This window comes from Rhinichthys klamathensis, unplaced genomic scaffold (assembly GCF_029890125.1).
Source record: "Rhinichthys klamathensis goyatoka isolate OS25496 unplaced genomic scaffold, OSU_Roscu_1.1 h1tg000636l_1, whole genome shotgun sequence".
Taxonomy (NCBI): domain Eukaryota; kingdom Metazoa; phylum Chordata; class Actinopteri; order Cypriniformes; family Leuciscidae; genus Rhinichthys; species Rhinichthys klamathensis.
The window spans coordinates 1-109646 of record NW_026607082.1 but is presented as its reverse complement, the minus strand read 5'-3'; the positions used below and the strand labels follow the sequence as shown (position 1 = coordinate 109646).

General features: G+C 38.7%; 5 protein-coding genes and 1 long non-coding RNA gene across 6 annotated transcripts; 3 read left to right on the top strand and 3 right to left on the bottom strand.

Annotated features, from left to right (window-relative positions):
- Window positions 1–423: 423 nt before the first annotated feature.
- On the bottom strand, window positions 424–1652 carry LOC130076276 (galactose-specific lectin nattectin-like). Its single transcript, XM_056241301.1, has 5 exons — window positions 1576–1652; window positions 1317–1456; window positions 1039–1179; window positions 843–957; window positions 424–603 (listed from the first exon to the last, which is right to left on the bottom strand). Exons 1-5 carry the CDS (start codon window positions 1643–1645, stop codon window positions 521–523), a joined length of 549 nt encoding a protein of 182 aa, XP_056097276.1. The 5' UTR covers window positions 1646–1652; the 3' UTR covers window positions 424–520.
- A 3961-nt stretch (window positions 1653–5613) lies between these two features.
- p2rx3b (purinergic receptor P2X, ligand-gated ion channel, 3b) lies at window positions 5614–19501 on the bottom strand. The gene is made up of 12 exons (XM_056241324.1): window positions 19124–19501; window positions 18394–18529; window positions 14958–15029; window positions 14755–14824; window positions 11162–11255; window positions 11001–11078; window positions 10661–10802; window positions 9028–9164; window positions 8686–8779; window positions 8539–8604; window positions 5897–5974; window positions 5614–5804 (listed from the first exon to the last, which is right to left on the bottom strand). The coding sequence occupies exons 1-12, from the start codon at window positions 19264–19266 to the stop codon at window positions 5676–5678; spliced, it is 1239 nt and encodes a 412-aa protein (XP_056097299.1). The 5' UTR covers window positions 19267–19501; the 3' UTR covers window positions 5614–5675.
- Window positions 19502–36289: 16788 nt separating this feature from the next.
- Window positions 36290–48274, bottom strand: ssrp1b (structure specific recognition protein 1b). Its single transcript, XM_056241287.1, has 18 exons — window positions 48185–48274; window positions 47643–47742; window positions 47366–47551; window positions 47163–47268; window positions 45782–45975; window positions 44564–44664; window positions 44320–44449; window positions 44094–44197; window positions 43553–43681; window positions 42643–42864; window positions 40841–40913; window positions 40038–40170; window positions 39609–39654; window positions 39203–39326; window positions 38913–39080; window positions 37936–38033; window positions 37600–37774; window positions 36290–36426 (listed from the first exon to the last, which is right to left on the bottom strand). The coding sequence occupies exons 2-18, from the start codon at window positions 47694–47696 to the stop codon at window positions 36361–36363; spliced, it is 2109 nt and encodes a 702-aa protein (XP_056097262.1). The 5' UTR covers window positions 47697–47742; window positions 48185–48274; the 3' UTR covers window positions 36290–36360.
- pold4 (DNA polymerase delta 4, accessory subunit) lies at window positions 48269–51393 on the top strand. Its single transcript, XM_056241288.1, has 5 exons — window positions 48269–48427; window positions 49228–49329; window positions 49496–49585; window positions 51156–51267; window positions 51365–51393. Exons 2-5 carry the CDS (start codon window positions 49230–49232, stop codon window positions 51387–51389), a joined length of 327 nt encoding a protein of 108 aa, XP_056097263.1. The 5' UTR covers window positions 48269–48427; window positions 49228–49229; the 3' UTR covers window positions 51390–51393.
- A 1345-nt stretch (window positions 51394–52738) lies between these two features.
- Window positions 52739–98759, top strand: si:dkey-28b4.8 (sarcoplasmic/endoplasmic reticulum calcium ATPase 2). Its single transcript, XM_056241293.1, has 23 exons — window positions 52739–52778; window positions 54196–54315; window positions 54459–54476; window positions 55338–55420; window positions 56115–56219; window positions 56371–56509; window positions 64602–64768; window positions 65919–66074; window positions 68119–68260; window positions 72117–72283; window positions 72481–72569; window positions 72764–72866; window positions 72962–73093; window positions 77597–77722; window positions 78423–78644; window positions 79713–79824; window positions 81369–81610; window positions 81701–81921; window positions 84496–84698; window positions 86990–87075; window positions 92993–93126; window positions 97109–97226; window positions 98455–98759. The coding sequence occupies exons 1-23, from the start codon at window positions 52754–52756 to the stop codon at window positions 98737–98739; spliced, it is 3195 nt and encodes a 1064-aa protein (XP_056097268.1). The 5' UTR covers window positions 52739–52753; the 3' UTR covers window positions 98740–98759.
- A 1264-nt stretch (window positions 98760–100023) lies between these two features.
- LOC130076271 (uncharacterized) lies at window positions 100024–101029 on the top strand. The gene is made up of 2 exons (XR_008805624.1): window positions 100024–100633; window positions 100680–101029. It is a non-coding gene; the product is annotated as an uncharacterized LOC130076271 (long non-coding RNA).
- The last annotated feature ends 8617 nt before the right edge of the window (window positions 101030–109646 follow it).

The window sequence follows — 109646 nt, the reverse complement described above, 5'->3', positions numbered from 1 at the left end:
TTTGTAACAACAATCTGTATTCACACAAGTTGTTCCACTTCCACACGCAGTCTTCCATACTGTAGTTACCAGTTAAGAACACACTGAAACCATGATGATTCCTATGTGTATACCATGTATTTACTATATGACCGGCAGGACTTATGTTGAATTACAGCTAAAGTTTTCCCTTGTGGTACCAGTGTACTTACATGGTAACTCCTCAGGAACTCTGCACTTGATACAATGTGTTAAACTGTCATAACTTACATGTATTATGCAAAACCCAAACCTCTGCGCAACACTGTATTAACAGTGTACTTACATGGTAACTCCTCAGGAACTGTCCACTTAATATAAAGTGTAAAATGGTCATAACTTTCTGTGTATTATGCAAAACCCAAACCTCTGTGCAACTCATTTATATTATAAAACAATTTTTTATTCATTTTTAAAAATGTTGTTTTCACAATTTTGAATACAAAGTTATGTTTAAGGTTAATTGACAGATAAAACAGTTCAGTCTAAGCCTACTGCAAGTCTAAGTCAAAGCTGTCATCACTTTGAAGGCGCATACGTAGTTTTTCTGCACATAACAAGGCTCGTCATTCCACTTGCCAACATCTAAAAGAAAGCAGAATAAGGTCAAACCAACATAGAATGTGAGAATAAAATAATTATGATATATTCTAGGTTACATGTTATACCAATCATGCAACTTATGTGATTTTACCAATAAATAGTACAATTATTGGGACAGTGGTATCTTCCTGTTCCTGTCAACTAGCCTACTTGAGTTTCACAAGTGAATTGTAGGCTTTTTAAAATTGCATATTTAAAAAAAGAAAAACCCTTTTGCTTACGATTCCAGTTCATTTCCACGCAGTCATTAATGTTACTGAATCTGTGGTTGGGCTCACCAGGTGTCCAGATTTGATAGTTCCAAAAGGAACCGTCAGTCCAGACAAATCTACCAGACTGAGAAAGATCAAACATTTTAGGGTAAAGGTTATAGGTAAATTATATATTTACTTTTTAAATCACTTCTGTCTCATTTACCTGAAACAACTCAAAGCCTCCGATCCAGATGCGCAGGTTATGTGGACTATACTTGATCACAATGCAGAGCACGTCACCATTAGCCTTTGTGTTGTGCATTGACACCAGGTGTCCACCAGGGGCGTTGCTTCTGCAGCTGAACTGTGTGCGGGAAAGAGCAACAACATCAATAAGAAACATCTTTATGGAAAATGAGGAAAGAATAATTAGGAGAATTACATAATGCAGTTTCTTTTTAATATGTGTTGTCTATTTTGTCCCACACTGACACTACTCACCTCAGCTGCAGTGAAGTTGAGAGGATTGCCAAAGTATTTGACACAGCGTGACCCCACTCTGAACCAACTCTCATAGCCAGTCATTGGACAGGCTTTAGGCAAAATACAGCCTAATGAGGAAATACGGCCAGCAGCCTCATCTAAATGTGAACATCACACCAAAATTTACCCTTGGGGGTTAAAAACTTTCTTTTAAAATAATCTGTGTATATAACATAAAATATTTAAATAAATTAAATAGCCTAATTTTAATCAGCACCTCTCTTCATGGTTAAGAAGCTACCACTTCCAAAAAGGAAAGTCATCAACAAAAAGCTAAACATCTCCATTCCTGCTGCACACTGTGAAGGAGAGAACATGATTGATGGAAGCTTACACTATTGTTTTATAAAATAGTAATTTAAAAGAAAAAAATCCTTATTTTTCTTTTTTTAATAATTTAAACATAACGCATGGTTACCAAATGGTACTAAAATGGACTTACCACTCCTTCCACTCGTCTTCCGTGTCTCCTCATAACATTTAGTCTGTCTTAAATCCGCCACTTTTTTTTCACAACTCCTCCCTTTCTCTTACTCAGCATGTAGTGTGTCTATATGGAGTTCCACATAAAAGCTCATAGCATGAGTTTCGCTGAATATATAAAAAAAAATAATAATAAAAAAAATCAACATGAAATCAAAATTGACACTTTATCTGTGTACAACATTATTTACAATGGGCAGTATACAACCTGTCATTCACATGAGGTCACAGCAATAGAAAACCACAACCATCCAACCAATTCCCGATGGACAAAATCAAGTCCCACCCTACATTTGTTCTTGTTTGAGAAGCCGTTTCACTCAGATACACATCACAATAGGGAAGATAAGACTATCGCAACTTCCGTTTCATGCCAACATGAATACCTGATGAATATCTGTGGAGCAGATTGACCAAATTAAGATATGTGGATGCCTTATTTTGGTTTGGAAAACACCTTTAACATATAATATGCAACATAATTGTGAAAGATAAAACCTTTGTTGTTGTTGAAGTTGCAATCAAAATGCAGTTGGCTCAAACAGATCCCAACTTGAATGGGCCTAATGCTTCTGATCTACTAACAAGCTTGCTCCTTTACCACACTATAGACCGTTATACCACTGTGCCCTGTGGTTACAGACACTGTTGCTGATCTCTTTAAATTTGAACTTCTACATTTCACAGTGCAACTACAGATGATGGAGATCACATGTTGAATGGCTGTACTGTTAGTCTGACTCAAGACTTTAATGTTATGAAAGAGTTATTATTTTTAAGAAAATGACTGCAGAGCATATATATTCTTTTTTAGCTTAGTAAATGTATATTTCTCCTAATATGTCACTTATGTTCTGTGTGTTTAAGTTCTCTTTTCCTGTGTGAACTAGTTTCCAGTTTGTTCCCTTGATTAATCATTCTATTCACCTTTTATTCAATTAATTAGCTCATTAGTTCCCTCATTTTGTCTGGTATATATTCTCCCTGTTTTGTTCAGTTCTTTGACCTGTCTTGACGGTGTTTTACGTGGTTGTAGTATTCTGTTTCCTGAGTTTTCCTTGCCTGTTGGATTTAAAGACTGTTTTTGCTGATCTCCTTTGTTGTCGTGCGCTTTGTACAGCCACACATGACAATAGTATAACGGTTACACTTTATTTTACAGTACAAGCACTTACAGAGTTCTAAAGTACTGGGTAAAATAATACAATTACATTGGTTAAGGTTAGGTAAGAGTAGGTTCAGGGTTAGTGGCTATTTATTACACAGTTATTGTCATCACAATAATAAGTACACACTATGTACACAAGGAACAGGACTGTAAAATAAAGTGCTAGTGGTATAACACTTTCTTTTTTTTTTTACAACTCATACTTCTCACTTTTTCTTGCTGCTTTTAAACTGTAATACTTACTCAGCAGTCTTCACATGCAAAAACCAAACACACTCTTAAGAACATTTGCTTGGTAACTTATGCTGTTAAAAAAAAGAGTTAAGGTAGCTTCTAACCAGGGATTTGTAGTTGATAGTGATATCTTGTCAGTCTCGTTTCTCTGTCATAACCCATTAGTTCAAATAAGACAATTTATATCAGAAATGACATATACATGTTTTTTTTTGCCCTGAGCCTCCCCACGAGCATCAATATTTACAAGCAAATTGGAATTTTTTTTTACGACAATGTTGTCAAAACTATACCCATTCACATGGATTCGCGAAAAACGATAAGAAATGGTGTATTATTATGCATGACTGGCCAGTAGTTGGAGAGGTCACTTTGTAAAGAAAAACTACGCGCCTATAAACTGAACACGTAATACACGTCTTCACCTTTTTCACAATTTTGGATTTTTGTAGTTTACACAGAGATGATAACAGTATTGTTTTCAAAAACTTGCACTTTAAAATCTGTTTTCAAAAGTTTGTATTTTCAGGCCCCCTGAAATTGCTGTTGCCATGTAAATGATCAGCCAAAACGCTTAAAGTTTTCAGTTTTTTATTGAAACTGTGTCGTGCAAACGGCTGCTCAGGCAAACCGTAACAGGGAACAGAATGAACCAAAAATACTCCTGACAGTGTTAGAAAAGTTCAGAAAAATTTGATCAAGCAAAAACATTTTCATCTACACTTGGCCAAAAGTGAGGGTGATACTCTTTTACAATAACTTTAAATTCACAAAATAAAAAACACATACAGTTGCATATGATAGCTACATTTTGGGAGTCTACCAAACAATCACATGAATTATTAAGTAAGGATAATGTATAGCGAGGCGGTTGTTATAGCGAATACAACCCCGACAGGGTGATTATGACCCCGACACGAAGCGGAGGGTTTATTGAGGAGTTTAAATAAAAAGGAGTTTATTGATTTAAAAACAATTGTATTGCTTCCGCTAAAGAAAATAGTCCGTTCCGTCTCTGAACCACTGCGTCCATGGCAACGCTCTGTTTTTCATGGCAACGGTCACACTTAGCAGCGGTCTTTTATCAAGAAATAACAGACCGCATTCTACATTATAATTCAACCAAGCCATGTAATGAATATTTTTAACTTATTAAAGCTGCTGTAGGTAACTTTTGAAAAAATGTATTTGCTAAAACTGTCATTATGTCCTGACAGTAGAATATGAGACAGATAATCTGTGTAAAAATCAAGCTCCTCTGGCTCCTCCCAGTGGTCCTATTGCCATTTGCAGAAATACACGCTCCCGGTCAGAAACAACCAATCAGAGCCAGGAGGAATGTCTTAGCAGTGTCAATCACGCTCGTGTACGCGCTGATCACACCCCTCTCTTGCACAGCGCGAGCCGTCGTTCAAACTCAAGTTTGCCGGCGTGCTGCAGCTGTGCTTATGACGGAGAAACAACCTAAACTGCCAATTCTCGAGTGACACCTGCTCATAAAATAAAGAGGTAAAAGGAAAAAGACTGATGAAGATAAACAAGCGAAAAAGAAAGAATTACACAGAGCCCATTGACTCGGTGTCAAAACTCTAGCCGCATAACATGTAGATAAAATGTCACGCACTCTGCTAAGCAACAATTGAAACCTGCTAATTCACTGGCTTGTCATGTTGCTGAAATAATGAACTAGCACACCTTATCTAGCATTAAATATCGCTAGAATAATTACTTACATACTGTGACGTTAGTTACCGTTATATTAACGTTATCTTACTAGCTATTTATAACTTATAGAAAGAGTGCAAAGTTATAAAGTTACATGTAGGCTATTGCAAAATACATAATGATTTGAGGACCAAGTTTGTAGTCAAAGTATGGGCAGGCCATAGTCAATGTAAAGCATATTATTGACGTTTAGTCCCTATTAGTGAATGTGCCATATAACTTTTTATCCGCTGTTATCGGTGGCCCTGTTTACTAGCCTGCGCGTTCACGACAGGCTCCGCTGTGGAGGACGAGCTGTGGAGGGAGGGCTGTAGCGCAGCAGAGAGCAAGGGGGTGGGACCTGTAAGTTGTGCTTGTTCAAATTTTCAGGCTAAGTCAACGTTTTCTCAAAACTCCCTACTGCAGCTTTAATAGTTGTGTAAAGGCCATGCTAACACTGTGAGCATACATATCAGAATTTGAGTATTTACTTAATACTATTATTTACAAAATATAGTAATGTTTTTTTTATATTTGATTAGTCAGGCAAATTTTGAAGTTTAATTTGATTTGAAGATGATTCTAAAATATTCTTAATGGCTAATGGGAGAAAATTTAAATATGTGTATATATATATATATACATATATATATATATAAATTACTGAATTAATGAAAAAAATGAGAATGCTTTTTTGCAATCCTTCCCAAGCGCTGTGGTGGGCACTATTAACTATAGCGTTCAATGGAAAATGCTCCGGAGTCAGTCGAGAACTTCTCATCAGGTTTGATTGAATGCTGGCTGTGGTCTCTGGACCTGTAGAATGAACTAGTGCTCTGAATATGTGAATCTGATACCTAGAAGCAGAGCAAGAGAGAGGCAGTGAGGCATTCATTGTCATCATAACTGGATAGATGTAATGTTTTTGGCGACTTGCTAAAATGCAAACCTCTTCAAATTTCTTGGCCTTGTACTGGTCAGCTCCTTTCAAGAAGTTCAGCAGAATTATATCACAAAGCACTGTACCCTAAAATAAAGGAAAAAGTCTTAGTTTTGTCTACTTAAAGAGGTTCACAGGTATAAATTATTTTCTATTATCAATTAATTTCATTATTACAGGTTTTTTTTCAATTGCTTAAGCACAATTTTGAAAACTGGGCCCGGTTTGTCAAAACACTACACACAATTAGCACAACCCTACACCAAAGTTGCACAACAACATTCAGATCATTTGCAAAATGGAAAACTTTTGTCAAAACTATACACGACTTCATAAAAACAATATTTTGTTACCATACGAAACACAAACATTTCATTTGACTTCAATCTTTTTGAACCAGTTACTGCTGTTGCTAACCTAAAACACTTTTAGCAGGTCTAATTCTCAGTGATTAGAGTACTGTAAATGAAGTACACAGAGAAAGTGCAACTATACAATAGTTCACCAAACACTACACAAGATCAATGCATGCAGACTGAGGAAAATATCATTGATTTCTCTCCATATACCCAAATCAGTCAACATGGAGAATCACAACAAAACATGTCCCAGTTGTCATGCTACTACAGTAGTGTGCATAACACTGTTAGCTCAGCAAACAACAGACAAACATAAAATACTGTATCCAGTACAGGTTACAACAATTATAGGAAATAACAACAACAACAAACATAAAAAATAATCTGAATTAAAAAAATAACCTGCTGCATTTTTATAGTGCTTAAACCTGATTGGTGTGTCTACAATTTAGCAATCATGTGTGTGTGTGCACCTGATGGCTGTGTTTAACAGATTGGCTCATAGGTTTGGTAATTTGACAGTCAGTGCTTTAGAATTGCAAGGAAGTGACATCATGATATACTTCTGTGTCTGATGTATACAAGTGTGTTTAGTGTTTTGCAAATCACTCTGTGTAATGTTTAGCAAATATAGTGTGAAGCTGACAATGTGCTTACAGTTGTGCAAATCTAGCCTTGTGTTTTGCTCCTTGAGTGTAAGGTTTTGCTTATAATTGTGGGAAAAGTTAAATTTTAGTGTGTAAGCAATCGTAAAAAAATGTAAACATGAATAATAATAAACAATAAATTACCAATACATATGCATCCATGCTGTCAAGCTTTAATGGAAATAGATGCTAATGCTTTAAAATATTGTATTAAGAAGCAAGTTGATGTCTGGCACTGATTAATGATAAAACAGTCCAAGTTCAAGATGAGGATGGAGACAAAATTCATGTCATGAATATTATAGTTGTACAAAGGTAAATATATATTACACAAAAATGGGTATGCAGTTTTAAAATTATGTCTGATCAATAAGTTAACATATGTTTTTACCTTGCTTTAACTCATCAAAATAATTTGATACATTTTTTTTACAAGTTATACAAGATTCAACTAATTTTTAAAGTCAGTTTAATGTAATTTAAGTTGAAACGACTTAAAGATACAAATTGATTATACTTCAAAGTTTAAGTCAGCAACTTTTTTTTTTGGTATATTATGTCTATACTGATCGATCGTTCTTAAAGGTCTGGGGCCAGCCGGGCGGTTTGCTCACTTCTCACTTGGGTCATATTTCACATACTTAAAATAAATAAATCTTCATTATTTGACTTACACTGGTCAGAACTATGGTAAAAGTTTTGTGCTTAGTGGCAGGACAGGCCAGGACAGACAATGAGTGAAAGCGTTTTACTTGAATTTATTAATATTTTAATGATTTTTTAGAACGTTGTACACAATTTCTTTTAATAAATATATAGTATATATAGCAAAATTATAGTATATTACAGTATTATAGTAAATAAAGAAAAAAAGCACTTTCTACATTGAATAAGTTAGTTAAACTTCAGAGTAAGTTTAACTAAAATCTAAAAATCTCAGAGTAAAGCTGGGAGTTGATACACCTGTGTTTTGCCAGATGAGAAGTTTATCTATGTATCATCTTTTTACTCTTTTAATTCCTTTTATAACTGTTTTAATTTTCCTCGCTTTTATTTTGTGATTATTTTAATTCCTTTCTGTGTAAAGCACTTTGAATTGCCATAGTGTATGAAATGTGCTATATAAATAAACTTGCCTTGCCTTGCCTAAACGTGAACTTAAAAATATAAAACAAATATTACATTTGTACTTGATTCAAGCAAGTAGAAATCAAAGATCTAACTGATACTTATATATTACTTTCGATTGTTCATTCTATTTACAATGAGTCGTGTATTAATTCAAACATAAAGAAATGTTGTAAACATATGTACATTTATTTGCAGATTTTAATAAAGTTCACAGATATAACTATTGAGTATAATCTACTTAACTTTAAGACAATAATGGAATGAATGTTTTTGACTAACGCTATGCTGCAAGCCAGCAGTGCAATGTGAAGTGACCATCTCATTAATATGAAATAACAAATAACAAATTACATCTTAAATAGTTGAAGCAAATGCTGAATTTGAGTAAGTATGTTTTAGCTGACATTTGGAGTTGACTTTCTACTAAGAATTACCAAAAAAGTGACACATTTGTATTATCCATTTTGTGAAAATGAGCTGTTTTATGTTTATGCAGATTAATGAAGACACATACCACACCAACAGAGGTGAAGGCAGCAACCATGTTGATTAGAGTTGGTATCATGTCAAATTTCCCAGCCTTTAAAGAGAAAATGTAATGAGAAACTATGCCCAGATGCAGAAAATGCTCGAAAAAACACACAATTTAAAATTAACTCACATCTCCATTAACCAGCACATCGAATCTGATGGCGTAGGCTTTCAGCAGAGTGCGATACTCAGTTCCGTTCTCCATTTGAAAATACTTTGCGTACCTAAGGACAAAGATTTAGACATGTTAGCAGATAAAGTTTCAAAAAGGATTATCCAAGCTATCAACTTTGAATGATTTGATGCATTTTTGTAATATTTTATAGTATGTGGCCACTACAAAAAGTCTGATAAACATGTGGATGAAGTACGTGGACAGATTGGAGGCATTTGTTTGTGCAGTATCATTAGAGGCCTGCAGACTGCAACATTCTTGATTAAATTTTAAGGTGGAAAGAAAAGGTTCTAGAACCTGAAGTTGTATCCCGGAGACACAGTGGTCTTCTCTGACATGGCGTCCAGACGAGTGAAGGAGTAGGCGGGCTTACACTCATCATCTGCCTTGTCTAAATCACATACCCATGCTATTTTTATCCCTATCACTCCTCCCTGAGAGAAAGAGACAGAGATTACTTACACAAATCCAATTTGATTTTTTGACTTAAAGGATTAGTTCACTTTTAAAAAAACTTTTGCTGATAATTTACTCACCCCCATGTCATCCAAGATGTCCACGTCTTTCTTTCTTCAGTCGAATAGAAATTAAGGTTTTTGATGAAAACATTCTAGGATTTTTCTCCATATAATGCACTTTGCTGGGCACCAAACGGTTCAAGGTCCAAAAGACAGTTTCAGTGCAAACTGCAAACTGTTCAAATGGCTTTAAACGACACCAGACGATGAATAAGGGTCTTATCAAGCGAAACGATCGCTCATTTAAAAAAGAAATAACAAAGTTTAAGTTTTATAAGCTCAAATGCTCGCCTTGCTCTGTTCTGTGTGACTCTCCTGTTCGAACTCGTTCATCAAAATGAACGAATCTTTTTCCGAGTCAATTCGTTCATTTCGTTCGTTAAATGAACCAAATGACTCGAAAAAAGATTTGTTTATTTTGATGAACGAGTTCGAACAGGAGAGTCACACAGAACAGAGCAAGGCGAGCATTTGAGCTTATAAAACTTAAACTTTGTTATTTCTTTTTTAAATAACCGATCGTTTCGCTTGATAAGACCCTTATTCATCGTCTGGTGTCGTTTAAAGCCCTTTGAACAGTTTGCACTGAAACTGTCTTTTGGACCTTGAACCGTTTGGTGCCCAGTAAAGTGCATTATATGGAGAAAAATCCTGGAATGTTTTCATCAAAAACCTTAATTTCTTTTCGACTGAAGAAAGAAAGACATGGACATCTTGGATGACATGGGGGTGAGTAAATTATCAGCAAAAGTTTTTTTAAAAGTGAACTAATCCTTTAAAGAGAATTTTCACTGTAAAAAGTGATCAGTTGACTTAACTAAAGTGAGGAAACCTGTTGCCTTAAAATGAATAAGTAATAAACTTCATGCGTAATTGAAAAAAATTAAGTTATCTGAACTTGACAATTCCAAAACTTAATTTGTTCAATTATGCATGAAATTTATTCACTTAATAATTTTAAGGCAATGGGTTTCCTCACTTTTTAAAGTCACCTGATCACTTTTTACAGTGTTGAGAATTTAAAAAAATAGTCTGAAATGTAATGTTTACTAATGTAATGTTTGCTAGCAGTTATTAGATACTTTTATGAAACAGTTATTATTTTATACAACAGGTATTTCTTTGGCCTCTTTTGAAACTATTTCCATTGGTGGATGAAAACATTTGAACTAAGTGGCCAAACTACTTCTGTTTATTGATATTAACTTATTGGTAACACATTTACAATAAGGTTTAATTTGTTAATATGAGTTAATTGCATTCGTTTATATAATTATACTTATATATAAGTATATATACTTATACTGTTGTATAAAAGTCGTGCTTGTGAAATATTTCTTACATATGTAAAACTAGATGATGAAAGTAACAAAAAAAAAACAAATATAAAAAATAATTAAACAAACACTCACTTTTTTAGCAAGAGTGGTGAAGTCTTGTTGTGCAAATCGGATCACATCACCCACTTTGAATATTGGACAATACATGTTACTCTCAGAGTCAAAGTTACATTTCTTTATATAGCTACTATTGATATTGGGCAAAAAGTTTCCCCTGAAAGGAAAAGAGAAATATTTAATGAAAACCATAATTTACAGAAAAGGAGATCTAATTATGAAACAATGAGGGTCATTATTTTAAAAAAGATAATCCAAAAAGGTTTACTGGTAGATTATGTAAAAAAAAATAAAAAATAAAGAATGATAATGATAATGATGAGATTTTTCAGTCTTTGAGTTTGATTCCATTTACTTTGTGAAGTTAAAACGTGGGAAGCGAATGCTGTTCTTGATGAAAATGGTAAAGTTCTCCACCTCCATCATGGGGTTTCTTAATAAGAAAAAAACTCCATCAGTCCTTTTTTATTCAACATTCACACATCTATTAATTTGTTTATTTAAAATTGGACTCACGGTTGAATTTCATCAATCTCTGCGGGACACCATCCTTTGATCTCACAGGTTTTATGGGTAGTATTGAAGTTCACACATCGTCCTGTCAGCAACCCTTCGAGATACAACCAATAGATCAAAGCATAACATAGACTGTAAAATTTCTTATAATGTTAGTAGTTTATTGGTTTTTCCTTGATCATCTCAAGATAACAAAACAATCCACAATGAAACACTCAAACTGTTAAAGTTTCCCTGCAGTCAAAGATTTTTTCCCTTAAAACTCATCTTTGACAATCACAATGACATATTTAAACGTTTTTCCTGTAAAAAATAATTTCTTCATGCCTTGAAATGTAACTCTACACCCTTGCTTCATTTAGCATACTCGGACCCATGAATATGCAAATGAGTTCCCACCTCCACTCAAGAGCACCCTCAGTTGATACTGTAATATCATATTGACGAAACAGATTTCGTAAATGCTCACAGACATGTTTGTATTGAACGCAGTGGCCAATCAGGGGCATCTAATTTAGTCAGAATTCACTCACCGGTTAAAACACCAGAGTTTTGGTTCGGCACTGAGTTTTGCACGCTCGATGTAAATAAGAGATTCATTATGCAAGACAACTTTATTGATTATAACGGAACTTTGTGAAATCGCGAACTGAGATGAGTGACAGGATTTTAGTGATTTTAAAGGGATTATAAGGGGGTCTTTGCGTGCTTTCTAGACTATATAATCCATTCAGAATTTTAATAAAAGTTGACACATAACGGTAACTGATATGTTTAGCCTTTGGCTTAACTACATTTTTGTGGCAAGCAGGGCAGGGGCGAGAGCCATGAGAGAACGGCGCGAGGCCGGTGGCGTGATTTATAATGAGTGTCTGTGAGGCTTTTACTTTCGTTTCGTGTTTGGTTATTGATTAAACTGTTTAAATGTTTGCCGATTACTAATCTCGTTACAGTTATCAAACAGCTAATAATGTGTTGCTAACACAAACCATGTTCCCGTTCGCCATCTCAGAGTCAGACAGCTGACTTCTAACAATCAGCATCCCTAGAAATAATAGGTGTTCGACTTGAAGCGGCGCTGCGATATGGAAGCTCAGTTTCAGCAACTGAATAAAAAATAAAAAAGGTAATTCCGACTTTTTATCTCACAATTCTGACTTTTTCTCGCAATTATGAGATTAAACCAATTTTGACTTTTGTCTCTCACAATTGAGTGGTATAAAGCCGCAATTGCGAGTTATAAAGTCAGAATTGTGAGATATAAACTTGCAATTCTGAGAAAAAAAGTGGAATAAAAATTTTAAAAGGTAATTGCGACTTTTTATCTCACAATTCTGACTTTTTTCTCACAATTACGACAATAAATCTCGCAATTCTGACTTTTTTTCCTCAAAATTGTGTGATATAAAGCCGCAATTGCAAGTTAAAGTCAGTGTAACGCAGTTCAGATGTTATGGGAAGAAGGAGGCGGGAACTAGCGAACATTCAACACACCATTTAATAATAAAATAAACAAATACAAAACGTAAGTAAAAGACAGCAGCCCCTCACTGACGACTGCTGTCACATATAATAAAACAAACACAACATAAGTCCAGGCCTGTTCCTCTCTCGATCTTCACTGTCGTCGCTCCTCCTTTATGCTTCCGCTCCTCCGTGAGAGATACGAGACCGGTGCGTCGCGCAGGTGTCGCTCATTATCAATCATGGCACCGGCCTCGCTCCGTTCTCTCACGGCCCTCGCCCTTGTCCTGCTCGCCACAGTCAGAATTGTGAGAAATAAACATGCTTTTCTGAGAAAAAAAAGTCAGTCTTTTTCCCCTCAGAATTCACAATATGTGAGTTTATATCCCTCAATTCGGACTTTTTTTCTAGCAACTGCGAGTTTATATCTTGCAATTCTGACATTATAACTTAAAAAAAGTCAGAATTGTGAGATTAAAAAGTCACAATTATCTTTTAAAATGTTTTATTCTGTGGTGGAAACAAGCTTCCATACTGTGCAAACCGATGACATCAAAGTACCGCGAGAGCAATTCGAAAGCATACGTTTCCGTCTGCTCTCTAATTAGGGACTTTAAGCAACAGTTGCTGATGTAACGGCAACGGCAGCCGGAAGTAAATGGTTAACTGCCCTAGCTAAAGAATGCAAAAATCACTAAGCAACAGTTAAACAGTATGTGGTGTAGGGGATAATTTGATCATTTGATAAAATACAAATAAAGAAAGTGATTTTAAAAAGCAGGAGAGGGTTGCTTTGGGCATTTAATGATATACATAAAAAATTACAATGCCACATACCATAAAACATAACATTAACTTTCGTAATATTTCACGTAGTAACGACTACGGCAAATCAGCTGTTCTCCCGTATAGTAGACGGTTACAGTAGAACGTAGCAGTAGCAGTAAAAGTAGCAGTTTTGTCTTAAAGTCGCGCATGCGCAATAGAACGCCAGAATGCCAAGTTCCACCCAAGGGGGTAATCCATCAGCCGGAAACTGAAGCTTCCCTGGGGGCCGCCATTGATTAGCAAGCCATCACCTGCTGTTAGCATTCCATTGACTCCCATTCATTTTGGCGTCACTTTGACAGCGAAAAACTTTACATCTGAGGCGTTTAAAGACTCCATTTGTCCATTGTTTGTTTCTAAAGAAACACGACAATGTATAAAAGGCTCCATTACCTTGTATCTTACGTTATGGCCCCGTAGAAGCAGTTTTTTTGTAAAAATAGGCTAACGATTGCGTCATAACCACACGATTCTCTGTCGCACAATAGAGAAATTACCGTATAGACAGAAGGAGAAGCTCACAGGCAATCGGTGGGACGTGGAGGCATAAAGTCAAGGGAGAAGCCCATAGAGAGTCATAAAGTGGCTCCTGCTGTTAGCTCATGGGCAGCTCCTACTCACGCTCTCAGTCTCTGCAAGATTCGAAAGGGAATGATTCAGATTCCTCTTGGCACAGCTACTAGATGACTTACAACAGTGAGACAGGTTGCTCACGTCAGATCTACGTCGTCAAGCTCAGTTTGAGCCTGCGCAGTTCGCTCAGCCATTAGGAAGTGAGTGCTTCTAATTGACTTTTTTCCATTGAAGTCTATGGGGTCGCTGTGTCCATTTCTTTTACTGTCTATGGTTCCACCAGAGGCTGTTGCTTAAAGTCCCTTTAATAATAACTCTCGCGGTACTTTGATGTTATAGAGTAGACCGATTGGTCTGCAGTACCGAGTCAATTTAAACACACCTATTATAGAAAAATCCCCGCCCCACACATTGATGGGATTGGTTACAGAGGGGGAGTTTCATACCGCATATTTTAGACTGTCTTTGGTACACTGCCGTTTAAAAAAATACTCAGCATTGGTGTTGACTGATGAATTTGTGCATGTTTTGTCTTAAAGCATATTAAAAACACCACATTGACATATAAACATTAAAAACTTGATTTTCACCACAGGGGGTCTAACCAATTTAAAAATTGTTTCCTTTATTATTATTCATTGTAAAAAAATATATATATTCTTCTTGATATGATCCTTCAATACAAAATATTTATCTCACAAATGATATAAAGAACATTAGAATTTTACCATTGCTTGATGGTTTTGACATCTGCTTCTTACAAGTACTGTCATTGTCACATTTGAATTTCATCTCACTCTGAAGAGTTACATAGACAAACACATGAACACACACACAGACAAGAATCAATGAAATTAGTGTACATTAACCTTGACAGATTTCAGTACTTCAAAAACCCACTAACGTAATTCAAAGCAGTGTCCTCACTCACCTCTGGACAGTTTCCTTGAACTTGGTTCTCTGTCGTGATGAGCTTTGTTATGACGCAGAAAACTGACGCCCCCTGGTGGACACATGCACACACAGACATTGTGTAAAAAAGACTGTATAATAAACTGCTATTGTTTTTATTTACATTTACTAGCTTTTTTAGAATTTAAAATAGTATAAAGTATTTACTGTATTTATAATTAGATTTTCCATGTAAGAACATCCCCAACAACGTTCTCAGAACTTTGTCCAACGTTCTGACAAGGTTCTCTCAAAGTTATGAGCTAGTATTCTTTCAGTAATGTTAATAGAATGTCCATTCATAGTTATCCAGTCACCCTAAAACGAGTCACCTTACTCATCACCATGGTGTTGATCTAATGCCGTATGCCCTTTCTTTCTTTTTCGGACCACAAAAGGCAATTTTGTTTTTAAAATGACCCATCCGCGCTTGTCCATGACGTCTTGAAACTTGTGACAATGAATATTTGTATTATCTTGGGAATGTTTGTTTCGGTCTTCACTGGCACTGCACTGGCTGGTTCGGCTCTGCTCGCTCTCCCACGCATCCACATTTGAATTCTCACACCAACGGTTTTCGTCAGGCACATTTTGCGCATGGGTATACAGTTTTTTTGGTCGTAGGACTTGTTCAGCCAACACAATTTTTCACTTTGACTTGATAGATTGACTGAACACAATTAAATATGTGTGTGAATATAAATGTTTGATTTTAAGTGAAGACCTCAAGCTATGATTAGTAGCCTACAATGCATCTTTTTGCATGGGGATAATTATTTGGAAGTCATTCATTGTCAGCTTCCACAATTTTCAAAATATTTTTTTTTTACAGTGTATAATGGCAGTGAATTATGAAAGCTTGTTTTCCGCCACAGAATAAAACATAAAAAAGGTAATTGCGACTTTTTATCTCACAATTCAGGCCCTTTTTTCATAATTGCGTGATATAAAGTCGCAATTGCGAGTTATAAAGTCAGAATTGCGTGATATAAAGTCGCAATTGTGTTATGAAGTCAGAATTGCGTGATATAAAGTCGCAATTGCGAGTTATAAAGCTAGAATTGTGATATATTGTCACATTTTGAGTTCTGTTGTTTAAGTTTCATAGTCTTCTAATCTGTCAATTACTTCAGTTCTCCTTCATTCTCTCCCTGTTTGTTTCTATGGTTACTGATTGTGTCTTGTTAATCAGTCTAATTAGTTCCTCTTGTTTTTCTGTGTATTTAAGTCTGAGTTTCGTGCTGTCTAGTTGTCTGTCGTCATCGCTGTTAGCATGGTTGTTCTGTCCTAAGTCTATCTTGAGTATCTCTGTAAATTTGAGTTTATGATTAATAAAGGCTGCTGCATTAAGATCCTGTTTCCCCCCTTTGCTGCAACCAGACCTGTGACAGAAATAAACTCGCAATTTTGACTTTTTTTTTCTCAAAATTGCATGTTTAGGCTATATCTCGCAATTTCTCTGAATTGCAAGTTTATTTCTCGCAATTGTGAGTTTATATCTCGCAATTGTGAGTTTATATCTCGCAATTCTGACTTTATAACACGCAATTGCGATTTTATATCATGCAATTCAGACTTTACTATGTCTCGCAATTCTGAGAAATAAAGTCAGAATTGCGAGAATGTAAACTCGCAATGGTGAGATAAAAAGTCGCAATTATCTTTTAAAAGGTTTTATTCTGTGGCGGAAACAAGCTTCCATAGTGAACAGTGTCCAGGATCAAGCTTTTAAAAAAGATGCCAATGTATCATAGAATGTTCCAATACGTAACGAGTCATATATTCCAAGTGTTCTGGAGGTAATGTATTATTTAACCAAAATCATTGGCCATTCGTCTTCTGTGCACGGCCCGTTCGTGAGACTCTGTGCCGCAGTTCACTCCGACTCAGCCAGAAAAAGTGCAAAAGTTGTGAGAAATCAAGACTTCTGAAGTCATCCATGCACCACTCTATTCACTGCCAATATATGCGAGCGCAAGTGGGACAATTTTTTTATTTAATTTCTTAGTGGTCCGAAAAAGAAAGAAGGGCATACAGCATTAGAACAACACCAGGGTGAGTAAATGATGACTTTGTTTTATGTTTTCTCAAAACATTAGCACACAAATATTATTTATACATCATTTGAGGAACTTTTTTTTCTGAAACATTTTAGTTTTAAAACATTTTAGCATTTTAAAATCTTAGTACTTGTTTCAGAACATTCAGAGAACATTAAATAATGTTCTCTTAAAGGGAGAGTTCGCCCAAAAATGAAAATTCTGTCATTAATTACCCGCATGTCGTTCCAAACCCGTAAGACTTTCGTTCATCTTCTAACACAAATGAAGGTCTTTTTGATTAAATCTGAGAGATTTCTGTCCCTCCATTGACAGCTACATGACTACCACCTTAATGCTTCAAACAGATACTAATTGTGCGGTTTAGTCCACATTTTCTGAAGAGACTCGATCGCTTCATATGATGAACAGATTTAATTTAGGCTTTTATTCACATATAAACATTGATCAGCGAACAAACAGAAGCTCAACCAAACCTGCGTAACGCGCGAGAACAAACCGCTTGTGGAAGCTCAAAGGTGCTGCGTAACACGAGAATGAACCTTATTGGTTCTTGCAGAAGCTGAAACGTCGTACTGCGTAACACGAGAATAAATTTCATTGGTTCTTACTGAAGCTCAAACGTGCTGCGTAACACGAGAATTAACCTTATTGGTTCTCGCACATCAAGCGAACATGCTTGATCTTCCGTTTACCACAACCAATGTGTGAGTTGATGAATGTATATCTAAATAAAAGAATAAACTCAATATGTTCATCATATAAAGCAATCTTGTCTCTTCAGAAAATTTGGACTAAACCCACTCAATTAATAATATGGATTAGTTTTACGATCTCTTTATACACTTTTTGAAGCGTTAAAATGGTAGTTGTGTAGCAGTCTATAGAGGCCCAGAAAGGTCTCAGATTTCCTCAAAAAGATCTTAATTGGTGTTCTGAAGATAAACACAAGTCTTACGGGTTTGGAATGACATGAGGGTAAGTAATTAATGACAGAATTTTCATTTTTGAGTGAGCAATGCCCTTAAGGTTTGGAAAATGATCAAATGTTCACATAAAAAAAAGAAAAAAGTTTTTAAAATGCTTTAAAAAACTGGACATTTTGAACGCTCAGAGAACATTCAGAAATAACGTTTTCATAACTTAAGGAGAATATTAGCAAAACATGCTTAGAACTCCTCGCATGTCTCCAAAGGGAGATTTTGTTAGATTTAATTATGTTTACAATTTTGACAACAAACTGTAACACACATAACATGAAATATTATAGATCACACACACACACACAGACTTGTAATACAAATTGGTCACAAAAGTATACATATTCTTTTAAGTATTCTAAAACTTGAGATTTACTTGAGTTGGTGTGACATAATCGGCTACATCCATGATCCGGTTGTTATACTCTCCGAAACCTTTCACTTTAGTCATCACTGATGACTCGATAGATGTGTCTCGCACTTGATATGCTTTCTCATACAAAAACACCCAGCTGAGGGAGGAGGAGAGGGGGAGATAGAGAGTTAGGAAAACAGGAAATACAGAGCAATTTTTGCTTTCTTTAATGTAAAATGCTCACAAATATATATAAAAAACTGCATGTAAAATGTAAGATTTTCATGCACTTATATACTAAGAACACTTTTTTTTTTTTCATACAACTGCATTGTACTTTACATCAATTATGTCACCAAGTCAAAAGACTAAAAAACAAGTGATTTAATTGTCCAAAAATAATTGTTCAAACTAACTGGAATATATTTCTTTGGTAACACTTATAAGGTCCCATAGTTAATGCATTACCATTAACTATCAATCAGCATTTTATTTGTTACAGTCTTTATTAATATTTGTTAATGTTAGTTAATTATAATACACCTGTTCGTTGTTAGTTCATGTTAGCTCAGGTCCATTAAATAATAAGAACAGATGCAACTTTTGTAAATGTTGAAATTAACATTAAGATAAATAAATAATTAATACATTTTTAACAAAGTTTTTAAACATAAACATGTTTTTTTGGGGGGGTTTTTTGGGCACAAGTTTAAATCTCGCTACCATTGTAAAAATGAGTCCGCACACTCACCCAATGAAGTACGTTAAGATGAGGACTTGGACAACACGGTTGATGATGCCGATGGTCCAGCTCTTTACCACCACGGATTTGGTCGTCTCATAGGTAAAGAAATCTGTTATACAGGTCCACATTTTTCCAGAACACTGCTGCATTCACAAAAATTACACTTCAAGTGTATTAATGTATTTGCATGAATGTTTAGTTAATGCTGGTGATAATTCTGTCCAAATGCTTTATCCTGCGTTTTATCAATAAAAGTAAAAAAAACTCTTCAGTAATCTTCCTTATTTGTTTCCCTGATAAAAAGTCTCCACATCTTGAGATCAGATGCTTTCACAGAAGAAACATATTTCTCTTCCTCCTAGTTCCCTCCCTCCCTCTCTCCTCCCTCTTTTCTTTTTCTTCGTCCTTCAATTATTCTGTCCATTATCCAGATATAAAGTTTACATTTGACATTCTTAGTAGATGTTCTCTTACCAAGCAACTTACAAAAATGCATAAATCAAATTACTGGCAAAATTAAGGCTTAGTCCCAAAGTTCCTAACATCTCTTACTCAAGCATTTACAGTGTCCATAACAAAACAACAGAATCCGACACAGGGTCTTAGTGGTGCAGCTTTAGGCTAGATGTTTAGTGTCAGAGAGGTCTGGAATAGCTGAATCTTGATGACTGATGCACATTATATCACATTATATCACCATGAAAGCTCCATGCAGTAGTAAAAAGCGTCTCATTAGAGTAGCAACTTTGCGATCTTTTCCCAGATGATGGACCATATAGTCATTTGCAATATCAGTTAGTTATCTAAACTCTCATGTTCTAATGAGATTGACTGAATGGTTTTTACATTTATGCATTTGACAGACAATTTTATGCTTGGGGGCCTAGAATCCGTAATGTTGTTTGTGGATAAAAATAATACGAATAATATTATCAGAAATAATATTAGTTGTATTCATTTAAAAAAGTATTTATAATATTAGTAGTAATAAGTTTCTTTTTTTACTAATGTTAAATGTTTTTATTAACCTTTACTCTTTTACCATTCAATAGTTATTAGTAGTTTTTAATGTTGTAACATCTCTTATTGTCACAAAGGTTGCATTTATTTAATCAAAATAACAATAAAAACAGCAATGACAATTAATAATATTTATATAAGAAAATTAAATTAAATATAATTATTAATATCTCCCATCCCCCCCATGTAACATCATAAAAGTCACTATTGATTGCTGAATAAAAGTATAAATTTTTTCCCCAAAATTAAAGCAAAACAAAAAGAAACCTTTGGCAAGCTAAAATTTATATTACATTTTTTTGTATCATAATTTATATTTCAATTCAAATATCAATCATTAACACTGAAGCGTCCAGTTGGATGAGAGTGCTAGACTACCATTAACTCCAATCTCAATTATGCAAATGGAAAAATGTCAGCATTACCACATACACAGTTTAACCACAACTAAGAGGCAACATTTCTTGACAGGGCCAAAAGTGGAAACATTAACCTGTGGTTTTCTTCTCTATATGAGTTCAATACATCTGGGACTTGCTTCCCCACAAAAACACACACAATGAAGAAGTAACGCATGACAGAAGACCAAATCGAATGAGAGGCAGCAGAGTGGGGCTACGCTCAAGCACTGCTGGAGTTTATGAAGATGTCTATCAGTCAAGAATAATGTTAAGTGTTAGATGTCTCACGCTGATTTGATTGTCTTGAAACAGGATCTTGAGATGAAGGGAAGGTACAAAGTGAAAAGGGGGAGAGAGAATGAGACTGAGGAGAGAGTGAGGAAATGGATGGGACTCAATACAAATTGGTGAACAAAGTCATCAATGCGCCAAATGCAATAATGAGCAAAGTGGTTTGAGAGCCATGATTGAGAGAGAGACAAAATTCACAGAAATGTAACAGATATGAATAGGGGGAGTGATGAAAAAAAACCAGACTAAAGGGAAATGATAGCACCAGGAAAGAGGAGGGGAGAGATATTGGAATTAACGTTACATGCATTTACCAGTAACCAGCCCTTACGGAAATTAACCATGGTTTTATTATAGTAAAAGTGTAGTAACCATGTTTTTGGCGGATTGATTACCATTTGTATAACCATAGTTTTACTACAAAAACCATGGTTAACCCAAATTAACCCATAGTAACCCTATAGTAGCACACATTTTCAGGTTACAACTGTGACCCTAGTTCTCTGAGAAGGGAAACTCCGCGTGATTGCGTCTGAAGTACGTATGTCCACTAATCCAAGAGGGAGAGAGGGAACGTCACGGGCGGGTGACGTCACGACCAGGAAAGGATTAAAGCACATCAGGGATGACAGGTGTTAGCTTCCATTAGCCGAAGCAAGTCTATCACAGGGATGAAGTAAGTATGGCAGGGCGACGTAGCGTCTCGTTCCCTTATTAGGGAACTAGGGTTACAGTCGTAACCTGAAACGTTCCCTTTCGAGGGAACTCGTGCTGCGTTGATGACAGTTTGGGAACGAGAATACCCAAACGCTGTACTTACAAGTGCCTGTCTGTGTGAAACTGTGGCACAACTAAGACATAAGCACCTGAGAACCTGCCCATCACAAACCTCTTGAAGGGATACACCCGAAATTAAGGGCTTGGAGGCCGCCATAATCCTGGTAGAACAGCCAAAGGTGACCAGTGACCTCGTAAGCAAGAGAGATAGCCTCGACTATCCACTTGCTGACTGTCTGCTTAGAAAGCAGGAATACCTTTCTTAAGTGATCCAAAACAGACAAACAGCTGATCCGAATTCCTCCATAAGGGCAGCTCTGTGGATATATGTATCCAGCACTCTTACTGGACAGAGAAGGTTCAGCTTTTACTGGTCCTGATCTCTGAAAGTAGGACATGGTATACTGGTCGGCACCTTAGGGGCATAGTCCGGTTTAGGGTAAAGAAATGTCTTGACCATCCCGAAGTCAAGGCAAGTGGGGGATACCGATAAGGCCTGAAGATCTCCAACTCTTTTAAGAGAAGAAATAGCTAGAAGGAAAACTGTTTTTAATGTCAGAAACTTTTCTGAAACCGTATCAAGGGGCTCGAATGAAGCCACAGATAAGCCTTCTAAAACAACAGCCAGGTCCCAAGCAAGAACCCTGGTTCGAATTGCAGGCCTCAGCCTCAAAGTACCACACAGGAAACAAGTGTCGTAGATTTTTTCCCTAAACCTAACTACCTACCAATAATACTACTTATACTCTGGGGCGTCTACTCGTCGACGTCGGTCGAGTCTACTAACCCTTCCAAATCCATCCCCAGTGTTTTAACTGATTGGTGAGTCAATCTCCAACTTCTGCTATTGAACTTCCTGTAGTAGGGCTGCTGGACTGGTCCTATTGAAAGCAGATTCAAAGAGTTAGTTGAAGAAATATGAAGAATTGCTGAAACCAGTGGATAATCAAAAACAATAATCAAGTTAATATGATAATTAACTAAATTTGAAACGTTCTCTGTAGTGATCATTGAAAATGCAGCACCTGGCCCACAAGTGAGGGGATGGAAGTCTTTCTTTTCTGTGTGGATTGTCGTTCAGTTGACTTTGTTGGGCTGATACGTTTGATCATCAGGCTGTGATGGCACTCTCGGTCTGGCTTTTGATCCACCCTGGCACAAAATTCCATAATGTATGGCAAAATTGTCTTAAGGAAAAGTCTCAAGTGAATTGTCACATTTAGTGAACTGTCTTGAATTGACCCCTCAGAGGTGTCCACTTCCTCTTTCAGGAGGATAGCTGCAGGCCCCACTTCCTCTTTCTCTCTCTCTGCAGTCACCCAAAGGCAGGTGTCTGAAATTTTGAACACTCAGAGAACCGCAAAACTCAAATTAAACCTACAGAATAATAACTAAAAATCTCATCTGGTTGTCAACACAGCAGTTCCTCATTTTATTAAAAAGCGTACTTCACTGCGGGAAAAAAGCAAGCCTTTCTTTGTTGCAAAGACGCAGGAAAAAGCTCTAATTACAGTTTTTCTCGATTGCTTAAACACATTTCTTGAAACTATGCCTCGTATTCTCAAAACAGTAAACACAAACCCATAACGTCTCACCCAATTCCCCAAACATCCTATTTTCAGGTCAAAATGAAGCTCTACACTCAAAACCATTCACTCTTGCTGAAAAACCAAACGTTGCCCTCAGACAGGACACACAAGCCCTCAAAAATACACACACTACAACATAGTCTTACACACTGGTGCTATAAATTCAAAACAACATTTCCAAAACTGGTAAGTCATGTTGCTTGCTTTTTTACTCTCTCCTACTCTTACGTAAGATGTGTGTGAGCATCAAATGACAGTAAAAGAGCACACACAAACCTTATTCAAATATGGAATTGTATTGGAATGGTAAAGAGTGTTGGTACATGCCTCCACTCAAGGATACAATATGATGAACAAGTCTAAGAATGTTCCACATATGGTTGAAATACCATCATTGGCCTAGAAAGATAACATTCTGGGAGTCAAGACTATAAAGGAGAAAGGATGCCCTCCCTTCACTGTCACACTCTGCAGCCACTCTGTGTGACTGTACGACTGCTGGCCTTTTCTTGCAAGAACATAAACCTCATCAAAGACAATTGGAAATGTTTGTCTCTTATTCAGTGATAGAAATGTGTTTGCCACCACACCTCCCTGAAGGTTCTGATGATGGAGGCGACGGTGAAGCGACTCAAATTTGGCTGTACTCGTTGCCCAGCCTCCCTTATATAGTCATACCATGGACAAGGACATGGCCAACTAAAGTGGCTTGAATTTCATCCGAGACTGCTTGTCTTCTTGCCCTTGCCCTTCCTCCTCCTCCTCCTTCTTCTTCTCCTCCTCCTCCTCTTCCTCCTCCTCTTCCTATTCCTCCTCCTCTTCCTCTAACTCCTCCTGTTCCTCCTCCTCTTCCTCTCCCTCCTCCTCCTCCTCTTCCTCCTCCTCATCCTCCTCCTCATCCTCCTCGACCTATTGCTTAATTTCTCTGTGGATCCATTGTTCCAAAACTCAGTAAACTAATTTTTATCTTTAATAAAAGATTGTATAAGCTTTTATCTATTGAAGGATCTGACTGATGTGTGTTCAATTTTGACTCTTAGTGTTTTCACCTGGGTAATTGTGTGCTAACTGAGCTGAAGCTGTGCTGACTTGAGTGAACAATTTTGAATGCTAGTGCTTTCTAAATGACCATGTGGTGTAGGCAATGAGAAATGAAGGGATTTGTGTGTAGAGTTTTGCTGTGACAGTTCAACAAATCTGACTAATGTGTCAAAACAGGGGAATAGTGTTCATAGTTCAGTGAAATGGGTGTGCTTTTTGATAAATGGCATTATGGTTTTGAAATTTTAGTTCAAAAGCCTGGTTATAGTGTTTAAGCAATCGAGAAAAACTGTAATACAGTGTATAATCATGTAAACAACATTTTTTTTGGCTTTTCTTTTTTTTTCTTCAAGAAACCAAAATAAAATGACTCAAAGATGTCTGTTATGTGCTTGTTCAAATCACAATTTATATTTAAATTGGTCACCCAACCTCATCCTCATACTATGCATAATGCACAAAAATTATCTTAAATACATAAACCATTGACTCTTAGAATCTCTGCAATGGATCAAATTTTTTTTTTTCACACTGTCTCCCAGGGATAACGGGATACAAATTCTAGACACCTTCAGATAGAAAGTATAATATTTAAACACGTGTAGTTAATATCTTATTATTTATTTATTACTTTAAGATCACCTAATTGCTCAGTCTTATATATCTCATCTACATAAATAAATCAAAGATTAACTCATAAAAGTTTCTTTATGATTCAAAATGTCCTAAGTATATCAGAATCCATATTCTTATTATTATGATTTATTACTTTAACAATTTCTGTTTTTTTTTTTCAAAATGTAAAAATGCATAAATTTCATGTTAAAGCTGCAGTCCGTAGCTTTTTCCCTTTTTGTCGCCATCTCTGTTCGAAATCTGTAACTGCAGTGATTCGCGGAATTATCATCTTTACGTGGGTTGTAAATCGGCATGAAACAGCGCGGATGAACACAGTGTTTTGAGGCGAGTGCTGCTGTCAATCACCGCGCTGTGTGCATACTGTCATTCAGAATCACAGATTCACTTTTTGAAAGCTTGACCAACATAAGAATTTTCACCGGAAAATGTCTTCTGAACAAGTAAGTAACATCCATTTTTGTTCTGATCAACTAAAGGGGGAAAAGCATTCGACATGACAAGCGATCGTTAGATTTAATCAGCGTGATTTACAGCAACCGTGCAAATTATAGCCTACTTTGTTCTCAAATTCATGTTAACAACATCAGCATTGCGTGACTAACGTTATTTAATGTGTTTTATGATTACCTGTGTAGTTCAGAATTCATATTCTCCATAATAGCTAAACGAGAAAGCCACAACAAAGGAAACTCCATAACTGTGTGAATTAAGAAAACGTGCTGTTACACGATTGAACTATTGAAATGTCTTACTTGTTCAGCAGAAAAAGCTGTCTCTTCTTCCGTTTCGAACCCCTTCGGGTGTTCACGCACCTTTCAAAAGCCCCACCGATGTGTATCCTTGTGTTCGCATGAGACGGTTTCTTTCTCTTTCCACCTTAAATCCGAAGTACGAAGTCTTTTGGGTTTTATTATTATTAGAATTTATTAGGATTAACCCCTTGAGATGTATCATCTCGTTTTCGAGGGGGTCCTTACAGTGAAACACAATTACAGAAAAAACAAAATTACAATTAATACATCAAACAACAAGACACCACCAATATAAAATACACACATATATATATACATACATACACATACATGTATACATATACACATACACATATATATACAAATACACATACACACATACATACACAATAACTGGTTAATCTCCAGTTGACACTGATGATTGTTGTCTGGATCTTTCTGGATCCGCCATAAGTTTAATCATGTAAAGTGCTGCGAGAAAAGCCTATCTCTACATCTCCTCACGCGCAGTATAGCCGGCTAGCCGAAACTCCTTCTTTATGTGTACGGGTGTGACGTAATGACGCAAAGACATGCTCGAATTTCCCGCGAAAACCCACCAGTACCACTGGAATTAAAATCATTATTACAAGCTAACCGTTTTGAATCTAGCTATGGCAAGCAGATAGTTTTGAACACTGGCTGAAGATGTTTTTTTTTAAATAATTATTTTTAACTTAAAAAAGTTACGGACAGCAGCTTTAACAATATTGATCTATGTATCTTGTCTCAACTCTTTCAATTGTATCTTTATATTCTCTCAGAATTAAACTTTTATTCAAACAAAACTTCAAACAAAAAGCAAATTGCAGCACTACAGCATCTCGGGCGGGGTATACCCTAGCGTAGTCTCAGCCTCAGACGTCTCGCCCACGGAACGTTGGCTAAACGTCTGATGCATAACACTTCAGGAATGTCGAAGTCGTCATCTGATTGGTTGAATTTTATCAGATTTCCGGGGGGGGGCGCGAGTGTCGCGTTTATTTTCGGTCCGCCGGGAAACAAAGCGCAGACGTGTGATTGCGGAAGAAAAACTAACGTTGTGTTTACATGAGTGACAATGAGCATTTATATGCGAGGTTCACGGCATAGACTCTTGAAGTTTTCTTCTCCTTCTTTGATTTTCTATGCTGACTGACTTGTTGCACGCCGGTCTGTTGTTGTGGGGACATTTCCACGCCCCGAAACGTGACGCTGAACGAAACGAACTGTAATTGGTTGTTTTACATGTCGGTCAAATGGCCTTATGGGCGGGCCTTGGCCAAAGAAAGCTGCTATGAATTCGAGACCTTCAGCCGTCAGTCTGAAGGTCTGGCTACGCGAGACTAACCCTAGCGTGTCTAGGACGTCGGCTGGGTGCTACCTATACCCTAGTGCGTCTACTCGTTGACGTCGGATGGGTCTATACTCCAGCAAGTCTACAGTCTACTACAGCTGAGTTCCCTACCTATACTCAAACTTACTTGCTTACTAACTTACTTGCTAACTAACTTACTTGCTTCCCTAAACTGACCTGCTGCGCAGCAGTAATAACAGACAGACCTCAGAAAATGTCCTCTAAATGCTTTAATTATGGCCGGGAAATCTCCCAAAAAGAAGCAATAAGCATGGCCGGTGGATCTCAGACACATTCCATTGAGAATCCCACCAGTAAACACGAATACAACAGTTTTTATAGAATAGGGGTATGGCAAAATGACATGAAACATTACATAGTTTCCTTGATTGGTTCTTCATAGACAAGCCCTCTTGTTACCAGGTAACCAAAAGGTTTCAAGGTTAGACATCTGTCTAGTTTCCTTTCCCATATTTGTTATTTTTATACTCACACAACCAAAGTCATGAGTTTTCCCTAGTTTCGAACACTACATTTTGTTAAAATGTTAGGATGCCTAAAAGGGAAGTAAGGTAAGAGTTAGTCATGAGACCCAAAGGGGAAGTCAGGTAAAGGTTTATCATAAGGTTAGATTATCTAAAGGTCAGATTTTTAGAGTCAGAAACATGATTAGTTCTAAAAGATAGTTTACTATCTTATCTATTAAAAATCGACCACACAAGTTATTAGAGGGTTCCTCCCCTAAGATGCCTTATCCACAGGGGCAAGGTAAGCCGCTATGGCTGCCACATAAACCTTTAAGGTAGAAGGGGATAGCCCTGCCGAAAAGCGATCTTGTAGAAACCAACCGGGCAGTTAACTGGATCCTATTGTCGCATACTGCACCAAGAAGTGAAGACTTTCCACTTCAGGACGTAAAGTTTCCTTGTGGACGGAGCTCTGGAGTGAAGTATGGTCTCTACAACCTCGGTTGAGAGACCATGAGTTGAGTTGGGCCCCCTATGAGTTGGGCCCCCTCAGAGGCCAAATCCACAGGTTCCATATTTCCGGGCGGGGGTGAAAAATCACTCCTCCCGCCTGAGACAGCGGAATCTCCAAGGGAGACCCAGTGAGGAGGGACACTAGGCCCGAGAACCAAATCTGGCTTGGCCAATATGGTGTTACTAGCAGTAGACTTATTCTGTCCCGTGGGACTTTCTCTAGAACTCCTGGGAGCAGAGCAATTGGGGGAAAAGTATACAGGCGTAACCTCGGCCATGTCTGTACCATTGCGTCCAGCCCCAGGGGCTGCTCCACTGCCTCGGAGTGAATTCTCCATTCCCCTGGTCTCAGCCCCTGTCTCGACAGGATGTCTACTCCAATGTTTTGGTACCCCAGGATATATACTGCTCTCAGGGAGAGCATTTTCCCTAGGGACCACAGGAGGATCTGATGCGCCAGTTTGCATTAGGGGAACTTAGTTTTAGGAACTGGTCACCAGAGTGGTTCCTCGACAACTAATGGTTACCCTGGGAAAATTTTCCTGGTTGCATTCGCATGGCCAGTAGGAACTCTGAAGTGACGTAAGCCGGGCTTGTTGCTGTGACTTTTATTTTGACGACGTGGTGGACCTTTATTTTGACGGCGCTGAGAACGCCAAAGCCTGAGCACACAGTGCTTAAATTTTGTGTTCATTAGTTTATGATCTGTCTAACAGTCCTATCTAATTAACATTATTAATTAGAACTGTTAGAAACCCGATTCTCTGTAGGGTGAAGGGACCTATTGTGATGGATTTTTTAATTAATAAAATAGTAAACTGTATATTAAACGAACCATGTTTCTAACAACTAACCTTACTTCCCTTTTAGGCCTAACAGGCTAACAATTCTAACACAATGTACTAAGACGTTCTGTTCTTCGGCTAAATGTATTTGTCCCCTTTGGCAAAAACTCATGACTTTGTTTGTTGACTTTCAGTGTATAAATAACAAATATGGGAAATGAAACTAGACAGATGTCTAATTTTGAAACCAAAAACAGAGTTTGGTTCTACCTGGTAACAGAAGGGTTTGCATATGAAAACCAATCAAATTGTAGGGAAATATGTAATGTGTCATGGCATTGTTGCCATAACCCTATTCTATAAAAACTGTTGTATCCGTGTTTACTGGTGGGATCCTCAATGGAACTTGTCTGAGAACCCCCAGCCATGCTTAATGCTTCTCCTTGGGGGAAATTCTCCGAGGAAATGTCGAGAACTCCCTCCCGGCCGTGATTAAAGCATTTAGAGAACATTTGCTGAAGTCTGTCTGTTTCTTACTGCTGTGCAGCAGGAAGCAAGCAAGTCAGTTAGGAGACCCAGATATACTAAACGTCGTGGACGTTAGGGGACGTCGATTGGAGACGAGACCCAGCTAGACTTAGGAAAAGGCAGAACTAAGGGGACGTCGATTTGTAGACGAGACCCAGGGGACGTCGATTGGAGACGAGACCCAGGTACATACCGGTAGTTAGGTTTAGGGAAAAATCTACCACACTGTTCTATAGCTTCTTTTGCAAAAATTTGGTTTAATTTCTTGTTTCATTTGTTCCTGCTCGGGATGCACTAACGTGAGAAGCATACCGTTGTATTGCGGTGGACAAGATCAAAACTGGATTCTGTAACCTTCCTCTACAATCTGCTGGACCCATTGAAATATGTTTGGCAGAAGCCTGGCAGAACAGGCTGCCCTCAGAAGTCTGACGCTGGTGGTGTCAGGATTTCTTTTGAGCTGAAGCCTTCTTTGCTAAAAGAACGGTCCTTAGATCTGGCTTCTGCTTAGAAGGCTTCGGCTGAGAGTGTCGTCCCTGCCCCCATGATTTTTGTGGAGGACCACAGGATGCGACACTCCCAGCTGTGCCCTGTATGAGGAGCTTAACGGCAGAGGGTTGGAAACGTCGAGGGAGGTAGCGCTTGAATACCTCCGCCTGCTTTTTGGCCTCCTGGAACCTCTCGACGACCGTGTTGATAGCGCCGCCGAAGAGCCCAGGGGAGCGACATCTGGGCATCAAGGAAGAAGGCTCGGTCTTTATCTTTAATCTCGGAGAGATTGAGCCATAAATGCCTCTGTGGCCACCAGGGCTGCCATAGACCGCCCAATTGCTCTAGCGATCTCTTTGGCAGCCCTGAGAGACAGATCTGTGGTCCAGATCCCTCAGCAGATCAACCTGGTAAGCCTGCAGTATTGACATAGTGTGCAGACACGCCCCAGCCTAGTGTTGATGTAGATTTTAATGGCTTAGTGGTGTTAGGGGTAAACAGTTAAAGACCCAGAACCAGATATGATGAATTAAGACCCAGAGTCATAATTATAATAAATTAAAGAAAAGATTTACTGAAGATAGTTTGCAGTTTCATCAGCAGAAGTTAGCTTCAAGACTCACACAGGAGTTCGTAGGCCGCCCCCCTTACAGTTACAAAGATCACAGCAGTTATACCATTTCCAAGGTCTAAGCTACGTCATTGGTTACAGGTTGAATGATTCTCATTGGCTAAGAAATAGATAAACTAGTAATTTTCCACATATATAGATAGACGGAAGCATATCTCCATCGATTATGCAGCTGACACTCGGACCCTGAAGTTAGGCACGTCGTGACCTTCCAGGTCACAGATTTGGGTTGCTGTGCGCCAGCATGTCCAGAACAACAACTCAGTCAATCTCCAATAATGCCAGTGGTTCCTTAACCTGCAACCAAGAAAACTAACACACACACCGACACACAGCTTTTCCAAGGTTGGATTTGGCCAGGCTCTAACTATAAACAGAAGAGTCCTCGCAAAACATCAAGATAATGCGTTCTTTCTCTCAAGGAGAGCTACACTTTAGTCTAACTGGAAAGTAAGGCATTAAGAAAGAAATGGTACATTAAACTGTTGGCTTCAATGAACCCTATATGTTTTAACATGTTGAAGACCTTTCTCAAACACAAAACAAGTCCATATTTCATTTCTGGAAGCCAGGCTAAATGTGCAAGCACTGTTACTGCATTCAGATATCAAATACAGACATTAAAGAATACAATGAAAGAACATTTCAGTAATCACACTGGTAACAGTGATATTTAGAAGGAAAAATATTGATTAATACCTTGATTACAATCACTCATTCATTACATATACATTGAAGCAGCAGTGGATTCCAATCCACCCCCTGCTTCAGTGGGTAATGCCGGGGCCTTTAGGGACGATGGTGAACCAGGGGACAGATAACTGGCAACCGTCTGTTCAGCCCTAGGCATCGCCCCATAACAAATACTCATTCAACCCCCTTATATCTGAATAAAAGTGAACTTGGGGGCTGAAAAAACAGGACGAGTATGGTTTTTTCCATGATCTAGTAAGCTCACTATGTAAATCAGGAAAGAATGGAAGGCCCAGTGGTGGAGGTGTAACGTTTGGAAGACAGACCACGCTCGGCCCTTTTGCTTTAGGACGAGCGCCCTGTTTCTCAGCTGGCCAAATGATGTTTAACTTAGACACAGCACGAGTTAAACCTCCACCAGCTCCTCATACACTGGGGAAAGAGGTGTCAGTTCTACCTGCTAGATAGCTGCCTGTCTCTAACCCCTCCGAGAGATCCATTTGCGAACCCCATGATTTCAGCTTCCGTGCTGCCTCGGCAGCAGCGGGACCAGAACCATGAGGAACGCGAACCTGCACATTTTCCGCAAAAAGTGACTGGCGGGAGTGGAGTGTGCGAAGCGGCAGCCTCTCACAATGCTCGCAGTCCGCCCCCTCAAAGGCTGACAGAGCATGATCAGCTCCAAAACACATAACACACAAGTTGTGTGTACCCCCTGCCGTTAGGAAGTGCAGGCAGGGAGAAGCACACTGCTTGAATGTTTGGTTCGCCGTATGTGATATAGTGACTGCACAATCTCAGGACAGACAACAATAAATAAGGCACACAGTTTGACATAGAGCGCTTGCTGAGGCACAGAAGCTAACGCCGGTCATTCCGGATGTTCATTTATCCTTTCCTGGTCGTGACGTCACCTGCCCGTGACATTCCCTCTCGCCATTGGATTAGTTGACATACGTGCTTCAGATGCAATCACGCGGAGGCGTTCCCAAAGAGTCATCGTCGCAGCGCGAGTTCCCTCGAAAGGGAAAGAAGTAGAAGCAGCAGGCGTAATGATATGACGCAGCGCCTGAAAATAGTTCCGTTGTGTTGACGGAAGGTGGCCTATTTTCAGTCGCTGCGTCATATCATTATGCCTGCTGCTCTCATGGTACGGCAGTGAAGTTTCTTGATTATTACGCAGGAATGAGAGTATAGTTCCTAGCCATATCAGCCTAGAAAATCGCAACTTTACATTTTCCGTCGGTCTTAGTGCACGATGTAACTACAGAAGAGTCAAGTTTTAAATAGGAAAAATATTGAAACTCTTTGGTCATTTTTTTTTTAGAAATGCTAATGGTCTTGTCCACTCCAATGATGTATGCTAAGCTATGCTAAAAGTGGTACCGCCAGAACCGGAGATCGGCTGAATGGATTCAAAAACGGTAAAACTCAACAGTTTAACTCTGGGGGAGTTGTAAAATGAGCCTATTTCCAAAAAAAGTGGAGTATCCCTTTAATGACTTGTAAATGTAAGTACACATTGATGGCCTAAGACACGAAACGAGCGCTTTGTGTGAGAAAACGAACAGTATTTATATCGTTTTTCCCTCTTGTAAACACAGCCACGTCCAAGTGATCTGAGGGCGCGGGCGCTTCGGTCTGTGCGTTACAAGAGGTGAAAACTATATAAATACTGTTCATTTTCTCACACAAACTGCTCGTTTCGTGTCTTAGGCCATCAATGTGTACTAACATTTACGAGTCATTAAATCATGTTTAAATTGGACTTCTCTGTGCATGCTCTTTGAGGTGGTGACCATAGACCTGCATTATATGACTGACAGACAAGAACGGTTTGACCTAAAAATATCAAAATTGAAACTACTGCGGAAACAAAGACACCTACATCTTGGATGCCCATAAGGTAAGCTAAAACATATCAAAAATTAATTTCAAAGTGAACTATCCCTTTAAGCTTTACAACTGAAAGTGAAAGGACAATACACTTTCCAGAACGTTTTACATCGCAAGCCGCCAGTTTGGCTTGGCTTTTACTAGTCTTAAATCCTTTTACTGGCTATACAAACACAGTATCTTAAAAACCACAATATTTCCGCTTACATTTCAGAGGATGATGAGCATGAGCACGTGAATGAGATAATGGTTGTTGGTTTCATAAATGTCATAAATGAATATTATTACTTAGATAATTATTAGAAAAATTTCTTAACAATAAAATATTTTTAAAATGTAGATTATTTAATGCTTCAACAAACGTGCACAATTAGTAATGTGTGCGCTAAACATTTCAAAATACTGTATAAAATAAATGTTGAGCTCGGATCAAAATCAAATATGTTTCAAGGTGAATACAAATGTAAAAAAAATATTTTACATTTAAGGTATTTTTTGTGTTTCATAACTGGCATTCAATGCAAATACATATAGAGCAAGCTCAATAGATGTGTCAAATATGCAGTTTCTATTCTGTTTGGAAAGCAGCACTGTAAAATATATCTGTACAAACAGATAAACATAGTGATCAGAACAAGTACAGGACAAGATAAAATGAATACACTCTAATTTAAAGGAATAGTTTACCCTTGTGTTGTTCCAAACATGTATGAAATGCCAATTCCGATTCATAAAAACCTATTTATGACCTGGATCAACCGATTTATTGAAAATAGCTCAAAAGAATGATTTGTTAATAAATAAGACATTACTACTTCTCTCCTGAATGAGCCAAAGCTAGGGTGAATTCAGTGAACAACATTTTTGCTGTTCCTCACACAAAACTATTGTATAGCTCTGCAAGTTCTGGTGGTATGGGCTACTTTTATAATACTTTTATGGCGTCTTTGCATCTTTCAAAGCTCCAGACTTCATTCAGGAAAAAAAAAGATCATACAGGTTTAAAATGACATAAGGGTCAGTTAATGACAGAATTTTCATTTTTAGGTGAGCTATTCCACTGAAGTCAACAATACCAAAGTTAAATATAGCTGCAAGCAGCAATTATCGGGGGCCAAGCGCAAAGAAGATGAAAAGACATGCCAACATGGCCGGGAGTGTCAGACCAACTGCAGCAAGGAGCAATTAAATACAATTTAAGACGATTTTAGACAAAATTGCTGAATAATCATATAAACAGTCACTAATAATATGATTTAGCAGTTTTGACCAATCGGACTTTCGACCAATCGGTGGCTCAATTACGAAATTGATGTGGTGTGGTCAGAGTGAGGTGACAATGACACATACAAAGTTTGGTGTCAATATGTCAAGGCATTGCAGAGATAAAGCCTGAATAGTCATTTTGGCATCATGCCTCAACTTTGCTGCTGCGGTATACGAAAACGGTTTCGTCTATTGAGATGAAATCCATAACATTTTGTCGGCACAGTCTGGAGATTTTGGTGAAAATCAGACAAACGGTCTAGGAGAAGTTCGAAAAAGAAGGTTTTAAAAGAAAATAAAGATGGCGGCCAGGAAGTTTGGCTGACTATGGCAAAATTGGTATCTATGTTTTCGGCATAAATATATTTTGCTACTAGCCCTTACGGTTCAAAAGTTATTAGTATAAACATGAGTGAAACTTTGGACAGTTGGTGGCGCTCGCATAGGTCGGCAACCCGCAGCTCTAGAGCCGCATGCGGCTCTTAAGCGCCGCCCTAGTGGCTCCCTTGAGCTTTTTCATAAATTTGAAAATGGAAAAAATATTTTTTGTTTTAATATAATTTCTGTAGGAGGAAAAACATGACAAATATTCTTAAAGTTTTTCAACGTTGTAAAAATGTGTATAATAAATATTTAATTTCAACATTTCTGTCAACGAAGAATTTACGTCACAGACTGTGACACACGTGTCTGTCAGATCGGCGTGATGCCAGACCGGTGGCTGACAAACAAACAAACAAACAAACCGGCGGGTGTGTCATGACTCATGAGCAATGGATCCCAAGGGGAAAAAGAGAAAGATAGCTGAGCACTCCCAACGCAATAGAGTGCGGCGCGGGACTAGATTTGATGGCCGAGTGCGAGCGCGGGCGCGTGCGCTAATGCACTCACTCTACTAAAACAAAATAGAAACGATTTACAGGCCAGAATTTCTATTCATAACGTGTTTGCAGCGTTGAGCGATATAGCCAATCACAGACATATGTGTTGATTTCTTGAACGCAATGGCCAATCAGAAGCATTTAAGATAGACTCCCCTCACCGCTCAAAACTGACGTTTTTGTTCAGTGCTGAATTCTGTATGCTGGCAAATCATCTAATTATAACGAACAAAGTGTGGATATTATGAAAGATTGATTGTGCAGTCAGCTTCATTGATAATAACAGAGATGTGTGAGATCGCGATGAACTGTCAGCTTTTTAGGAATTATTAAGAGAGCGCACTTAGCGCGCATTCAGTTATGGCAAACCATGCACGCAGTAAACTGCTTGCTTTTATGTTAAATTAACAGTGGTTTGTGTTTTAATGCTTTAATAACAAATAATTTATCAGGAGGATGTATGGTGGCGACACGTAGGCTAACTTGAAAGTATTTGGAGGTACAGAAAAAAGTCTATTTGCGGGCGGGAGCTGGACAAAACATAAATGTTGCGGGCGGGAGAAAGAAAGTTGAGAACGTCAGTTATAACGACCCACGCATTAAAAAATGGTCGGGTTAAAATCGGGCTCGGGCTCATAATTACGGTTTATGTGTCGGGCCGGGCTTGATTTTTTGGGCCCGATCTAAGCTCTAATTTGTAGCCTACTTATCATTTTGATAAAGCTAATATAACACTTACAGCATGTGTTGCCTTCATTATAAGGCTTATATAAAGCTTTTAATTTTTTGTGGCTCCAGACAGATTTTTTATTTTTTTGGGGGGTCCAGTATGGCTCTTTCAACATTTTGGGTTGCCGACCCCTGCGCTAGAGGGATTGAGTTAGAGACTCCAAATTTGCTACGGTAACTGTTCAGACTGTCCTCTATCAGTGTGCCAAATTTCATAACTTTCCCGCAAGCGGTTTTATGGGCTGCCATAGACTTCCATACGGAAGAAGAAGAAGAAACGGAAGAAGAAGAAGAAGAAGAAGAACGCCAACGATTTCAAGAGGTGCCTACGCACTTTCAGTGCTTGGCCCCTAAATACACAAGTGTTTTTGAATGCATGTACTATCAGGATTTCATCAGGTCATGTACACTGAAATGATGAAAGAAGTATAAGAAAGGGTTTTTTCCTCTTCCCCTGTTTATGTCTTTCATTAGTGTCTTTCAGTCTGAGCCGGACTCCTCAGAGCTTGGCGGTGTGCTGACCGCTTCCTCTTCATCATCAGACCCCTGTATAAAAAGAAGTAGGAACAGAGAATGACAGGGAGACAATGAATACAGTGAATACATTTTCCCCCTAATACCCACTGGTATAAGATCAAATCTAAAAAAAAAAGGTAAAAAATGGTAAATGGACTGCATTTATATAGCGCTTTCACAGACCCAATGGCCACCAAAGCGCTTTACAATTTTGCCTCACGTTCACCCATTCACTCACTCATTCATACACCAACGGGCGTATGATTTATTGTCCTTTTTATTGTCCTTCAAGAAAGGACAATAAAATCTATAAAATTATAAATTCAAAAAAGTGTCAGGAATTCTGGACGCATAAATCAGAATATGGATGGGACCAAATTTAGAATTGATCATATCAGAGAAGAGAGCATCAAAGCGGTCATCAAAAACAAATGACAACAACAAAAAATCAGTGTCACAGATAAATCAAAACAAATTGTACAATTGGACACAGAGAGACACATGTGTTTCATATTAAGACTAATTATTAAAATCCAAAGTATTATCTGTTTATATTATTTAAGGTACCTGAGCTTACATGAACTAACAATAAACAGTTGCATTTTTATTAACTAAAGTTAACAAAGATGAATAAATACTATAACAGCTCATTGTTAGTTAATGTTAGGTACCTTCTACTGTACATTAACTAATGCTAACTAATGGAACCTCATTGTAAAGTTTTACTATTAAAAGTCATACTGCTCTATTTTTTTATTCTTCTAGAGGTAAATCTTGAAATAAATCATTCGTTTTGTTCCAAAAAATTGGACAGAATTTGCTTTATGCTTTATTTTTTATTCAACAGCTCATAGTAACATATGAAACGTGACTGAACATTTTTTTTATGGCTTGATACTTTGTTATTTGCTGTTTGTAGGACTTTTTTTAGTTTTTAGTTTTTGAGGTCTGTTGAAACAAAACAAAAATTATATATATATATCTATATAGACATTTGGGCAATACTTAGATGTTGTTTGACAACCCTACTTCTCAGGATGTGATGTACATAATATGATGTAGTTTTAAAAACGTACATTTCTGAACTATAAAGTTACCTACCTTCTAAACTATGTACTATGTTACGCTGTTGCTGTAACTATGTTGTTGAGTGAAACTGTTTCCATTGCATAGACAATTTTGTTAAGTGTGTGTTAGTGTTACCTTGCGCTTCCGTCCCTTCCCTCTTTCTGACTCTGATGAGCTCTCTTCACTGGATATGAACTCTCGACTCTTAAAGCTGTCGTTGCCTGTTGCTCGCTCCTTCTCTTTCTCCTTCCCACCACCTGACTTCTTTTTCTTCTTTTCTTCATTCTTCCCTCCTTTCTTTTTCCTCTCCCTTCAGGAATAAAATGTGGTAAAAGAGTGGGACATAGCCAATTATTAATGCTGACATCATAGTTTGGAACAATGGTGATTGCGAGTTAGTAAATTACAGAATTTAAATTTTTGGCTCAATTAGTAAGCCGTAGGACAAGGCTATTTGAATATTTTGAGTACTTTTTTGAGCTGCTTGAGGATCCTCCACCACTCTCCTTGTACTCTCTCATCGCTCGCTCATAGTCTTTCTTTGCTTCCTCTGCTTTTCCTTCCCACTCCTGTTGGAATGAACAAGACACAGGTATCAGTTCAAGTTTAAAGTATACCAAGACAGTTAGACGGAGAAAACAAAGGCATTAAAGGGATAGCTCACCCAAAAATGAAAATTAGCCCATGATTTACTCACCCTCAAGTCATCCTAGGTGTATATGACATTCTTCTTTCAGACGAATACAATCAGAGTTATATTAAAAAATGTCCTGGCTCTTCCAAGCTTTATAATGGCAGTGAATGGCCGTTTCTGTTTTGAAGTCCATAAAAGTGCATCTATCCATCATAACAGTGCTCCACACGGATCCGGGGGGTTAATAAAGGCCTTCTGAAGCGTTTGTGTAAGAAAAATATTAATATTTAACACGTTACAAAGTAAAATTCTAACTTCCGGCCATAACCAGTCTACTTGCGCCTAATGTGCAACTTGTTACGTCGGGAGTAGTGTAGTGCGTCATGGCGTAGCGTAAATATCAGCAGTACATTGCATTACCCGCATAAGTTGTGCTTAGACTTAAGTCGAATCCGTATGTTTGTTTGGCCGGATGCTAGTTATTTTACTTTATAAAGTTTTAAATATGAATATTTTTCTTAAACAAACACATCACATAACCCCCCGGAGCCGTGTGGAGCACTTTTATGATGGATAGATGCACTTTTATGGACTTCAAAACAGAAACAGCCATTCACTGCCATTAAAAATCTTGGAAGAGCCAGGACATTTTTTAATATACGGTAACTCCGATTGTATTTGCTAAAAGAAGAATGTCATATACACCTAGGATGACTTGAGGGTGAGTAAATCATGGGCTAATTTTAATTTTGGGGAGAACTATCCTTTTAACATTGTGAAAGGTCCAAGTGAATGTGGTAGAGACTAGAGTCACCTCTTTCTTGTCTTTGCTGATTTGTTTCCACATTTCCCCAGCTTTTTTCGAGATCTCTGTGACAGAGATGCCTGGGTTCTCTGATTTAATGCGGTCTCTGCTAGAGTTCAACCAGAGCATGTAGGCACTCATTGGCCTCTTGGGGGCGTTAATATCCTTTGCTTTTTTCTACACACAAGAACACACAAAGTAGAACTGAATGTGTAAGTACTTGTACTGCTTGTACTTACTTGTAGAAACCCTAACGATCACCAACAAATTTTATCATTCACTCTTCTCTCTTTTGTCACCTCTTTCTTGCGTGGTTTTCTTTCTTTTACAAATTTAGCTTTCTTGGCTGGTTTCTTCTTTCGGTCTTCATCACTGTCCCCGCCATCAGCGCTGCTTTCACTGGCAGAGGCCTTACTGTCGTACCTAACACACACAAATATGACTTTTTATTAGGTATCAGATTTTTTCATTTTATGAAGAAAGTGTAAGTGTGTTTGCCCCCTTAACACTAGGGTGTTATGTGTGGTTTTGAGTATCAAATGTCATTGATAGTAAGGTACTTTTATAGGTGCTTTTTTACTAATTTGTTGTTAATACTTATAGTTACGAGTTTGTTCAAGTATGAGCAATAGTAATAGTGATGTTTTCCTTAGCAAGCACCACTAATTGAAGCGGTCGCAAACAGATCAATGCAAAGCCTCTTACTCCTCTGCAATATCATCATCTTCTTCTCCAGGATTAAAAGATTCATCTGGGGGGAGAAAAAGTCAATTCAAATGTTAATTTATCTCACACAACACATATTCTGTTCAGCCAAGCCAGTTGTAATTTATGACACCCAAATACAGTTGCAGGTAGGTGTGGCTAATATAAACAAATTCTTATCTCAATGCAAGTAATTTTATTTCATGAGAACAATATATATCGCAATATAGTTATTTTTCCTGGAAATAAGGTTGTTTTGATACCAACATTTTAGATACTACTGACATTTCACAATTTTCTACACCAATTTCGATATCACAGCAAAAAAAACAATTTTAGCCTAACTAGCATAAGTCATCAAGCTTATAGAAAACAAGTAAACAGTCATTAATAAAATAAGAATGATTGGCTCAGAGAGCTGCCACTCACCACTCTCGCCCTCTGAGTCGTCACTGTCATTGGCCTCCTCACGGATCTTGCCCTCTTCTTTCATGCGCTCCAGGTACGCATCATGCTGGTCGTCGTCCGAGTCGCTGTACATGTTGTCATTACCTTTCATACCCTGATAGAATACAAATCAAAATGATATCAATGCAATATCAACATCATGTCATTGCAAGGTTAGTATTTGTAACAAAGCGGACACAGGAAACCCTTTCCAAGCATAGATTTCAAACCCATTCATGTTCCCATCCTCACCGGCCTCTCTCTCACACACACAGTACGGTACTTTCATATAAGCAATCAGTGTTAACTCATTCAAAAGCACGCCCTTGAGCAACGCTGTGTTCATAGCACACAGAATTGTTTAGAACACATGTTTTTTTTGTAAAGCGACCACAACATTAAATACAGATTTCAGATGAAATACTGTTGCAGTCTTATAATGACGTCTGAGTGATCTTAACACAGCGTTCACCTGGTCAAATCATAAACCAGTGAGCCTGGCCATCTGACATCTGCTTTAAGCCTTCAAAGATAAGAGAGAATGCTTTCGACACTCGGGTTGTGATTGTGACACGCAAACAAACACCATGCAAGCAAGTTATTGGAGCACCGACACCAAACCGCAGGACAATACCAACCTTTTTCTACATGAACACAATACAGACATACAGCACAAACACAAAGAGTAGAATAAGTGTCCGTCCACTGTGTGAGGGGTCTATATGGACATGTCTATGCAGATGAAAATGGTGCTTGATAGGACAGAAAAAGGACTGTAGGTGTACCTCTTTAAAGCCTCTGTTCTTGATGCTTAACTTCTTAGCATTGACGAAGTCAAAGAGTTTCCCATATTCTTCCCTGAAGAAGAAGGTAGAGATAGATTGAACATATAAAAACAAAGAGAGGATGAAGGCTCTTTTAGTGAGTTAAGGCCCGTTCACACCAAGAACGATAACTACAACAATAACTATATTAGCGTCCACAACAATACGACGATAACATTGTTTTTTCTAAGAGCACTGCAGTTATGTCGTCTGCTGCTTTATAGGTGGAGTAAGCAATTTCTGAGAAACTAAAAATTGTGTTTGTACATAGTCCTGGCTGTGTAAATAGGAGAAAGAAGTGGATCAGACCGATCAGACTGAGCACCACAATACTCTTGTAGCCAATCAGAAGTAGGGGGTGTATACGCTCATGACGGGGGAGGAGAGAGAGTGAGCAAGCAGGACATTTGTAGAAAGACTGTAGAGAAAGAGATGGCTGATATATTGCAAAATGGAAAAAGGCAGAGGAATATAATTGAAGAAAGGTTACGATTAGGCACCCAAGTTAATAATGGAAAAGCTTTCCAGCGCTGGAGTTACGTTAGAGAACGTGAAGGCCTGAAAACGGACACAGAGGTCGCATTTTTCCTGCTCGATATGCGAGTAACATTGGTTTTGATATGTTTCAAAGATATGCTGTTTTTGTAATATCAGCTATAGTAACGGGACAATCTGATGCGTCAGCTGTTAGTCAGTGTATGTATTGCATAGCGTGTTTGTTATTTTGGGGGTGGAGCGATGAGGGTAGGGGGTGTGTTTGTTTGGGTGTCAATTTCAAATATCAGCAGTGTTTCTCAGAAATTGCTTACTGCACCTTTAAATGCTCAAGCTCTTTAAAGTTGGGTGGATTCTGATTGGCTGTCGATGTTTTTAACATTCATCAGCTGGAAATAATCATTCCTCTGTGTCATTATCATTATATCCGTGGTGTGGACTTCCCTATTCATATAAAATTAGAGTGAAAATTACAACTTTATAGTTACACTTAGTTATTGTCATTGGTGTAAACAGGCTGGTGCAGTATTTGTCAATTGAAAAAGTATCTTTAGTATGTTAAATAGGGAAAGCTTGTTTAGTGAGATTTGTTTTTCTATATTAGCTCATTGTGATGTGTTTTAGATTTGAAGCGCAGTACGTTTTTTGTGTGTATCGTTTTTACAAAAAGAACGTACCAGAATGGTTGAAGAATGTGTTAAAGGGATAGTTCACTCAAAGAATGACATTTCTGTCATCATTTACTCACTCTCATGTCAGTCCAAACCTGTATGACTCTCTTCTGTGGAACATGGAAGAAGATCATTTGAAAATTTGAAAGTGTTTTGGACTTTCATTGCATGGACAAAAACAGAAAGCCAAACAGGTTTTGAACGACACGAGGATGAACTGTTTTCAAGAAACTGTTGCTTCTGCCACATTAATCTGATGTGTTGGTGTATTGATTCAGTCATAATATGGACCCAACTGGAAATACTGTAATGTGCCTAAAGTAGCTTTGTTCCCCTTAACATCTAATGTAGAAGGGGTCAGGTCACTAAAAGAGAGAGGCTCTTTTACTCCAGTATAAGACAAAGCAGAAAGAATCACCACAAAGAGGCAGCATAGACTTTCTATGGCAGATGGGGGTTAAGTGCTCAAGGACATAATGGCAGGAAGTGCCTTAAAGAGGATATTGGACACTGGTCTTTTCATTACTGGTATGGTCTAGTTCCCACAAAGCTATGTTCCCGACAAGTGGACAAGAATAACATTAGGCTTATGGGTACCTCTCGATGCTGCTGAAGGTGTACTGATTGCCCTGCTTGGTCTCAATCTCAAAATCGAAGGAGCGAGTGGTGGTGGTTCCACGGGCGAAGTTCACGCAGGCGATCTCTTCAAAGCGCAGGTGCACCGGGGGCTTGTGCACATAGATAAAACCTCTTTCCAAAGGATACAACAGCCCTGAAGTGGCCTTATATGAACATGTTATACACTGAGCTCCTGAGTGACTACAGAGAAGAGAGGGAGACATAATGATACTGGAAGTGATCAGACTTCATAAAATTTACTGGTATTATTTTGTACTACATACAGTAATGTTCAAAACGTTGGGGTCAGTAAGATTTAAAAAAAAAAGAAATTCATACTTTTTGCAGCAAATATGCATTAAATTGACCAAAAGTGACAGTAAAGACATTTATAAAGTTACTATTTCTATTTAAATAGTTAAAAAAATATATTTATTCATCAGCATGTTAGAATGATTTCTGAAGGATCATGTGACACTGAACATTGGCGTAATGGCTGCTAAAAATTCTTCTTTGCATCACGGGAATACATTCAAATATATTAAAATAGAAATCAGAAAATTGAAATTAAAAATTATTTTGATCAAATTACTGTTAAAAATAAGAAATAAATCAGAAAGATTTGATTCAATGGCAATGTTTCAGGCATTAAGGAAGGAGGACCTTAAAGATATAATATTAACAATGTGTAAAAGAAGCTATATATTGTTTTGTTAGATAAAACTGTCAACGTAAATTTAATTCATACATTTATTTATAAAATAATGTTCATTTTATTAATATGTTTTTAAAATATATGTTATGTTTTTAAAATATAATATTCTTTTATTTTACAGTCATTTACTGTAGTCAATTTTGGTATATTATTTATGTTTTGTATGTGTTTTACCCTTGGAAATTTCCCGGCACTGTGATCTTCCTGTTGACCAGGGCCTTCATGACTCTGCTTACCATCTCATAGAGAGAGCCAGACATGTTTTTATTAAGTTTCCCTTCAAAACGTCTCTCCACCTCTTCCCTGCAGAACAGGGAAACAGAGAGAAATAATACTGCTGGATGGCAACACATAGTGAATGAATCAGGAAATGACAGCAGAATTCAATTCAGTTGTTCAAGTGAACAATTCCTTTAACTCCATGTTGCTCCAAGGTTTAAGTCCCTGTACTAAGTGTATTGTAATTTGCCAAGGATAAAGCATCTGCTAAATTAAATAGTATCATTGACCTTGTTGAAGTGAAACAGCTGCTCAGGAAGTTATTTTTTGACATAACACTTCACAGAATATAGCTAAACATAACTGCACACACAAAATTAATTTCTCTTTCGTATCTCCTTTTAGTCTCGGCAGAAAATGTAAACAGTTTATTTCTGACACCCATCACATCCTTCACCAGTCTTACTCATTCTCTGTCTCTCTCGCTCTCACTCACTCGTTCATGTTGAGAGTGAGGCTGATGTCCTCTTCCTTGGAGAACAGAAGAATGAGAAAATGGTAGCGGGTTTGACCCTGTTTAATGGGCGGGTCCAGACTGATCTAAAAGAGAAGAGAGGTTGCAGGTCTTATATCAGACAATCAGACACACAGATTAAAGCCCTCTAATACTAGCCCTAAAGATGGATCAGAGACACTTTTACAGACTATGATGCCCCACTTACCACAAAAAACATCTGCCGCTGGTCTTTATGAGGCAACAGGAAAAGGCGGAGCACTGTGGTGTACGGGATCTTGTAGTCAAACGTCTTACCATGCAGATGGAGGAATGTCGGATAAATACGGATATCGTACCTAGAGAGAGAGAAAAAAACATCATGTTCTGCTACTTCACACTTTTTTATTTTTATTTTAAAGGGAAACCTGAAAAATTGTGAGGTAAATATCTTGGTGTGTAGGTGTATGTACCTGCCCCTAGGTGTGAGGCACTGCAACTCTCTGAAGATACACACAGCATCTCCTGTGGCCTGGATGACATCTGCTTTGGACAAAACGTTCTGAGCAAATGCCTAAAACAGCAGAGAAGAGTACTGTGACCTCAATTTGCATTTCAGTTTAAGTTGGCTTTAAGGATGTAAATGTTGTACTTTAGGGTAAGAGTTTTTAAACTGGGATCTGGGGGACCCCAGGGGAATGAAGAGAGAGAAAAACCCATGTAAAATATAAAAATAAATGCATAATAATAAAAAAAAAAGATGAAACTAAACAAATAATACAATTTTTCAAATAAATATTTAAATAATAAATACATTCTAAATTATAAATAACACATCTAACAATACATTATTTATAAAGTATAATTATTCATCTAACAATAGTATGAATTTTCTCTATATTGTAATCATTATAATCACAACTTGTAATATTTGCTTAAATGAGATCATTATTTCTGCCTAAATTATTACATAATATTAGCTAACTGGTTGATTTATATTATCTTAGAACTGTATATTTTTGACATATGGACAATACTTTGACACAGTCAAGTCTGAAAACAGATCACTCTAAATTGTAATGTTACAAATATGCATTTTTCTGTAAAGCTGCTTTGAAACGATACGCATTGTGAAAAGCGCTAAACAAATAAATGTGAATTAAATTGAATAGTACTATAGTGAGTAGATTTTTTAAAACCATTTTAAACATAAAAGAAAACTACATTTTTCCCAAATAATATTTTACACATATTTATAGTATTGATTTGTTACAGTATAATTTGGGTTTTTATACACAAAAATGTATAGCTGTCTTTTAAATTTTAGGATTGGGGTACCTTGCATGAGGATGATCATATTTGGGGGTCCGTCATGGCATCTAAAAGATTGAAACCCTTTGTTTAGGGGCATGTTATGATTGTTGCTTGGTAAACTACGCCATCTGCTGGTCAGTGTTAGGTAGGGGTGGACACACACACATACACACACACACACACACACACACACACACACACACACACACACACATACACACACACACACACACACACACACATACACACACACACACACACACACACACACACACACACACACACACACACACACACACACACACACCACACCACACACACACACACACACACACACACACACACACACACACACACACACACACACACACACTTACCTCCACAGGGTCTGAACCTTCGTCTCCTGTGCTGGGGGGGACGTAGAAGCGCACCTCCATGAGGGATACCTCTGTGTCATCATTCTGATGAAACTCCACAGTGACCTCATTCTTTCCCGTTGCACACTGGGATACACTGGAGAGTGGAATCTCAAATGCAGGACTGTCATTCACCTCAAAAGAAAGCAACGGCCCTGAAAAGCCACAGAGGGGCAAAGAGTTTAATACCTTGAAATGGCAGTGAAAAGACATTTTCAAGCTAAGCGTATTAAAAATGCAATGCTGGAACATGCAATTGGTTTAGATATTAACAGTTTTTTCATTATTTATAGCAGTCGACTGATATCGTTTTTTTTTTTATATATGATATCACAGATATTTATTTAAAGATTGCAAATAATAACACATGTAAAAAAAACTGCTGTAATGAGATTTATATTTATTTTAAATAATATTTATTAATAAATTAATTAATCAATATGAAAAAATAATAACCTGTAAAATAAAAAGATTTATACTTAGCTAGTGCATGATTCTATAATCCTATTATATATATATATATATATATATATATATTATAAAGAAATTATTAAAAAATAAAAAGGAAGTAAACACTGTAACCAACAGTGCACTCAGTCATCTGGTAAGTCTGTATGCACTGGGAATCATATTTTCTCAAATAAAGACCAGGTAGCACTAATGACAAATGTACACAGTGAATATGACAGCGGCTAAATGAATATTGCACAGCATATTTTGAAATCAAGGATTTAAAGTTGGTGTATGAGAAAGTATCATAGTATTTGCCTTTCTATTTAGCTAATAATACATTAATAACACTGTAATACTTTTTGTTTACCATTTACTTTCCTTGTTTAACAGTTCTAATAATCTATTAGACATAACTGTTAAACAAACAAAGTAAACTAATGAAAGTCCTGCTTCCGGCAATTAGTCACAAAGAAAAACTTATCTTTGTGATTAAACAATGACAAATATCTGCCTTTATGATATATACCACTAATCTATCTTTCTATTATAGACCATAGAAACTTCATTCTTAAAAATAAAGGTTCTTTATTGGCATCTATGGTTATGAAGAACATTTTACATCCATGGAACGTTTTCATTGCACAAAAGGTTCTTTATAGTTCTTTAGATTATAAAAATGTTTTTCCCACTTTTTTAAGAAAAACATGGTTCTTTTAAAAACTGTTCACTGAAAGGTTCTTTTGGGAACCTAAATTTTTTTTCAAAGGCATTGCTGCAAAATCCCCTATTTGGAACTTTTATTTTTAAGAGTGTTGAATTAAGTAAGGTCACTATACAAGATGCAACTGTACATATCTCAGAAATAGCGTTGCATCAGGAGTGCACTGACCATTAAATTTAGCAGTTCCCCAATTCCAGCCCTTCACACACATATCTTTCTCCATCAGCTCCACTTTGTAGTTGGCTTTGAAGTACTCAGAGATCTTGTCAAGGTCCTGTACATAAAGAGATGGATGAAAATTTAAGGCATTGAATGAAGGGGTGGAGCGTGGGAGGTATTTTGATTGATTGAATTTTGTATCCCTGACTCACAGTGTCTTTGAAGCCATCATATTTGTAGATGTGACCAGTGGTGGTGCACAGTTTGATGCCGTGACCCAGACAGACTCTCCTCCACTGGGCCTGAGTGAGCTCAGAGACCCCGATGCTGTCCACCTTCCCAGTTTTACTGTTTTTAAACACCACTGTCTGCTTACTGAAGCGCAGACGGCCATCATTCTACAGAGAGAGGTAAGTCAGTCGTTTTTGTTCAGTGTTTTCTAGAATAACATCTCAGATTAGACACCAAACTGCTGGAGCCTCTACTCACCCAGGTGCCCTTGACCTCCTGATAAATTTCATTGAATTCCAGAGTGTCACTCATGTCAGCCACTCCAGCTTAGACAGAGTGGACCTGTGACGTTCAAAAGCTGCGACAGCAGGGGTAAAATCATAAATACACACATCATACCGTATTCATATAGCTTCTTTGTTTTTCACTGCCTGTGGCATTATGAATTCGCCAATGAAGGAAAGCTCTTTGAATCTCTTTGAAGGAAAGCTCTTTTAACTTTTTCTTGCAGGTTGATTTGGATGTAAACAGTTAGCTTTGATCTGTAAAATAAAACTTTGCGAAATTAAATATTTTGCAGGTGCACACTATACATTGTTTTCTAACTGTAAACAAATAAATAGAGCTAGCAACGCAACCATACTCGGCCATACAATAGCGGCTAGTGTTTTTTTCTGTTTTGTTACGAACGACTTATTTTAAATTTACAGTAAATTTCAAGCAGTAATAGTTTATTTCAAACCATTTTATTGCATTTATTGCACAGAAAATGAAACGTGATATATTTGAATCAGAATTACTGTAATTCGGCGAGAGGATCAAGGCCGACTCGAGTCCTGTGTGCGTAGATGTGCGGAGCGCAGAGCTACGCGTTCATCATCATGACGCCATCACGCTCTGTGCGTGGCCCCGCCCTCCCTATTGAATGTCAGTCTGTTTTGTAAACGATCGAACCACAAAGCGAAAGTTAAAAGGATTTGACGGAGACAACTGTCAACATTCGCAAATATTTTATCATCTGACAACGTTCTAGCAGCATTCAGGTATGCCGTAAATTTAAAATATAAGGGGATGCACATGCACTTTTGCAGAAGCTTTATACTCGAGATTGCATTGTTGTTGTTGTTCCATCGATCGATTAATAAACATCACCTTTAATGGATTTTTTTAATCGAAAATTGGAATGCTACACAAAAATAGATTGTTATACTTTGTTTAAACATACATGCGTTTCTTGGTCGAATGGGCTAGAGCATCTGTCCAAAGATCTGCGTGGTGCTGCGATATTGTGTTATTAACAAAATGTATAAACCCCGTGTTGTTCACAAAACAACATTATGCCTTTAACACATAGACTACTTATCGAATTAGCTTGTTGAAATAAATAATTTAATCCTGCCAATCAATCATCTTGCTCAATAAGCACTGTGTTCCCAAAAATGAAGAATCATTGACTCACCACCTCCTGTTGGAAACACTTCATTACATTATTAAATCAAAGATGATCTAACATGAACGTGAAATGAAAAGTTGGGTTACACTTTATTATAATGTGTCACTGTTACAGTGTAATTATACATTTAAGTACTGAGTAATTTGAAGTAACTATGTATTCACTATAGGGTAGTAGGATTAGGGTTTGGTTTAGGGTGAGTTGCATGTAATTTATAATTATTACTTATAAACATGTAACATGTAACAAGGACACTTTAAAATAAAGTGTTACCAACAGTTGATTTTTCATTAACTAACGTTAATACAAATTAATACATAACAAACGTTTCTCAACGTTTAATAATGGGACCTTACTGTGTAAAATGTTACCAACTATCTTTCATTTTAGATATGACACCTAAGCGTGGCCTCATCACCGACACCTTTAAGGTTGTAAAGAAGGCAAAGAGAGGGGGCAAGAGGAACAAGTCTCCTTCCCCGCCAAAAGCAGGTAGGACAGTTTGTTTCATTGTGTGTATGTGCATATTATTATTTACATAAAAGAAGAGATCTGCAATGTCATTGTATTCCTAAATTATGCAAATTATTTAAAGGAGCATGTAAATGCACCAGTAGTCTAACAGCATTTATAACAGATTACTGATATTACTGATCAGAGCCTGAGCCCCCACAACCGAGTGAAAGAGAAAAAGATCTACAAGAACTGAAGAAGTTTGATCTGGACTGGAGTTTCGGACCATGCACAGGTATCATCAGTTTAATTAACCAATATCTGTTACATTATTATGCTGTTTATTTCTGTATTTTTCATGTAGCTTCTGAAGCCCACTAATATAGAACCCTGAAAACTGTCGGCTTTATCACTTTAAGGTCTTGAATTCTTTTGTTGCAAGCTTTGTCTGTATCTTGTTCACATTTTAAAGTGTGTTTACTTAAAAAATAAAACTAGGTAGTACTAGTCCTGAACCTATAGGCAGAGACGGCCTTTGCAATTCGGAGGCCTGTTTCAAAGAAACAGTTGGAGGCCCCCCATCATTCAAACGATTTGTTAATAACGTGTAACGAAATTCATTTAGTATTCAACATAACGAAAACATCACTGTGTTGCTCGGAGACACGCAATGGCTCTGTGGATTTTTGTTTGGAACTATTCTTGTTGGAAAAATACTGCAAAGACAGACAATGTTCTAAGGCTAAAATGAAAGTCACCTAACATTAACTTTGTATGAAATCAAGAGACTATTTTGGTGGCATTTTTGCCCTGTTCCTTTCCGTGATTGCCAGGACGGGGCTCTTTTTTGAGTGCAAGCGGACGGAGGCCACTTCTTTTGTGGGCCCGTTTCAAGTGAACATAGCAAAAACTACTGCTTGTGTAGGGCAAGATGACCCCCTGCCTTAATTTTTTCTCCTGGGCATAGATAGCACAAAATCTCATCTCAGCTCTTTTGCTAAATGGGTATACTATTTTTAATATAATGTAATATACACTTAATATAAACATTTGTGAGATAAAGTGAGGTTAATTATTATTATTATTATTTTTTCTAGAAAATAGTGATCTATGACATTATATTGTGTTGAATAATGTGTGTATTTGTTAATGAAGGATTTTTTGAACACATCAATGTTTTTGGATTTGTGGAGTAAAATATATAATTTTTATTTTAAAGTAAAAAGATAAAATGAGACCCTTGGGGTAAGATGAACCCCCCAGAATTGGCACAGAAGGCCCAGGGTGGCATGCTGTAACTAGTGTTATTATTTTTAAATGTAATACTTATTGTTATTAATGGGGTCATTTAATATTTCCACGAATTAGACATTTCAGACATCTTTGCCTTCATTTAAACCTAGGTTAATTGAGTGAAATCATTCAATCTGATTTCACAGTGTTTCTATTATGACATATCTTCAATTAAAATATGGGCAATTAAATATGTAAATATTCATATGCCTGTATATAAGTCATAGGATAATTTTGCCTTTCAGATGAATCTCTTTTACTGGGATTCTGCTTTGTCTGTCATCCGTTATTCAATAATTTGAATTTAAAACTAATTGTCAAAATAAAATGTTAAATAGAATAGTTGATTTAGTATTTTACATTAATGACACTTTAAAAATATATATATAAATATCAAATGTGTATATTTATTTTAACACATTAGCTGATGCATCATCTTACGGGGGGCATCTTACTTAGTACTTTCTTGGGTAAATAGACTGTAAGTACATTGAAAATGCATGTACTGTAAAATAAAGTGTGTGTGACCCTATGTGTATGTGCGTGTGTGTGTGTGTGTGTGTGTGTGTTAGGGATCAGTCGACTGCAGAGATGGGAGAGGGCAGCACTGCATGGGCTGAATCCCCCGCACGAGATTAAAGACATTGTTCTAAAAGAGTACACTGACCCAGAGTACACACAGAGGTATTACTCACACATTCTCTCTTCCTTTTACACATGCAGAAACCACACAAACCAAAGGCTTTATCGCTAACACTCACTTTCCCCTCCTCTGTTTCAGTCTCTGGCGTGACTATCCCCTCTGAAAAACTGATAGAGAAAAGACAGAAAGGGGTGAAAAGAAGAAAAAACTTTTATAGTGTTTGATATGTTCTACTATGTTTGCTTTGCTGTTTATCACACTACATTTTATTAAACATTTTTTCTATGCAAAAGCTATCATTGTTGAGTCTCAGGCATTTATAAAACAATCATGATTTACAGTGCACCTGCTACATATGCATACACTTATCAGGTCCTCATATCCTCAATTTTTTCAATTTAATCCATCTTATTAGCATATTATTAGTAGAGACTCAAATGATTTATCATCTGACAACATTGCAAATGTCTGGAGTAGTTTAGCATTCAGGTATGCAGTGGTGTTCAAAGATATGTAAGGGGATGCATATACTGTATAATTTTAAAGGAGCTTATACTAGAGTTGGAAGCATAATTTATCAATCGTTTATATGACCTTTACTGGGGACTTTAATGCAATTTATTTTCAATTGAAAACATGTAAGCTACACAAATGCATTGTTTATACTTTATTCTAATACATACAATCACTTGTTTGTGTAATGGCATCTTTTGTGGCTAAATACCTCCCTGTGGTGTGAGCTGCAATATTTCCTAATTAACAACTTTTTTTTTTTTTTTAAGTCCACATTGATTTAACTTCAATGGTACACATTTTAGTGAGCACTCAATAGTTTGCATAGAAATAATTGAGATTAATAACTTTAAGCATTTCTAGCAGTTAAAAGGGGTTTTACAGTAAGGCATATGTATATATAAAATATATCCTTACAGGAATTACAGCAGCTCCTCTAGAGAATGGTATTAATTAGGGGCAGATAATTATGGCAACAATTGAAATAGGTCAGATCCCTTTCTTCCCCATCAGCCTTCTGTTTGACTGGAATACCCTTATAATAGCTTCAAGTCGGCATGTATTATGAGTTTAAACAAATTTGCAGGTTCGTCATATCGACCTCGTACACTTGTGGACCGACTAGTGCGTCATGACATTACAATAAACCTCCCTTGAGTGACAGATGGTTGCGGGGGAGGGGCTGGATTATTGACCCGAACGACGTTGTTCCGTCTCTTCAGCTAGAGTTGTTTCTCATTGGTTCCCAACATAGACAGTGTTCCCAATTGCGTCACTTAACATTTACGTAGTCTGATTGGCTAATGTAATATTAAATTATGTGGCGTATCTACTTGTATACTGTCGCACGCAACGGTCACTGGTTAAACAGAAGGCACAATGCGGGTGGAAACCCCGCCCTCCTGCAGCAAGAACGAGAAGGCGGGGTTATCAGAAGAGGAACAAAGATGATTTGTCCAGTCCAGCCGTCAGGATGATGTTTTGGTCGCTCATTGGCTGCAGCGCTGCCCATCGATGTCTAGGACTGGAAGCTCCTACGGTAATAATGTCGCTCAGTGACCTAGTATTAAATAAAGCGACGGTTATAGCTAGGCGGTAGCGCGGATTATAGCATCGGCTTTGCCATTTTAAATACTACCGGCACATTAAGCAAGGACCGACAGCGTCGTAAAATCCACCTAAGAAGTCAATTATTCATCTTGGAGTGGATTTTTTTTGTATAATTTTCCGGATCATGCTGAAATCAGAAGGAAAACGCATAGCAGAAAATCATCATTTGCCTTGAGCAGCGCTGCAGTGCCATCACTCTGCCTCTGTCGTACTGGATTTCAACAGCAGATCGATCTACAATACCTCACCGCATTGGGTTATTATAACGGGGATATTCTCTCTTGTCGCGGTTAAGTATACGTTAACGGTTTAGTATAACGGAAGTTGTTGGTTTTGCAGAGGACTGAATTAAAGTTAACCTGGTGAGTAAGGTGTTGTGTCTGATAATACAATAGATTGAGGGAATATCGATCACTGTACTGCATGATCAGTCATTTAGAGGGAATCTGATGTGTGCGCGGATTTTGTTCAGTCAGCTAAGAGCCAAACTTGACAGCAAGATAAACGATTCACAGCTTTTAATGAGTCGCTGTTATTTACGTTACATTTGCATCGTCATTTGCTAGGGCATCAAGTGAACTACGCAGCTGAAACATTTAGTCTCTGGTGTTTCATAAATAATAATGTGTGAATTGTTTTCTGAAACATTTTCTCATAGTGTTCTTGAATGTATTTATTTTGAATTGTTTTCTTCAAAAGTCACCATAATAGCCGAACTTGCAGGTAAGGTAACAGGTGCGCACTAGTTTCAATACAGCTAACGTACATGAAAATTGTTATTTTAAGGTGTGCCTGTTACAGTGTAATAATACAATTAAGTACTGAGTAATATTAATTAACAACATGCACTTACCATAGGGTTTGATTTAGGGTAAGTTACTTAATTATACATAATTTACTGTTATTACTATAGTAAGTACATGTAACGCATGTTACCCCTGGTTCTTTTTTTTTCAGACAACGATAAACAACACGTTCAAACAGATTTTAGCTTACATTACGTTTACGTTAGGATACTGTTTTTTTTTTGTGAATATTAAAAGCTCCCTCTAGTTCTTGAAAATGAAAGGGATTGTCATTATTTAACCATCATGTTGGTCCAGACTTGTAGAAGATGTTAGATAGTAAGACTCAGTCACCATTCACTTCCATTGCGTATTTTGTCCATACAGTGAATGTGAAAGGTGACTGAGACATCTATCTCACACTTGTGTTTTTCACACAAGAAAGTAAGTCATACTTGATATGGTAACAACATACATGAGGTTGAGTAAATTATGACAAAAATTTAATTTGATGGTGCTGGCCCTTTAAAAGCATCTTAAAGATAAATTCTTCTCTTGCAGGGATGGACAATGCCCATACAAAGACGGTTGAGGAGGTACTGGGATACTTCGGTGTCAATGAGACAACAGGACTGAGCTCTGAGCAATTAAGGAAAAGCAGGGAAAGATGGGGCACCAATGGTATACAAATACAAGTGTTTGTGCAATATGAACAAGACGTAATTTCATGATGACATTTAACCTCATACTTCTACCCATTTAACCTTATATCTGTTTTTTCTTCTGCCCATTTTTGTTTTATTTTCCTGTAACCTGTGCCACAGAGTTACCTGCAGAAGAAGGTGAGCTCTTCCCTTGGGTTTGCGTAATTATTAGCAGATCTTTCATCATATTCTTTGTTGCATGGGGGATGCTGGTTGTGTAGTTAATTAGAGTTATTATTGGATTCCCTTGAGGAGGTTGGATGAGGTTTGCACTCTCTTTGTAGCTGAATAGATCTTGATTGAATGTTTCTTAGAGATGTTGTTTTTGTAAAGGTTTTCAATTGTTTACATGTTACACATTTTCTGAGAGTTATTTGTCACTTAAAGGACAAGTTCGGTATTTTACACTTAAAGGTGAACTAAGTAACTTTTTTACCTTAACCGAACAGCTTTGGAGTCATTGTAATGTTTATATTACTGATTTCGTGTTGAATGGTGGTCGTCTCGCACCCCCCTGGTGCCTGTGAGCCGCAAAACCACCCTTGCAACTTTGGGCCGGCGAGCCTGAGAGCCTGAGATATCAGGTCTCGCGAGGTAACGAATTGCTTTACGGCAAAAAAACAGATCTGATCAAATTCTGATAAAATGAGCATCAAACAGAAATAACCCGGCGCCGTATACATGTGGTGTTGGGCGCGCGCAGCTCTTAAAGGGGCCATACCTTATTTCCACTCGTTACAGCGTCCATCCTACTGAACAGGTACCGGTGTACAGGGGGAGGGGATCCGGCCGTGAGTGCGAGCTACCACAGAAACCGAAAATTCTCGGGCCAGCAGCATGTGTCCAAATTTCAATCTTAACCGTTCTATTTCATCAGAAACGATCTTAAAACAGGGCTTTAAGTGTAAAATACCGAACTTGTCCTTTAATGGAAAGGGATCTTGAACCTTTGTGATTGCCGTAAGTCTGTATAATCTTTGTTTGTGCATGTGTTTACAGGCAAGTCACTATGGGAACTTGTTCTGGAGCAGTTTGAAGATCTGCTAGTTCGGATTCTCCTTCTTGCGGCCTGTATTTCCTTTGTAAGTATAAATCAAAGGCCGCGTTTACTCTTATACTGTAATCAAGAGTAGTGCTGGCACAGGACAATAGCACAAGCTTTTCACAAAATAAACAAGTGACAATGCTATAAAACTCTAGCTACAGCGAATAATCAAAGAATCCCAAACTCCATTTATCCACAAATACTACTTGCCAAATGTAGTTATTCTGAAAAGCATTCAAGAACATGTACAATATATGTATATACTTACTGTACATATTCATACCAATATGTATACATTGTCAATAGCAGCAGCAAAAGTGTACCTACAGTAACAATTCTCTTTTTTCATAATGTAAGTACGTAGTAGTTAAAGACACTTAATATATTATTTAAAGTGTGACCCATATTTGTGCTTAACCTGCATACAAACGTTGTCATGCATAAATCATCATTAATAAGTGTGTTTGCACTAAATTTAAGCAAAAACTTAGAACCAACTCAAATCTTCATTTAGAATAATTTGAATCTTTATGTTAAAATGTATGTCTATGCATCTTTTGTGAATCTGGTGGAAATTTTGCATGGTAACCTTTTCTACCCACTAAAGAAAGTACTCTTGTACACAGTTACTAACGAATGAGAAATAAAAAAACATGTACATTATATTGTTACCAAAGCTTTGACAAACGTTTGCACTGACCATATTTTGCATCACATTCTCTCTCTTACAGACTCTGGCCTGGTTTGAGGAAGGTGAAGGAACCATCACAGCCTTCGTAGAGCCATTTGTCATCCTCCTCATTCTTATTGCCAATGCCATTGTAGGAGTGTGGCAGGTATTGCCTGTGAAATATGTTTTAAAAAACATTAATACAATGTAACTTAAATTATTTTAAGCCTGTGGATAAAGCAGTCATTTCTTTCTGTTGTACTAGAAATCACGTCTCACTGTGTGTGTGTGTGTGTGTATGTTTCTGTGCGTTGTAGGAGCGTAATGCAGAAAATGCCATCGAAGCCCTTAAACAGTATGAGCCGGAGATGGGGAAGGTGTACAGACAGGACAGGAAGAGTGTACAAAGGGTCAAAGCCAGGGACATTGTGCCTGGAGACATTGTGGAGGTGGCTGGTAAGAATGACAATTAGATTTCTACATCTCTTTTTTGTGCCACAATAAAATGCATTTAATGATAGGTTTGTGTAGTTTGTACATCTGTACACTGATGTATTTAATTCATGTCCTAGTTGCATTTTATAATATGTGTGCAACTAATTAGTTTCTCACAAGGCTGGAGTTGTCAAAAATAAAATGGTGGCAGTGTTTCCGGAAAAAAAAATAGAGGTCCACTCTCAAAGGATATGTCTGGAGATAATTATAGGACGTTGCTGAATAGAGATGGCTGTTTTGATTGTATAAGCCAATCAAAACTGCCTAGAATAGTCTGCTGCAGACAGATGCAGACATGTAGTAAGGATGTTTCTCAAGAAAATAGCAGACTGTTCCCACAGTTAAGCAAAGGATTGTCAAATACATTTTTGGCAAAGTTTGATTCTCTCCAAAAACCATGCAGAGTGAATATCTGAAGTAATGACTCCCGTGAGATTGCTGCCCAAGACTATGGGTTTCCCCCAACTTTATGAAAAATTACTCATCAGATTGTAGAACTTTTTTCATTAATCATTATCAGGGGTTCAAATTGTTATAGCATGTTATAGGTCCCTTGTGCATTAATAAAACAGTTTCTAATCGAAAGCACTGCCACCAATTCCAGGTTTATAAAGTTTGTGTTGATCAAATACTGTTTACATTTTTAAAACTGAGCTTGGGCTTTAGGCCAGTTGTGCTGTGAGAGCTGTCCTACCATTATTGTTGGTGAGCTGTGACTTGCTGTCACTGTTCCTTTTCCGTCAGTGGCGTTTTCACAGATTTATTTGCGAATGTTATCTTTGCGGACTATTTAAATTGTGTTGCCTTCTGTTTAACTGATGCACCTGCAATCGGGATGTCTTTGGAACTCGGTTGCTTTGAAAACTCACATGATCAAAGTCCTACTTGTCTGACCCCATTTATAGCTGATGCTCGTTGCTAATTGGCAATCAACCTAATTTGGCTCTCCTTTGCAGCTAGATTTGTAATTATGATTTGGTTACTTCAAAGTAAATCTATTATTCATTTAAATAAATGTACATGCACAGGGACGGCCAAAAGTCTGAGATCCCATTGAAAATCTGGGATTTACAAACATCCATCCATCCATTCTCCAAAGCGCTTATCCAATGTAGGGTCGCAGGGATTTTAAACAGTTTTAAAGAAATAAAATTATGTCAATAATCAAATAAGCAAATTTGTGACATTGACTATGTGAACTTTCAGTTCAGTCTTTCACTCAAATGATTATGCTGATAAATATTGTATATGCTGATATTTGAAGTTGAACTGTAAAAAAATACTAAATTAGAAAAATAGGAGCATTTTCTTTTCTTTATTTTCTTTCTATTTTTATTTGAAGCCATTTCTTGTTTTTTTTGGGATCTTTAGTATCAGATTTGACAGAAAGGGTTAAGACCCAGTCTCAGATTTTTCTTGGCCTGCCACTCAAAGTTCTATTCTAAGAATCCCAAAGCTAATGAATAAAATTAAGGTTGAGGTCCTTTTGTGTGCCGATCTGTATCTTGACTGACATTGGTTTCTAAAGATACAGTTGTGGTCAGAATTAATGACACCCTTGGTAAATATGATCAAAAATAGCTGTAAAAAATAAATCTGCATTGTTTATGCTTTTGATCTTTCATTCAAAAAATGTGCAAAATTCTAACCTTTCATTAAAGCTCCAGTCCGTAACTTTTTTAAGTTAAAAATAATCCAAAATAATTATATAAAAAAAAACCTTATTCTGCCAGTGGTCAAAACTATCTGCTTGACATAGCTAGATTCAAAACGGTTAGCTTGTAAAAATAATTTTAATTCCAGTGGTACTGGTGGGTTTCCGCGGGAAATTCGAGCATGTCTTTGCGTCATTACGTCACACCCGTACACATAAAGAAGGAGTTTCGGCTATAGCCGCCGCCGGCTATACTGCACGTGACGAGATGTTTAGATGTATAGGCTTTTCTCGCAGCACTTTACATAATTAAACTTATGGCATCCAGAAAGATCCAAACAACAATCATCAGTGTCAACTGGAGATTCAGCAGTTATAAAACCCAAAAGACTTCGTACTTCCGATTTAAGGTGGCTAGAGAAAGAGAAAGAAACCGTCTCATGCGAACACAAGGATTTAAACATCGGCGGGGCTTTTGAAAAGTGCGTGAACTCCGTGTTTTGAAGGGGTTCAAAACGGAAGAAGAGACGGCTTTTTTCTGCTGAACAAGTAAGACATTTCAATAGTTCAATCGTGTAACAGTACGTTTTCTTAATTCACACAGTTATGGAGTTTCCTTTGTTGTGCCTTTCTCGTTTTGCTATTATGGAGAATATGAATTCTGAACTACACAGGTAGCTGCTAACCATAAAACACATTAAATTTAACATTAGTCACGCAATGCTGATGTTGTTAACATGAACAATTTGAGAACAAAGTAGGCTATAATTTGCACGGTTGCTGTAAATCGCGTTGATTAAATCTAACGAAGCTTATCATGTCGAATGCTTTTTCCCCCTTAGTTGGTCAGAACAAAAATGGATTTTACTTACTTGTTCAGAAGACATTTTCTTATGAAAATTCTTATGTTGGTCAAACTTTCAAAAAGTGAATCTGTGATTCTGTATGACATTATATCCACACAGCGCGGTGACTGACAGCAGCACTCGCCTCAAAGCACTGTGTTCATCCGCGCTGTTTCATGCCGATTTACAACCCACGTAAAGATAATAATTCCGCGAATCACTGCAGTTACAGATTTCGAACAGACAGATGGCGACAAAGAGGAAAAGTTACGGACTGGAGCTTTAAAGTAAATGAATTAAAAGTGGGGGGGGGGGGGATCACATTATGAAATAAATGTTTTTCTCCAAAACACGTTGGACACAATTATTGGCACCCCTAGAATTTTTTAAGAGTAAAATATCTTTGAAGTATATTCCCATTAATATTTACTCTTTTTTTAGCACACCGGGGTGACTAGGAACATGAAATTGTCTAGCTATGACTTCTTGTTTCGCAGGAGTTTAAATATGAGGAAACACAAAGGCCAAATTCTCTTAATCATCCATCACAATGAGTAAAACCAAAGAATATAGTTCTGATGTGCATCAAAAGATTGTTGAGCATCACAAAATAGAAAGTGGCTGTAAGAAAATAGCTAAAGAGTTGAAAATCCCCATTTTGACCATCAGGGCAATAATTAAGAAGTTCCAATCAACTAAAGATGTTATGAATCTGCCAGGAAGAGGACGTGTGTCTATAATGTCTTAATGCACAGTGAGGAGGAAAGTTTGAGTGGCCAAAGACTCTTCAAGGATCCCAGATGGAGAATTGCAGAGATTAGTTGAGTCTTGGGGGCCAGAAAGCCTAAATAAATATATCAAACAACCCCTATATCACTGCATGTTGTTTGGGAGGGTTTCAAGAAAAATCCTCCTCGCTCCTCCTTATAAATAACGCCGTTACTAACGGCATTACTTTTTCCAGTAACGAGTAATCTAATTGATTACTCTTCTCATCTTAATAACGCCGTTCCCGTTACTGCCAAAAAATGCGGCGCGTTACTATAACTGATGAAGCTGGGTTTTTTTTTTTCATCAGACCAACTAGATCTCTGAGCGAGAGCCAAATACTTTTTTTACTGTTCTTCCTTGGTTAGTGGGTAGAGCACGAGACAAGCGCATAAATGCTGACGACTGAGGTAGAGTAAAATGTCATTGTAAGCCAATCAGAGGTAGAGTTGGGCGGGTGTTCGAAAGCACGCATAGTAGGCATTCGGCACTTTTGACTCAGCTCACTGAAAAGAGCCGGCTCTTTTGGCTCACAAAAGGCTCTTTAAATGACTTTGACTATAATATTTACATTTTTATTACATAATTATTTAATTTCTATAGGCTAAATTTGTAAAAATAGAGTCGGCTCTTCAGATATGCGAGCCAGCTCCCGACGTTCACCTAAAAGAGCCGGCTCTTAGAGTCGCCTCATTCGCGAATCGCGAACGACCCATCAAAAGCTCATTCGCGAACGAGTCGATCCATCATCACTAACGGCTAACGCTCATGAATTGCGAACGACCCATCATAACGCATAGTCGGACAGGACAGGACACACAATGAACAACACAAGCCAGTCAGTCAACGAGAGACAGGTATGGCGACGAGCTTAACAAGCTTAATTTAATTTTGCCCAGTTGTGGCCTGTTGAGGGGCAATAAATATCAAAAGTTCCAAAACATCTATTGTGTTATTTGAATTGATCCACTATATAAACATAATATCTACATGGCATTTGATTGGAGGATAGTCCCACAGCAACATTTTTTTTTTTAGATGTGTGTACAATGTTTCATGTTTCTGTTAATAATGTATTGTATTAAGTGTCCATTTCATTATAATATTCAGATATATCATAAATAATTGAACATGCACATGTATTGTAAGTTCCGTTAAAGAGGGGTAGAGGTGGGGTCACATTTGAGCATTTAAAATGTAATTTTACTTGAAAGTAACGCAATAGTTACTTTCTTAAGTAACTAGTTACTTTTAAAATTTGTAACTGAGTAACTAATTTAGTTACTTTTTGGAAGTAGTAACTAGTAACTGTAACTAATTACTTTTTAAAAGTAACTTGCCCAACACTGCCCATAGCTACGGTTAAATATACTGCTGGATCTTATATGTTGTGGGCCTATTTTTTTGCTGGAGGTCCTGGACATCTTGTTCAGATACATGGTATTATGGATTCTAGCAAATACAAACAGATAAAAAATCCAAACCTGACTGGTCTCTGATCTCTTGTCAGTTGTTCTCCAAACTCATCAGGCATTATAGGAGAAAACTCAGAGCTGTTATCTTGGCAAAAGGAGGTTGCAAAAAGTATTTAATGAGAGGGTGCCAATAATTGTGGCCAATGTGTTTTGGAGAAAAGCATTTATTTCATAATTTGATTTACCCGCCACTTTCAATTCTTTTACTTCAATGAAAGGTTAGATTTTTGCGAATTTTTTGAATGAAAGATCAAAAGGATAACCAATGCAGATTTATTTTTTACTGACATTTTTGATCATATTTACCAGGGGTGTCATTAATTCTGACCACAACTGTAGATTGTAAAATTTGAGGCTAATCATCAGCAGTATTGTAGTTCAAACCTTAGAGCCCCACTGTAGCAAAATGATATATTAAATAATACATTTATTTCTGAATTCCCAGCATTTAGGCCTAGTGATTGACAAATGGCAACATCACAAGAATATCAACTTTCCTAAATAGTAGACAATTTTTTTTTGAATGTTGCAAAAAGGCTACCTTTTATACATGAAGAGTTCAGATGCAAAACCCTCTAAATCCGTCAGACTTATTTTCTTTAAATGAGCATTTTTTATCAGGCTCCTATGTTCACGTCCAGTAGTTTCATTTTAAAGGTACTGATAAGGTTATTAGTCATTGAATAAAATAACTTTTTTTCAAAAATGTCACTTGAGTCAATTCAGTGATTTTTAACAAATTCGATTTTCTTTTGCGTCAAAAACAGCTAAATCCACTTGTGCTTTTTTCGCAAAAACCTAAATCCACCTCTTTGGGACAAGACAGAGTAAATAGCTGAAAAATCAATAAAAATGTAACTAGAAACACTGAAAAAGATTAGAGCACATTCATTTCAAAACTAAACAGTAGACACACCTCTTTAGGGGGGCTGAATGAGATCTGCGATTATTTGCAAATCCCACCCCATTTCTCTGCAGTCACCTTTCTGCCCTGTCTGAATAAAGACAAAAGCCCCCCCGATTCACACAGTACAACCACATTGGCAAAAAGAATTGGCGATTAAAATAGTTTAATAGTTTTAGTTTGTATAATCAAGTAGAACAGAGCAACATTCTTAAACATCAATATCTGTGCATTTTGTATAAGAAGCTTATAAGACTTAAATAATGTAAAGTAATATTATAATGTATATCTCAAGTATAATAAATCAAATTCCTTCAAAGTTACAGCACTGCACCAAGAACTGTTATGAGTGCATGCTACACTTGCGACCAAGCTATTTTCACTGTAAAGTTACCGATTTTCTTTTGCCTTGTAAATTAACGGGAAGAGTTTTGAGGTAGATAAACGACGTTCTCTTCTGCCTTTTGATGTCAGTAGGACAGGCTCCTCCATTTCATCGTACTCCATCTTAAAAATGTAAAAAATCTGAATCCAAAAACAAAACAATCTCCTCAGCCGTCTCAAAAAATCCGTCTCCTCAGCGCACCGCTCTATTGAAACAGCCTGTACTGATTCGCGCGGCTCGCGCCTTCTGATTGGTTCTCGGGATGTAGTGGCTTTTGCTGCCAAAGGGAAGTGGCGTCTAGAGGCTTTTGCCGACAAACTGATATTTCTGAATGGGCTGAGGCTGAGATTTCGAGGATTTGAAGCAAATATATTTGAAGAGTTCAGATGCAAAACCCTCTAAATCCGTCAGACTTATTTTCTTTAAATGAGCATTTTTTATCAGGCTCCTATGTTCATGTCCAGTAGTTTCATTTTAAAGGTACTGATATGGTTATTAGTCATTGAATAAAATAACTTTTTTTCAAAAATGTCACTTGAGTCAATTCAGTGATTTTTAACAAATTAGATTTTCTTTTGCGTCAAAAACAGCTAAATCCACTTGTGCTTTTTTCGCAAAAACCTCTAAATCCACCTCTTTAGGACAAGACATAGTAAATAGCTGAAAAATCAATAAAAATGTAACTAGAAACACTGAAAAAGATTAGAGCACATTCATTTCAAAACTAAACAGTAGACACACCTCTTTACAGGGGGGCTGAATGAGATCTGCGATTATTTGCAAATCCCACCCCATTTCTCTGCAGTCACCTTTCTGCCCTGTCTGAATAAAGACAAAAGCCCCCCCGATTCACACAGTACAACCACATTGGCAAAAAGAATTGGCGATTAAAATAGTTTAATAGTTTTAGTTTGTATAATCAAGTAGAACAGAGCAACATTCTTAAACATCAATATCTGTGCATTTTGTATAAGAAGCTTTTAAGACTTAAATAATGTAAGTAATATTATAATGTGTATATCTCAAGTATAATAAATCAAATTCCTTCAAAGTTACAGCACTGCACCAAGAACTGTTATGAGTGCATGCTACACTTGTGACCAAGCTATTTTTTTACTGTAAAGTTACCGATTTTCTTTTGCCTTGTAAATTAACGGGAAGAGTTTTGAGGTAGATAAACGACGTTCTCTTCTGCCTTTTGATGTCAGTAGGACAGGCTCCTCAATTTCATCGTACTCCATCTTAAAAATGTAAAAAATCTGAATCCAAAAACAAAACTATCTCCTCAGCCGTCTCAAAAAATCCGTCTCCTCAGCGCACCGCTCTATTGAAACAGCCTGTACTGATTCGCGCGGCTCGCGCCTTCTGATTGGTTCTCGGGATGTAGTGGCTTTTGCTGCCAAAGGGAAGTGGCGTCTAGAGGCTTTTGCAGACAAACTGATTTTTCTGAATGGGCTGAGGCTGAGATTTCGAGGATTTGAAGCAAATATATTTGTTGAACGTGTACTGTGTTCAGATAGCTTTCACTCAATGTCATTATCTCATTTTTGACGGAGGTGGCGTTTAGAGGCTTTTGCATCTGAACTCTTCACATATAATTCACACAACACTCCCCATTAAATAATAGATAAATATTCCAAATATATTTTTGATGCTGTTTAAAAAAAAAATGCTGTTACCTTATATTTCTTACCTTACTAAGTATTATTGCAACATTTTCCAATATGTGACACCAAAAAAAAAGCAGGAAAAAGGGAAATATATTATAATATACCAAGGAAAGAGGATTAAAGATGAAAAAGCGATATCTTAAGGTCTGTCTGTTGCTAAATATAACTAAATATGTTTTAATTCATCAACATTTTCTAAGCATTAGTGTTGATTTCTCATTGGTTGCGTTTATGTAAAATATGCACATCTTTAATGCTTGTTACATCTTAAATTGTTCTTATTCGCATTACATCCTTGACAAAAATGACATGATTACCTCTTTTTTCCTTTTTTGCCCTTCCTTTTCTCCAGTTGGTGATAAAGTCCCAGCAGATATCCGACTGACCTCCATACGCTCTACTACTCTGAGAGTGGACCAGTCCATCCTGACAGGGGAGTCTGTATCCGTAATAAAACACACAGACCCAGTGCCTGACCCCCGTGCCGTCAACCAGGATAAGAAAAACATGCTCTTTTCTGTAAGATTTTCTGGAGTGATAATGTTTGTCATCTGTCAACCTGTGGTTGTTCTTTATGAATTTCAGGTTTTGTTTTTGTCACTTGACATGATTAGGCATTAGATAAAACGCCGCAAGATGTGAAAGTGTATTGTTGTTTGTGTAGTGGATTATGTCCGGCAGTGGCGAGCCTGTGTGTTGAATAAAACATCACTCGTATATTGTTTGCTCCCACATGGCTATGGACTGAGTCATCACATCACACAGGCTTTGAGCTCTTAGATGGATAATGACCAGAGAGTACCAGCCTCAAAGACTCCACCCCCACACACGCACACACACACGCTAAAGCCTCCATTACTTTTTCTCCTGCTGAGAAAGCAAAGTCTAATGCAGGGGTTCTCAACTCTGGCCCTCGAGGCCACTTTCCTGCAGAGTTAAGTCTTCAGGATTACTAGAAACCTACAGACAGGTGAGTTTGATAAAGGTTGGAGCTAGACACTGCAGGAAACTGACCTCAAGGGCCAGAGTTGAGAACCCCTGGTCTAATGGATGTCTGGCCATGTAAGGGCAGGAATATAAACCGTGACCTGGAGCCTCTATCAAGTAAAGCAATAAATGAAATGGCTTTAAATATCACAAAATGACCTTTTTGCCTCAGCTGCCATTGGTGGGTGTGTTAAAAAAGTACCAGCCATACATTTTTCTTGCCCACTATGAAACTTTGTTTTGTTTATTTGAAATATACAGATTTGTTCCTACTACAACGAACAATAATTAGTTTTGCCATTGTATCATTCATATATGGCATGAAAAACGCCATCTGCTACACAAATTGCCTGCAATATGTTGCCAATATATTGCCAGTTATGACATTATATTTCCAACTGAAGTAAAAGTTGAGGTAAAAAGAGAATTCTCTTTAGTAGACCATTTGTACTGGTCTGATTTACATTAAACTATCATCTATAAATTGCAATTGAAATCATGTATAATGTCGCGATTCCTTTCTAGCTGGCCAATAACTGTTTTATTCATTTGCCAAAGGCAATTTGGCACTTGAGTGTTTATTTTGGGACCTGGTTAAAATACTAAGTTTGTTATAACTATTGTAGGTGATCTTATATTCCATACTGGAAATAATGTAAATATAATCATTGTGTTTATGTAGGGGACGAATATTGCGGCAGGGCGAGCGATTGGTGTGGTGGTGGCGACAGGTGTACACACAGAGATTGGGAAGATCAGAGATGAGATGGCAGCCACCGATCCAGAGAGAACCCCTCTGCAGCAGAAACTAGACCAGTTTGGAGAGCAACTCTCTAAGGTAGGGCACTCTTTCTTTTTTTCTTTTTTTCTCTCTTTTTTATTTGAACTTCAATCCATTTGTTTGGTGAGTAACTATATGCCTTGTCTGTTTTCTGTGCACATTATGGACATTTCTTGTGTGCATACATATACGTACAATACCCTAGTACATTTGCAAAATGTGCAGTATACAGCTGAGCAATGTGCTTGACATGATTCTCCATTTCGAATCTGATAGGATTTTAAACGTATTTTTTCTTGATTTATTATTGAATTTAACTGCCAAGTTACATCTTAACACAACATGTGATTACAAGTACAAAATGATTATATTTATTTTTGAAATATGCCACATAGTAACGTCAATAATTTAGCATACATTTATTCTTGCATGTTGCGTATGACTTTTTAAAAATAGTTTGGCAGTATTTCAAGTATTTGACATGGATTTTTTATTTTTATTTTAATGTTACTTGAGAATCCCCTATAATGTTAATAGTTTTTTGCAAAAAAACAACAAAAAAAATATATATATATATGGGGATTTTCAACCTTCATTCTGACCCTCTGTCTGAAATGATCCGTTTTTAAGGGGCGGCAGTAAACATCCACTGTTATGATTGGTCATTGCATAGGAAACCGTAAAAATACCAACTCGTTATTGCATTGGATTTACAGACGCATTTATAGCATTATGAAAATGTTTACTTGCGGTTTGCCATGTTGCTGCTGTCAGATCCCAAAAAGCTGACTGCTTCATCTGTCAGCAAAATTTTCTTTGCGAACTCTCCATAGCACTGTGCCCCGTTTACAAAACAATCTGCAGTCAAATGCTCCGAACAAACATATAATCCTCCGACGTGATCCATGATACCATTAAAAATAAACCATCCTCTTGTTCTTGATGCTGGCAATTTTCTGAAGTCTCTAGAGTTATGAGCAAATGAGCTGTTTAAACAGGACGCATCAAAGCGAACGTTCCTTTACGCTTCCATTTACTCTTCCATTTGTCCTGTTGTCGGCAGACTCAAGCACGTGGAGTATGACAAAAAGTGAGCAAGCATCTGTATACTGTATCTAGTGTCAGTGATTATAATGGTTTCTATTTGCTTTTCACGCGACGCTCACATTGTAAAACTGTTTGTCGATGTCTTGCTCTGGAGACAGTCATACGAAAATGTATTTGCCCGTGTGACGTCACAATATCCAAACGAGCTGTTTTTGAAACTTGATTAAATAAATGCTTTGTTTACAATGAGGAGGACGTTTTAAACTATGAAATGTTTCGATGGTACAAAGACCTCAAAAGATTAAGGTAAATTTGATTTCTCATCATGTCATCATGACCCCTTTAATATATACTGTGCAGCATGTAGAAATACCTTGTTCCTTTCCACTGTCTTTCTACTGAGCTATAAATGCAAACCCTTCCAACCGATTAAAAATACCACATTAAAAAATATTTCCTGTTATCCTTTAATTTAAAGTTTAAAATTTGTCTTTTGCCATTTTTATACCTCATTATTGTACCTTATTATTGTACTATTTCAGTCCTTTTTGCACATTTTTACTATTCATTAAATTCATTAAATTCACCTTTTCCATTTATACACAATGTAATTTGCACTGTCATTGTCATCTGCCGTTTATACCACATATCACTGTACATTGCACCCTCTCTATTTTTATTCCTAGTAATTTGCATTGAACTGATCTCTTGCTATCTATACCTCACACCATTTGAACTTACACCATTATTTGAATAATATATAACTGCACTTTACTGGCTGTGTACTTGTACTTTGCCCAATGTCAATCAGAATTAGTGTAATCTAATCTAATGTCTAGTATTCCACTACAAAAATCCTCTGTGATAAATAAATGAACATTAAAATACATTTACAGGTGAATTAAAGCAGGTTAATTTGTGTTTTTTACAGCAGCATTTCATTGACAGACCCTCTCATCCGCTACGTAACAGTCAGCATTCACTCTCTAACAGAACTTGTCAGCATTATCAAGTTTCATTATCATTCTTTCTCTCTGTCTCTCTCTGTCTGAAGGTGATCACAGTGATCTGTGTGGCGGTGTGGGGCATTAACATCGGTCACTTCAGTGACCCAGTGCATGGAGGCAGCTGGCTGCGTGGAGCTGTGTACTACTTTAAGATCGCCGTGGCTCTGGCTGTAGCCGCCATCCCTGAGGGTCTGCAAATCTTAACCTTTTTCTTTCTCTCTACTGTAGCCAAATTATTTAAATCTTCTTTGCTCAGGAACGCTTGTCATCAAGCTATATGTTGAGGTCCAGAAGTCTGAGAGCACATTGAAAATCTGGGATTCAAAATTTAAACATAGAAATGAACAATTTTTTAGGATAAAAAAAAAAAAATCAATTTAAAGTTGTCAAAATTAATAAAAACAAATCAGCATTTTTTGTTGGTTATTAAAGAGGACCTATTATGCTTTTTTACACAGTCTTGATTTTGTTTTTGGGGTCTACTAGAATAGGTTTTCATGCTTGAATGTTCAAAAAGCACCTTATTTTTCACATATTTGCAGCACCTCTCTTCCCAATCTGTCAGTAATGCCCTGGGCTAAGTTGATCATAAAGACCATTGATGTCAATGGTTCTTAGGCTTACTATGCTTTTGAAAAACAGACCCCTGTTTAGTTCCTGTCTTTGTGAAGCCCTTCCTTCCAAAGATCTTCAACTGTGCTCTGATTGGTCGGCTGGACCAGTGTGTTGTTATTGGTCAACTGTTTTGAGCATGTTTTGGAAATGTCACGCCCTTTACATTAAAGCTGCAGTAGGGAGTTTTGAGAAAACGTTGACTTAGCCTAAAAATTTGAACAAGCACAACTTACAGGTCCCACCCCCTTGCTCTCTGCTGCGCTACAGCCCTCCCTCCACAGCTCGTCCTCCACAGCGGAGCCTGTCGTGAACGCGCAGGCTAGTAAACAGGGCCACCGATAACAGCGGATAAAAAGTTATATGGCACATTCACTAATAGGCACTAAACGTCAATAATATGCTTTACATTGACTATGGCCTGCCCATACTTTGACTACAAACTTGGTCCTCAAATCATTATGTATTTTGCAATAGCCTACATGTAACTATATAACGTTGCACTCTTTCTATAAGTTATAAATAGCTAGTAAGATAACGTTAATATAACGGTAACTAACGTTACAGTATGTAAGTAATTATTCAAGCGATATATAATGCTAGATACGGTGTGCTAGTACATTATTTCAGCAACATGACAAGCCAGTGAATTAGCAGGTTTCAATTGTTGCTTAGCAGAGTGCGTGACATTTTATCTACATGTTATGCGGCTAGAGTTTTGACACCGAGTCAATGGGCTCTGTGTAATTCTTTCTTTTTTGCTTGTTTATCGTCATCAGTCTTTTTCCTTTTACCTCTTTGTTTTATGAGCAGGTGTCACTCGAGAATTGGCAGTTTAGGTTGTTTCTCCGTCATAATCACAGCTGCAGCACGCCGGCAATCTTGAGTTTGAACGACGGCTCGCGCTGTGCAAGAGAGGGGTGTGATCAGCGCGTACATGAGCGTGATTAACAGTGCTAAGACATTCCTCCTGGCTCTGATTGGTTGTTTCTGACCGGGAGCGTGTAGTTCTTGCAAATGGCAATAGGACCACTGGGAGGAGCCAGAGGAGCTTGATTTTTACACAGATTATCTGTCTCATATTCTACTGTCAGGACATAACTGTTAGCAAATACATTTTTTCAAAAGTTACCTACAGCAGCTTTAACCGCAAATTTCAACACACTACTAATACAACTCAACCCGGCCTAGCCCCCTACTTTTTTGTGTATACCTAGGGTGGGAATTTATTTAATTGAGGAACATTGTGATGTGTACGTTCTCGAAGAAGAAAATCAAGACTACAATCGAGGCGTTTCACAGAGTGCAGAATTATGGAGCCAGATCAGCCTCAAAAATTATACATGTACAAAATAAAATTCATAAATGCGCAGCACAATTCACATTTACAAAATCTGATTCGTAAATTCAAAACACAATTCATAAATACACAAGTAAAAGCATAAATATTTCCCCAAATGCTCACACAAATCCATCTTACCTAAATGAATTAAAAAAGTTTACACAAATATGTATATATCAAGCTCCTGAATTAATTTACATCACACATTTATGAATGATGTTACATGTAGCCTATTAATGGATTGTTGAATCTCCATTTGCAAATCATCACACGTGCGTGGACTGCTTTGAATTTGTGTGTGTTTTTGAGACCTTCCTGACAGGTTAAGATTCATAAATATCTTTTTTTGGAGGATGTTCTGTTTAGCCAATTTATGAATCTTAACCTGTCAGGAAGGTCTCAAAAATACCACACACAAATTCAAAGCAGTCCAAATGTGTGGTGATTTGTAAATGCAGATTCAACGATCCATAAATACATGTAACATCATTCATAAATGTGTGATGAAAATGAATTCAAGAACTTTGTGTAAACCTTTTAAATTTATTTAGGTAAGATGCTTTTGTGTGTGCATTTGGGGAAATATTTATGCTTTTACTTGTGTATTTATGAATTGTGTTTTGAATTTACGTATCGGATTTTGTAATTGTGAATTGTGCTGCGCATTTATGAATTTTGTTTTGTAAATGTATTATTTTTGAGGCTGATCTGGCTCCATACAGAATCAGTGCTTATTCATATAGAGAATAACTCCCTTTAAATACAGTATTTTTTGTCATTAAGCTTTTTAATTTTGAACTTATATTAACCACAAACAGGCACAACATATTCCAAAATGAACCGTAATAATAAAAATAAATAATAATGACAATGAAATGAAACTAAACAACCAAAATGACAGCATTGTAACGTGTGTGCTTTGTTTTGTCGTCTTCTTGTCCTTTGACCTAGTTTCTAGTTTGTTCCTTTGTTAGCATTAACAGTCCACCTGTTTTAATTATCTCATTAGTCCCTCGCTGCACAAGTGCTGAAAAGTGAAGCCAAAGCGTCTCAATAGCCCCCCGGTGGCTGGTCCCAGTATAGGTCATAAAGCCGCCTCCCCATGAAGTCTAATGGACGAGATGGGAACTAAACAATCAAATTACACTTCAAATACATTTTTTTTCAAAGATGTTTTCTGTCATTTTAGGTAGTTTTTATCTCGCGGATTTAAGTTTAAGTGTTTTTTAATCTTAGTTCGTTATTTAATACTATAAAAAACGGGAATGTGACGTCATGATTGACAGCTGTGATTGACAGCTTCTCTAAACAAAGTAGTCACCAAGGCACCAACGGACTTTTTTATTTTATTTTCGGGAGGAGATTGGAGCTTCAACTTTAGTTTCTACATGTTTATAACTGTTTATTTCACACTGACACAATGAGTTGCTCTGCAGTAAACTTTGTAGTAACCGTTTCTGCGGGAGTGAGGGCGGGACCTTTATATCGCGGCTTTACTTCACACTCACTACTACTGCGCAGAATCAGGTCCCAAATCTGCGCAAGATGTCAGCGCCATATTAGGACTTTGGCAGCTTCAGTTTTCACCAATGGAAGAGAGTGAAGGGGCTTCGTCCATCTTTTTTTACAGTCCAGTTTTTACTTTATGTTTAGTACACATAGTCCTTGGAGTTCCTTTGTCCGTTATCATCAATGTAAATGGTGTTTTCTCCTGAGTATATCCTGGTGTTTTCTCCTGAGTATATCCTGTGAGTTTGTTTATTAAAAGTAATCCTACATGTTCCTTGTCTTCATGAGCTTTACCACGTTACGTGACAAGCATAACAGACCATCTACTTGTTTTCCAAATAATCCAGAAAACTACCCCATCTCTGATTTAAGGCATAGGTGAACTCTAGAAGTTTTGCCAGCATAAAAAATACAGCATTTAAATCTTAATAAAACTGATTGTTTCATGAAAAATTAAGAGAAGATTTATAGAAATATTGTTTAATATCTCTATGTATAATCGTAAATTTGACCCCCTCTATGATCCACTCCTCTCTCATTTCTCGTAACTTACTCGCTGATGTCTTTTGTTCTTTCTCAAAGGTCTTCCTGCCGTCATCACCACGTGCCTGGCACTTGGCACGCGCCGCATGGCCCGCAAAAATGCTATAGTCCGTTCCCTCCCATCTGTAGAGACACTTGGCTGCACCTCTGTGATCTGCTCTGACAAAACGGGCACTCTTACCACCAACCAGATGTCTGTCTGCAGGGTGAGAGAGACTTGCATCCACTGTGATTCTAACAAATGCATTGTGGGATTTTTTTTTAATGTTAGCTAGGAGATTATTACCATGGAATGATGTTTTAAAATCACTGATCAAACTTACTAATCGTGTGTGTGTGTGTGTCTCGTGTGTGTGTGTGTGTGTGCATGCATGGCTGTGCATGTGTGTTTGTCTTTGTGCAGATGTCTATTGTGGACATGGTCGCAGGTGAGAGGTGTTTACTGAACGAGTTTACAATAACTGGATCTACTTACGCCCCTGAAGGAGAAGTGTGAGTTTATTTCACATCTAACTACACTCACGTACACACACACACTTCTCACAGGAATCTCTTCTGAACTAACCTGTGGTTTGCTTATGATGTCTTTCACAAGACTCGCATCTCTTTCTCTCACTTTACCCATTATTTTCTTTTATGTTCTCCTTAATTCCTGCATTCCTTCTACCCTCTTCTCTCTGTTTCAGGTATAAGGACGGTGTACCGATACGCTGTAGTCAGTATGAAGGGCTCGTGGAAATGGCCTCTATCTGTGCCCTGTGTAACGACTCTTCGCTGGATTACAATGAGGTACATATGCACATGTACGTACTCTTTCTATGTTATCATGCAGCTGTAGAGACTTCATTTTCTCTGCATTTCCTCTATCTCTCTGAAAAACACAGAGTAAAGGGGTGTTTGAGAAAGTGGGAGAAGCAACTGAGACGGCACTCTGTTGTCTGGTGGAGAAGATGAACGTGTTCGACACAGACCTGAAGGGCCTCACACCTGCTGAAAGAGCCACTGCCTGCTGTTCAGTGAGTGCTCATATAGTAATATGTTGGCCCGGAGAGAATCTGCAGTCAGTAACAGCAATATGATATGATATTGTACATTACATGTAAAACTATTTTAAACAGCATTTTTCTTATTCTATAATTATGTATATCATTTAATATTATTTATCAAAGTATTATATATGTAAATGTGTGTGTGTGTATGTATATATATATATATATATATATATATATATATATATATATATATATACAGGGTGCGATTTGCCGGGGGGGATGCGTGGGATTTCCCCCTTTCTGGTCAAAGTATCCCTGCCTCTGCTTAATTATTTTTATCCCCGGTGGGGATAAATTTATCCCCCCCTCAAAGTGATCAGTGCTACTACAATAGTGGCGAGACGGATCACAAAACTTATCACGGGTCCGTGGTTTGATTAAAGTCAATTTTATTTTAAAAATGCGCTCCTTCGGCTGGCTCTGGTGGTATAGCGGCCGCAGCCTCTCTGTAATCACCTCTCTGCAGACTTGCTCAATATCCCGCCCACGGCGCTATCTGATTGGTTACTCCTTACGAGTAATAGCCTATCAACACTTGCGAGAATGGGCAGTAGCTGTGTGTCGGAGGCGTTTAGCGCGGCGCGGTAGACGCGAACTGACACAGATAATACATCTGTCTTTTCTATCATTTCACTGTAGCTCAGCATCGCGATGTAACGTTAACGTTGTTACTTTAACAGCTGTACAACTTTTCTACTGTGATGGTTTAACTTTGCAATCAATCCATGGTTCAGCAGACTGATAGAAGTAGCCTAGCCTAAACTAAGTAAAGCGCTGTAATGTGAACTGTCAGTGCGATAGAACAATAAAATCCGAAATGGACCACCCACTGGAAAGCTGCAGATTTTCCCACAGGAAAGCAGAAAAAGACTGCTTTCCTAGTATGATGAGGCCTACACTATAGTCTATTTATGTTTAAGTTGACACTACGTTGTGCCATTTAATTTTGCCATTCATAAATAAGTCTTTTGACATGTCAAGCCGAGTGGCACTATCCATGGTACTGGGAGGGGGATTTAATTCTTAGGCTACGTGTTTTTCGTTGTGCGTGATCACAGTTCATATATAAGCTATTAGAGTAAAACATATTGCGTTAGGCTACTTCATGAGTTAATAAGAAAAAAGATTTTACAATTCCTGCAAATGCAGTGATGAAGTTCATGTTCTCATGATTTATTTTTATGAATAAAACTTTTTTAAAACATCCCCCCCTCTGTTTTTTTTCACAAATCGCACCCTGTATATATATATATATTGTATATTTGTATATATACACGTGTATGTGTGTGTGTGTATATACAGTATATATATATTAGGGCTGTCAAAATAACGCGTTCATTTCGATTAATTTGTCTGAGAAGAAATAACGCGTTAAAAAAAATAACGCAGATTAATCCATTGATCCGTTTTGACCTTTGCGGAGCCGTTCTAGCCGTAGCTACCATTCGTGTAAAAAGAATGAGGGAGACAAGAACGCGCTGCTTGGATCATTGTTTGGAACATTTACTTATAACAAACGGAGTTCGTCAACTCTAAAGTACCACATCAATGCAAAGCATCCAGGAGTGTGTGCGTGAGTCGGTGAGTGTGTCTGAGAGAAAGCGCGCTTGTGTGTGTGTGTGTGTGTGTGTTGTAACTTTTCACGGGCTCTCACGTCACACAACCATTTTCTCACGCACAGAAATATCGCGCACCAAAGAGAGGACACAGAAACAGACAAGACAGAGCACGTTACCTATGATATTTAAAAAATCTCAGCTCTAAGATTCTGTCAATTTTATTACGAAAATCAAACAATAAATACCGTTTTGGCGCTTGTAAATGTGACATGAGTCATGACAGATCCCATAGCGGCACGTGAACCGATCATCTCTAGCTAATAGTAAATAAACACGAATGACCAATGTTGAAAGATAAAGTAGGGCAGCCTAAAACTTACCGAAATGTATATTCCTCGACCAATCAGTGTTTTTCAACCGCGAAAAGAGGTCAATAAAACAGCTGGAGAACAATTATGTCACATAACATTTAGCCTAAGTTACCTAAGGAAAGCCATTTCATGACCATATAGCACGTTAGTTGGCTATAAAAAAAGAGCTATAGAGAGTATTTTTCTAAATTTATGTAGCCTACTACTATATTACATATGTATTATATTTTTACTTATATCAAAGTTGTTATTTGTAATAAACACGCATTATATTTAATTTGAGCTATTTTTAACCTTAAATACTTCCAGCTGATATGGCTCTCTGTATTTTTACAGCATTGGGTGAGATTTTTTTTTTCTTGAGAAAAATGAATGCCTATCTTGTGTACCTATTTATCCAAATGAGTCAATATTGCATCAAATCACCAGAATTAAATTATATTGAAATCGTGAAATTTGTGTCAAGCAATAATAATAAAAACGTAGCTTACCAGAAATTGTACCATGTAAACATTGTAAGATTGTGTATGCGATTAATTTAGATTAATTAATTACAGAGTATGTAATTAATTAGATTAAAAATTTTAATCGATTGACAGCCCTAATATATATATATATACAGGGCTTGACATTAACACCCGCCAACCCGCCAAATGCGGGTGCATTTCACCCGTGGCGGGTAACACAGTCACTCTCACTAGCCACTTTGGCGTGTTGAAGATTTGTAGTCTTGTCAAAGGACATCTGACATAACAAACGAATTGCAATTTGACACTATGCCACTACCACTCCCATGAGTACCACCTGCACATAGTTTAGTGTTTGCTCATTGGTCCATTCGTGAATCCTCTTGAACGACAACACTGCAAACAAGAAGACACGCGGAGATTAAACTCGCGGACTGTGCGACGAACTGGGCTGTTTTAGTCTGCCCTTAATTATCAACTTAATGTGATGATATAGCGATCTTTTTTTAATAGCAGGAGAATCCAGACCACCGGCGTGTCTCACGCTCTCCTGCAGTGCCGCTGCGCGAGGGTGCGCGCGCCAAACGAACGATCATCACACGCGACTGGTCGCATACACACACACATCAACACAGCGTTCAGTCAGTTCGTGAGTGTGCATGGCCGGTATTAAAGCAAAAATCATCTTCATGATTAAGGGCCACGGTGTAGGCCTAACTACTAGCAGGGCTGCCCTTATGTCACGTCATATCACAACTATCTTTCCAGAGTTAATTCTATGTTTTAATAAAATTAATCATGCCATGAAAGAAAGCAGGAGATGCGCTTGTGGGAATAATCTGGAAAATAAAGACCTGTAGGCCTATACTTGTTTCAGGTGGACATATCTCCAGTTACTCAGAGCTTCATGATGATAATTATTAAGTCAGAGCTCTGAGGAAAAGCTGATGCAAAACAAACAATCCAAAGTCCTATATAGTCCTATATAGCCTATATAAAGTTGTAATCCTGGTGCCTTAATTGTGGATTTTTTCTTTAAAATTATTATTTATTCTTTGCTCGTTGTTTCTAATGCAGATAATTGTTCTACTCTGTATTGCAGTATTTACTGCTGTAAAACAAAAAACAAACAAACAATGCAGCACTTTTATTATATACAATAAGAAGCTATTTTATGTGTGTATCTTAGACAACATGTTATCAAAAAAGGAGCTTAACAACCTTATCAGAGCTAATGATAATATTAGTTCATTTTAGCACGTTTTCAGCCCCATTGTCAATTTTAATCATATAAAACGTACAACAACAAAACTGGCTAGTAAAAATGCTGCGTGGCTAGTCATTTTGGAAAACCACTAGCCACATTGGCTAGTGAGCAAAAAAGTTAATGTCAAGCGCTGTATATATATATATATATATATATATATATATATATTATATATATACTGTATACGCATACACAAATTCATTAGCCTGGTTAAAACCAGACCATTCTCAGTTGTAACTGAGTTATGGTCTGGCAAAGCGTCATAGACAAATCATTTCCAGAGGGGCGTCACCAACGGACGTCGCGGATAGACCTAAAACCAATCAGAGTGATGAAGGAGATGACGTATGCAGAGCGGCGGAGAAACATCTCTGAGTGTTGCTCTTTGCTCGGTTTTTAACAAAAAGGAAACGTTCAAATCGCTTAAAACAGACGCGATAGCTGATTCGAACGAGTGATGTTCGACAGCGGCATCCATCTTTGCAATGTAGGCTACAAAATCTGCTTCAAAATCCCAGCGCTGTCGTCATCGTGTAAAGCCCGCCCCAACGTTTCTGATTGGTGCCTCGATTTCGGCGGATTGGAAATGTGCTTGAATGAGCTCTTTGCCAGACTAACTATCAGAGCAAATCTAAATTTGCCGGAAGTTGTCTGGGTTTTCCCAGGCTACAAATTCATACATACATGGCTTAAAATGGCTTATTTGGTGGCTTTTGGCTTGTAGGATGTTATTGTTATCTACTGCTTGTGAAAATTACTGTCACTAAAGGTAGCGAGTCTATTTCTCTCTCTCTCTCTCTTAGGTCATAAAGCAGTTAATGAGGAAAGAGCTGACTCTGGAGTTTTCTCGAGACAGGAAGTCCATGTCTGTTTTCTGCTCTCCAAACAAACTCACTCGCTCTGCTTCAGGTGCCAAGATGTTTGTCAAGGTCTGGCTTTCATCCTTCCTTAAAGCTTTTTCTTTTTCCATTTTTGTTGGGAGAGTCACTGAAATGTTTTGTTCAATATACAGTACAACCATAATAATCTTATAACAAAATAGACTAATAAAAAAAAAGTTATTTTAAAAAAGAACAGATGTTTAAAAAAAGATGATGTGACAAGTTGGTATTTAACAGCCAACATTTAAAATGTCTTTGTGTCTTTTAAAATGACACGTTGGCACAAAATTAGGGATGGGAATCTTTAGGAATGTAAAGATTGTAATTTATATATTTATAAATCCCAAATAAAAGTTTGTGTTTACATAATATATGTGTGTGTACTGTGCATAATTATTTTGTATTAACACAAACATATGTACACACACATATATTATGTAAACACAAACTTTTATTTTGGATGCGATTAATCGTTGCCCAGCACTAATATATATATCAATGATATATAATCAATTATTTACCTCTCTATATATAATTATTATTATAAATGTTGAAAACAGTTGTGCCATTTAATATTTTTGTGGAACCCATGATATATGTTTTTTCAGGATTCTTTGTTGAAAAGAACATATTCCCTTCCCGTATTCAGTTCTGAATATTAACTGCCCCTCGATTCTTGAAGTTTATCCCCACTCTCCAAGCATCTACAAATTTACATGCATTTTATCTCTTGGTCCTGACCTCACAGGGGGCACCAGAGAGTGTACTGGAGCGTTGCCGCTGGATACGGGTTGGAGGTGGTGCACGGGTGCCACTGACCTCTGACCTCAGAGAGCAGCTCTTAAGCACAGTAAGAGAGTGGGGCTCGGGACGTGATACACTACGCTGCCTCGCCATGGCAACCAGGGATTCACCCCCTGACCCTCGAACCCTGAACTTGGAGAACTCTGCTGGCTTCATAGACTATGAGGTGAGCAAAGTTTGTGGAGAACTGATTTAAAATCATGGGAATAAGTTTGTGAATTCCTAAATGAGGGCCTATTATGCAAAATTCCTGTGTGTACACAGCTACCCTATTGTGGAAAAAATCCATTCACTCCATTTGTTAGTGTCCCCATAAGTGTCTCAAAATGAGCCGTTCAGGAATGTACCAGTTTAACAGATTTAGTGCTACACTTATTGTCTCTTATTTGTTCCCCTCTAAATAATGGGTTTTTTTTTTTTTCACTAAATGTTCAGGTTTTATACAATTATTGTGCACTCGTGATTTTTCTACAATTATTGTGCACTCGTGATTTTTCTAGAGTAACTTTTACTGCTGAATTATCTACTTATCTAGTTTATAATAGCATTTTTGTCAGATTATGATCATATATTTTTCTGATATGTTGTTTTTCTTTATAATGAAGTTGTCTGTATTTAGTAGATTGTGTTTAACACACAAAAGAGTCATTATCAGTTCAACACACAGAGTTATAGAAATTCTACTTGATTTAAAAAATAAACTGTGCTGATATCGGATCTGTGATAAACTGTGCTAATACTCCGATTTTTTGGTATCGGATCTGTTCTGAAAAAATGCTATCAGTGCATCCCTATAGAAAACCATATATCAGAAGTGTAGACTGATAAACGCATGTAGATAATAAAACTCCATGATGATGAAGAACTGCCATGTCACGTGAGCATGACCGCGATAGAGATGATAATCAAAACCAAACAGATGTTTTAGTTTTTGGCAGAGTATCCGATGCACGAGCTGTCAAACGGGGTGGGGAGCAGCAACTCATTTGCATTTAAAGATACATGGATGAAAACAGAATGTTTTTCCTTCCATTGAAAAATATGCATTTACAACATGGTATAATAAATTATCTGTGGGGTATTTTGAGCTGAAGCTTTACAGACACATTCTGGGGACACTTGAGACTTATTTTACATCTTGTAAAAAGGGGTATAATAGGTTCCCTTTAAATAAAAGCTTTTAAAATGCAGATTTTGCTGCTATAACTAACACTTTTCTTTGTGCATCTCTCAGTCGGACTTGACATTCGTGGGGTGTGTGGGAATGTTAGATCCACCAAGGAAGGAAGTGCTGAGTGCAGTGCGTATGTGCAGACAGGCTGGCATACGGGTCATTATGATCACAGGTGGGTTAAACACATATGCTGAGGTGATTTTAAAGGGATAGTTCACCCAAAAATGAAAATTCTGTCATTATTTACTCGCCCTCATGTTGTTTCAAACTTTTTCCAACTTTGATTAATCTTCCGAAACACAAATTAAGGTATTTTTATTAGAAACCTAAAGGATTTCTGTCCCTCCATTGAAGGTCCAGGTAACCAAAACTCCAAGAAGATCCAAAAAGGTCATAAAAGGCGTTGTAAAATGAATCCATATGAATCAAGCAATTTAATCCAAGTCTTGTGAAGAGATACGATCACTTTATATGATGAACAGATATAAATTAGGCTTTTATTCAAACACATACACCAATGGAGCACATCACATGATCACATCACATGTCACATCATGCGTGCATCTCGCGCTAGAACCAACCTCATTGGTTCTCATACATGAAGCACGCATGTTTGAGCTGTTTATTGTATGTGCTAGTGTTGTCAAAATATTCGGTACTTCGGTACCAAGTCGGTACTAACAAATTTTAAACGTGACGGTACCAAGTACCGGTGGTACCGAGTACCCGGTCAAACCCGGTTCTGGATGCGCATGCAGTTGACACGCGGTTTCATTTAACGTTACCTCACACACACACACACACACACTGAAGCACGAGTGATGCTCGCGCTGTTTTCAGTCTCTGCTGCCTCACGATATGGCGACATGATTCATGATCACCATATCAATTCATGACCGAGAGTCACTTCATGAGCATTTTACCGTTTCATTTGAGAAAAACTATGGTCATATCATACACGCACAGAAACTCAAAGGTCTTCACGGCAACCCGTCAAAATAAAAGTTTGGTTTAACATAAAGAAATTGACAGAAATAATTATATTAGGCTACTGTACAATAGATTTAACTACGTCTCCATTAATTAAAAATACTACTACTAATAATAATAATGTGTGCATAGAAAGTTGCTTATTTTTCACTTGATTTTTTTATAAGCAATATTTCTCAATATCATCAATATTTTCGTTTAAACAGCATGTAGCCTTCAATGCTTTCATAAATGTACCGTCATAAATAATAAAGTCATTGAATTGAATTGAATTTCTTTTTTTTCAAATAATTAAATAAATTGGAAAAATGGTTCAAACTGATTTTGCTGTGGTACCAAAATTGGTACCGATAACCGTAAAATTTTAATGGTATCGGTACCGACTACTGGAATTTTGGTACCGTGACATCCCTAGTATGTGCTCTATATATATGCGTCAATCATTATTTAGATGTAAATAAAAGCCTAAATTAAATCTGTTTTAATTAAGATCTAAATTATCTGCTATCTAAAGTGATAAGTGTCTCTTCAAAGGACTTGGATTAAGCTGCTTGATTCATATGTAATCGTTTCATATGAATGTCTCAAAGCGCAAGCTCAGTGACAAATATAAGGCCAAATACAAGACTGTCTATTATCTAACTGTACCCAGCCCCAGTAAGAATGAACAAATATGCATATAAAGAAAGTCAATTTGAGGTCTTCTTCCTGTGTTGATTTGTGTAGGCGACAATAAGGCCACTGCCCTGTCTATTTGTCGTCGAGTGGGCATCATCACTGAGCAGGAGGAAGAGGAGGCTGAAAGTGGTCCGTATGGCAGCGGCCTCACAGGACGTGAGTTTGATGAGCTGCCTACCCACCTGCAGCGAGAGGCCTGCCGCACTGCCCGCTGTTTCGCCCGCGTCGAGCCAACGCACAAGAGCCGCATTGTAGAATATTTGCAAAGCCTAAGCGATATCACAGCTATGGTACGTTTTTCTAGCTACCTACGTTTGTTTCAGTGCAAAAGTGCAAAAAACTCAAATGAATGAACCCTCACACTTGATTTTTCTGACCAGACTGGTGATGGTGTAAATGATGCCCCTGCTTTGAAGAAGGCTGAGATTGGCATTGCTATGGGCTCAGGCACGGCCGTGGCTAAATCTGCTTCAGAGATGATCTTGGCCGACGATAACTTTTCAACCATTGTGGCCGCAGTGGAGGAGGGTCGAGCCATTTACAACAACATGAAGCAGTTCATCCGTTACCTTATTTCTTCTAACATTGGAGAGGTAGTCTGGTAAGTACAGACACAAATACAGACTCCTATATTACTCTTAATGCCCTGATATACTCACAGCTGAGTTCTTTTTCCTTCTTCGCTTAGTGGTAAAAAGAAGTTTGAAATGCCTTTCCAACGTTATGATGTTAGCAAACATCCTGGGGCCGCCCATGCTCCTGAGAGTGACGTTTAGAGGAAATATGTAAATATGTGCTGGGTGCTTTCCTCTCAATAACAAAATAAAACAGCAGTAAAGAAAGCATTTGATCATAGTGATGTGGATATGTTTGCGCAAGCTCTATAATTCGGCACTTCAATCAAGTCACATTGATTTTTTATAGCACTCTATACAACAACATGCTTTAAAGCAAGCAGCTATACAGTATTAAACATGAAAAAAACAGTGTCAATGTCTCTTTCAATTTGAATTACAACTTCATTTTCCACTATAAAGTGGAGTTTTTACTCGTGGACGTCTGACCTCGAAGGACTGAATAAGATAAATAAACCGGAGAAGATTTAAACATCAAAGAAGGCAGAGCTTTAGAGCCACACCTACCTATTACATAATCGCCAAGGACCAATGGTGGTTTGAAGGAGTTTTATCACCCGGAGTGAATTATTCCGGAAAGTTTGCTTTTGCAAGCTGTTTCAAAATCCTGAAATGAACTCCAAACGAACTTCACATGACCAACTTGAATCCGTTGCGAAATCTGCGTGGGGAAATATTTCGTTAAATTCTTAACCCTTTAGGCGCCAGAGGTTTTTTCCTAAAACGTTCGATTTTGACTTCGATTTTAATTTCAAAAGACTATATCTTAAAAGTGATAAAAGATAGAGACTTTCTGTAAATTAGAGAAATGTTAAGGATGACCCAAAGTTTATGTAGGGATTATATTTTCCCATCTAATTAGCATATTATGATGTCATATGGTGGTGGCAATCTTGGATTATAGAATTTTCATGAAAAGTCACATGTTTAAATGATAAAATGCAGCACTTCTTTCCCCCTAAAATGTCCATCACCTTCTGTATGCTATATTGCACAATACTGAATGCTCAGGTATATAGTAAGTAGTAAACAAACTGTGTAAATCATTACTAATAAATGGTAGAAACAAACCGAATGCATGTAGTGGTTGGCCTTTTGCTGTAGAGATTTTCCATTTACTAAATACAGTAGGCACTCTAATTCCATGTATGGGGCACATATATATTATTCATATGACATACAAACACAAGTAGACAAGACCTGTTTAGTTCAAACGCTCACTCGCACAGATCATGAGTGACATGATACGAGCAGCGCGGCCAGATCTGCCTCGCGCGCGCGCCGAGTGTGCGGAGCTCGGACTACTGTCATTGTCATTGCGACTCCTCACCCTGCCTCCACGTTGCCTCCTAACTGTCCTATGAATACTTCAACCTCGTCTAACATACCCAGTGGTATTAGACAAAGTCTCCACCACAATACTGTCGCCGTGATTGCGGAGAGGATCTGATAACATGGCTCACTCTCACACTAGCTCCGCTTTTGATCGCACTGATTCAATGCGCTCTAACTCGAACATTTTGTATAAAAACATGACGTTTTTTTGATTCGGGGATGAAGTATGACATGTCTGCCATCCAGTGGAGGGGAGGTTGAACGAAATTTGACACCCAATTTGACAAAATCGGCCGTTTTATTCAGTCCCGCATCTTGTCGAGTAAACTCGACCGTGGCGCCTAGAGGGTTAATTGTGCAGATTCCTATTGAAATGACTTGATTTCGCACACAAAACTTGTCGAACAACTGAAAATGTGACCAGTGGCGTCCCTGTCTGTACGCAGAGTATGCACACTGCATACCCTGACATCATGAGCATTTCAATATGAATTAAATTGCCATGTTAGTTCTTTCCGCAATTCAAAGAGAAAGTAATAATGTTTGTGGCAGTCTCTCTCATGTAACGATTCAATCAGTCTACCATTGTAGTCTGTCTGTCCGTGATAAAAAGCAGTGTGCGCTGCTCTGTTTAGTAGATTAGCGTTTAGGCTGGGTGTTCACACCGAAACAACTGCCATGACCCGAATGAACATGGAGCGCTTTTTTGCTTTTAAATTTGCGAGATGCAGTGCAGCAAAATGTCTCAAGTTCGTGTTTTTAAAAGTTGAACTTCTTGGCACGCTATTTTAAAAACTCATTGAAAAAGCAGTGAAATGCGCCACGACGTCCGTCTAGTGCATGTTAAATAGAAAACAATTTAAAAGCAGCACTGGAATGCAACAACACATTTTATGATTAAAGTTATTAATATAGCCTGCTGTTCCGGACGGTAGGTGGGATTGTCAGTTCGCAGGTTTCATCAAACCGTCGTTGATTCACCGAGTTGATAAAGTAATAATACTGTTCAGTGTAATTGAGAAGTTATGTCTAACATTTATACTTAATAACTTTGCACAGTTTACAGTGTGAAAGAGTTTTAATTAAGATGGTTAAATGTAAACAAACCTTGACTACTGTAAAGGTTTTTTTTCTTCTACTGCGTACCATGAAAATGAATCCTGTGACCACACCTTAAACATTGTATCTTTCTCTCTGTCTCTCAGTATTTTCCTCACAGCTGCTTTGGGAATGCCTGAGGCTTTGATCCCAGTCCAGTTGCTGTGGGTCAATCTGGTGACGGATGGCTTCCCAGCTACTGCTCTTGGCTTCAACCCCCCTGACCTGGATATCATGTCACGTCCCCCACGCTCCCCTAAAGAACCACTCATTTCTGGTTGGCTCTTCTGCAGATACCTCATCATTGGCTGTGAGTCATTTACACAAATGTCACTTCTTGTCATTAGTGTATATAAAATAATGCTATTAAAATGAAGGATTGATCCGGTCTTTTGATTTTCCTCGTGTATATCATACAGCTTTGTGTGATGTGTGCAGCCTGAGCCATCTGGTCCATTCCAATCCAGACATAAGCGATATGACACCTATATTTTGTGTCATCTTTCACAGTTTTTTTTTTGTTTAAAACTCTGTCCCTCTTTAGTGTACTAGACAGCAGGTTAAGAATTAGCAAGAAGACCAACTGGACAACCCATAAAAAGTCAAAATGCTGATTGCACAAGCTTATTATTCAATTTGATTCAGTACCATTCCGATTTCAATACGATATTGATTCATATATATATATATATATATATATATTAGGGCTGTTGGAACGAATTCCGAAATTCGAATATAATTCGAATATTAAAAAAATCAATACTATTCGAATGCTGAAGTTACTATTCGAATATTGTTTTTTTATGTATATATATTTTTAAAAAATGTATACCGTAAAACTTCAAATAATAGCCGAGTCCCAAATAGACGCCTGTCTCTTTTACACGCCTGGTGTGGCTGCAGGTTTGGGTAAATAAAGGCCGGTCTCAAATAGAGGCCGGTCTGTTTTTTAGTTTCGGGTTAGTATTTAATCTTCTAAAACCCGTCAGATCGTCTGCTTTTTTGGCGGCCGCCAACGCAAATGTTTGTTCCGCCAAAGCCTATTTTGATCGGTGAGTGATGTAGAATAGAATGACTGCTGCGCCTGACAGGACGCATAACGAGCAGAGAGAGAGAGAGAGAGAGAGCGCCCCGGCCGCGCGCGCGCACTCTCACGTCTTCAAACAACACGAGCGCTGTCTTGGTCTCTCTCCCTCGCGCATATTAATCAAAACCAATTGATACGATAGTAAAAGGTCGGAAGTTTCACGTGGAGCATTTGGATATTTTTAGAGATTAGAGACTCTAAGCCTACACTCAATGAACAACATCTCAACACTAAATTATAAAGGCCTGTCTCAATTAGACGCCTGTCTCAAATACTACAAGCCGGTGCAGTGCGACGATTTGGGAAAATAAAAGCCCGGGCTACTATTTGAAGTTTTACGGTATGCAATCTTGCCTTTCTCGCCACCTTGGCTTACACACATGTGAAAATGAAATGCTTTTGTTTCGTCTGATGAACAATAAAGTTTTTGAATAGTAACACAATTGTGCACGTTATCCACGTTGAAATGGTAAATGTTTAACAACGTAAAAAAGCGCCCGTGAAGAGCAAATATCTCGGTGAAAACTCAACGGATTTGGCGAGCACCGAACTCGTTGGAACCGTCTAATCGAACTGAAAAGAACGATATAAGTTTCAGAATTTTTGGTGGTGTTTTAGCGGAGATATTAGCCAAAAACCATCGGTAGCGCTTCAACCATATTCAGCACAAATAAAATGTTTATTGTAATGTTAGATGTCCCTCTAGTGGACAGAACGTGTAACAACAACCACATGCTAAGCCTGAGTAATGTCGTAAATATTAATAATAGGAATTTGAGCATTTAATATTCGAATATTATTCGAAAATTAAATGAAATAAGGAATGGAATTCGAATAGTATTATAGAGGAAGATTGACAGCCCTAATATATATAAGTCCAAATTCAATTGCTATTCATTTCTAGATAATCAACATTCAAATAAAAAACAAGTTTTATATAAACATTTAAATTTCATACAAGTCAGTTTTTATATAAACTTTTGAATGATTTATTAATCTTCTCCAATTTGTTCTTGAAATATAAACATTAAATGGTAACCGTCAGAACTTGTTTTCATAACAGATGAGGCAACTACAGCAATCTGTCACGCCACATTAAAGAGCGTCAAAACAATATTTATTGTTGGAATTTCATGATAAAGCAGAATATGAAAGCAGAGACATATTGGATGGGAGGTGCGCTGCAAGTAATAGTGAAGTTTTGTTCACACATCAACAGAAAACAACATAGACCAAAAGATTGATCTTGGAATTTAAGAATCAATGTCTCTTCGTCAATATGGAGATCGATTTAAAATCGTTTAATCAATATTGTCAACCTAGCTCTAGTAAACATTACTCGAGAGTCGAGAGAACTGTCAAGAGGCTAAATTACAACAATCTATGTATGAACTTTCACACACTCTCTTTTGGAAGGTAACCATGAATGAAAGTTTAAGAACCAATGAATTGACTGAAAATGTTAATTGGTTAAGTTGCATTTCAATCCCTTTATCTCTCTCTCTGTTTTGCAGGTTATGTAGGGGCAGCAACAGTTGGAGCTGCTGCCTGGTGGTTCATGGCAGCTCATGATGGACCAAAGCTCAACTACTACCAACTGGTAATAAAAAATTAAATCCCCAAAACAAAATCACACACTGCAGTTTCTCTGAGTAACTCTTTGAAAAGGACTTCTGTAAACTTGATGTAAACTCATCCTCTCTTCGACTCATTTTGACACGAAATTCGTTTTCTTTTCTTTTTTAAAAATTGTTCATCGGAGTGGTCCAAGACCTTTTTTTTATGAAAAGTTTAAAGTTTATGTGGTTGTAATTAGGGGTGTGCGTTATCACGATTTTTGATCGTGGACGATTAAACATTTCATTCCCGGGCTGATGCGCTGTTCTAACGTGTGCTTTTCTGAGCGCATATACCCGAAGCGCACAGGCACTAAAAGCCTGTCAAACAGTGCCTGCCTGGTTACTGGACTGAGTTATCGTTCCAGTCTTATTGCGCTAATATTGTCAAATACACAAAAGGTTTACATAAACACAGTTGGTTATGTCTAAAGTGAAAGCAAACATTTGAGAGAAAATCGGGTGCGTGTCATTTACATGTATTTTAGAATAGATGCATGCTCTTCTTAAAGTAACAGTAGCCTAATAGTAAACATGCTTCTGTTATCCTTAAAGGGATAGTTCGCCCACAAATGAAAATTTGTCATTATTTACTCACTCTAATGTTGTTCCAAACCTGTATTCATTTATTTCTTGTGCTGAACACAAAATAAGTTATTTTGAAGAATGTGGGTAACCAAACAGTTGCTGGTCCCCACTGACTTCCACAGTAGAAAAAAATATACAATGGAAATCACTTTTATTTTCTACAGAAGAAAGAAAGTTATTCGGGTTTAAAACAACTTGAGAGTAAATGATGACAATTTTCATTTTGGGGGAAACTATCCCTTTTAATGTTAATAAAACAACAAAACACCAAGAGAAAATCACTCACTGCTCTTGACTGAGAACTTTAATAGTAGCTTTAAAAAGAATCAATGTATAATTTATACAGTGAAGTCTTTGTAGCGTTTTATTTTTATATTTGTTCATTTAATTTCTTTCTTGAATGCTACTGTTAAATACACAATATACAACTGAAATAAACAGTGCTTTATTTTTTTCAGCTACAGTATAAGTTGTGTATATGTAATGTATATCTTTGTTCTCATTTTTTAATAACAAAGAAAATAATAACAAAGATTTTTATCTTCGCCACTTTGGCCTAAATGTCTGCCATTCTTTTTTTTTAATATTTTGTTTCCTTGTAAGGCTGGTTTTAAAATATAGACATTAGTTTGGCTGTAATGCTCAGTCACTTGAAAAATAGTAAAACCAACATGAAAACAAATCGTAATAAAATAGTGAATCGTGATTTTCCTGAAAAAAAATGGTGATATGATATTTTTGCCATATCGCCCACCCCTAGTTGTAATAAAAAAAAGTAACAAATCCTTTCCATGCGATCAATTTGACCCCCATAGGAATGAATGGAAAATGGGGATATATATATATATATTTTTATAAATTAAATTATATTTTTTTATATAAATTATAAATTAAATTTTCTTTTTTATATATATTTAAAATATTTAAAATTCTGGCACAATCCAGAACAAACACACACACATGAAGGCATGAGTCTATAGAACATCCCCAATGCAGAACACAATCACATGCTTACAAATTCCCATTAAAATAAATGGTGAAATTATAACAGCATTTTTGGAGCTGTAACAGAATTTTTTTATTCTGAATTAAAATCAGCCTTTTCAAATAAATATTATTTTTTGTTTTACTTGTTTTTTGTTTGTTTTTTCCCCTGCTTTCCACCTTTCTAACTTGAATTATTGCAAAATCTGACACTTCAGTATAAATACAACTCTAAAAAAAATCTCTAAATTTAAACTAAAAATGCTAAAACTTTACCAAAAATTGATTTTATAATGTCTAATATATACCTGAATGTAAACTAAAGAAAGAAACTGAAGAAATAACTTTAGGACCCAGGGGAACAGTTAATTCGCTCTATAGAGCTATAAGGCCATCTAGTGGCAAGAGTCATGAAATATCATGTTATATTATTGTTTCTCCACAAGAGGTCGGCAGATACACCCAATGTGAGACTTTTTGAGCTGTTTTAACAAGTTTTTGCATGTAATGGAGAGTTATTTTGTATTTAAGTGAAAGAATGTGAATGTGCTTATTTATATTAAAATTATTGATACAATCTAGTAATTTAGAGGAAAATAAAATAACAAAATGCCTCCAAAACAATTGACCTATGGGCTATGGCTAAGCCACGCCAAACAGTCAACATTCGGTGACAGGCGCTATGGCAGCTGTCACAGTACATTTCACAGGAGGCAATTGATGATTTTTGGAGACAGAAAGATTATATATCATCTCGAAGTCACCAAAAGGGCCTTAACTATGCATTGGAGGGTTATATTAATAATCTTATTGTTGAGAAGGTCGATGAAAAGCTTCAGCTCCAGGCAAAAATGTACAGGTCACAGTGTAAACGTGATAAACCGCATCTCGTTGCCATCACCATCTCAGACAACAAGATAGAGGATCAGCATTGTTCATGTACTGCAGTATATACATGAATCATTCAGCACAAACATTGCTAACATTTGTTATCTCGGTTATTTACATGTAGGTTAATGAAGCTAAGTGACATGATGTACAACGCAGCTAGAAGCTAACGTCAACGTTTTCTAATGTTAGGCAAACGTTAGCCTAACGTTACGTTAGAGATGTTAAAGACAACGTTCAAATACGTTGTTGACTTAGAATAGATGTAGACATCCTTGTTTAATTCTTGTTTAATTTAACCACGTTTAGTTGGTGTTGTGGTCTACCGCATAACTTAATCCAGACACCAGCAGACACTTATCTTGGTTGAGATGTGGCTTGGGAAAGGGTAAGAAATACACACCGTCGCCCAGCCTCTCGGGATACCTAGTGTCGGAGTTGCATGTACCCCATGCACACCGTTTGACAATTTTAAACTTAAAGGTGCACTATGCAGGAATTCCGTTTTTGTCAAACAGCGACCCCTAGAGTCGCTGTGGAGTACTTGTACTGTCGTAAATAGCACTCACGCAGAGATGGCTCTGTACTCACGGCCTGATCCCCTCCCCCTGTACACCGGTACCTGTTCAGTAGGATGGAAGCTGTAACGAGTTGAAATAATGGCTCGTTTCCACTGAGCTGTACGGTACGGTACAGTTCGGTACGGTACGCAATTATTTGCGTTTCCACTGTCAAAAGTTTTGAATGGTACCAAAAAGCCGAACCGTACCGTACCACTTTTTGGGTACCCTTCCGTTAGGGTACCTAGCACAGTGGTACGGTACTAAAAGGTGGAGCTAGACTCACTGCAGAACGCTGATTGGTTGACAGAGTATCGTCATACAAGGGCATTAGAAGCGCCATTTTTTAATATACAGTTGAAATATAATACTACTGTTATTGTGTCACGAAATGTAGTTTTAAAGGGGTCATATAATGCCATTTTTGTACAAGCTAATATGATTCTTTAGGGTCTAAATTAAAAGTTTGTAATATACTCTAATTAAAAATTCTCATTAGTATTGTAAGAAAACACTTATTTTACCTGGTCAAAAACAGCTCTGTTTTCAGCACGCCGTTTCAGTGCATATGCCTTTAAATGATAATGAGCTTTGCTCACTCCGCCTCTCTGTTCTGTGCGTACACGTTTGTAACACAATAACCATAACGCATTGTTCATTATAAACGTGGGATTATGAATTATATGGAGAACGTCGTACATAGAAAACATGCAGTAATGTACCCTGAGTGTAAACCTTAGACTCATTCATCGTGAAGCGATTTGCAAAGATATAAATATTAATATAAAGTTTAATAAAACGTTACACTCACTTCAGTTGTTCTAGAGGTTCAGCAGGAACACGAATATCTGGTACCGATCATTTTTTCATGAGCAGCTTCTTAGCAAAACCAGCTTTATACTGACCCTCGTTTATAAGCAGTCTGCTGAGAAATGATTTGCGCAAACATGAGAGCATTGACGTTGCTCGTTGGGAATATTCCCTTCGAAAACAAAACTCAGCCACTGCGTCTTCAGCGGTTCGGATTTAGGAACATCAAAATGACTGCTGTGTTCCTTATTGCACCCAAGAACAGAACACCACAATCGCTTAGACGCCATTCTGCTCATAGACAGTGCTCCAGCATATCAATAATGACCGCGCCGGTCCTTGATTGGACTATGATTGACAGCTCCCTCGTGAGCGAGCGCGGGTCTGTGTTGAAACGCGCCTGTCAATCAACAATCGCGGGAGGGGCGTCCGACCGTGTGACGTCACACGGTCGAACGGCTCGATTTGAGGCAGGGGAAAACATATAAGGAGATTAAAACAAAAACACTGGATGGATTTTTATCATTATATGATGGTTGTGTACAGGCACTGCCAACACACATTTCAGTACAATCAACTTGAAAAAGTGCATGTACCATTTTATGACCCCTTTAAGAGTTTTTCAGGCGAGAATGTAGTTTTTTAAAGCTCAAATCTGTGGTTTATTTATAGATTTATGATAATTTGACTGAGATCCATTCCAAGCAATCACCGGGTGCTCGGCGCTCAAGTACCCCGCCTGGAACAGCCTTTCCTCGCCCTTCGGATTTAGTTTTGTTATAAATACAGTGAATATAATCAATAGGATATGCGTTGCCTGAACCACATTTGTGTGCTTATAATGTTTAAAATGTATTTAAATGAAATCGAAAAGAAGCAGAGTGGTGTTTTTATAACATATTTCGTTTTATTGTTGCCTAAAATGTACATACAGAGATAACCGGAGTAGCAGAGCGAGCTGAGTGGCGCTTTCAAGAACGCGCTGTTCCATTAGCAGAATTACTGGACTCACGTCCTCGGGAGTCATTCTCCTGAGTCGGACTTTGCGTAGGCTACTTGGTATTGAGAAACGCCTAATGCCGGCGCTTGTTTCTTGTGACAAACATGCCGAGAAAGCAAGAACAAGATCTGCAGTATGTCATCCATATTGTTTACTATGTCGCTTTCTTCTTCGCGCGAAAATGACGTCGATCGCTTCTTTCCGGCAAACACCACGCCTATCAAGTAAGGGTACTGTTGGCGGTGGAAACGCTAGCAGGATCATGGTTTACCGAACCGTACTGTACTGTACCGTACCGTACCGTACCGCTCAGTGGAAACGAGCCATAAGGTGTGGCCCCTTTAAGAGCTGCGCGCCCTGTTTAACTGTCGGCAGTCTGTATTGTATGTGCGCCTCGAACACCACATGTATACGGTGTTTGATGAATACGGTATACGGTGTTTTTCTGTTTGATGCTTATTTTATCAGATCTTTTTTGCCATAAAGCAATTCGTTACATCGCGAGACCTGATATCACGCGACACTTACTGATGCTGCGGCCGGCGTCTCGCCGGCTCAAAATTGCAAGTGTGTTTTTTCTGCTCACATGCGATAGGGGGGTGCGAAACGACCACCATTCAACCCGAAAAGAGTAATATAACCATTCCAATGACTCCGAAGCTGTTCGGTTGAGGTAAAAAACCTGCATAGTTCACCTTTAAAATGACAAGAAATAACATATAAAAACGAATGAAAACTGACTAATTGCAATGCATTTCAATGGACGTAGAAGCAGAGAATGTCCGAGTGTATTGGTTTAGCTATGCGCACTGTGATTGGCTCATCGCGTTTGGGGGCATGGCTTAGCCATAGGTCAATTGCATTAAAAGTAGGACAATTATAAAAATGAAATGATATAAGCTTTCTGGAAAAAAAAAAAGTGAATACGTATAATTTTATGGCTTCGAGTCATTCTGACCCGTGAGGGAAGGATTTGTTACAGGTACAGGAGGAGAGGATAAGGATAAAATATCATTTTTGACCAAGCAAGACAGTTTTGTAAATACATCTTCTCTTTTGTTTTTTCTATAGTCCCACTATCTGCAGTGCAGTGAAGGTCATGCTGAGTTTGCAGGAGTGCAGTGCTCCGTGTTCGAGTCTCCATACCCCATGACTATGGCCCTGTCTGTGCTGGTCACTATAGAGATGTGCAATGCCCTCAACAGGTATGTGATTTTTAAGAAATGCTGTCATGACATAAATTCACTACTGGATGTTTTTATGGGGAGAATAGACAATTCATCTTACAACACATCTTACAACTATACCTACTATTATGCTAAAGTATTCTTAATGCAAATATACAATTTAATTTGATTTTCTCTTTATTTCATCAAAATGATGACGCATCACTTATAAAGTATATAATATATACACTACCATTCAAAAGTTTGGGGACAGTAAGATTTTTTTTAAAGAAATTAATACTTTCATTCTGTTATGATGAGGTGGAAGCAAGGAGGAAGCAGGATCCAATTGCAGCACACTTTATTTAATAAACTCAAACTACATAAAGACTCTGGCTAGGGCACAAGACTCAGGAACAGAACCACCAACATCAATGTTACAACAACAAGAACTCACAAAGACTGGACTGAAACACAGGGCTTAAATACAAGGCCAAACAAGCTAAACAAGATAACAAGGGGGCGTGGTATACATGAACACAAACGAGGAGCGGGAAAACTGAACAGGACTGAACCAAAAGCACAAAGACAGTGGGAACACAGACAGACATACAACATAGCCCCCCCTCTATGGGCGGCTCCCGACGCCCATCAAAACTAGAGACATAGTTCGGGAGGGTGGTGGAGCGGAGGCGGTCCCGGGGGAGGGATGGCGGGCCAGGTCCGTGCAGGGAACGGGACCGGGGTCTTGCGATGGCGGACCTGGGCCATGGAACATGGGCGGAGCTGGACGAACAGACTGCCAGGGCGGAGCAGGCTGTGGGCGTGTCCACGACGGAGCAGGCTGAGGGCGAGGCCACGGCGGAGCAGGCTGTGGGCATGACCAGGGCGGAGCAGGCTGTGGACCCTCGGGCATCCAGGGCGAAGCTGTCGGACCCTCGGGCGTCCAGGGCGGAGCTTTCGGACCCTCGGGCGTCCAGGGCGGAGCTGTCGGACCCTCGGGCGTCCAGGGCGGAGCTGTCGGACCCTCGGGCGTCCAGGGTGGAGCAGGCTGCGCAGGCGACCAGGCTGGACTAGGTAGTTCGGGCGGCCACGGCGGCGAAGACCCTTCCGGCAGCCACGGCGGCGAAGACCCCTCAGGCGGCCACGGCGGCAAAGACCCCTCGGGCGGCCACGGCGGCGAAGACCCCTCGGGCGGCCACGGCGGCGAAGACCCTTCGGGCGGCCACGGCGGCGAAGACCCCTCGGGCGGCCACGGCGGTGAAGACCCTTCGGGCGGCCACGGCGGTGCGGCTTTCACAGTCCCGTCCAGGATCCTACTGCCCCCCCCCAAAATTTTCTTGGGGGCAGCCATGGGGTCATCAGCAGGATCAGCGGGCTCTGGCGCAGGATCAGCGGGCTCTGGCGCAGGATCAGCGGGCTCTGGCGCAGGATCAGCGGGCTCTGGCGCAGGATCAGCGGGCTCTGGCGCAGGATCAGCGGGCTCTGGCGCAGGATCAGCGGGCTCTGGCGCAGGATCAGCGGGCTCTGGCGCAGGATCAGCGGGCTCTGGCGCAGGATCAGCGGGCTCTGGCGCAGGATCAGCGGGCTCTGGCGCAGGATCAGCGGGCTCTGGCGCAGGATCAGCGGGCTCTGGCGCAGGATCAGCGGGCTCTGGCGCAGGATCAGCGGGCTCTGGCGCAGGATCAGCGGGCTCTGGCGCAGGATCAGCGGGCTCTGGCGCAGGATCAGCGGGCTCTGGCGCAGGATCAGCGGGCTCTGGCGCAGGATCAGCGGGCTCTGGCGCAGGATCAGCGGGCTCTGGCGCAGGATCAGCGGGCTCCGGCGCAGGATCAGCGGGCTCCGGCGCAGGATCAGCGGGCTCTGGCGCAGGATCAGCGGGCTCTGGCGCAGGATCAGCGGGCTCTGGCGCAGGATCAGCGGGCTCTGGCGCAGGATCAGCGGGCTCTGGCGCAGGATCAGCGGGCTCTGGCGCAGGATCAGCGGGCTCTGGCGCAGGATCAGCGGGCTCTGGCGCAGGATCAGCGGGCTCTGGCGCAGGATCAGCGGGCTCTGGTGCAGGATCAGCGGGCTCTGGCGCAGGATCAGCGGGCACCGGCTCAAGTGTGTGCGTAGCCCACACACACCACATGGCTGTGGCCATAATGGCCAGTGTTGCGGTCACTAAGGGCTCAGGCGGCGCATGCGTTGCGTGAACGGTCTCTGGCTGGGCAGACGTGACGTGAACGGTCTCTGGCTGGACGTGGCTGACGTGAAGCTCTGGCTGGACGTGGCTGACGTTAAGCTCTGGCTGGACGTGGCTGACGTGAAGCTCTGGCTGGACGTGGCTGACGTGAAGCTCTGGCTGGACGTGGCTGACGTGAAGCTCTGGCTGGACGTGGCTGACGTGAAGCTCTGGCTGGACGTGGCTGACGTGAAGCTCTGGCTGGACGTGGCTGACGTGAAGCTCTGGCTGGACGTGGCTGACGTGAAGCTCTGGCTGGACGTGGCTGACGTGAAGCTCTGGCTGGACGTGGCTGACGTGAAGCTCTGGCTGGACGTGGCTGACGTGAAGCTCTGGCTGGACGTGGCTGACGTGAAGCTCTGGCTGGACTGTGAGCTGGCAGGGTGCTTCATCAGCCAAGCCCACAGTAAATGCCGAACCACCTAAGTAAAGGGCCAGGTCAATATATCCCTCTAGGGTCCAGCCAGTATAGTTATCCGGCATCAGCCTGGCAATATCCACATCCAACCCGCTCCAGAACAGGTCCATGAGCTCAGAGTCTTCAAAAGATCCCAGATGGCAGCAGTTCAAAAAGTCCCTCACGTACCTCTCGATCGGCTGGCCATCTTGAAACATTGAGGCAAGAAATCTTCTTAGTGCCTGGTTGCTGACTGCTGCTGGATCCATGTTTGGTGAGTTCTTCTGTTATGATGAGGTGGAAGCAAGGAGGAAGCAGGATCCAATTGCAGCACACTTTATTTAATAAACTCAAACTACATAAAGACTCTGGCGAGGGCACAAGACTCAGGAACAGAACCACCAACATCAATGTTACAACAACAAGAACTCACAAAGACTGGACTGAAACACAGGGCTTAAATACAAGGCCAAACAAGCTAAACAAGATAACAAGGGGGCGTGGTATACATGAACACAAACGAGGAGCGGGAAAACTGAACAGGACTGAACCAAAAGCACAAAGACAGGGGGAACACAGACAGACATACAACACATTCAGCAAGGACACATTAAATTAATTAAACAGGATTTTTATATTGTTACAAAAAATTATATTTTTTTTAATAAATGCTTTCCTTTTGAACACTCTATTCAAAAAATCCTTTTAAAAAAACATGTATCACGGTTTTCAAAAAATATTAACCAGCACAACATGTTTTCAACATTGATACTAATAAGAAATGTTTCTTGAGCAGCAAATCAGCATATTAGAATGATCTCTGAAGGATCATGTGACACTGAAGACTGGAGTAATGATGCTGAAAATTCAGCTTTGCCATCACAGGAATAAATGACATTTGAATGTATATTCAGTTTAAAAAATAGTTCTTTCACGATATATATTTTTTTACTGTATTTTTGATCCAATAAATTCAGTCTTCAAAAACATTTTTTTTTTTACTGACCCCGAACTTTTGAATGGTAGTGTATTTGACACATTGTTTTTGTTTCTAAAGCAAAGAACAAAAGGGCTTTTCTGAGTACATGGTAGAAACGGGGGACTGAACAGATTAATCCAAAATATTTCTTTGTTACAAAAACTTTTTCCTTTGTTGCCTGAATTATCCCAGTACTAAAGAATCGGTGTAAACGTGTTTGTTATTTTTATATGTGTTGTATATTTAATACATAATAGATTAAACTAAATGTCATAAATATGATTTATACTTTGAAGTAATATTATAATATCTTTCTGAACAGTAATAATACTGAAAAGGGCAGATCATTCTACCTATGTTTGGTTTTAAGACAGGGGAGCATGGACTGCTCTTATTGTCTTTGTGTGTATGTGTGTTTCAGTTTGTCCGAAAATCAGTCTCTACTCAAGATGCCACCGTGGTCAAACCCCTGGCTGGTGGGAGCCATCTGTCTCTCCATGGCCCTACACTTCCTCATCTTATATGTGGACCCTCTTCCTGTAAGTAAGATTCTGTGTGCCAGAGATTTTAAAAGATGATGCAGAAGTATCTCAGAAAAATGCCTGCCCTGAGCATAATTAAAGAGGAATGTGTGAGTTTGATAGGTTGGACTTGTGTATGCCTGTCTGTCAGTAAGCCACAATACAAGTGGTTGCCTGCCTAATGAATCTAGGAAATTATGGAGATTGCTGCTTATTTCACTGATGATGAAAGGCTTCCCTGAGAAATAACAGTAAATTATAACCCCCTCTCAGACTTATTTCAGGAATATTTGTGACTTTATTATGCAATGTTAAGGAAATTATGTCATCTTTAAGAATGAAAATTAAAAATTGTGTCATTTAAACTATCGTACAAAAGTTTGGGCTCAGTGCGGTTTTTAAAAGAGGTCTATTTTTCTCACCAATGCTGCGTTTATTTGATCATAAATACAGTAAAACAGTTATATATTGTGAACTCTTGTTACAATTAAAAAATCTTTTAATATATTTATATGATTACCTTAAGAAATCAGTCCAATATTCTGATTTGGTGCTCAAGTAAACACAATTATATTTTTTTCAGGATTCTTTGAGAAATATAAATTTCAAAAGAACAGCGTTTCTTTGAAATGGAAGTGTTTTGTAAAATGATGTCTTTACTATCACTTTTAGTATTAAATTCTTTGAACAAATCTTACGGACCATAAACTTTTGAACAATGCATTTCTCATGTCGCTCCAATAACCTGTATGACTTTCTTTCTTTGGTGGGACACAAAAGGTGCATTTTATTCTTCTATCTTTTGAAGACTATCTTGGTCACTATAAAGTGAATTAGGACTTGTGCCATCAAGCTTCAAAATGGTAAAAGGCACCATGAAAGTCTCTAGAATGCCGTATATATCATAAATTTAAGATGCTATTTATTAAAAATCTTGACATCCGCCCTATCGCTCCTTGTGTTGATAATGAAAAAAGTATTCTTTTGAGTTGAATCTTTTCAATGAATCTAATTCAATGCTTCAGTTCTCAAAAACCTGAATGATTTGTTCACAAATCAAACTGGGCTGCGTTTCCCAAAAGCATCGTAAGCCTAAGTTGATCGTAGAGACCATTGATGTCAATTGTTCTATGATTAACTTAGGCTCCACAGAAGATAGAAAGTCAGTCAGTTTGGAATGGACATTAGTGTAAACTGAACTATTCCTGTAAGTTAAAGCCATGCCTGTTATTGTTTGTCTCTGTAGTTCATATTTCAGATCAGACCATTATCTTGGCCTCAGTGGGTGACTGTTCTGAAGATGTCTCTGCCTGTTATTTTGATGGATGAAGCCCTGAAGTTCTTGGCCAGAAACTACATTGAGCCTGGCAACGAGTTGCTGGAGGAGGACGGAAATGTGGCCAGGGGGGTGATTGGCAAACTGCAGCAGGCATTTAGGGGTGTATCCTGGTCATTTGTGCTCATCTCTGCCCCATTGCTGGTCTGGATCTTCAGCCTGGACTCAGACATAACCAATATCTTCTGGGATTAGAAGGAAGGAGTGTGGATGTGAGTCTTGTGTGTGTGTGTGTGTGTGTGTGTGTGTGTGTGTGTGTGTGTGTGTGTGTGTGTGTGTGTGTGTGTGTGTGTGTGTGTGTGTGTGTGTGTGTGTGTGTGTGTGTGTGTGTGTGTGTGTGTGTTTGTGTGTGTGTGAGAGTCAGAGGCAGACGGCTGATGTACAGAAGCAGTGTACGGATCTAATGTAGAATGAATTTGATGCTCAGAGTGAAAAACAGAGAAGTACGAAGGAACAGTTACGGAGCCACTAAAAGGACACGGTGAAGGAAAAAAGATGGGAAGAAAAATTATGTCAATGCTTTTGGGGTCAAAATCTTGATGTCAAGTTTGTGTTCCTTTAAGAATCTTTTCATTCGTTTGCAAAAACCTTAGCGTTTCCTCCCAAAACTTTTGAGAATCTTTTATTTTTTTTATCACCATGTCCTTTTAGGTGCTCTGTAAAAGGTAGAGCTGGACCAGGACAATCACAGATAAATGAATGCTGGGAAAAGCTAGCGACAGACAGAGAGAGAAAATTTTAATTCAGTCTTAAAAAATGGCAAATGATTTGTGCTCATGACCAACTACTTCAGCCTTCCCCATGTGTCACTGGTTTTGCATTGTACTTTCAGTTTTTATTTTTGTTATTTATTTTTTGAAAATAAGTTAAAAATGCACATACGTATATATTCATTTTAGCCTCAAATTTTAATACAATTTTAATTTGAGTTTTTCTTTTAATTAGTTGCTTTTTAAAGTTTATTTGTGTAATTTTTGTATTACTAGCGATACCAAACGGAAATGCCACGTTTGCTTAATCAGCCCAACCGGGGCGAGACATAAAAACATTGGCTCAACCGCATGAATTTAGCAGGACTATCCATTTGACTGACCTATGAAAGACAGTGGAGACTTTATCTTGGGCTTCTATTGGCACAGAAATGACACACTTTCCCTAAAGAAATGTAGTTAAAACAGCCCAAAAGCATCGCAATTGTCCATCAAAGACTTAATTTTTCATGATAAATGATATTTTAACCACATACTGCCGCCACATGTATTAAAATATGTTTGTTGGGCCTTAAAAACATCACCCCTAAACATTTAGTTAAAATGTTTTAAGTCAAAGCAGGCTGAAAAAGTAAATATCCCAGAAAGGAAGGAATTTATGATTTTTTCACTATGTTCCAACGTTACTTCACTTGTGCTTGGGGTAAAATACACATTTTTACCCGCATACAATATTCTTATGTTCAGGCGTTTTATGTTTATTTGTTTTATCAAGTCACAAAGTCACTTAATATTTTCGCATGCCGTTCATTGTAATTTCCTCAAATTTCCCCAGTCAAAGTGACGTGACAGTACAAAAAAACCCAAACCTTTCATTATCTTACCCGAAACACTTCCTTGTCATCGCATTGCATTTTTGAAGATCTTTTATTTGGGTATGCCAGCTATACCATGAGTATTGAAAACCGGTCATACAAGTTTCATAGCATGCGCTCACATTTCATTCATATAGGGGGTTGGGGTTTTGGAACTCTCACACTCACGTTGAATCATAACTTTCCAAATTACGTTGGGGATTTTTTAAAATGTTTTCAGTGTGACTGCTTTATTTTTATTGCTGTGCCTGTATGGCAGGGAATGTTGTTTTTTCCTGCCTTTATCCTTTAATATGCCTCTAGTGTCCTGAGTCTAACCAGCTACTATTTATTGGGGGCCATTTATTACTTATTAAGACCAAACATCTTTATCAGGTGTCCAGTTATCATACTTCGCTTATCAGATGGATGCTGAAAACGTTTGGCAACAGCATCTGTAATTAATCAGAGCCCAAAAAAAGAAAGGCTTTTTTGAGTTTCAGGATCGGTTGTGGATCAATTGTTGTTAAGAACAGAGCGATTAAGTGGAATTCCATCCTAATGTGTCGAGTTTTGGGGGGAATGTTCATGTTCATAACCTGTTTATTTCATGTATTCATCCTTTTGGTCATTGTTTCCCTCATCCATCTGAGTCTTATTTTAATGTTAGCTTTTTTTTTATTATTATTATTGAAAATCATTCCACTAAAGGAGCTTTATACAAGAATGAAAATCCTGTTCTTTCTATTTGTCATTTAGATTCTATTTATTTCCTATTTCTTGAAAAAGACATTTTGAATTTTGTAGTATTTTGTTATTCATGCAGTTGATACCATAATTGTCATTTAATCGCTGTTCCATTAACAGGGAAATGGAAACCGCTTCATGAAATGGAAAAATAAACTCTTGATTTAAAATTCATTAGCTGTCTTTGTGTCTTGTAGCATTTTGAAACATTTGACGAAACACTACTGTAAATATTAAAATGTAAAACATTTTTTATTGACATACATTTATCACAATAAAAAAATACATATTTCCAATTTATACCAGAGGTCACGGGCACAAACAATGTGTGAAAACATATCATATAAAAACATATTAAATGATAAATAAAAATGTATAAATATAAAAGTGGCAGGATATTTCCAGTACTTTTTAAAACACTTTAGGACACACATGTTGTATTATTTGTAAACACTCCCCAATGAGCTTCTTAAAATCTCTATATTTTTCCCACGAAGAGAGTTGTTGAATTTTCGAGGAGCACGAGGGATTTGATAAATTGCATGTTTTTTCATCTTTTGAGCGTGTGAGCATCTGCGAATACAAAGATATGTTGCGACTCATCTTGTGTAATTTGCAAATGTAGTTCATTCATCTTTAACACTTTTCATTACCTGTAAGTTATCAATTAGGCCTTTAATTTCCTTCCTGATTTTATCGCCATCTTTTTGAAACACCTCCTCGCAGTTACAGTAATCATCAAGTTCCTGTAAAACTTCACACTTTGACTGAGAAAAGAACAAATGCATATCTTGTCAGATACAGTACAGTGGCTATAAGCACTAGCTAAAAGAAGCTGTTAAAAGTCAAATGTCCGCCAGTAACTTACCTTTCTACTGCCTTTTTCTGTAGAGATGACCAACTAAATATACAAATGGAATTATCATTAGATTAAGAAATTAACTCATAATAGACTGATATTAATGACACTTGCACTTACACTTTCAATGGTCAAAAAATGTTTTATCCTGTCAACCCCCAGCCTTGTAATGTTGCAATGTTGTAATGTTGGACTCCATGTGAGTGCAATGGGTGCAAGGCTGCCAGACCTCACACACAGTGTCATTAGGAAGGCATATATCATAGAATGCACTGTAAAACAAAACCAGAAAGCTCATACACTGACAGCAATGAAATCACAAGCGAACTCTCAAGTAATCCATTCATTTTCTCAATCGTATAAAGTCTTACTTGTATCTCCTCGGTGTCAAACACAAAGTCTTTGCTGGCAGTGTTTTAGAGTTGGGTGCCCTTGTCAGAGGTCGACGTCTGTGCCACGGCTTCTGCAAATGTTCCTGATTCTCCATCTTATATATCTTGAGGTCCTCTTTCATCACAAGCTTCCAGCGCTGGACTCAAAACTTTCAGAGAAAATCTCTGAAGAGTCATCAACCTTCTCACCAGTCTAGAAATATGTGAATTGTGTGTGGGTGTATCGATTGGACATGTCTCAACGCTATTGTCAATTCGTTAGAATTTCCTAAGCCCTCATCCTCACTGCTTGTCACTTCCTCCTGGGAAACTATCGGAAATGATGTAATTAAGCATGGGATAGTATTCCCAGAAACTACTTCCAGTTTGTCTACTGCTCAAACAGGTCAGTGGATGACACCACAAATCTCTGGCATGCAAACTTTTGGAAGATTGGTAAACTTGGGATTCTTGTTATAGATTCTTCCATTAAAACTTCCTGAATTGTTTTTGTTTTGTTGCAATAGAGCAGGAATTTGGGCTGATGTAATAAATACTACGTTTCTTGACTGTCAGATCTCAGGTAGGGGGAGAAATTGCAACAGGATTTTCAGGTTCAGATCTTTCTTCATGTCCTTTAAGAAATGCTTGAAGAAATTAATTTCCACTGTTTCTGTACGGCAATGCCCTGCACATTTTTATTGTACATTTGTATGCACTTTGCTCAACACAGTATTCAATTTACGATTCATTTAAATGTACATTACACCTCATCTATTTTTATATATATTTTTGTCTGTTATACTATCCATACATCCAAATGGGGATATGGATAGTCTCCAGTAAGGTGGAAACAGCCTTGCAGAAAAACAATACTAATTTATTATTACTAACCCTAAGCCTATAATCCTTAAAAGATACATTATTTCAACCCTGTCATAAGTTTAGTTTATAAATTATTCATTTGTATACATATAATGTGAATGAATAATTGTAGTAGTAAATAGTAACACTTATTTGAGATGTGCTTTGTAATAACTGACATTATTATTATATAATTATATTTTATACATTCAATTTTGTGTATTGTGATATATAGCACACAAAATGAAAATAAATTTAATAAATTAACAATTAATAACTCTAAAACTATTTTTTAATATATTTATATATAGCTAATATACATTAGCCTATTTTAAATATTTTGGGTTACAATATTACGACATTGAAGGTCAGTGCCAAAACAAAACATTGTACTATATTTAAGCAATACACTCTTAAGAAAAGGTTATATGTAGAACCTTAAAGGGTTCTGTCAGGCACTTCATACACTGTAAAAAATTATATGATCAATAAGTTATGACAACATATGTTTACATTGCTTTAAAGGAGAACTCCGGCGCAAAATGAACCTTTGGTCTAATAAAACATTGGTACCTAGTCAACCGTTCTCTGAGATTTGTTTTCATGATAATCGAATGTAAAGAGTTTTATCTCTAAAAACTGTTTAGCGTATAACGCTAGTAATGGGGGCATATAATAAGTAAAAAGAAATCGCTAGTTAATACCACTAACAAGGCTCAAAATAGCCCCACACGAACACAGTAACATAATGAGGGTCCCTACATGCAAAACGAGGCATTGAGAACTTTGTAAGTGTACAGACCGTTTAATAAGAAGATAAAGATAAAGACAGTCCACTTCGTCTACAGACAGGAGCCATCTTTGGAAAACAGTCTCGACTAGTCAAACCACGAACGACGTACTAAGTAAGCTGAACTGTATGAAGTTCGGTGAACTTCTGAACTGTATGAATGGCGTTCGTGGTTTGATTAGTCGAGACTGTTTTCCAAAGATGGCTCCTGTCTGTATACACGAAGTGGACTGTCTTTATCTTTATCTTCTTATTAAACGGTCTGTACACTTACAGTTCTCAATGCTTCGTTTTGCATGTAGGGACCCTCATTATGTTACTGTGTTCGTGTGGGGCTATTTTGAGCCTTGTTAGTGGTATAAACTAGCGTTCCCTTTCGAGGGAACTCGCGATGCGTCATCGACGCTTTGGGAACGCCCCCAGCGTGAATGCGTCTGAGCATCAATGTCAACTAGTCCAATGGAAAGAATGAGCGTCACGGGCGGGTGACGTCATGACCAGGAAGGCATAAGAGCACATCCGGTGAAACGCGGCATTAGCTTCTGTGTCTCAGCAAGCGATCTGTGTCATTTTGTCTCTGTCTATTTACTGTTGTCTGTTGCGGAAAAGGATGGAAACTAAACAAGTGTACAAACAGTGTGCTTCTCCCTGCCCGCGTTATTTAACGGGTGGGGACACACACGAGCTTTGTGTCATTTGTTTGGGAGTGGAGCATGCCGCTTCGCATGCTCCGCTCTCGCCTGTCACTCGCCTGTCACTCTTTGATAAAGAGAGTGGGCAGGCTCGCGATCCGCAGGGATCAGGACCCGCGTCTGCCGAGGCAGCGCGGAGAATGCATTCCTGGGGATCGCAAAAGGATCTTTCGGAGGGGTTGGAGACGGGTCCGAGGGCTCTTTCTCCTTACCCGAAAGATCCAGCGCTCCCCCCCCCCGGTGTCGGAAGCACGCTCTGCGGTTTCTTCCGCCCGGGGAGAGAGCCCTCCATTACTTCATTGCTCTTCCTCCGAGGAGGTCGATGCTATGAGTTTGGAGAGTGAAAGCACACACATGGGGGAAAGAGATTCACAATTTATTTCCCCAGCATATGATGAGCTGGTGGATGTTATGTCGCGGGCTGTAGATAAATTAAAGATTGAATGGCCATCTGATAATAGGGGCGCTCGTCCTAAGAGTAAATTAGATGAGCGCTTTTTATCTTCTACTGCTTCATCTCCACCACGAGGGCTTCCATTTTTTCCTGATCTTCACAATGAGATTTCTAAATCATGGAATAAGCCATACTCATCACGACTTTTCAGCCCTCAAGTTAATATTTATTCAAGAATTAGAGGGCTGAAAGAGTATGGTTATGAGGCGATGCCCCAGGCGGAACAGAATTTAGCCAGCTATCTTTCCCCTGGTCCCGCATCGTCTCTGAAAGCCTCGGCTTTGCCCACTAGACCGCTCAAAGCCACGTCGGTGTTAGTGGGCAAAGCTTATACGGCAGCAGGTCAAGCTGGAGCATGTCTGCATACTATGGCAGTGCTTCAGGCTTATCAAGCTGACCTGCTGGGGGATCTGGATAATAGTGAGGGAGTTAGTCATGACGATATTCGAGAACTTCGTCGGGCTACTGATCTTTCTCTCAGGGCTACTAAAGAGACCGCCAGAGCAATTGGGCGGTCTATGGCAGCTTTGGTAGCTACTGAGAGACATTTATGGTTGAATCTTTCGGAGATTAAAGAAAAAGATCGTGCTTTTTTGTTAGATGCTCCGCTTGAACCTTCTGGTCTCTTTGGTGACGCAGTCCACACGGTCGTCGAGAGATTTCAGGAATCAAAAAAGCAAGCGGACGCTTTCAAAAAGTTTATCCCTCGCCGTGTCCAGCCCCCTGAGGCTGCTGGGCGTGAGCAGCCCCAGCCATCAAGCTCATCATATCGTGTGCATCAGAAAGAGAGTGTCCACGTGGAAACTGGAGACAGACGCAACCCTCTCAGCCGAAGTCTTCTAAGTCGAAGCCGGATCTGAGGACCGCTCTTCAGGCGAAGAAGACTTCGGCTAAAAAAAAAAAAAAAAAGGTCCTGATGTTCATGCATCAGGCCTGTGAGGACAGCCCCGACCGAAATAGAGCGGTGTACACCTCATTATACGGTGCCCGTTCCATTTCGGGGTCCTCACGAGCCCGTTCTGCCAACCCTGCCACCCTCGGTGCTTCAGGGTGCAGCGGTCTCCAGCGAGTCGCTGATGCTATGCTGCGGCACAGCATCGGTTTCACGCCCTCTGAGGGGGGCTTTAGAGCGGCCAGTTCAGGTAGTTCCTGCCATTATGTTTCAGGCTCCGGAATTGGCTGTCTCGATAACACCAGAGACCAGCCTCGAGAGGCTGGTTCCCTTAGTAAATTTTCTGGCAGCGTGGAAGCTTCTGCCGAATATTTCTCATTGGGTCCTGCAGATTGTAGAGAAAGGATACAGAATCCAGTTTGGTTCTCGTCCTCCTCGTTACAACAGGGTGCTGCCCACAGTGGTGCATCCCGAGCAGGCTCTGGTAATGGAGCAAGAGGTAAAGGCCCTGTTAGCAAAGGAAGCTATAGAACAGGTGTACTCACCCGACAGAGAGTCGGGTTTTTACAGCCGTTATTTCATTGTTCCAAAAAAGGATGGGGGGTTGCGTCCCATTTTAGATCTTCGTCTGTTGAATCGTTCAGTACAGAAACTCAAGTTCAAGATGCTGACACTCAAACAGATCGTGACTCAAATCAGGTCCGAGGACTGGTTTGTCACGATAGATCTGAAGGACGCTTACTTCCATATTTCCATCCTCCCTCAGCACAGGAAGTTCCTAAGGTTTTCTTTCGGAGGCAAAGAATACCAATATCGGGTTCTTCCTTTCGGTCTAGCTTTATCACCCCGCACGTTCACGAAATGTGTGGATGCAGCTCTAGCCCCTCTCAGGCTTCAGGGCATACGTATTCTGAACTACATCGACGACTGGCTGATTCTGGCGGAATCAGAGCAGTTGGCGGTTCGGCACCGAGGTGTCGTTCTCGCTCATATGCAGATGTTGGGGTTGAGGCTCAATGCCAAGAAGAGTGTTCTTTCTCCAGTACAGAGAACCACTTTCCTTGGTGTGGTATGGGATTCAGTGACGATGCGGGCCACTCTATCGCCCGTTCGTGTAGCTGCTATCCTGACAGCCACCAAAGAGCTAAAGCTAGGCCAGTCACGCACTGTGAAACAGTTCGAGAGACTGTTGGGTCTCTTGGCGGCAGCGTCCAACGTGATACCTTTTGGCCTGCTGTACATGAGACCTTTACAGTGGTGGCTAAGGACCAGAGGGTTCTCCCCGAGGGGAAACCCACTTCGTATGATCAAGGTCACGCGGCGGTGCCTTCGTGCCTTAATTATATGGAGGAAACATTGGTTCTTAACCCAGGGTCCGGTATTGGGAGCTCTTTGCCATCGTGTTACGATCTCGACAGATGCTTCCCTCACCGGCTGGGGAGCGGTAATGGAAGGCCGCTTGGTTCAGGGTCTGTGGAAAAGTCATCATCTTTCGTGGCACATCAATTGCCTGGAGATGATGGCTGTCTTCAATGCGTTGAGACAGTTTCTCCCAGACCTGAGGGGCCATCATGTGCTTGTACGAACAGACAACACATCAGTGGTCGCTTATCTGAACCGTCAGGGGGGTCTGCGGTCGCGTCCGCTTTGCAAACTGGCGCATCAGATCCTCCTGTGGTCTCTGGGGAAGGTACTCTCCCTGAGGGCAGTGTATATTCCTGGGGACCAGAATATGGGGGCAGACATCCTGTCGAGGCAGGAGCTGAGGCCAGGGGACTGGAGACTCCACCCCGAGGCGGTGGAGAAAATTTGGGAGTTTTACGGCCAACCAGAGGTGGATCTGTTTGTGTCTCAGCATACGACGCACTGTCCACTTTGGTTCTCCCTTACTCACCCAGCCCCCCTGGGGCTGGATGCTATGGTGCAGACGTGGCCGAGGCTACGTCTGTACGCATTTCCCCCTGTTGCTCTGCTCCCAGGAGTTCTGGAACGAGTCCGCCAGTACGGAATAAGCCTACTGCTTGTAGCACCACGCTGGCCGAGTCGGATCTGGTTTGTGGACCTGATCCATCTCTTAGGAGATCCCTTGGATATCCCTTGGAGATATCCAAGGGAGATCCCTTGGAGATCCCGATCAGGAGAGACCTTCTGTCTCAGGCCGGGGGCACAATATTTCACCCTCGACCAGAGATTTGAAACCTGTGGGTTTGGCCTCTGAGGGGGCCCAACTCATAGAGAGTGGTCTCTCAGCTGAGGCTGCTGAGACCATCCTAAGCTCCAGAGCTCCAGCTACTAGGAAACTTTATGCGCTTAAATGGAGAGTTTTTTCTGTATGGTGTCAACGACATCAGTGGGATCCAGTTAACTGTTCTGTGAACACAGTACTCGAGTTCCTGCAGGAGCGCTTTACGTCAGGTCTATGTCCTTCCACGCTCAAGGTCTACGTGGCGGCCATTGCGGCTTACCACGCCCTGGTGGGGGGTACATCGTTGGGTCGAGACCCCCTGATTACACGTTTTCTTCGTGGCACATTGAGGCTGAGGCCTGCAACTCGCACTAAGGTGCCAGCTTGGGATCTTGCTATAGTACTAGAAGGCCTGTCTAGGGCTCCGTTCGAGCCCTTAGATTCGGTTTCAGAGAAATTTCTTACCCTCAAGACTATCTTTCTGCTAGCTATTTCTTCCCTTAAGAGAGTTGGAGACCTTCAGGCCCTTTCGGTTTCCCCCACCTGCCTTGAGTTTGCACCGGGGATGGTCAAGGCATTCTCATATCCGAAACAGGGATACGTCCCTAAGGTGCCGACCTTGATTCCGAGGCCTATTGTGCTGCAGGCTTTCTGTCCTCCTCCTTTTACATCTGCGGACCAGGAAAGGCTGAACCTCTTGTGTCCAGTGCGAGCACTGGATACTTATGTTCATCGGACATCTTCAATGAGGAAGTCCGACCAGTTATTTATTTGCTTTGGATCACCTAAGAAGGGTCTTCCTGCTTCTAAACAGACGGTTAGTAAGTGGATAGTAGAGGCTATTTCACTTGCATACGAGTACTCTGACCATCCGTGTCCCTTGGTGGTCAGAGCTCACTCTACGAGGGGTATGGCGGCCTCTAAAGCCTTGATATTTGGGGTTTCTCTCTCTTTGCTTAGTTCCAACAGACTGACACTCAGGTACTTGGAATTCTGGCGTTTTGGGTATTCTCGTTCCCAAAGCGTCGATGACGCATCGCGAGTTCCCTCGAAAGGGAACGTCTCAGGTTACTACTGTAACCATAGTTCCCTGAGAAAGGGAACGAGACGATGCGTCACCCTGCCATACTTCCTGCATCCCTGTGATCGGCTTGCTTCGACTTTTTGAAGCTAATGCCGCGTTTCACCGGATGTGCTCTTATGCCTTCCTGGTCATGACGTCACCCGCCCGTGACGCTCATTCTTTCCATTGGACTAGTTGACATTGATGCTCAGACGCATTCACGCTGGGGGCGTTCCCAAAGCGTCGATGACGCATTGTCTCGTTCCCTTTCTCAGGGAACTATGGTTACAGTAGTAACCTGAGACGATTTCTTTTTACTTATTATATGCCCCCATTACTAGCGTTATACGCTAAACAGTTTTTAGAGATACAACTCTTTACATTCGATTATCATGAAAACAAATCTCAGAGAACGGTTGACTAGGTACCAATGTTTTATTAGACCAAAGGTTCATTTTGCGTCGGAGTTCTCCTTTAACTGCAATTTTCAACTTTTTTTTATAAGTTATGATTCAACTCATTTTTTAAAGTCAGTTTAATGTAATTTAAGTTCAAATGACTTAAACATCCAAGTTGATTGTACTTAAAGTTTTAAGGCAGCAACTTTTTTACAGTAAACTT

What these genes read in the sequence shown, in the direction of transcription:
- p2rx3b (XM_056241324.1), bottom strand. Translation starts at nt 19,266, where the DNA reads ATGCAGCAGTGTTCTGGAAAAATGTGGACCTGTATAACAGATTTCTTT. An exon ending in GTCAAAACCATCAAGCAATG is followed by an intron (nt 11,256 to 14,754) that starts GTAAAATTCTAA and finishes TGTATCTCGAAG; the next exon opens with GGTTGCTGACAGGACGATGT. An exon ending in CCACGTTTTAACTTCACAAA is followed by an intron (nt 10,803 to 11,000) that starts GTAAATGGAATC and finishes TTTTCCTTTCAG; the next exon opens with GGGAAACTTTTTGCCCAATA.
- LOC130076276 (XM_056241301.1), bottom strand. Translation starts at nt 1,645, where the DNA reads ATGGAGATGTTTAGCTTTTTGTTGATGACTTTCCTTTTTGGAAGTGGT. An exon ending in GAGGCTTTGAGTTGTTTCAG is followed by an intron (nt 958 to 1,038) that starts GTAAATGAGACA and finishes GATCTTTCTCAG; the next exon opens with TCTGGTAGATTTGTCTGGAC. An exon ending in CGTGGAAATGAACTGGAATC is followed by an intron (nt 604 to 842) that starts GTAAGCAAAAGG and finishes GCTTTCTTTTAG; the next exon opens with ATGTTGGCAAGTGGAATGAC.
- pold4 (XM_056241288.1), top strand. Translation starts at nt 49,230, where the DNA reads ATGACACCTAAGCGTGGCCTCATCACCGACACCTTTAAGGTTGTAAAG. An exon ending in TCCTTCCCCGCCAAAAGCAG is followed by an intron (nt 49,330 to 49,495) that starts GTAGGACAGTTT and finishes ATTACTGATCAG; the next exon opens with AGCCTGAGCCCCCACAACCG. An exon ending in GACCCAGAGTACACACAGAG is followed by an intron (nt 51,268 to 51,364) that starts GTATTACTCACA and finishes CCTCTGTTTCAG; the next exon opens with TCTCTGGCGTGACTATCCCC.
- si:dkey-28b4.8 (XM_056241293.1), top strand. Translation starts at nt 52,754, where the DNA reads ATGTCTAGGACTGGAAGCTCCTACG. An exon ending in GTGCCAAGATGTTTGTCAAG is followed by an intron (nt 77,723 to 78,422) that starts GTCTGGCTTTCA and finishes CTGACCTCACAG; the next exon opens with GGGGCACCAGAGAGTGTACT. An exon ending in TATATGTGGACCCTCTTCCT is followed by an intron (nt 97,227 to 98,454) that starts GTAAGTAAGATT and finishes TTGTCTCTGTAG; the next exon opens with TTCATATTTCAGATCAGACC.
- ssrp1b (XM_056241287.1), bottom strand. Translation starts at nt 47,696, where the DNA reads ATGAGTGACACTCTGGAATTCAATGAAATTTATCAGGAGGTCAAGGGC. An exon ending in AGAACAGAGGCTTTAAAGAG is followed by an intron (nt 40,171 to 40,840) that starts GTACACCTACAG and finishes GTATTCTATCAG; the next exon opens with GGTATGAAAGGTAATGACAA. An exon ending in TCCTCAAGCAGCTCAAAAAA is followed by an intron (nt 37,775 to 37,935) that starts GTACTCAAAATA and finishes TTATTCCTGAAG; the next exon opens with GGAGAGGAAAAAGAAAGGAG.